Source organism: Pantherophis guttatus, chromosome 3 (genome assembly GCF_059756535.1).
Source record: "Pantherophis guttatus breed Tessera chromosome 3, ASM5975653v1, whole genome shotgun sequence".
NCBI lineage: Eukaryota > Metazoa > Chordata > Lepidosauria > Squamata > Colubridae > Pantherophis > Pantherophis guttatus.
This window is the reverse complement of record NC_142065.1, coordinates 99,961,401-100,105,579: the sequence shown is the minus strand read 5'-3', so window position 1 is coordinate 100,105,579 and position 144,179 is coordinate 99,961,401. Positions and strand designations below refer to the sequence as shown.

The following is a 144,179-nucleotide window of genomic DNA, read 5'->3' as shown; positions in this document are numbered from 1 at the left end:
GGCAGCCTTTGCTCCGTCGCTGCTCTTCGCCTCATTCCTAACTGGATGTGGTTCTCTCCATCATCCCCAGCCACCCTTTAAATTTCTAATTAATGTGGCCGCTAATAAAGCACTACTTTGTTTGCAAAGTGACAAAGTGCCGGTTGGCTTTCCCGCAGCTCGGTTTCCCTTTTCTCGCCCTATTTTTTTTTTCTCGGCTGCTGAGAAAAACCATTTTCCCCCCCCACAGCTTCTGGTGCGAAATTTCAGCCGTTGCAGCACCGCACTCTTTTCTTTTCTTTTCTTTTCTTTTCTTTTCTTTTCTTTTCTTTTCTTTTCTTTTCTTTTTTCTTTCTTTGTTTAAATGGTCTCAATTCCTTATTTTGAAACACGCTGGTATTGTCAGGATCTTTCCTTGGTTTTAAACCAAAATAAAACCAATTTTGAATTTATTTTATTTTATTTTATTTATTTATTTTGTGAAGCACCTATTAGATAACAGATATAGGTATAAACATGATTATTAATACATGAAATGGATACGAATAAAAGAGGACATTAGGACAGGGACGGTAGGCACGTAGGTGCACTTATGCATGCCCCTTACAGACCTCTTATGAATGCGGTGAGGTCAACAGTAGATAGTCTAAGGTTAAAGTTTTGGGGGTTTGGGGATGAGACCACAGAGTCAGGTAGTGTATTCCAGGCATTGACCACTCTGTTGCTGAAGTCGTATTTCCTGCAATTGAGTTTGGTTGGTGCAGTTTACCATAAGTTTGTGTCTATTGTATTGTGGTTGAAACAAGTAGTCATTGACAGGTAGGACATTGTAATTTTGTGTACTATGCTTAGGTCAGACAGAAGGCAGCATAGTTCTAAGCTGTTTCGCTTGTATTCTTAAAGAACGCCTAGGTGTCACCCAATTTTCTTGTGACCATATACAGGTAGTCCTCGACTTACAACAGTTCATTTAGTGATCATTCAAACAGCAGTCAAAAAAGCACCTTATAACCATTTTTTTTTCACACAACCATTGCAGCATCCCCATGGTCACACGATCCAAATTCAGATGCTTGGTAACTGAATTTCACATTTATGACGGTTGCAGAGTCCCAGGGTCATATGATTCCCTTTTGTCACCTTTTGACAAGCAAAGTCAATGGGGAAACCAGTTTCACTTAACAACCATGTTACAATTTTACCAAGTTGATTCACTTAACAACTGTGGCAAGAAAAATCATGAAATAGAGCAAAACTCATTTTAAAAATGTTTCACTTAACAACAGAAATTTTGGGCTCAATTGTGGTTGCACGTTGTAAACTCTTTCTTCCAGGGGTGTTATATTGGAACAGCCATGGAGGGATTCATAATTTTCTTTCCCATGCTTACAAGAAAATAATAAAAGTTAAAAACAAATAATAAAGACTAAATAATAAAAGTTAAAGACTTGGTTATTATAACTAAGAGCCTGTAGTACAGTGGACTAAAGCACTGTTATTAACATCTGCTGCTTGCAATTACTGCAAGTTCGAATCTCACCAGGCTCAAGGTTGACTCAGCCTTCCATCCTTTCAAAGGTAGGTGAAATGAGGATCCAGATTGTGGGGGCAATAAGCTGACTTTATATAAATATACAAAAGTATGAAGGCTATTGCTTAATGCATTGTAAGCCGCCCTGAGTCTCCGGAGAAGGGTGGCATATAAATCAAATTTTTTAAAAAAATAATAAAAAAAAATAAGATAATTCTCCCCAATTGGGAAATCGGTGGACATATCTGGAGATTTAAAAATGGGTTGTTGGTGCAATCACAAAATCATTACTGTGTGAGTTGACTCTGTACTAGTAACTTGGGTTTTCCCCCACTTTTGAGAGAAACTGCTGCCAGATTCATCCTTGAATCAGCAAAAAACGATGCTAGCATATTAATTTCCTATTGGCAACTTGGACATCCTGGCTTTTTTTCAATTCACTGCAGTTATTCAAGTTTCTTCCATTTGCAGCTAACTCGTTTTATGGGAAGGCCTAAGCTAGATTCTTATAGAGAGTCTGATGAGATGAATTGTACCTCACAATTTATGCCTTTTCATAAAACGGCTACTTTTTAGAAAATATGCTACCAGCCTTTGTTATTTTTCCCCCATCAAAAACTAACTTGGATTATTTTGGAATAAAGAAGAAAACAATATTTTAACACACAGTTAAGCCTGTTTCATGCTGGAGATGAGACCAAGGGAATATCACAGGAACAGAAGTAGGGGGGAAAAGTTTCTAGAGCATGTATGTAATCATGCTTGGAGTTACAAAGTGGAGCAATGCGCTCAGATTGGCAAAAGGTAATACACAAGCTGAAGCCTGTCTCAGCTTTCTAGCCAAATGCTACTACTCTTTCTTTCTCTTTCTTCCCTCCTACATGTTATTTAAGCAATTAAACCGCAATCATTAATATGAATACAATAGCTGAGTTACATAACATACAAAGTTATAGCTTGTTGAATATCCCCCCCCCCATGACTAGTTTGGCCTGAATTAAGGCCATTAAACAACCACAATGGCTAGATTGACACAAAACATGAAGACAAAACTAATTATTCTGACTAAATAGTATATGCAAACTTAGCCAATAAATAACGTGTTTTAAAAATATGCAATGAGTTAAGATATTTAACGTGGAGACCTCTTTGTGCATTTGTTCCCCTCCTGTTTCAGGCAGACAGACAGCAGATAGACTTTGGTGAAAACTTCCAATTAAACATTTACGTGCACAGAGTACATTTGAGGAAGGATCCAATGCTATTCTGAAAAGATCTTCCTCATCATAGTGCCTCAAAGTGTGCTGGAATAATAATGTTGTGAATTCTGGGAATTATACAGGTTGTATTCTCCACATATCTATAAGCTGGTATAAAATATGTGGCATCTCAGCAGATGGCACTACCTAGCTGACTTGCTCTGACTTGGAAGCTAAGCTGTTAAAATTTGGAAGTATACCTTCAGGAAATACCAAGCCTATAGGTAGTTTGAGAAGTAAAAAAAAAATCCTGAAAGTATACTTCCATAATATGAATTACTTCCAAAATTGGGTCAAGTACTCTACATGGATATGTTCATGAAGTCACTAGTTGATGAGTTCTGCGCGAAGGATGCTTTTTATTTAATACTGTACATAACAAGTAAATTGATGGCAGTGCTAGAGGTGCACAATATTACACCGTAGTAATGATATTTCCTGCCAAAAGCCAGAGTCCAAAATGTGCTGTTTAAGTGGAAATATTGTTTACATGAGTGCCAGGTAGGTAAATGCTTACACTTAACACATTTCCAATGCTGTATATGAAGGCTTAAAGCTAAATTTTCTATGACTTGCCCATCTTCACATTGTCCAGCCTGCAGGCAATCTTCTGAAATACCGCTAAGAATGTTACCCAGTTGAGTATCCCTGTTATCTTACAGATTGGATGAGGAATCTTTGAGCCTCCAAGTACTGCTAAGTTACAGTTCCTGTCAGTCCAGTCAGTAAGGCTAATGGGTAGGAGGATCGACAGTTGTAGTATTGTGGCTTTTGAAATGCCACACATTCCTTCCCCACGCTCTGCATGAATGATGATTTTAGTTCCCCGAAGCTCGGCTTTTGTGCAGAAAAATTCAAAGGAAATATCTGCAGAAATAAGATGTAAATTTGGAAGTAATATAAATTTCTGGGGCTAATAAATTAAATAACAACCCGCCTAAAACCCATCTAGTGAATAGCATTTAGTGGTGGCGGAGTAATGGCATACTTTGGAGTGAGAAGTGGAATGAGTAAAAGGAGAAATATAATTATGTATTTTGCACCCCACAGTTTAAGGTTTCATTGCAAGTCCCACTTGTTCTTCCATATACCAAAACAGGGTTGGATCATCCTCCCACTTATTTATACATTGTATGTAAGTCTATGCTAAAGATTTGCAATGTGATCCTTTGAGGAAAAAAAAAATCTCACTGAAGTGCTCTTTTGTCCCTTGAATGCATGAATGCATGAATGCATACTCTAGCTTATTATGCAGCACTGGGTTGTAAAAGAGATTAGATCAGACTACCCTCTTATTTACGTTTTAGAAGAAAACATTAAAGCAGAGGCAAATCTGTTTCAGATTGCAATCATTGCTGTAAATGTGATATAATCAAGAGAAAGGCAGGTGGATTGCTAGGTCAACCTGAACAATCTGGTTATATGAGCTCTTTAGCATAAAGAGTAAGATTTAAAGTAGATACAGGAAGTATAAACTGACTTTCCAGACTGCATTATAGCCCAGAAATCAAGTACAATGAAATACAGGATTAAACTGATGGCACCTTAAAGTCATTATCAAGTTGTGTGGCATTCCTGGTCCATTTCTTGCTAGTAGATATATAAAAGATACACATTGCAAAATGGAATTTGTTAGGATTACAGATTAAACCTAAGGAAAACACAGTATTTATTTTCAGAAAACATGTTGTTGCAGTTTCAATAAATAGTCCTGCAAACTAACCATCAGCTTTCAAAATAATGCAATGATAATGCTTGCTTGTATTTTATGCTTAGTGTATTCCAATTTTATTTTACTATGAAACAACTGAACAGGCACATAGGGTTTATCTTGTCTTATGGCACCTAAAGGGATACTTGTGCTTGATGAGATTCACAAAGAGCCTGAGTGGCACAGCAGACTAATGCTACTGTTAAAGGTAGTATTTAGCTTCCAGTTGCCTGCAATTACTGCGAGTTCAATTCTCACCAGGCTCAAGGTTGACTCAGCCTTCCATCCTTTCTAAGGTAGGTAAAATGAGGACCCGGTTTGTGGAGGCAATAAGCTGACTTTGTATAAAATATACAAAAGTGTGAAGGCTATTGCTTAATGCCTTGTAAGCCGCCCTGAGTCTCCGGAGAATGTATGTATATATATATATATATACATACACATACACTTTTGGTGTGAGGTGGAGCAGTGGGCAAACATTCTCATTTTTTCCTAACCTTATATATTATTTAATTTTGCAGTTTTAATGCTACCAAAAATCTCAATGTGCACAAGAAAAATGTAGGAAGTTGCATGAACGTTAACTACCCCCCCCTTTTTTTTTTACAATGGAGGGCATTCATTCTTCATTCTACCCAATTAATCAAGAGCTATTTCAAATGCTTTCATTTCAAAATGTGATTTAGCACGTGCTCATTAATTCCTCATTTTCACTGAAAGTAAGATTGGTTTAATATTGATTCAGTAAAGCGGCTTCTGAGTCACTCATAGTTTTCAATGTAGTAGTCAAAAATAATACTATTATTTTGCACTACTTCAGGATGGTTGGCAATTAATGGCAAAACTTCATTATTGTTTGTTGCAGCAACATTTGTGTTGCAGAACTTGCAAATTCTCTCTCACTATATTAATTTGTCTGACGAAGATATTTTCAGCTTTGCTTGACTGTAGTAGTTTTCTTATTTTAAATTTTCAAAGGTATTTATTAAATAACATAACTTTCCAGATCAAGTATCCTCTGAGGGGTTCTTAGTGCTCTCTGAGCTTGATTGTTCTCTTGCAGATGTTTCATTATCCAAAGTACTGTAGATAATGTCATCACTGTGTAATGAAGTGCACTCTGCAAGAAAACAACCAAGCTCAGAAAGCACCAAGGATTTCTCATTTTACCTCTGAGCTGCAAATATTCTTCTCTATCAAGTATCACATACTAGTAACTCTCAAGATTCTTCTTGTTGCTCAAGAGCAAAGAAAGTAAGCATTCTTCACCACATACACTATGGCAAAACATTTCTTTTCAATAATAATCTAGTGTCTGTGTAAAAAAGAATCACACAATTTATTTATAAGGTCTAGTGTATGTAATTTAAATGAGACACTTTTAATGTAGTTAACAATTTTCAAGATTTTGTCTAGTACAATTTTCAACTCATGGTTAATTACTTTTGCAATGTATACTTTATGACACAGAAACTCAAGTAGTTTTATAATATTTCTTTTTTTTACCAATAACCTAAATCTTTTTATTAACATATAATTGAATACTATTTACAAGACAAGCCAACATATTAAAGCATTAACTCATGACAGTATAAATATTTTGGCTTATTACTGTTTCCTTCATAAGAACAAGAAGTGTTGCTCTTTTATAACTATTAGAGTGACAAATGAATGTAAATTATTAGTCTATCCCTGTAATATCTGTAGATTCACTTGTTTGGATTGTGGTCATTTCACTTTTTTCTCTTTCCTTTTTTAAACTGAGGTATAAACATCCAGTGTCAGCTGACAGAGGAACAATTTTTTTAAACTTCTTGTTCTACTTCATATCCAATATCACCTTTACTGCAGACCGGAAGAATTGCTGTCTCTATGAAGGTATGTGTTTTTGTGGTTAATAGTTATCAGTCTGCTACTAAAGGTCTGACCTCTTAGGTCTGATATTCTGAGTCTTTATTTTTTAAAAAAATTGATTTATATGCTGCCCTTCTCCGAAGACACAGGGCGGCTTACAATGGGTTAAGCAATAGCCTTCATACTTTTGTATATTTTATACAAAGTCAGCTTATTGCCCCCACAATCTGGGTCTTCATTTTACCTACCTTAGAAAGGATGGAAGGCTGAGTCAATCTTGAGTCTGGTGAGATTTGAACTTTAGTAACGTTTAAGATAAAATTTCTGGAATTTAAATTAATTTAAATATTTTAAAGTAGGATTGCAGTTTGTTAGCATGATGGCCATTTTATCAGAAACAAATCTTCAGAGTTTCAGGTTACTATTGCTTACTGGATAACTGATCAAATGATATGAATCATATTTCTAGGAAAACTGAACAGAAATTATTTTTTAAAAGTTTTTCTTATCACCTTAATCTTGTTTGGTGAGAGACATCATTTTTATTTTCTATTTTTATTTCCACCTCTATCTGTTGTATTGTTTTCATCATGATTTATTTTTTTGTGTTGGCAAACTTATCCATTATGATTTTAAGATGGATCAAGGTGTGCACTACTTGACACTTTCTCTGATATCTGAGGGAAGGGAGCCATTATTTTCATACTCCCAATTCTAAGAGATAAATTATTCCTGCTTTGTTCCTTTGTAGAGATTTTTTTACCTCCTACAGAGTATAGCTATCAGCCATTTAGCTGAGACTTTAGCTTTTCAGTCAAGAACTTCTGTCAGAAGTTAGTCAGAATCTTCACACAAGTTTGTGTCAATCTTAATCTAATTTATACAAAAACAAATCATTATGCAGAAACAAATCACATTTTTGTTGTCATGGTAAAATATTCACAAGTCTATACATTATACATAATGTATAACTTATGTTGGAAGAAACATCCTTCTGGGTTCTGCTCCAAGTGGGGAAAAAGACACTGGAAACATGGAGACTGCTTGGAAAGATGGTTTAATGGTGGACAGGATCACATGGCTTGAGTTCCTGAACAGAAAAGGGAAGAATACAGCGAGTCCACGGGTTTTTATGCTCTTTCTGGCTTTGCATTTCTTGGGGCCCCGAAAGAGTATCGTAATTGGTTGTCAGACTCCCAGGGGGTGGGGGTCTTAGCTAGCCTTGCTGGCTGATGGTCACATGTGCTTCCCAGGTCACATGCTTTCCAGGTCACATGTGGTGAGTTTCTGCTGCTATTGTGTAGAGAGCTAATCCTATCTTTGTTGGATCTTTGGCAATTCCTACTATGGCGCTGCCTGAAGGAGGTAGATCTTTGTTATGTAGAATAGACTGGCCCAAGCCTTAATGGCCCATTGACAAAGGATGGGGGCAGGAAGATGGGAGCTGCTTCAAAACATGCTTATCCATTTCTCACCCAGGGAAATATAATATTCTGCCTTTTTCATATTTCCCAAAATATTTCATTCTTCTAGGAAAGGGGTGGGTGCTAACCTCCTACACTTATGACTAAGTTGTGAAAGTTTAAGTAAAAAGAACAAGCCCATTCTTCTCCTCCAGCAGAGAGGGCCTTCTTTGGATTCTGTTGATCAAAAAATTCTTGACTATCAGGATCCAGAAGAAGAGACTTCTCTGCCTGCCCTTTGTAACATCTTACCCTCTAAGATAAGATCTGCCTGCACCGTCCTATCCTTCCACAGTAGCCTGAAGACCTGGCTCTGCCAGTTGGCCTGGAGACCAGATGCGGGCATTCCACACTGGTGGCAGCTGCTGGATTGATGGCAGATTGCATATCCCCCTCTTGCTGTCTCTGCTCCACTAGTCCATCTTTTTGGTTATCATATTGATATAGTCTCTTTTTCATTGTTTATTTTATGGTTTTATTATTTACTTCTGTTCTGTTTTACATTCCTTTCATTTTCTTCCTTTTTATTATTGTAAGCTGCCTAGAGTAGTCCCATGGTGAGATAGATAGCAAATAAATTTAACAAATAAAGAAAGAAAGAAATACAATTCTTACAGAGTCCCTGAGTAATCTAAGTAGCCATGGTACACTTATTAAGAATAGATAGTATAGAGTGATAATATAAGCTTACAAAAGTAAATTGATGCATCACCAGTCCAAAATTGGTGGAATCAAAATTTATGTATTTATGTATTTATTTGTTTATTTATTTTAGGATTCTAAGGATGGCAATAGGAATGAGACTCTTTTAGTTGGCAAATTGTTTCTATTTCCACCCTTAATCCTCCCAATCCTCTGTAAAAATTCTGAAATTCTTCAAATGCCTTGAGAAAAATTGCGCTATCAACATTTGTCTATGTTCTTGCTGAAATTCTGTTACAGGATGGTAGGTTGCTCTGAGGTGAAAAAGTTTGCTCACTCCTGTCCTCAAAGGACTCTAGTATAGCCAGAAGGTAGTAGAAAAGTGAGAAGTAATTGCTAGAATATTACTGTTACTATTTCATGATGTTATTTCCAAAATATATATTGCCCATCATGTCATCTACAGAAAAATTCAAAGACGTGTTTGACCTCTGTTCTTTCCATGACCAAGTAGTACGCAGTTAGTCTTTGTTTCTTCATGTTGAAATTATTTTCTGCACTTGGGCTGCATATTTGTGATGCTGATGAACAAGCTGCCAAAAGATTTGCTAATCTCTTGCTTATATAATAACTGTAAGAATTGTTTTTGAAAGGAATGTCTGACTTTAGTCAAGCTTTCAACTAATAAAAACTAAATTCAGTTAATTATCATTGTTTCCATATAGACTAGAAGTCCAGTCTTGTCTAATGAAATTAATATAATTCATTATATTATATGCAATATAATCCGCATACATTATATTGCTACATATTATTGGAAATCAGCCAAATTTATAAACTTGCATGCAAACCAGTCCTTCATCTGAAAATAATAATTTTTTTGGTCATTATAAGCTTATAGGTACTGTAATTATAGTGTCATACACTGTGCTTATTAATACTGAGTTTTAATTATTCAGGACAAACAGTTGAAAGAGAAAATGAAGAGTGGCTTTAGATTTCTTTTAAAGTAATATACAGTGAGTTAGCAGAATTCTTTTTGGGAAAGAATTTGAGAATTTGAGTCCTAAGGGAGAGAGCAGGAGGAAAAAAAATTTAGAGAAGATAGTCAGATGTGATTTTCAGCTAGTTTGGACTGGTTCACCTGAACCGGTAGCGGGAACACCCACAGCTCTATGCCATCCTATTTAGGCACATTTTTTTAGCCGCATGCATGTATGCAAGCTATGCGCACGAGCAAAGTGCATGCACGGAAGGCCGTGTGCATGCGTGCACGCTGACATTTGCAAACCGGTAGGGAAGGTAAGTGAATGCTACCCCTGAAGACAATGTTATGTTGCATGAAATATAAAGATCTCATACTGATTAGGAGAGAATTAAAAAATCCTGTTACATATAACTAGATTTTGGCTTCATTTTGAGGTAAAAATAATCTTATGTGTCTGTCTCACAAGGCAGATCAGCCCAAGAAATCAACTCCACAGAAAGGCTAAAATTATTTTTATTGAGACTGGCTATAATAACAGAATCTTGCAAGTCTGATTGTTTTGTATCTCCAGTTTACGATTCAAAGAATTAAAAACGTTTCTGTTTGAGCTGCTTCCAGATGCTATTTGGACATCCTGGACTTAAAAAAATGCTTTACCTCTTGTTGCTTTGGCAACAGAGTTTGCATATCACTGTCAAATCTTCCTTATTCTCTATATTAAGTCAAAGGCTTTATGGCTATATGTTCCTAGAACATCACATTCATCAGTTTAGTTACCTTTATTAGGAAAAATGCTAAAGTAACAACACAAGAATTTTAGTGGGTACTTTAAATGAAAAAGCTACTGTATATAGAGTATATATACACTTTTTGATACAAGGAGAAAGTCTTTCTTTTTCTGAGGAGGTGAGCCAGGTTGATAAAGAAGCTACGAGTTATTTTGTAAAAAATGTAAGAACCAGCCCTCATAAATAACTGTAGAAGATGCTTCAGGAGAAGAGCTGTGAGAGAAAAATCTCCAGGTTTCAGGAGAAGTCAGACAAAACTCATGAGCTCATGATTTATAATAACATCTTTTAGTCAGAAAAAGTGCTACTAGATTTTTAGAAGATGCTATAGAGATGCTATAGAGACTCTCAAGATGGTGTTAAGATTCTAGAAACTATGCTTGGGGTTTTTTTTTTTAGTCAAATGTTTTCAGGTTGTCTCATCTATCTCACAACTCTGTGAAACATTCCATAATTTTACAGAAGCATGACTCAACTTTTTTTGTTTTGTTTTGCTCTTCCTCATTTCCTTTTAAATGTTTATATGGTAGTTATCATCTTCCAATGCCACGGGCAGGTTTATTTCTTCAGTCTGTATTTTTCCATTCTCCATTACATTGTCTATGTGCAGTTCTTTTATTTAAAAAAGTACTTCCATTCAGCTATAAATTACTTCCAGATTTAGAAAGCAGAACTTTACAATAAGTCAAAGCATGCTTTCCTAACGAACCACCAGAAGCAATTTGTTTTCTTATTGATTCATCTTTTAGAAGAAAAGGGTTAATGCAAACAGTAACACTCTTAATTATTATCCATTTTGCTATCTATGCTAAATATGTGATGCTAATATTATCTTAATTATCAAAGAGAATGGTATGTATTATTTACTGCTCAGGGAAAAACTAGGGTATGTATATTTCCTTTTTCTAATGAACAATTTTTATTAAAATAAATTTTACAAAGATTTTAAACTCCTAGAAGAAATAGAAAAAAGATTTTAAAAGATAAAAGAAAAACTAAAGGATAACAAAAAAGCAGGAAAAAGAGAGATATCTAAAAAGTTACTTCTAATCTTCTTTGCAGCAATTATGAATATAGCAATTACCGTTCCCATGCTCTCAAATTGCATATCATATTCCCCTTCTTCCCATAAGCAAACAAACCTTTTAATCAATAAATCAGAAAATCAGCAATTCATTTTTATCTATTTTCAGCAAAATGTCTATAAAGATTTTCTAGTCTTTTATAAAAATAGGTCTAGTTTCCTCTTTAATCAAAGAAGTCAATTTAGACACTTTTGTAATCTCAGCCATCTTCACAGTCCATTCTCCCATCTTTGGAGTGTCTGTAGTCTTCCATCTTTGTGTATAAATTAGCCTTACTGAAGTTATCATATATAAATCCATTTTTACATGAGCCTTTCCTAGTTGAGTGTTTATAAGTCGTAACAAAGAAAAGTTTCAGTTTCATCTGTTAAGTTTTAAAACTCTCTGTATCACCATATGTATTTCCCTCCAGTATCTTTTTGCTTTTTCACACCACTGTTGATAAAATGTCCCCTCATATTTTTAAAAATCCCAACAGTGATTAGAAGTACCTTTATACATCTTAGACCATTTCTCTGGTGTCATATACCAACAGTACATCATTAAAAAGTTTTTTGATTTGTAAGACAATGTGAATTTCAGGTCTTTTAACCTCATTCTCTCCTATTGATCCATCTGAATATTGTAACTGAAATTCTTCGCCTATTTTACCATACATCTTTAAACTTTTCCTCCATTTCAAATCCCAACAAAAGTGTGTACATTTTAGTAATCACATCTTCATCATTTATACATATTTTGTTTTCAAATTTCATTGGATCAGATTCTATTCCTGGTACTTTTTAAAATAAAAATTAAATATTTCTCTTAATTATGCAAAGGGAACCATTGATTACTAAATTGTGTTTATATGCTGTGCTAAGCAGAGTTTTGCTAAATGATGGTTTATAGGATATGATTACCATGATCATAAACTATGATTGTTGTGGTATCATATAGAGTGAATTCAGTCAAATTAACAATACTTAATTGAATTCACTCTATAAACAAATATACAGAAATAAAATTTTGCACCAATAATTAAAATAAAAACATCAGTATTCTACTAATAAAAAATTGAAAACTTGCAGCAGTCAGAAAATTGTATATGGAGCCCTTTCATTCCTGTTGATGATGTAAAAGAGATATTAATGTGCTAACTACCAGATTTTGAAGAAGCAAGGAAAGAAAAACTGATTTGTAAACTTCAAAAAATGTACCTATATACAAGCCAAAACATACATGGTTGGAGAAATTAAATCAAATTTGAAAAACATGGGTCTTGAACAGGGAAATGTTAGGACATACTTATATACCTAAGCCAGAAATGGAAAATGGTGAACATTCTTTGTTACACTGATGATTTTTAATAGCATGAGCAAAGGACCAAAAAGACATCTTGGAGACAGTGAACAATTTAAATTAATTAATGGAAGTAAAACATCTTGGAGATATTCGACTCTAATGCCAATAAAAAAGGAGAAAAGCAGGAAATACATCTTTAATTGGAAGATAATTTTACTAGACATAATAAAATGTCTAGGTCTCATGAAGGAATGGGAGTCAAGTATGCCCATGGAAGTTGGATATTTTCCCAGAAAAGGAACTAAAGTGAGTTACCAAGCAATATTGGTATACCAACAATATTGGACAGCTGTGGAAAAGCTACTACACATTGCATCGGTGAGCAGACTAGCATAGCCAATGCAGTTGGCCAGATAAATGGAAAAGTCAATGAGCCAAGACAAGAAGCTCAGACTGCAATAAAAGGATTAGGCAGATACTTAAAAGAACAATGACTTTAATTGAAAACTGCCTATAGCTAATGATTGGACATGCTTATTTAGATATGGCTAAAAATTGCACAAAACATTACAGCAGATAATTTAATACATGTGCCTGATATGAATGAGAAAGTTCGGTACATCATCTCCATCCACCAAGTTTCTTTCCTGGTGTAGAATACAGGGAAGCGGGATCAGTGGGTACCCTGATTTCCATATCTACTCTTCTGCTGCCATGTCCATAAAAAGGCCAAAGGCCATTCCCTTTAGGTCTTCATGCAACAATACCTACAGTATTGTTTCCAAAGGTTATGAAAAGTTCTATGCCTTTTGATATATAGATAAATAATGTAAATTCTTGCATGTTGGTGTTTTTCTGTCCCTGCTTTTTCAGTTCCTTTTTGCTAGTGAACTCTTTTTGATGTTTGCTGATACTTGAGTAATCAAACATTATTTTGGGCTAGCTGACCTGAGTGATGCATATGCTTGTTCTGACCTTTACATAAGAGCCGCGGTGGCGCAGTGGTTAGAATGCAGTACTGCAGGATACTTTTGCTGACTGCCAGCTGTCTGCAATTTGGCAGATCGAATCTCGCCAGGCTCAAGGTTGACTCAGCCTTCCATCTTCCGAGGTGGGTAAAATGAGAACCCAGATTGTTGAGGGCAAGATGCCAGCATTGTAAACTGCTTAGAGAGGGCTGTAACAGCACTTACACAGTGCTGTAACAGCACTGTGAAGCAGTATATATGTCTAAGTGCTATTGCTATTGCTATTGTCTAGATGTGTACTGGGTGCCAACTAAACAATTTTCCAACATAGATAACTGTAAATGAGTTTTCTGGATAACATCTAAACATTTTATTAATGTGGTTAAGTTACTCATCCCAGCAGGTCGGTGTGGTGTATTCAAATTAAGCCCGTGGAAGAACAATAGACTATTTTCATATGGAAATGAAAAATGATCTCAGTGCAAATTGCTTTCAATCCACTGTAAACAAGGCATAATGCAGAAGGTGCGCAAATGTGTTTCCAAGCTTATCTGTTGTATTTTTCATACTATGTATTTAATTATTAACTATTTTATTTACCAAATTTAGAAACTCCCCCTCGCACTATCCAAGTAACTCTGAGCACTTTACAGATATAAGCCATAAAACATATTAAAAAATAGAGTGAAAAACAAAACAAGAATACAGTAGAGTTAAGACAAGTTAAAGGGTAAAAGGGTCAAGGAGTTGTGTGTCCATTTTGGATTCCTAGCCAGCCAGGTTTTCACACCCTCCTGATTACAAGGGGGGAGGGGGACAATCCTGTGGGATTCCAAAGGTGCTTTTCCAAAAGGCAAATGGACTTCCTTGGTTTTTCCTTGAAAATGTTTCACTTCTCATCCAAGTAGTTTCTTCAAAGCTGAAATCCTTCTTCAGAACTGAATTCTGAACTGAACTGAGTTCAAGTTCTGAACTGAGTTTAGTTTTCAAGAACTGGAAACTGCTCCCCCACCCCCACCAGAAAGTCTAGTTGCCTTTTGGAAAAGCACCTTTGGAACAACCATGACGTGGATGATTGAGAATCTTCATAGATTTTCTGGGACCAAGTTTTCCAATGAGATGAGGGCAATAGCCTAAAGTAGCCCATGGTGAGATAGGCAGCAAATAAATTTGATGATGATGATGATGATGATGATGATGATATAATGAAAAACAAAGCCACATAATAATTTTCCTTCTAAAAATAGAAGGAATAGAACTAGGAAATGGAAGCATCATGAAAGCATTAGCAAAGGATGGCGGTTTCAAATATCTAGGCAAATTGGAAGCAGATAACATCTTGAATGGAAAAGTCAAAGAGTCAACACAAAAGGAATACATCAGGAGGGTCTGCAAAATATTAAAATCAAAACTGAATGCTGGAAACATAATTAAAGCCATTAATACATGGGCAGTTCCAGTGATACGCTACTTAGCTGGAATCATCAACTGGACTGTGGCTGAACTGGAAAACCTGGACCAGAAAATGCATAAACGTTTGAATATGTACCATGCTTTACATCCATGAAGTGACACCGACAGGTTGTACCTGCCAAGAAGAATAGGGGGCAGAGGGCTATTGCAAATCCATCAAACTGTAGAAGAAAAATAAAGTTTGAATGATTATGTAAATCAAAGCACAGAAAGATTGTTGCAGACTGTGAAAACAGAGAACATTATAAAAACAACAGAAACAAATGCAGAATATAAGGAAAAACAGCTGGATGACAGATTAAATAGATGGAAAACCAAAGCTTGACAGCACTTGAAAAACATTGAAGGAAAATGTGATGACAACTTTACATGGGCATGACTTAAGATGGGAACCATTAAGAAAGAAACGGAAGTTTTAATACTCGCTGCTCAAGAAGAAGCACTACAAGCTAATGCCATGAAAGCAAAGATACAAAAATCCACCAACAATCCAAACTGCCGACTTTGCAACAATAAAGTCGAAACTGTTTCACATTTAATATGTGAATGCAGCAAAATCGCACAAACTGATTACAAAGCTAGACACAACCAAGTTGCTCAATTAATCCACTGGCCATTATGTAAAAAATACGACTTTCCTGTATCCAAAAAGTCATGGGAATATAAAGTGGAAAAAGTTATAGAAAATGAGAAGGTGAAGATCTTGTGGGACTTTCGAATACCGATGGATCGTCACTTGGAACACAACACGTCAGATATCACAGTTCTCGAAAACTGAAATGTACAATTTATTGACATCGCGGTACCAGGAGATGCCAGAGTCGAAGAAAAAGAACTGGAAAAAATCATGAAATATCGTGACCTGGCCATCGAAACTACATGGCTATGGATGAAACATGTAGCAGTGATACCCATTGTCTTCAGGGCACTTGGTCCAAGAATTTTATAAGATACATCAACAAATTGCAGCTTCCTGCAATAACACCAGCGGCACTGTAAAAAACTGTGCTATTTGGAATATTGTACATCTTAAGAAGGTACTTGGTTGATACCTAGGATGCTGGCAGCAACCCGTATCAACCATTAGCACCAGTCAATGGTGTTTCTGATGCATTTTTAAATGTTCAGTTCACTGAGTTTCATGTTTAATGAATAAAGTAAATAATAATAATGCAAACAAAGCCAAAATTGAGAAGATAGCAACAGATAGCAAATGTCACCTATGCAAAGAATCTGAAGAAACAGTGCACCACCTCACTATCAGTTGCAAGAAGATTTCATAGACTGACTACACACAAGAGAATAACAAAGAAGCAACAATGGTGCATTAGAAGGTCTGCAAGATGTACTATTTGCCTGCAAGCAAGAACTGGTGGAACCATAAACCAGGAAAGGTAATAGAAACTGAAGAAGCTAAAGTGCTCTGGGACTTAGACTTCAAACAGACAGGCAGCTGCCACGTAACACCCCAGACTTAACAATTGTCGATAAGAAAGACAAAAAAAAAAGTCTGGATAGTGGACATGGCAGTACCTGGAGACAGCAGAATAGAAGAAAAAGAACTGGAGAAGATAACAAAATTAAAAGACCTGTAAATAGAAATAGAAAAACTGTAGCAAAAGAAAGCAAAGATACTAATAGTCATAGGCTTCTTGGCTGCAATCCCAAAACAACTAGAACACCACTTGTCTATGGAGATTCTCAGTTATCCAGGTCAGGTCGTGGTGGTCCGAAAGGTACTTTTTCAAGAGGCAACTGGATTTTCTTGTTTTTCTTTGAAGACATTTTGCTTCTCATCCAAGAAGCTTCTTCAGCTCTGACTGGTTGGTGGGGAATGGAAGGATTTATATTCCTTGCAGACAGTGGTCATTTGCATTCTTTTAGAGAGTCGTTAAGGTCACCCGGAGGTTTATCTGTGTCATTCAGGGTCACCTGAGTGATGCAAATGGGTGTGGAGCCTTCTTGGAACTGTTGAAAGGACTGTGTTGTAGACTGGAGATAGATGATGTCATATCTCACCCCCTCTCTGTTGAAAAAGGGTTGTTCAACTTTGACATAGATGGCCTCTTTGACCCCTCTTTGTCCAAAAAGTGGTCCTCTTTATCCAAAAGGTGGACATCATTGTCTTCAAAAGAGTTAGTGGTGTCTTTTAAATGCAGATGGATTGCTGAATCTAGTCCTTATTGTTTGTTCTCCTATATTGTGCGATGCACTTATGAAGTGGTTGTTTTGTTCCTCCAATGTACAGTTCTGCACATTGTACTGCATTGTACTGCATATACCATGTTGCTCAGTTTATGTCTGGGTGTTTTATCCTTGGGGTGGACAAGCTTCTGCCTTAATGTATTCTTGCATTTAAAGTGTGCATATAGGTTGTGTTGGCTGAAGATCTTCCTGAGCTTTTCAGATATTCCTGCAATGTTCTCATTCAATAGTAAAATAGATAGGTACTAGTGTACAATTATATGCTAATCTGCACAACCCTTGAAAACAGGATGGCTTCTTTTGCAACAGTGTTGATTGGTCTTGCTAATTTGGAAGGTCCTCTTGTTTCTCTGCTTTTACCCCTGGACATACAGAAATTGAGCAAGTTCTCCCCCCCCGCAACACCAGTAATATAATTAATAATCTATTTAACTGAGTTACATGTGTCTCCATCTACTATTTAAAGTACAGAAATAGGGATAGTCATCAGTGGTAGGTTTTACTTACCTTTGCTTACCTTCGCTTGCGCGAAGAAGCTTCTGTGTAAGCGCAGAGCATATTTGATGATGTCTGGGCAGGTGGGTGGAGCCTCCCGCCACCGCTAGTACCAGTTCTCCCAAACTGGGGCAAACCAGTAGCAACCCACCAGTGATAGTCATGTTACAGTAGACCTCTGGATCTTCTTTTCTGTCAAACTGGAAGATGGTTCAGGATAACTGGCATTATAAATCATCAGCCTTTTTCCCGCAGATGCCTTACAGAAATCCAGGAACTATATTTCCAGAATTGCCAATCAGCATCACTAATGACTGGGAATTCCAAGAACTGCAATTCCAAAATCTCTTGGGAAAGTGTTACAGACTAAAACATTACAGCGTTCATAAAAACCTTGACAATGTATGCAGACATAGTTATCTATCTGATCTTCTCTTTTCTTCTTAGAAATTAAATATATGCTTTTCTTTCTTTCCCCCCTTTACCCTACATCCATGTTGGTGAACCTATGGCACACGTGCCACAGGTGGCATACAGAGCCATATCGCAGTCATTGCCCTAGCTCAGCTCCAGTGTGCAGGCGTGCACCATCCAGCTGATTTTCAACTGGGCCCACCCATGCTGCCCCTCCCCTTCTAGGAGTCTCCACATGGCCCATTTTGGATGCCAGGTAAGTACAGGGCTCGTGCAGAGGCTCTGGGAGGGCATTTCTTGCTTCTGGAGGGCCTCCGGGGGTGGGAGGTGGGGAAGGCATTTTTTGCCCTCCCCAGGTACCAAGAAAGCCTCTGGAGACTGGGGAGGGTGAAAAACAGGTCTACTGGGCCCACTGGAAGTCGGGAAATGGGCCGTTTCCGGCCTCCAAAGGCCCTCCAGGGGTGTGGGGAAGACCTTTTTTTGCCCTCCCCAGGCACCAAGAAAGCATCTGGAGCCTGGGGAGGGTGAGAAATGAGCTTGGGGGGATTGAATTATGGGTGTGGGCACACACATATGCGATGTCCCCACTCTCCCCCCACTTTTGGCATGTGACAGCAAAAAGGTTAGCCATCACTGCCCTACACCTTATCCTCTTCCCTTTTTTCTCTGCTTCTTTCCCACTATTTTCATTTTTTTATTCTATGTTTTGGTAAGCTAATAAAACATTTGAAATATGGATAAATTATGACTTTATGAATGAGAAGGGTTCTTTTCTATTTAATAGTCTATTTCCTCGAAAATAAGAGATTCCCTGATAATAAGCCCAACTGGGGTTATAAAATAAGCCTCCCCCGGAAAATAAGCCCTCCCCGAAAATATTTAAATGCAGAGCTGGAAATCAGGTAAGATGGCGAGACAGCAAGAGGAGCCCCATCTTGCTCCGTGTGTCCCAAAATAATAAGACCTTCCTGAAAATAAGGCCAAGCGCTTATTTCGGGTTCAAAAAAATATAAGACAGAGTCTTATTTTCAGGGAAACATGGTAGATATGAATCTTCTCTGACCTTGGGAATTGATTTGACACACTCCCAGATATCCTCTTCTGCTCCAAGAGAACTTCATTAAGTCATGCCAGAAGATCTTAAAGCAAAAACCCTAATCAGATTTTTGCATGCAAAGTATTAAAACTCTAGGCTTTGCTTCCCATTTCCTTTATGCAAGCCTTTAGTGAACCATCCAGTACCAAAATCAGGGACCTCTTATAATATATTGATTAAATTTTAATTTTTATAAGTGATAAATATTTTCTTGTTCAATATGAAATAGTTTATAAGAACTATAAACTCATGGGACTAGTTTGTATTCATTGGGAGTCTTATAACTTCATGTATTACGTTAGGAGATCAAACCACTAATCTAGGCAACTCATTGGCTACCGTGACCTGTAAAGTTTATATAAGGTTATTGGTCACCTTGAGAAACAATTTCATGTTACATGTATTCAAACACCATGCTTACCCAAAATAAACTTAGACAATTTACTCAATTTCCTGGACTTTCATAACATATTAAACTGAAATGTCACTAGTTAGTATGTGTTTCAGTATGTCGCAGGACTATGGCTTTGTGTGTAATTATTACCGCACATTCTCTGCCTGCAATGTTTCTATCAGGCCCTTCTTCTAATGATGTATGTCTCTGAGCGTCATTCAGCCAGTTACCATAACTTAAACCGGTTTTTAAATAACATCATTTCAATAGCATCTATCCTTCTCTTTAGTGGGTTATTGTTGTTGTTGTTTTTGATATGAGCATTCTGACAGAAAGAGATAGGATAGTACACAAACAAGACAGATGGCTTTGCCAAAATCTAATATGTCAGTGGTTTTCCCCAATGTCAAACACGTTTCTCTTTTCCTATCTACTTCTTAGGGTGTCTCTGAATAATTTTGGGTTACTATTTCCTGCTCTGAAAAAAGCCCTGAAGTATGGGAAGGAAGAAAGGCTGAAGACTTCAGGGAAGATACTTGTTAAGACAGGACATTGACTCATACATAGTCAACACCTTGCCACTAAAGTAAGTTCTGGATAAAAAGCTTATCAAACTAGGGGGAAAAAGGAATATGTGTGTGTAGATTGCTGAAGAACTTTCAGCATACCATTAGAGGACAATACTATCCAAACTTGAAAATACTTAGTTTTGAATCTCAGTTCAACTTGAAATCTTATTAGATCAGGGGTGTCAAACTGGCAGCCCGTGGGCCAGAAGCATCATGGGCAGGCCATGCTCACCCCAGCTCCACAGGGGAAATAACATCACAAAACGTCACATGATGGCAACATGACGCAATGAGTTTGACACCCGATTATTAGATGATCTTAGAGTCTGATCTCTATTGATCTAACATATTCTCAATAGTTGAGAATATGATTTGCTTTGATATTTTTTTTTTGCTTGGCATCTTTGCAAGCTATGCATTCTGGCATAACATAACATGTAAACCCAGCCCAACTGTAATTTTGATTGGTGAACCCATTATTACCAAAATGATAATTTGGCATGCATAACCACAGCCAGATAATTGTATTGAGGGTAGAATGGAGAGAGAAAAACCTTTTAGGCCTCCATAAATTCTTTGAAGAAAAGTTGGAATAAAATATGCTAATCACAAGACCTAAGAACACCCATTTTTGACAGATAAACAAAGAATTAGCTGGAGTTATTAAGTCATCATTCATTTCTCATAACACAAAGAAATCTGAAGTTCAGTTGAAGTTGCAATGTACCTGTAGGAAGGATGGAAAACCTTTTCCGTAAAAAGTCCTAAAGGAGACTCAGATCACATAAGAGTGAGCGAGAGCTATATTTTTAATATTTGTGGTTTAAGAGTGGATGTTTTGTTTGTGTTTTATTTTTCAATTAGCACATACGCATCCATTGCCATTTCACATTTCCTGTGGTTTTTAGCAGAATGGCATCTCTTGTGTAATATGCATTGTGATTCACTGCCCAGCATTTTACTCACTTTTAGGTTTGCCTTTACTACCCTGCAAACCATTGATTATACTGAGACCTGTAGACCTGGCTGGGATTACGGAGACCTGGTTGGGCCAGGAGGAGGGGTTCCCCTCGTTGAAATGTGCCCTCCAGGCTTCCGTGCATTTCATCAGCTGAGGGCTCAGGGGAGGGGTGGGGGAGTAGTGGCAATTATTAGAGAAAGTCTTTGTCCGAGGGAGGCTACTGTTCCTCAGATAGCCGGATGTGAGTCCCTTTTTGTGAAGTGGGGTCGTGGGGTGCAGATGGGTTTGCTGACTATGTACCTGGCTCCCTGCCACATGGCAGTGACCCTGCCTGAGCTACTCGACGTGATTGCCAGGGTGGCGGTTGATACCCCCAGACTTATTGTTATGGGGGACTTCAACCTGCCATCCATAGGTGAGACGTCAGAGATGGCTCGGAAATTCATGGCTTCCATGACAGCCATGGACCTGACCCAGTTAGTGCAAGGCCCCACTCACACAGGGGGACACACTCTGGACTTGATTTTCATCTCTGGTCAGTGGCTGAATGACCTTGGTAGAGGGGACCTAGACATTAAACCCTTGTCATGGACAGATCATTCGCTCCTTCACTTAGACTTTCAAGCCGCTTCCCCCCGCCGCAGGGAGACGGAACCGACTAGATGGTTCCGTCCCAGGCATCTGATGGATCCCGAAAGGTTCCAGATGGAGCTTGGGCCATTTCCTGAGACTCTGGCACACGACTCGACTGAAGACCTGGTGGCCGCCTGGGATAGTGCGGCCACAGGGGCTTTGGACCGCGTCGTGCCTTTGCGGCCTCTGACCCGATGCCGACCTCAATTGGCTCCTTGGAGGAGGAGCTGAGAGAGATGAAGCGTCAGAAAAGATGCCTAGAGAGTGTTTGGAGGACTAGTCAATCTGAATCTGACCGGACACAGGTGAGGTCTTATATCAAGACCTACCTAGTGGCGATAAAAGCGGCAAAATCTAACTATTTTTCCACTCTTATTGCATCTGCAGAGAACCGCCCAGCCGCTCTGATTAGGGTGATCCACTCCCTCCTTCGGGTGGGAGTGCGGGAAGATCCCTTGCAGGGTCGAGCTGAGGATTTTGTGCAATTCCTGCATGATAAAGTCACTCAGATTCGGGAAGCTTGGACTCCGACTGGGTGAGTGCGGGGAGGGAGACGGGGTGCGTCTTGAGAATATTATCTGGGAAGAGTTTGACCCCATGGCCCCCGAGGACATGGACAGGATTCTGGGTAGGCTTAGTGCTGCCACATGTTTATTGGACCCGTGTCCCTCTTGGTTGGTACTGGCCTCCCAGGAGGTTACACGAGGCTGGCTCCAGGGGATTATAAATGCTTCTTTGAGTGAGGGTGCCTTTCCCGCCACCTTGAAAGAGGCAGTGGTGAGGCCCCTCCTCAAGAAGCCATCCCTGGACCCAGCTGTATTGGCAAATTACCGTCCGGTCTCCAACCTTCGTTTTGTGGTGAAGGTTGTCGAGAGTGTGGTAGCACGACAGCTACCCCAGTACCTGGAGGAAGCTGTCTATCTGGACCCGTACCAGTCGGGCTTCAGGCAGGGTACAGCACAGAAACAGCTTTGGTTGCGTTGGTTGATGATCTCTGGAGGGCTCGGGACAGGGGTTGCTCCTCTGTCCTGGTCCTATTAGATCTCTCAGCGGCTTTTGATACCATCGACCATGGTATCATGCTGCAGCGGTTGAGGGGGTTAGGAATTGGAGGCACCGTGTTATGGTGGTTCTCCTCCTACCTCTCTGACCACTCACAGTTTGTGTTGGCAGGAGGGCAGAGGTCGACCTTGAGGCGCCTCGCTTGGGGGGTGCTGCAGGGGTCGGTCCTCTTGCCCCTTCTGTTCAACATTTATGTGAAGCCGCTGAGTGAGATCATCCGTGGTTTTGGGGTGAGAGTTCATCAGTACGCTGATGACACCCAGCTGTACATCTCTACCCAAACCACCCCAATAATGCCCTTGATGTGATGTCCCGCTGCCTAGAGGCCGTGCGGGTCTGGATGGGGAGAAAGCTCAACCCTTCCAAGCTCAACCCTTCCAAGACTGAGTGGCTGTGGCTCCCGGTGTCCCGGTATAGTCAGCTGGTGCCATCGCAGACTATTGGGGGTGAATCTTTGCCCCCCACAGAGAGGGCCCGTAATCTGGGTGTCCTCCTGGACTCACGGCTGTCTTTAGAAGAGCATATGACGGCCATAGCCAGGGGGGCTTTTTATCAGGTTTGCCTGATCCGCCAGTTGCGTCCCTTTCTGGACCTGGACGCCTTGTGCATGGTCACTCACGCCCTCGTCACCTCCTGTCTGGACTATTGCAATGCTCTCTACATGGGGCTCCCCTTGAAGAGCAGTTGGAGGCTCCAACTGGTCCAGAATTTGGCTGCGCGGGTGGTTATGGACGCACCTCGTTACACCCCTGTAACACCTCTCCTGCGCGAGCTGCACTGGCTCCCAGTGGTCTTCTGAGTGCAATTCAAGGTGTTGGTCACCACCTTTAAAGAGCTCCATGGCATAGGACCAGGATATCTATGGGACCACCTTCTGCCACCAACAGCCTCCCACTGACCAGTTCGCTTCCACAGAGAGGGACTCCTCAGGCTACCATCGGCCAAGTTACGTTGGCTGGCAACAGCCAGGAGGAGAGCCTTCTCTGTCAGAGCTCCTGCCCTTTGGAATGAATTGCCCCCGGATATTCGTAACATCTCTGACCTCCAGGTCTTTCGCTGTGCCCTCAAGACCCTACTGTTCCGACAGGTGGGGCTGTCTAACTGAATGATTTTAAATTGGGTTTTAAGTTTGGGTTTTAAAATTCAGCCAAAACTATTTAATGATTTTACTTAATTTTAACTATGATATTGTATATTTATGTTTTAATTCTGGCTGTACACTGCCCCGAGTCCTTCGGGAGAAGGGTGGTATATAAATAAAATTATTATTATTACTGGTTAATCTTCAGTGAGTTTCACAGCCTTTGAGGCTGGTTAATAGCTCAGCAGCTCGAGTCCTAACCAAGGACCTAGGAACTGTTAAGGTATCGTCGGAGGATGTCAGTCTGTCTGCATCCTAAAGTCCCATAAGATCTTGAGTTTCTCATTCTCTAAAATTTCTCAACCTGATGTTCCCAGTGGTTTTTGCTGTACTCAAATCCAAACTTCTGGCACAATTTCCAGTGAATGATCTTAGCAACACGGTCATGGCGTTGTAGGTAGTCAGTTTGTGAAATTTTGCTGCACCCACTGATCAGGTGGTCAGTTGTTATTATTATTATTATTATTATTATTATTATTATTATTATTATTATTATTATTATTATTTAATCTTTAGTGAGATTCACAGCCTTTGAGGTTGGTTAATAGCTCAGCAGCTCGAGTCCTAACCAAGGACCTAGGAACTGTTAAGATGTTGTCGGAGGATGTAAGCTGTTCCGAGTAAGGTGGTTTTTTGTAGAGTCAAAATGTTCAAGTCCGGCAAATTTAGAATTTCTAAATAGTGGGGTAGCCCTTTGGGTATTGCTCCAAGGGCTCCAATTACAATCGGGACAACACACGACTTCTTTTTCCAGTCGCTCAACTTCAATTTGCAAGTCCCGATACTTTGTGAGTTTTTCTTGCTGCTTATCTTCAATCCGTGCATCACCAGGTATTGCAATGTCAATGAACCATACTTTTTTCTTTTCAACTATTGTTATGTCAGGTGTGTTGTGGACCAAGTGCCTGTCAGTCTGAATCCTAAAGTCCCATAAGATCTTGAGTTTCTCATTCTCTAAAACTTTCTCAACCTGATGTTCCCAGTGGTTTTTGCTGTACTCAAATCCAAACTTCTGGCACAATTTCCAGTGAATGATCTTAGCAATACGGTCATGGTGTTGTAGGTAGTCAGTTTGTGAAATTTTGCTGCACCCACTGATCAGGTGGTCAACTGTCTCATCTTTCTCATTGCAGAGGCGGCATTTGCTGTTGGTGGTAACATGTTGAATTTTTGCCTTCATGCAGTTTGTGGCTAGGGCTTGTTCTTGAGCTGCCAAAATAAAGCTTTCTGTTTCTTTTTTCAGTACTCCTGATCTTAACCAGTTCCAAGTTAGTTCTGGTCAGCTTTGCCTTCAATACTTTTTTCAAGTATTTGAAAAGTATTTTCAAGTATTTGAAATACTTTTCAAGTATTGGCCATGCAGAGCTTTGTGTTTCCAATTTTTTTATTTTTTATTTTTTTTTTAAATTTGATTTATATGCCGCCCTTCTCCAAAGACTCAGGGCAGCTTACAATGTGCTCAGCAATAGCCTTCATCCTTTTGTATATTTATACAAAGTCAGCTTATTGCCCCCACAACTGGGTCCTCAATTTACCTACCTTAGAAAGGATGGAAGGCTGAGTCAACCTTGAGCCTTGGCGAGATTCGAACCCTGCAGTAATTGCAGGCAGCTGGTCTTAATAACCAACTTAATAACAGGGTGCCTTAAACCCCTGTACTACCAAGGCTCACTGCTCAATTACTTCTTTCTTATATTCTGCTTTTGTTTTAGTTGTCTTTAAAAGGCCTCCTTTATTTACTTCCTTAATCATTGGTTCTTCACTTTTCTGGATGTAATCATTCAAGCTGCATTTTTCTTCTTCCACAGTCTGCTTTACTTGTAGGAGTCCTCGACCACCCTCTGCTCTTGGTAAATATAATCGGTCAACATCACTTTTCGGGTGCAAGGCATGATTCATTGTCATAAGCTTCCTTGTTTTTCTGTCCAAATTGTCTAACTCCATCTGGGTCCAGTCAATTATTCCTGCAGAGTATCTAATCACAGGTATAGCCCAGGTATTTATGGCTTTTATGATGTTTCCTCCACTCAATTTGGACTTTAATATCTTACGAATTTGCTGAATGTACTTGGCTGAAGTTAATTCCTTGACTTTATTATGCATTAGGTCAGAGGCTTCTAAAATCCCCAAGTACTTGTAGCCTTCTTCTGATTTTACTGCCTTTATCATTTCTTCATTCTCTAGTTCTATTCCATCCTCTTCTATGATCTTGCCTGCTTTGGTTGCTATTGTTGCACATTTGTCAATTCCAAACTGCATATCAATGTCTTGGCTGAATTCTTTTGTGTTTTCAATTAATAAATTCAGTTCAGCTTTTGTTTTACCAAACAGCTTCAAATCATCCATGTACATCAAGTGCGAGATTTTCAGTCCTTTCTTTGAAAGTTTGTTGTTGTTGTTGTTGTTGTTGTTGTTATTATTATTATTATTATTATTATTTGTGGGCTCTGCATTTTTGTTGTGTAGCACAAGTTATCATTTAACATATTAGTCAATGTGGAAATTTGGGTCCAGAGATTATGAGATATTCCTTAACTGATCGACTAAAACATTATATTTGTGATAAGTGGAAGTTCTTGTCATTTTGGAATGGATCTTTTTATCTGTACCCATATTTTTTGTAGCTTTTAATATTTAATACATTCTACAATTTTCCACATTTTTTGTATTCTGTGTGCAGAATCAGTCATGCTTTAAAAATGTGTTTTGGAGTTTGCATATGTGCTATGCTGTGCCACTTCACCTATTTCTTTGTCCATAATGGCTCTTTGAAACCAGGGAGTAGGTTTCCACAAAAAGCCCCAGGACATTTTGGTGGCTAAAGTAGAAAATTCAGAGTTAACTTAATACTATTAGGAAAAACTACGTAAATGTGACATTTCTGAAAAGTAGCAGTCGACTGATAAGATACTATGGATGTCTTTTTAGTAAGTGTGTTAAAAATAAGTACTTTTTTAGTGGGAAAATCAAGATTTAACACTTTCAACCAATTTCATTAAAAAAATAATTTGGGGGTTCTGAAAATACTATTTGGGGGAGACAAACGTGTTAGGCTGAGAGCTTTGACTTAGATCAAGGATTCTTATAGACTCTGTTGAGAAACAGAATAAAAGGAAATATTTGTTGGTATCCTGTACAAAATCTAATGTCTTTCACCTTCTTTAAGACACAGAGATCCCCACATATTTAGTAGAATATACATTTTCATAATGTTGAAAAATAATGCAACAGAAGCTTCTGCATTTCTATTAAAAATGGCATCACTTGGCAGGAAATGGTGATAATGTTCCACTTGGCTGCCTTTGGCTGATGTAATAAATAATACATGTAATAAACATGTCTACGTAAGCAGGAATTGACACTAGGCATGCATTTAAGAGTTTAAGAGTTTATTAGATTTCTATACCGCCCTTCTCCCGAAGGACTCAGGGCGGTGTACAGCCATATTAAAACACATAAATTTATAAAATTTAAAACCAATTAAAATCGAATATAAAAATTTGGCTGCGAATTAAAACATACATACATTTTAAAAATTCATACTAGGCCAGTCCGGCTTGCTGAAACAGAAGGGTCTTAAGGGCGCGGCGAAAAGTACGCAGGTTGGGGTTAAAACGAAGCTCTAGGGGCAGCTCATTCCAGAGGGCTGGTGCCCCCACAGAGAAGGCTGTCCCCCTGAGTGTCGCCAGTCGGCATTGTTTGGCCGATGGCACCCTGAGGAGTCCCTCTCTGTGGGAGCGTATTGGTTGGTGGGAGGTTGTTGCTGGCAGAAGGCGGTCTCGTATATACCCCGGTCCTAAGCCAATAGTCAATAATCACAGTGACATGTTGATAGACAAATTATGACAAACTCCTCCCAACCTAGGAGTCTGTAAAACCCAAAATCCTGTTTCAACCCACTAGGAAGTCACCAGAATGGGAGATGTGATTTTAACATATCATATTAGGCTATAATCCTATATCACTTATCTGGAATAAACCTTATCATATTTGGCATACATTTAATGAGGATAAAATATACATAGCAAGGTTTGTAATACCCTGCCCCCGTGAATAAAATGAATGATTTCCTTGAGTCATAACTCATAAGCCACAACTCATTCAGAATATAGCTTCATAAATAGTTACGAATGCACCTGTGTATGCACACATGACACTCTGCTTTGCAAGCTATACTCGTTACCAATCAATTTCTGGATGCAATTCAATATTATTTGCAGAGCACCTTCATGGCTTGGACACTAGTTATGTATGGTACCACTTTTCCACAATTATCTCTGCCTGTCCTGTTAGGGACTTGATAATTGTGCTCCATGGCCTGTCAACTGAACAGTGTTATTGAGGTGTGCCATCTCTGCTGTCATTCCTGCCCCCTAGAATACCATTCTCCATTGTGAGAGTATTTTTCATTCTAACTTTGCTATTCTGTACAAAATCATTTAAAGCTTGCCTTTCCCAAAAGCCTGAAGGAAGGGTGATCCTACTTGATAGATGCATCATTCATTAAATAGTGTCTAATTATTGGATGACGTATGGCTGAAGTGCTTTTGTTTGTCAATTTCCCCAATTCACTCCTTTTTTTTTCATTTTATGATGAAGTTTATAACTGTATGCTGCCTTGAATGTCTTGATATGGCAGGCATAGAAATTTAATAAGTTATTTAGTAGTACTACTGGCATTGGTCTTGGAAAAGAATACAGTTGAGTGAACTCACATAATAAAATACAGACTGGATTTGCACTACAGGCTAAGCAATAAACTACAATATTACTTAGTGGAGCACCCAAGCAGTGGTAACTATTGCTATTGTACAAAGAAAAGTACACAGAGCTGGACAATTGCTCTTTTTCTATGGACATAAACACTTAGTGCTTGCTTCCCTTTCTCTGCTTTCTGTCCTCAGCAACTCTTGGCAGTCCTTACAATACAACTATAATTTATGGTTTCTGAGAGCTTTGGCTTCTAGCTATTTACAGTCATTATGTGCTAAATACCAAGGAGGCTGAAATGTTAATAAAAAGCTAATTGTCCTTCACTAATCTAATGGAACAGCAAAATGTTGGACATGTAAACTTTTCCGCAGGAAGCCTGTAAAAATTTAGAATTCCAAGAGTGATGTGGCAAAGCTTATGGGGAGTTGTGTGTGTTTATAGCCCACTTCAGTCAAAAACAGAAGATTAAAAAAAAAAATAGAATATAAACATGACTGCTTATAACTTTGGGGCACAGGCTGGGAGACTAGCGGAGCTGACCATTAATACGGGGGAAGATTATTCAATGCCCCGGTTTAAAATACCTAACAGAAATGTTAAGAATTAATGATTTAGATGTTTTCACTCACAATAGTATATGCCTTTGTTTAAATGCAGCACAGCATTGCTTCTATGGTTCAAAGAGTGCCATTCCAACCCATTATTACTTTCGAGTAATGAACACTTCAGTTTCCTAAAAATGTACTTCCTTTCTCAAAAGTGTACTTCTTCTTCAGTCTCACTGATGTTTAGGAAAAAAATGTTTTTTGTTGGCTGGCTTTATTTTATGTATGCTTCCTTTTTCACCATGCTCTGAGTTGCTTACAACAATGACTTTATCAGTATGAAGTGGCATGGGAGGATGCCAATCCTCATCCCACCCCAGGCAACATCTCTACTAAGTCTCCCACTGCTTATTTCCTGATCTCAACAAGCCTAAAATGAGGAATTCAATCTAGTTATCTTCCTTTGGGAAATGAAAGTTGTGAATCTGTGACTGGATTGGATGCTAAAAGCACAATAAAACACCTTTTGCCCATGTCTTAACTATACTAAGTTTATTATGATCCATGAAGCTTTCTGAGAGTTTTAATTCAATGCGGATCACTTTGATGTTGCTTTTCCTTGTGATTTTGTAGAATCAAAGCTTAATTCAACCAGGGATTTAGTGTGTAAAATCTAGACCACAATGTCGCTTAACAGTATTTAACTTTGTTCATTTCATACTGAAAGACAATCTGCCTATATGTATATATATATATATATATATTAAAAAAAGAGAAAAGTCCAGGGGGAAAAATGGGTTTCTATCTGCCAATGGCATGTAATTTATTTATTTATTAAATTTGTGTGCCGCCCACCTTGCCAAAGGTGATTCTACTAAACTTTTATTTCTTAATTTTTAAAAAAGTTATTTTCCCCCCAGCACTTATGCCACTGCTTCTTGCTGGGAGATCCTTGTGAGGTTCAGCAGCCAGAATGTGTAGCCATGGCAAATGTTTCTTGAGGTACACCACAAGGCTGTTCTTCATTGTACCAGTTTTGTCTAGTGGTTAAAGTAGCAGAGTAAAAACCAGGAAACTGTGTTCCAGTCATGTCATAGGTATGCAACCAGCTGGGTGGACTTGGGCCAGTCATCATTCTCTTTGCCATAAAAACATGAAGCAATAGCAAACCATGCTGAAAACCTTGCCAAGATAACTGCATGGACTAGTCCAGACAACCCCCAGGAATCAAAACTGGTGTAGCACACAATGTGTACATACATATAAAGTTGAATATATAGCCAGAGATTTAAGCTATATGTGACTTGTAATATTTTGAACTTTCTATTATATTAGGGGCTTTGGTCAGGCAGCTTTTCATTTGTAGCAGCTGAGTGCCACAATATGGTCAATTTTGAGTATTGTATTTTCTGTTGCATTCTTTTCTGGTCTAACTGTAATTGTAATTGTAAAGTTCCGAATAGCCATGATCTGGTAATGTGGTTTGTAATTTTCTCCTTCACATTGCATGTCTGCATTTAACATTTAAATTAAATTGGTGCTTTCATTTTATCTTATTATTTTAATCGTAAAATTTGATTTTGTTTAATTCTTGTGAGATTGAATTGCCTCCCAAGAGACAAAAAGAGAAAGGAATCCCTTAGTCATCATGACTCTGCTCCAGTGGTGGGTTTCAAATTTTTTTACTACCAGTTCTGTGGGTGTGGCTTGGTGGGCGTGGCTTGGGGTGGCAGGGGAAGGATACTGCAAAATCCCTATTTCCTCCCGATCAGCTGGGACTTGGGAGGCAGAGAATAGATGGGGGCGGGGCCAGTCAGAATTTTTACTACCGGTTCTCCAAACTACCCAAAATTTCCACTACCGGTTCTCCAGAACTGGTCAGATCCTGCTGAAACCTACCTCTGCTCTGCTCTATATAGTGGCAGTATTGAAATTATTTCAACTTTTGCATTTTGATATTCTGATTACCAGAAAAAGCAGCATAGAGGATGGCAGCCCTATCTACCTCTCTTGCACATTGTGGTTAGGGACTGTCTGGTGAGGGCCTTCTGAGGCCAGGTGGTAGCAACAGGAACTACCAAGCCACTACAAAAATAGTAGATAGACCTAAGATATGAAAATTATAGAGCTTCTGAGAGATATTTGTGAGGAAATGTTGACAGAGATTCAGAGATGGACTAAACATTTGTGTAAATTATTGGTTCTTGCTTATTGCATGAACCTTGCTTACTACAACTTCCTTAGTAACTTATAGTTAATCAGATAATAGTTTAGTATAAAGTTTAGTATAATAGATTAGTATTAATCAGCATTCCTGTCCTGCTCACTGATTTGATAAATTTTAAGATCTTTGCTCACTAGTATTCACTACCAGGGGTAAAAAAATCTATGACATTGTTCTTTCATATAGATGAACTTAATTCAAGTTTTCCCCTGATGGTAAGTACCTTGTATTAGAAAGAGGCTTTGTATGTCTTCATCTCAAATTAACTCTCTCTAATCTTTTAACTCTTAATAACATCTTTATTATTTTTCTTAAAAATCTTAAGGAAAAGCATGTTCTGATGTTTTAAATGAATTGTAACGGTTTTGTTCTCTTGTTTGTTTTTTAAAAAAACCAAATGTCATCTAATAGCCTCATATTTGTATAGCCTTCTTAGAATATATTTTGTAAATCTTTTTTGCTAGCAGTGTCAATCATACACTATAATTATGTGCTTAATAAGGAGATGATCATTCATCTTCCCTGAGCTAATTTGTATTTCATACGAAACATGCTTTTGCTGTTGTCATAGCAAGTTTTGTTAATCAAACAATAAAATCAGAGCAGCTTCCAGAGACTCTGTTTCAGCCTCCAGCCTCTGGAAGAAACATCTCATCCAGAAATAAGGACAGCATCATTTCTCTTAGGGTTCTGGAAACATCTCAAATCTGTCTTTGATTCCACCTAAGGTTGATGTTTCTTAACTGTCTTAGGCCTGCTTTGTTTTGTTGATCTTGTTGCTTACGAAATCATTTTAGGCTGGACTCCTCGGCTGGATTTAATGTTCTGAGGCATTTTAATGTATTTTTTCTTTGCGAGTTTTTCTTTGCTGCCCAGAGTCCATTGGAGTTGAATGACTAATCAATTTAAATATGTAATAATAATACGGATGGTGGGCGCTTGAACAAGAAAGTCCTTTATTTAAAGAATAAAGAATAAAGTATTTTAAGGAAGATACGATGAGTCAACTGAAGGTTCTTAAGCAAAATATTCTCCTGAAGCAACTCATACAATCAACAAAGTTATAAGCTAGAGCCTCATGGTTTTTTTTGGTTTTTTTAAAAAAATCAACATCTGGGTTTAAGTTAAAACATGTGCCTTAATTCCTTTTTTTCTTCTACAATACTTTTGTTCTTGGGAAAAATAGTGGTGACAGATTTAAAGTAGACTGGCATTTTCTAAAGTTTCATGCCTTCTCTTGGGTGTTTGAAGAAGTTAAATCTGGTATGTTTGAACTCTATTCCATAGGCAAGCAGCTGAAAGTTTACTTAAATTGATGTATCCCTTTGTTGCTTCATAAATGTGCTTGGGTTTTCCTCATGCTGCCATAAATATACTCAGGTTAAACATTCTGCTGGCCATTTTAGGAATTTGGTTTGTTTAAAGGAAAAGAACCGAATGCTAGGGTCACTTCTCTTTCAGAAAGCCATGCAAGCACAGTAGAGCCATTATATGAAGTAGTCAAAGTAAAAGCCAATTTCTGAGATTCTGATATCACCCCTTATTTAATCAACAACTTTGAGAACGGTTAACTTTGGCTGTAGAAGACTCCTATACAATTACATCAACCGCAGCCTCATGCTGAATGTCTTAGACAAAATGTCTTTACATGAAGATCTTTTTTTGACTATAGGTTAAAAAATAAGCACAGCACATGCCCTAAAGCCGTGATAGTAAACCTATGGCACGCGTGCCACAGCTGGCACACAGAGCCCTCTCTGTGGGCACGCGAGCTGTTGCCCAGCTCAACTCCACTGTGCATGCGTCTGCATACCTCCCATCGGCCAGCTGATTTTTGGGATGTGCAGGAGCTGGTGTGCATGCGGGAGATGCATGCTCGTGTGGGGGGGGTTCGTGTGCACATGTGCAGGGGCAAGGGTTGCATGTGCATATGTGGGGGGCATGGGGGAGCACGGAGTGTGTGGCACCCCCCCAGTCCATTTTTGGGTCCAGGACAATTCAGGGAGGCCTACTAGGCCCAAAATGGAGGGGCGGGAGGGGTCACAGCAGGGGTGGGATTCAGCCAGTTCGGACCGGTTTGGGAGAACCAGATGCTAATTTTACATCTGGTTCGCCGAACCGGTAGTTGCAAGGACTGGCTGATCCCACCCACCCCGCCCCTCCCAGGGGTCTCCATACAGTTCATTTTGGATGCTAGGTAAGTGCAGGGCTTGCGTGGAGGCTCTGGGAGGGTGATAAACGGGCTCCCAGAAGTTCTGGAAGTCCAGAAATGGACCTGTTTCTGGCCTCAGGAGCATCTCTGGAGCCCAGGAGAGGCTGTTTTCGCCCTCCTAGAGGCTCAAGGAAAGAATCTGGAGCCTGGGGAGGGGCAAAAAACTGGCCTCCTGGAAGTCCTTGAGGAAAGCCTGGGGAAGGCGAAAATGCCCCCCCCCATGCCGTGGTGCAGGAGGCCGGGTAGGCCATGCCCACCATGGCCACACCCACCTAGCAACCGAGCAGAGAACTGATTGCTAAAATTTTTGAATCCCTCGCATGCGCGTGCATGGGGGGTGTGGGAGCGTGGGGGGGGTCACATGCACATGTGCTGGGGGGTCATGCATGCACACGCAGGGAGGGCATGCATAGCATTATGGGTGCAGCGCACACTTTGGGCGCACAAAGAGAAAAAGGTTAGTCATCACTGCCCTAAAGTCAAATTGTATGCCTAACATAATATTTCGCTATTCCAGCTTGATCCTGGGCCAAGGGAAGGCCTTAAACTTTGGCCAGATTCTGTGGCCAGAATATTTTCTTGGGGAAAGGTGCTTTACAATATACAATTGCCATGTTTGTGCTAGGCAACATACTTGGTACAGTTAAACAAGGTAGCAGCAATAAGAAAATGTACAATGATTAACTTAAAAAGTAAAACACCGACAATGAGACTTGACACTACATCTTTGAAATATTTTTATCTGGCAATGTTTCAAAATATGTCAAAGAAATATTTATGAGAGCAATAAAAGGCAACCACTTAGTTCATCAGAATAGAACTGCCACCAAGCCAGAACTTGTTCAACAGCAGTCTTTCTTTTTTAGACTTGATCATCATCCTTTAAAATATAGTTAAGGATTTTTTTTAAAAAAAAACCAATCAACATGAACAAAATATTAAAACTACCACTTGAGGGAGCCAAATCAATTTGCATTAGGTTATAAATGCTGACTTTTAACTTTTTTGCTATCTTGCCTTGGAAAGTAGAAACCTTTTTATTAAGAAAATATCCTGTTTCATTTATGATTTATTATCACTGTACAAGTACAGGCTAATACTTAATTAAAGATTCCATCTTCCATTCTGTGCTATGATAATAGCTACCAATAGTGATCAAGAATTTTTTTAAAAAAGGAGAGACTTATAAAATGGAAAACATTTACTTGGAATATACTCATGTTTTCCAAAGTATGTCTGTGTTGTTGCGTATGTATGTATACACAGATGCACACATCTTGCTTACAGAACTGAACAGAGAAAGATAAAATATGCCCAAACACACACACATCTTGCAAACTGGTTAAAAGCTTGAGATAATTTTAAATTCTTATTTTTGTGTATATTTAATCCTGGGTTTTTGTCCAAGTATAATAGCCTACTCCAGTGGTGGGTTTCAAAATTTTTTACTACCGGTTCTCTGGGTGTGGCTTGGTGGGCGTGACATGGCTTGGTGGGCATGGCTTGGTAGGCGTGGCAGGGGAAGGATACTGTTAAATCTCCATTCCCTCCCCAATCCAGGGGAAGGTTACTGCAAAATCGCCATTTCCTCCCGATCAGCTGGGACTTGGGAGGCAGAGAATAGGTGGGGGCGGGGCCAATCAGAATTTTTACTACCGGTTCTCCGAACTACTCAAAATTTCCACTATCGGTTCTCCAGAACTGGTCAGAACCTGCTGAAACCCACATCTGGCCTACTCAATCATAACCCTATGATTTTCTAAAACCATGGCATATTGAATAAACCACAATTTCTGAGTGCACACAGACATCTAAAAAAAACCCTCTCCCTTCTCACCCCTATGGGTGGCCTGCATCTTCCTCAGTCTCGGATTCACTTCCAGAAACCTGGAAGTTTGAGAGTTCTGCACTGTATGTTAGCAATTCCTAACACTGCACTCTTCTGGACAGAAAGCTCTGGTGTCATTCCTGGAATCTGTTGGAGCCCTCACCCACCTTAGGAGCTACAGCCCTGATACCACTATTTGGCCTTTAGTTTCCACATCTTTCTAGTTACTCTTTCAGGCCCTAGTATTTCCCCAGCTTTTCCTTATTCCTGATGTTATCATTTGTCACATCTATCATCAACATTATCTTTTGGTCCATGTGTACTATCACAATATTTGGGTGATTGGCCAGTGTTTGCCTGTTATCCTCCATCACCTTGTATAGAATCACCCATCTGGACTTGGGAGAGTCTAGCCCATACATTGTTGTGTATGTTGTGCCATTCAGTACATGCTCTTCCTGCATCTTACCATTATGCCATTGTGTTGATCTGTCTCTGAGGCCCCTCTGAATAGTTTCCACCTCAGTTCCTTTCTGATATGTTAAACCCTTTCATATATTATGCATACATACATTAAATACATACACACACTGTACAGTGGGAATTACAGTATGTAAACCTGACATAGTCCCAGTAATTTAATATAAAGTTTGAATCCAGTTAATACGTCAGTTCCAAAAATATGGAGGACATATTTTTTGTGCAAATGAGCACTTGATTACTTCACTGATGCTCAGTTTAGCCTTGATTGAGTCTTTCACGCCATGTTGGAAAGGATTGCTTCTGGAACATCTCAAAGGATATCCCACATATATATTAAAAATTATCAGAGCATAGACAACTGCATTTATGTTCTACATGTACAAATAGACAAAGAATGGATAGTATGGAATCAACATCAGTTAGAAAAAAGAGAATTCCTTTGACGTTCTAATAGAGATGGTGGATCTAAGAGCATTTGCAAGCTATAAACCTATTTCTTCAGTGACTGGGCATCATATCCTTTTCACTTACCAGTAACAGGAACTATTTATTAACAGTTTCATCTGAAGTGAGCTTTAACTTGTAGGTTGTCAGAATATCGAGTATCATAGAAAATAATACCATGTTTTCCCAAAAATAAGACCCTGTCTTATATTTTTTGAACTCCAAAATAAGTGCTTGGCCTTATTTTCGGGGAGGTCTTATTATTTTGGGGTGCATGGAGCAAGATGGGGCTCCTCTTGCCATCTTACCTGATTTCCAGCTCTGCATTTAAATATTTTTGGGGAGGGTTTATTTTTTGGGGAGGCTTATTTTAGCGCATGCGCTCAAAAGCCTGATTGGGCTTATTATCAGGGGATGTCTTATTTTCAGGGAAACAGGGTAGTATAGCAAGACACCACCTGATTTTGAATATATTGAACAATTTAGGGATCAGGAAGAAAACCTGAGAGACCTGAAGTAGAAGATACAATATTTGTATCATTTTTTTTGTGTAAATTTTTTTTATTTTTTCCAACATAAACATAAAACAGAAATTTTTTTCCAGAATGAAGTCTTGGTCCGGTCACAAATGAGTACACTAATTTAACAAATGTAAAACAAACAATATTAACATAAATTTCAATATCTTAATTAATCTTTCTATTATCTCATCATACATCCTAATCTTCTACTAAAACAAATCTCCTTTTTATATTCAATTATAGATTCAATTATAAATCGAAATTCAAAACCGCTTTATCTAAATTTTTTATCCCTTTAGCGTCAACATTAAACACAAAAACAATCTATTCTATTAATCTATATATTTACCTTACAATTTTATCACCACAAATCTTAATTTCAAAATATATACAACTCAATTTTTATTTCAATTTATTAATTAAGATTTCTTTCTATTTTTCTCGTTTTCTAAACCCAATCTATCCTGTTATATTCTTAAACTTTTACACAGAAATCTCAAAATTTACCATTTCATTTTAATTATCCCTCAACATTTTCTTTTTCACCCCTTATTAATAATTATTCTTCAATATGTTCTCCTCATTCTCCTCCATTACTCCACCTATTATTTGGCTGATTTCCAGCATAGCATATTTTGGCTGAGTTTTCAGCATATTATCCTCCTTAACTCTCCCTTTTATTTGGCTGATTAATAGCACTTTTTGTTTGGCTGATTAACAGCATTTTCCTCCTTGACTCCACCTATTATTTGGCTGATTAACAGCATTCTCCTCCTCTACTCCACCTATTATTTGGCTGATTTCCAGCATTTCATTATTTGGCTGATTTCTCAGCATATTCTCCTCCATTAACTCCAACTTCTATTCTATTAAAAATTTATTTTTCCATATGTTATCTTTTAATCCACTATCTCAACTATACTCTTCCAGGGTGTATCCCCATTTATTTCTTAATATTAACCATTCCTAATATATATTAAATATAATCACAATTATAATTCCCATCTGTGTACCTTAATACATCATCTAAAATCATTAACAATTAATCATAATTCCACCACTTTGTTATCAAATTAAAACTAGAGCATGTTACAAAAAATTATGCTTTTATGAACCTATCACTTTTAGTCACCTTGACTTCCCATTTCTATTTTTATAATATTTCTATCTTTATTTACCATGAACACTTCTTATTTTTATTTAAAGCTCATTTAAATTTTGAACCATTTAAACAATTAAACATCCAAACATTGCTATCCAATTTATCTATTTTGCTTCTTCTTTTCCTTATCTGTCCATGTGCATTTCAATTCAAAGTCAATACTTCCACGCTTAAAACTCTGCATATCCTTTTAATTCCATTATAAAGTCTGCTTCCAGTAAAACATCAGCTTCTCAATTTCTGTTGCTGCGCCAAAACTTCTGTTGCTGCGCTAGTTAGTTAAAAGTTTATTAAACATTGTATCTCTTCTTTCTTTGTAAAGCTATCAAACGACAGAATAGGAATCGCCAAAGTTCAAAAAACCATAGTTCTTTTCAAAGTAATCCACAATATGTAGCAAGTCAAATACCTTCTTTTCAGGGAAAGCAAATTTCCACAATGAGCACTTTCACTTAGTCACAGTTTCAATTGCCATTTTGAAACATTTATGTAGCAATCCGTTTGATCTCTTTGTCTGGCTTTTAAAGGTGGAAAATCCTTAGTTCACTTTCTTCTTTTCAAGTTCTCAGTTTTAGAAAAAAAGTTCAAATATCCAGTTTTATTTAGTTAATAAGCAATTCCCTCCAATCAATCAGTGGTGAAATACAGTTCTTAAAGGGTTTAAAACTTCTTTCCCCTTTTTCCCCCCAAAATTTTCAAGCCCCTCAGATCTTCAGCCACTAAGTAAGGCTGGGGGTCTTATTTATAAATATCCTGATTAGCGCATCATTTCTCGCCTGGACTGGTGTCACTCACCCAGCTCTGAAGCACTTTGTTCTTTCTTCCTTCCTCCTCCACTTTGCTTATCCCAATTTGTCACGGTCTCAAGGCAGCCGTCATGGCTGCCGTCCCCTGCTGCTGACTTAGAGGGTTGCCTCCGGCTCTGAGGAACTTGCCTGTTCCTCTTGGGCACTCAAGGGGTCCCTCTTTTTTCCCCTGTCTCTTCAGGACAGGGTAGGTCCGCAGACCTGTCAGCGGCGATTAGCCAGACGGGGTTTTGCCAAGGCTCAACAGAACCCCACCATTTCCCCATCTGCATCACCGCAACGCCAAACCGGAAGTCAATATTTGTATCATTATATCTCAGTGTTTGTATGATTCTTCTGAAATAGCTATCTGAGGACCTCCAGGAAGGAAATGGCAAACTAAAATAAGTCCTTCTAAGAGTGAAGCCAATAGCACAGCAGAATGAAGAGCCAGTGAGTGGACTGGCTCTTTAGATTATCTCTCTGGACAAGGACAGGACTTGTGATCACCCACAAGTGATCCAGACAGTTGCTCCTTGTAAGAAGACTGTAAGGCAGCAGTCTCCAGCAAGCTTAGAGCTCTTGGGGATGAAGGAACATAATCTTTGCATCTTTGTTTAAACTGCAGTCAGCGCCTTTATGGACATTGGGTTCTTATATTTCTGTTCTAATCAGTTTTGGAAATTGTTAATTGCTTTATAGCCATCAGGAACTTTTAGAATAACAAGTTCTATAACACTGGGTGAGTTTCCTTCAATCCATAGTGAAAGAAAATTTAAATGCAAGTTTAAATCTTTTTTAAAAGAATAAAGAGCAAAATGGTGATTTAGAATGGTGGTTTTGGAAACTTAAAACGAGCTAAGGGGTCCAGCTGGATTTGAAGTAAAATTTTGAAATTATAATAATCCTTATTTGGAAAACTAATTTTGTCTTGAATTCCTAAAAAAGAAAGAAAGAATGGGACTTGGAAGGTTGGACATTAGTGGGAAACAGAAGGAACTAAACAATACAATTAAAGAAGAACATTATATTTGACTTAACAGAAGCAAAACACTTTAGCACTCAACCTATTGAGAGATACTTATGAGTGATGATCTAGAATGTTGATTTTAACCATTATAGGCTATATTTAAAATATGTTATGGAAGAGTAACAAGTTTTACTGGACAAGACTGAGAGTGAAAATGGATTTAAAAGTCTCAGACTACAAGAATGATGCTCTGGAGCCGCATGTGGCTCTTTCATCCCTCTGCTGCGGCTCCCTGTTGCTGATCAACTCCACAATTGATAGGGCTTTTGGTTAAGACAGGTATAGGAAAAAAGATGCTGTGCTAAGAGGAGACTCTATGGTGGGGGGAATGGACTTCCAGTTGGCAGAGGAAAAAGGATGCCATGCTAGAAGGAGACTCTATGGTGGGGGAACCAGACTTCCAGTCAGCAGAGGAAAAAGGACGCTAAACTAGGAGACTATGATGGGGGAACCGGACTTCCGGTCAGCTGCAGAATTAAACAGGGGCTTCCAGTTAGGACCTTTGTGACTCTTTGAGTGTTTAAGGTTGCCAACCCCTGCCATGGACCATAGCAGGCCAGGCCCCCTGCCTCTACTATCTCACAAAGTTAGAAGTCTAGGTATATAGGATAAAGAGTTACATACAGCAAATGAAATATATTTGTTAACAGCGCCTCATGGGAGAGGCCAAAATCAATCAATCAATTTTTATTACGGTCATAGACCATTGCAGTGGCCAAAATCACAGATAGTGTATTACAACAGGAACAGAGTAGGTGCAGGGTTTATGTTGCTGGATATGAACTCACAGTAACAGAGGCAAGATGCAGTATGACTTTGAGTATCCAGAATTTTAAAACGGGCTCTTTTTCTCCCTTTTCAAATTTCATTCTGTTGTTTTGTTATTGTGGTGTCCCTTTCTTGCCCTTGGCAGAATAACTTAGCAAAAATCACTAAATGGTCTTGCATTATATTTCTTCAATGTCATTCACTTTCCCAAAATAATGTTCTGTTGATAAAACATATTTAAATTTATCTTCAATATAATAATGTCAATAGTTCCCCCCTAAAGTGTTTAATGCATGATTTTAATGATCTCATTCTCCAGTTTTTGCTAGACCATGGACAAAATGTTAAGGAAGTAAGTCCTTCTGAACATGAGAATTGCCTTCTAGTTAATTCTGTTGGAAAATATTTGCTGCAAAAGCTACATTCTTTGTTTGCATTTTCTTTTTACAGTTTCCAAGCAATGCTTATGCAAGACGTATTTATTGTTCTTGCATACCATTGTTATGTAGTATATTCCAGAGAAAGAGATCTTGAATTTTGATTAGTCAAGAAAAGCTGACAAGACATTAAAATAAATATTTTGACAGGTGTAGAAGTAATAGCAATCAAACTGTTCCTCCATGATAGCTTTGGGATGTTCAGATGTTGTTGGACTTCATAATTTAAGAACTGAAGATTGGAAAAAGAAGATTTCAATTATTGAATGTTCTTACAGGTTTTCCAATGCCAATCTATACTATATAGTTTAAGGCATTATTGGACTGAAACAAATGGATGAAAAAAAGGGACATTTGTAAATGAGTTGTACAAACATTAAACAAAAGTTAAAAATGTAGCCAGGAAAAATAACCCTAGCCACTAATTACATAATGGCATTATTTATGTAAGCAAACAGTTAAGAAATTAATTCTTTAAAAGAAATTCTAAAACATTTATCGACCATACAGAAATGGATACCAAAGTAGAATCTCTGCCATAGACAAGCCTTTCGTATACTTGATCTGATATATATATATATATATGATACAATCTATAGCAGCAACTTGCATATGCAATAAACTTTCAAGGAATTAAGTATATTACAAATCCTATGGATGTGTACCATTTAGTTAAGAAAACGAGAGTTACTCATTCACAAATTCCAAATATCTATGCTGAAGAGTGTTCTATCCCGGTCTCACACACGCACACCAGCAGTCGACTAAGAGTTAAAATAAACCAACAGACAAGAATTTTCTTTGATAACAGAACTGGCAGCAACCCAGTGGCTGCTTGCCAATAGTTTTTACTTACAAAGGGAGGTTTATCTCCTCCGACCGAAAACATCAAAGTCCACAAAAGCCAAAGAATAGTCAAGTCCAGTCCAAAAAATCAGTCCAAGCAGAGCATATAACAGAGTTCCAGAAATACAGAATGACTTGCTAGCTTTCAGTTTTGTCCGTCACAAAGCCTGAATGGCCACCACACCCCCTTTTATCCCCTGTGGGGTGTGGTTCAGTGACTCAGCTTAATCTCTGGCACGCCTCCTTCTCTGCTGCATGCGCTTGTCCTTCCGACGCTGTCGGGGATCCAGCCAAGACTTATCTCCGTCGCTGTCTAACTGCGGCTGCTCGGAAATGCCTGGCTCCTGGCCTATCTCTTCTCCTGCGGAAGACACCTGAGGCATTGCCAGAGAGGAGGGTCCTGGAGAGGGAGGCCTTGCCAACTCCTCTCCTTCACTTTCAGAGTCTTCTCCCTCCAATAAGACGGGCTCGGGGGTCGGAGTCACAACAAAGAGTTTTGGCGATCAATTATTACTATTCCTTAATATAGTTAGTAACTTTTCTTCGTCCACCACACCTCTCCTCTTTTTCCTCATAGTAAATCTTTGGACCTCTCAGGTGAACTTATGAGTAAACAAATTAACTAGCCACTTGGCTCAGGCAGAGAAGTCTGCCTTGAATTTTGTGTGGTTGTTACATCTCAAATGGCTTTTCCTGATCATTAATTGGAACAGCAAGACTTGTTCAAGGCATTCTGCTAACCAAAATACACATGGTGCCTTCTCCCTTATCAGATTATAATACAGAGAACAGAACATTCTGTGTACACCATTTCCCCCTCTTTGGCAGGTTGCTATTTAAAATAATTTGCCTGAGATGACTACTTCATTCTGCCTAATGCCACTCCCCTCCCCACTATTTTTTCTTCTCACCATTTCTACTTACCATTATCTCACAGAAAGCACGTAACAAGGACTAACATAGGTCATTAACACTTCTTTTCAGTTCTCTGCATCCAAAATAATACACTTAAAAGCTTCATAAAGCAGTCTATGACACACAGGAGTATACATACATGCACTCTTTTCTTCAATCCTCTCAGGATTAGCGCAGATTGACTGTTAATCTATATTTACAATTGTTTCTCTCTCAGGGATTTCAATCCTCTGACATTTAGATGAATCTGGGTGCAACCTGATCCAAGGAAATTTCAGAAGTCCCAGCAGAGACTAGATGTCCCAGGAATCCCCCATTTTATAAAATGATAACTGCCCAGAGTTACCCTGAAGTAAAATGGGCAGCCTTTAAATTTTATAAATAAATAAATAACCAGCATCAGCAATATTAAAAACACAGCTGAAAACCACAACTCTTTTCTTTACCATTCTGCATTATAGCTTATTTTTTTTTATAATTCAGCACTATCAGCAGCCAACATCTATCTTTAATAGCAGAGATCTTCATTTTAAATTTTTTCAGTACTGTAAGTCTGCCATCCCTCATATGGTGCTTGCTATAAAGCAGTAAACTAGTTTTGGATTATGAGATATGTTTACACAAACACACACACACACACAGAAGCACTGATATTTTTTATGATAACAGTCTGAGCAAAATTGCAACAGGTACTTTCATTTAAAAGGCCTACTCTCTCTCTCATTCTTCCACTTTCTCAATTTCATTCTCCCTCTTTTTATATCATATATTATTCCATATTTAATTTGGGGAAAGATACACCTTTCAAAAAAGATATTTTTTCTGCATTCCTTGGAGGTCCAGCGAAGAATGCCAATGGCTATACCAGGGGTGTCAAACTCACGTCATCACATTGGTGTCATGTGACATATCGGGACTTTTTCCCCCTTCGCTAAACCGGCTGTGGGTGTGGCCACTGTGTGATGCATTCAGCCTGCTGGCCAGGAATTTAATAGCCCTGGCCTATACCAAGACCTTATTTCCCAGGGGAAATATCTTTCTAATGACAGCTTTTATGGTTCATTAATAGGGAAAGGAAGTAGAATGAAGAAAAAAGGGGTTTTCCAACTTTCATTCAACACATGTCCCTTGAAGTTAAAAAGCAAAGAAACACTTAATTGGCTTTGGCCAAAAATCAATTGACTGACAAATTTTTCATAATGAAAATTAAGAATAGACTCAAGTTGTGAAGCCAAACTCGACATTGGAAGGATATTTGGCAGCTTAAAGCAGACTCTCAATTCACCTGTAGAGGTTGTGACATGCCTGATAAAGTAGAAAGCAGCCAAAACAGCTGGATTCTGCCAAGCTGTAAATAGAAGGTGGAGTGCATTTAGCTTGATCATTCACAAAAAAAATAATAAAAAAAAATAAATAAAAAAAATTCTAATTTAACTAATGGAGCATGCGAAGGGAGAAGTGAAAAAAAATGTTTCCGGCCATTTAATTTTTTAAAAGGCTTTTTTTAGGAAACAAAATATGTATGCTGTTATTCTTTAACTGTAATACAAGCCTCAGGAAAGCCAAACAGGATCATCTGAAAATTAATGGCCTGTGCTATAATTAATAAAGTGCTAAGGGGCTACTTAAAGTCATACAAGGTTACTTATATTATTTGTGAAATAAATATCCGGTGATAAAAATCTTTTAGCAACTTTTTCTTTATAGAACATTGAGTTTTATTATTCTTCTCCCCATCAAAAGGTTTGATGAATGAAAATAGGGTCCCAGCCTACATGTTAAGTATACCTAATTAGCTGGGACATATCAGGAATTCAGAGAGCTGTCCTCTGGACAATTGCTAGATTCAGTTTGGCAAGTTGTACTAGTACATTGGCAGAGTTTCAGCCAGAATAATTGTTTTTTTCCCCTCCCTAAAAAATATTTACAAAAAAGAAGGAACTGAATAGTGTTCAGTTCACCACTGAACTAACACATTTGATCTTCTTGCTTACTAATAAGAGCAATTCAGTAATAGAAAATAGGGAAGGTTTATCAGGTATGCCAGATTATTGGAGACATACCCACCAATAGTGTGTTGAGGCAGAACAGGGGAAGAGGGAGGGAGGGAGGGAGGGAGGAAGAGAGAGAGAGAGAGAGAGAGAGAGAGAGAGAGAGAGAGAGAGAAGGGGACCTCTGCTTTGTTCAAACTATCTATAATTATTCTTCCTTCAATGGTTTAGCATAATGACATGATAGCTGCTGAAGTTCTAACAAAAATACAATTCAGTAATAGAAAATAGGGAAGGTTTATCAGGTATACCAGATATTTGTAGACATACCCACCAATAGCTTGTTGAGGCAGAACGGGGATACACAGACACACACAATACCAAGAGAAAGTTGGTATTCCATTTCAGAAGAAGGGAGAACTAGAAAATTTTGTATTTTGCATGTTCACAATTCTCATGAGAGTAATGGATACCCAGACATCTGGTCATGAATTCATAATTAAGCAGACATTCCAATCTTGTTAATTTAATTGTGATTACCAACAAAATATAGAGGGGAAAAAAAGACTTAGAATGATGATGATAAATTAAAATCATTATTAGATTTCTTTGAACCAGAGTCTGGTTATCACTATGCAACCTTCTGTAAAGATTTGAACGTCTCTTTCCTATGACCTATGTTTAATGAGAGCCTGAATTTTTATAATCTCTGGGTGTGCAAGGCAATTTAAGGAAAAGAGGAAAGATTTAGGTCTAGAAAGATGGGATTGTTCAGGATGGGGGAATAGTATTAGAAGGGCATTACAAATAAAATAAAATAAAATAAAATAAATACCTGAACTAACTTCAAAAGTGAAAGTAATTTCAGACTATTTTTAAGTAATCCACAGTTTGCAGCAAAGCATGGCCTGTGCTTAATCTTCATTGGTTTTCCCTGCAGATTTTCCCTCTGGAATAATAGAGCTTTCTAAACAAATACATATTCATCATTCTAAGTGCTATTTCTTCAATCTACTTTACTTCCACACTTCTCTAAAAATTAAAACCCAAATGAACCATGGGTGTTTTGATCCTCAGTGATATTACATGACAATAGTACATCAACTGTATCACAACTGCTATTTTACTTCATCTCATAGCTTTCTGTCAATGGCTGGCTGGGTTTCCTAACCAAAATAACTTGCACTTATAACTGTTGTTGCAGCATCTCACAATCATTTGCAACCTTCCCAGCCAAAGAAAGAAAGAAAAAAAAAAGAGGAAAATAGGAGGAGGAAGGAGTATTAAATATGTTTATTGTCTTGACTGATTTATAAAAATAAGAGGAGGGTTATTTCTTTAAAAATAATATTTCTCTGTAGTTATTGATGAAGTCACAATGGCTGATTTCATATTGCTTAATAGAACACATGCTGCTGCTTGCAAACTATAAAATGTAATAATGATACAATAATTGGGTATATGCAAAGTGTTACACTTAAATCAAAGAAGCCGATTTCCATTTTAGCATACTGAAAATCAAGGATTCCCAGCATACTTTATGAGGGAATAAAGTACACAGTATAAACAACTTTCATTGTACTTCATATTGTAAAACACCCATCACTTTCTCTGGAAAATGTCTATCAATATGCAACCTTGTCTTCAATAATGTAGACTGGTGGCCCCCAGGGGGAAGGCCTTCTCTGTGGGGGCACCTGCTCTCTGGAATCAACTGCCTTCCGCCATGATACGAAGAGATACGAAGAATTCAAGACCTCGGTGCCTTCCGCCGTGCCCTGAAGATCTTCCTTTTTCAGCAAGCCGGGCTGGCTTAATGCTTTTTAAATGTTTTTAATATGTTTTGTTATTGTTTTTTAACTTTGGGGCCAAATTTATATATTTCTTTTTAAACTGTTTTTAATGTTTGTATTCATGTTTTTTACTTTGGCTGTACACCGCCCTGAGTCCTTCGGGAGAAGGGCAGTCTATAAATTTAATAATAAATAAATAAATAAGAATCTTAAATTAGAATGGAAGCAATGTTTCCTTTCTGAAATGCATGTTAAATATGAGGGCAAATAGAGGATCCTTGCGAATTTCCATATTCCTTTCAAATGAAAGAAGCTTATAGTAATCCCTAAACCATTCAACCCCAAATGTTATTCTCCACGTTTCTAATTCCACACTTCATTTTCTCCCAAGTTGCTTCTCACCTGTGACCTGTGAAGCACAATATATAAGGTAAAGGAACAATTTGGCTTGGTTCTCATAGCTTATTCAGATCTACTCTTTGTATTCAAACAAATAAACCATTTTAGTGGATTAAAACAATATCCTAAAAAAATGGCTCAATTCCATAACAGGCAAACTGCACAAACTAATCAATCCCATTTTGTGTATCACAGAAAGTGTCAGTACTTACGTGATTTTGCCTGATTTCAAGCAAACAAAAAACCTGAAATGTAGTTATTATTTTAATCAGAGGCTACTAGGAAATCTCCCAGAAAAAGATTAGACAGAATAAAATAAGATAAAATAAAATAACCTTCCAGAAGGCAACCCAAATGATCTAAACTCTAAGAAGTTAGGAATATGTTAGGAATATGCAGTGAAATAGATTTCCTGCATTCACAGTGTAAGAGATGACCAGGGTAAGCCAGTGGGAGGGGTCAAATCCATCATCATCCCTTCATGCCCACAAGATATCTACCTCCTGCCCAACTTGAATTCTATTGACTCTTATCTACCACCCATTTTCTTTGAGCATTAGTAGTTCAGATTCTTGTAAAGAGCGTGAGCTTGCAATAAACCTTTATATTGATTTTAAACTGCCTAGACTTCCTGATTTTTATGTATTTGACAGGCAGTTTATGATGCATACTTTAGTTTTTCCAAGTCAGTGAATTTGTTAATTTAATAGAATAAACCAACATTTAATTCAAAATGAAGGTCACATATTCAATAGAAGGCAATTCAGAAAAGAGCCTTTATCTATATTTTGCCTTTCAGATACATGTTATATAGCTAAAACTGTTCCTTTTGGAAGAAGTGAGTCAGAACAGGAATCAGCTGATGGATGTGGTTGCTTAATCCTTTTCCTACTCACCACTTTATTTCCACAACTGATTGCATAATATACAAATATGACTACAATGGGCATATGTGAATGCAACTAGTGCAGTGGTCCTTTGCTTCACTGGGCACGGGAGGAAGTGTGTGCACTACCCATTTTATGCTCTTTCTGAGAATGGCAAAGGTCTCTTTGTGTTACTTTGTCAATCAGAATTGCTTAAGGCCCTGTAATGCATGACGGAACCTGGTCTAGTTCTGACACTGAGAGATGGCTTTGGGCCAGTTGTGCTGCCACTATAATGGGGAAAATCCCCAGTTTGTTGCTTAGACCAGCATTAAGACTTCTATGTTGATAGTTAATTTTAAACTAAGTTGTTTGGAAGAAAGGTTGAAGAGTTGAAGAAAGTAATAATATAGTGTTGCTCCAGTGTTATGTTTGCCTGGTTTAAGAAAAAATTTCCACTTGTCTGTAGTAGTGGAAGATGGTATAGCCAAAGGAGTGTTGGTTCGCATGTGAACTGGGAACTAAAAGGTGGTGCACAAATGCTAGGTTTTTAAAATTGTTTCAAGAGAGTTTGGTTCTCTTGACCAATAGGAGAGAGAGATGGGAAGATGTGGAACAAAATTGTGTGGTTATGAATAAATGAATTGAGACTGGATGAGATGCAGTTGTGAATGGAGACACTATTGAGATATTGGAAGGTGGAAAGTTACCGTTTGAATGGTCAGTGCAGATATGTGAGGTTTTTGCTTTATTGTAAGCATTGTACCATTAATTAATGAGGTAGGGAATATTTATGCTGATTTAAACTATGCTTATGGTATCTTACATACTTTTGGGATAATCTGGATTGAAAGGGGGTTGATATTTAGTAAAAGGAATTGCGATAGGTGGAACTTATCACAGCTGTTTTAAAGGCAGCTGAGGATCCTTCTAAACTTGATATTATATAAATAGTGGATGAAGGGGTGTGTAAGTGAATGGGAAATGGATTACTAAGATGGAGTGAGAATTTTTACTAAAGTTGTGATGTGGAATGTGATTGAATGAGTGCATGAGGGAACCTATTGGGGAACGCAAGCACTTATTGATTTTATTAAATGTATATGCATATATGTGTCTTGTGTATGTAAAAAATATGTAGAGATTTGACCATTTGGCCTTTTCAATGAATCTAAGTAGATTACATTGAAATGCTGGTGGTGTGACCATTGATATATGTAATAATAATAGTGGATTATTTTATTGGATAGGTTGAAGCCTTTCTTTGTGTAAAGATAGGTGCTCAGAAGATTGTTAAATCATATTAGAGCGAATAATACCCAAATATAGTGATAGGGGTATACATTTCATTGTCCAAGGTGATGAAGGTTATGGAACAATTAGGAATTGATTGGCAATTACATTTATTGTTTATGCAAAGTTCTATAGGGTGTTGTGAATGTGCTAATCAGATAAGTAAATCTATGTTATAAAAATTAATGTTAGCGTTTCAACTACTTTGAATGAAGTGTTTGCCTTTAGCTCTATTAAGAATAGGAACTAGTCCTAGGAAAGATCTGGGGATATCTACGTATGAAATGATGTTTGGATTGCCATATGTGGGGAAAGTTGAGATGCCTAGGATAGAATTGAAGGATGTTTTTTCTGAAAATATATATACAGAGACTGTCCCAGTGTTTTTCTCATTTAAGGTAAAAAGGACAGAATCCACCTCTTGATTTCCAAGCACATGAATACAAAAGTGGAGACTGGGTCCGATAAAAGCCATTACTGAGAAGAAGTTGGTGTGGAAGGGACTGTTCCAAGTTTTGCTGACTACTGAATCGGCTGTAAGGACTAAGGAACAAGGTTGGGTATGCTATTCCAGAGTCAAGGGACTGGTGGCTTTGCCTTATGGAAGGACAGTTGCTACAGAACCTGCAAACCCTCTTAAATTGACTTTTTGATGACAAACCTTAGACGATTGGGGACCAATGGATGGAAGAAGAGTTTTATGAAGAGATTTGTATTTGGCTAGGAGTGGTAATAATTCTTGTTGTGTTTTTGATTGTATTGAGGAAAGATATTATTGATTGGTGTAAATCTATGTTTTGATATCCAGTGGATGTAAGTTCTCCTTGATTGATTGATGTATTGGAGGTAAGATAATAATTTTTTATCTCTTTGAACAATATGTTGGGGGAGCTAGTTCACTAGGAATAATGGGGTTTTTTGTGGTAATGTTTGTTATTCTACAGGTGTGGATGGGAATGGGGATTTTGGCTGTGTTGCCTAGTTACCCTATAACATGGTAGCAGCTATGTTTCCATACTGAATTCGAGCACCGTTATTCTCTTATAGAAGCACCACTAACCCTAATATTTATTTATTTATTTATTTATTCGCATTTCTATACCGCCCTTCTCCTTTCGGACTCAGGGCGGTGAACAGCCAGATAAAAAACATCTATACAAACATCACAATTAAAATAGAATTAAGATAATTTATAAATTTGGCTCATAATTTAAAACTTGTCAATTAAAATAAATATTAAAATTTAAAAAATTTTAAAACTAACCCTAAAATCAGGACAGACCGGCTAGTTGAAAAAAATGAGTTTTTAGGGCCCGACGAAAAATCCGGAGGTCGGAGATCACTCGTATCTCTGGGGGTAGATTGTTCCATAGGGTAGGTGCCACCACAGAGAAGGCTCTCCTCCTGGGGGTCGTCAGCCGGCATTGTCTGGCCGACGGCACCCTGAGGAGGCCCTCTCTGTGGGAGCGAACCGGCCGGTGGGAGGCTATTGGTGGCAGAAGGCGGTCCCGTAAGTACCCTGGCCCTAAGCCATGGAGCGCTTTAAAGGTAATCACCAACACCTTGAAGCGCACCCGGAAGTCCACCGGAAGCCAATGCAGCTCGCGCAGGAGAGGAGTCACATGGGAGCGCCCCGTCGCTCCCATAATCCCCCGCGCAGCCGCATTCTGCACCAGTTGGAGCCTCCGGGTGCACCCCAAGGGGAGCCCCATGTAGAGAGCGTTACAATAGTCCAGACGAGAAGTGACGAGTGCTTGAGTGACCGTGCGTAGGGAGTCCCGGTCCAGAAAGGGACGCAACTGGCGTATCAGGCGAACCTGACAAAAAGCCCTCCTGGCCACGGCTGTCATATGCCCTTCTAAGGACAGCCGCGCAGCCCGGAAGCCTGATGGGCACATCTCCACGAGGGGAACTCCCCCCTCATGGCCCAACCAGGTCTCCGTGATACCTGCCAGGTCCGCTCCCCCCTCCTAAATAAGATCACAAATGAGGGGGGCTTTATTTACCACGGACCTGGCATTACATAACATCAGCCGGAGACTCGGGCGCTGAGACTCTAAGCAGCCTGGGGAACGGGAAGAGCTAAGGGGGCCGGGGCACGCAATCGCTCGAAGATAGCGAGCACGAGCCCCCACCACATGATATGGCCCCCTGCTCCCGCCATACCTGCCCCTCCCACTCAGTGTGTTAATAGAGAAGCCCTCACTAGAGGGCATTCTAACAGTCCCCTTTCCCCCAGAGTCCGCACCCCCTACGGCACCATTAATAGCAACCGGACTGGTCTGCAACCCCCGTGGGTTTTCCCCCAAACCCACATAACCTCCCCCACCCCCAGAACCCCTTAAAAGTCTATTTAAAAAAAGTCTTTAAAAAACCCCTCAATCCCCTTTTTGCGACATGCCACCTCTCGGGGTCCCAAGATCCGTCATTAAGGTGGGCCCTCGATAACATAGAGGGCCAGGCCTGCGAGAGGGGGGAATCTCGCAGCGCAAGAAGCTTTGCCCTAGAATACATTTTAACACTAGAGTAATAATACAAGTTTGGCCTAGACATGGCCTAGGGGTTTCTAATGATGGTTTCAGATGTCCAGGAAGCAAGACTAAGTTAATCGGAAGAGTCGCCATTACCCTCTCACGGTAATGGGTAGGAGTCCTCACGTTCAGTCCAGCTGAGGGAAACTATCCAACCACCCTCTCACGGTGGTTGGCCATCCTAATCAAGGCAAGATGGAAAAAGTCAGAAAAAGTCCGAAAGCCACCCTCTCACGGTGGTTTGGGCTTCCTGGCCCTGGAAAGATGAGTCCCATCCGTGGCGAACGAAGTCTGGAGCTGGCTCCATCCATCCTCCCGTAACTGCCTTGTCCTCCATACAGTCAGGAGACAGGACGAAAGACAGAGCCAGGTCCCAAGCTCTGGGGAAGAAAGTCCACATTGGCCAATAGGCCGATAACAGGGCCAGAAAAAGGGAGGGGGGGGCCATCCATAGCGACCCAATACTTGAGCCGTCCACCAGCCTCTCCAACCCAGGTCTTTCCATACAACCCTTAACATCAGCCATGTATCCTTCAACCCCTGAGCACAATGGGGTTCAGCTCCCCCATTTCAATGTCAAGGCTTGATGTTCTTCTCCTCTCCTCCAACGCCAACAACTCTCCAGCTCTCCAGCACCACCGCCCTCAACCTGGTTGCCACGCAGCAGCCGCCATCACCACAGCGTCGTCCTCGGCGCCGGCCACACCCAAGCTCCCAGCGTTCCCCAGCGCCCCCGGAACATCCAAAAGAAACCCCCAGGGGCGTCCAGGGTCAGGGGGGAGCTCGCTGGGCATCACCGCCGCCGCCGCCAACGCTCTGGCCGCCGCCGCCTCGGTCAAGCAGGGAGGAAAAAAGCGGCGGAGCCGATGCAGCCGGGCTGTCGGCGTTCAGCCTCGGCGTTCTTCCACCCGCGCCGTCTTCCGCTCGCTTCTCCCCAGCCACGAAGTTCCGGAGGGCGAAAAAGCCCTCATCAGGCTGGGGAGAGACTCCTCCAACTGAGAAAGGGGTTGCCGATGTTCATGGCAGCCCCAGAAGACCTCTGCCAGTCCACGAGCCGCCCATCCCTAGACGCGATTTAGACGGGCGTCGCCATCTTGGGGCATGCGCAAAAGAATTCTTAATAGACACCACTGAGGAAGCTGAGATATGTATTAAGTCATCTTTTGAAGATGGTGTGTGCCAAGTGCAAACGTACATATGAGATAGTTCCTCAATACATTGGCCTTACAAATAGAATGGAATTTTTATATAAGCAATGCACCGAGCTATTTGGTAATTATATACCTTCATACAAGAAGTTTTGGATTTTGGAGGAAGGGTTACATTTTCTATGTCTGAGGATACAAGTTCCTTATAAGTTAATGTTTTTATGTGGTAACATGGCATTGACCAAATTACCTATTGTATGGAGAGGAGTTTCTATACTGTTACAGGATATTCATAGTTTACAGGAATAAAAGATAATGAAGAGAATTGGGGATTGTGAGAAAAAATAGGAATTATTCCTGTAAAAGCATAACCTGAGTTACGCCATTTTGAAATCATGTTAAGGTTTTGTTTTACCCTGTATAACCTGATTATATAATTTAGCTGACATTTAAGAACATGAGAAAGGAAATGTGTAATTCCTGTGTTTTTTAGAGGATGTTTGTCTTGCAGGAAATATGTTCCTGGGTTAACTTGCCCTTATTAATTAAAGGAAGCACGCAATTGATGTTTTTGAGGGGTATTTCTGTTGGGAATTGGGGAATTTCCAGGGTGGAATTATGTACTGCATATGTTATATAAGATGTTATGTAAGATCTGAAACTGATTCCCAAGGTACTTTATTGACGTGTATTCTGAATGTCCTGAAGACTATAAAAACTTGTGTAAATTGTTTTATTTCCGTCTTTCTCTACTTTAGAGAGAAAGGCCCTTTGTAAAGAATAAACTTTGTTCCAGGATTATTTTGGTCTTTGTCTCTTTAAAACGATAATGGGATTTACCTGTTGACCACATGCAGATATTGTTGGGAAATTTATCAGACACCAAGACTAGGTCTTTTAAATGGTGGTCCCTTCACTATGTAATTCCCTTCCACAGGAATTATATCTGACTTGCTGAAATGTATGCATAAAGATGGAAAGATTTGGCATTGCCTACAATGAAATGGTTGGTGAGGATGATGGAACTTGCTGAAATGGCCGATTGACTTCTTTGATGTCTACATCAAATAATGTCTGCATTTAATATAAAAAAAGTGAACTTATGGTTTTGATGATTAAACAAAAGACTACAGAAAGAAGAGTCATGGTGTAAACTTAGAGTAAAAGCTAAATTTATAATTGACAGTTTAACTATTGTAAAAAATATCAGAAGCTGTTTCTTTGTATTTTTTTCCTTTTCCTTCCCCCCTCCTTTCTTGCACATTTAGCCTTTCTTCTGATTTCTTTCTCTTTGTTTTCTTTTTATATTTCTTTGTATTAGTTTTAACCTTTTCTTTAAAAAATGTTAATTTCTTTAATAAAAGGAAGAACATCTGACTTGCTCAGCATCTGCTTTTAAATAGAAGACTTGGTTGAATGAATCTGCTTTTAAGGACAGCTATTAACTGAATAATTGCTGTGTAAAATATTTGACAGGTATGTAATGAAACAATTCTTTCCACAACATTGAGGAAACTGCATCCCCCATAAGAAAGTATGGTAGTTTCAAGAGTTTGCCTACTCTATATGGGCATACCTTTCCATGCAAAGGCAATACTCTTGTTGAACCTGCTGATGAACTGATTATCTTGCATCTGCACACACATGCAGAGTTCAAGAGATGTAGTTGCCTTCAGAAGGGAAACTTTGTACATCCCTATAGGGGATGGGTTTCAAATCCTGTTGCTACCGGTTCACTCGTTGGTGCGCACAACGTTCAGGCATAGAAGCATTCAGGCAGGCGGGTGGAGCCTCCCACTGCCACCTCTACCAGTTCACCTGATCCGGGGTGAACCGGTAGCAACCCACCACTGCTATAGACCAAGTTGCTGTGATTTGTATTATTGCATTGTTTAAGATGATATTTTAGGACAATTTTTCACGCTAAGTGATTGAATTCTGGTCAAACTAGAAATTTGGACTTTCAGTACAACCAATTATAATTTGGACGGTGTTAACTTTACCCGTGGGTCATCTGAAGGCCGGTAGACAATTGGGGGAGGCTCCTTTCTTGCTCCTATGTGGTTTATTCGCTCAAGGGAATCGAGCCTCCGACTTCAGTGGTGCGCAGGCCCAGTGTTTTACCACATGAACCACCGTCCACATAAATAAACCACAGATACTGATTAAAAAGCTGCAAATCAGCAAAAAAATAAAAAGAAACATATTGCCATTAACTGACTACAATGGTTTAGCTTTTGTGGAAACTTGCAAAAGAAATAGCAATGGCAGGTGATTATTGTATGTTTATTTTTATTTATCAAATTTCTATACCCTCCATCTCATCTAAGCGAGTCACATATTTTAAGTTTATTTTATATCAGGATTTTTAAAACCCTTTGAACCAGATTTTGAAAATTTGGAACCTTCTATCACTAGAGATGAAGCTCTAGTGGTAGAAATTGGCTGCATTTGAGTGAATGTTTTTCCTCTTAGTTTCTGAGAACTCCATCAAGTTCTTGTGGAACCTGAATTTACAGAACAGTTTGAATAACCTTCTTTTATTTTATTTATTAATCAAATTTATATAGATGCCCATCTCACTAATCAAAGTGAACAATAAGTCTAAAAACAATTAATTACAATTATTATTATTAAAAAGCATTTATATAACAAGTACAACTTCAGCATTATTGCAACTGAATTGAAACTGTTACTATATGTACCCAAACTGGAAGTAAGATTTTGAAACTAATTTTACGAATCCTCCCTGTGATTTATTCAAAATCCTATTAAAATATATGAAGATTTTGAATCTAAGTGTTAGAACCCTTTCCATGGGAATACTGTGGATTAGAGAAAAACATGATAAGAGGAGACCTTGAAGGCTGTTTACTAGAGGCAGCCAGAAAGAACTAGAGATTACAATTAAAGGAGAAGACTCATTAATATAGAACAGAGAAAAAGTATTTTAATTCTGAAAGACAAAGTGGCAGTAATTATGGAACCTGGGTGAATTCATTTCAGCTTCAATGCAAAAACTGTAGTGAAAGATTATACATGGCTGGTATTGGACTGCTGTTAGACTGACATATAGATATCAACATTATTCTTTCAAATGGTGGGGAGAATATAAAAAAAAGGTTTTTTTTTTTCATTTGTGATGGTACTGTAATAAAATCATACTCTTTTGGCAAAAAAAGTCTTGGAGAGATAAGTATCATCAATAAACTGAAAAATAACTGAATGCTTTACAGAGTTAAGCTTATCGCCTTTATTTTCAGGCAGCTTCCATGCTGCTACCATAATCTTAAAAAATAATAGCTATTTAATAGCTATTTAATGTTAGCAGTCAAAACAATAAGTACAACACTTTTTTGTATATTTTCTATGACATTTTTCCTTCTTTATATGTACCTTGGATTTATGTTAATGTATATATCTGTTAATGCTTGAAATAAATAAAAAAATAAGCCATTCCTGTTTTGGATATGGATTTTGAAAATGATAGGTTACAAAAGTGATATGGAGAAAAACGTTACAAAGGATTTACAAATGAAACTGGCTGATGCTTTAATAGCTACAACAGACACACAGATAAATAAGTTGGATGTGTGAATTTCAACTCAGAAGAGTGACTGGACAATTTTGTTATTTTGTACCTACAAAATGCATGTGTTATACTTATGAAAGCAGTCCTGAGAAAAGTTAAAGAGAGAATGATAGAACATAGAAGCATAGGGCTGAAGGAACTTTGGAGGTCCTAGTCCCGTGATGGCGAACCTATGGCACACATGCCAGAGGTGGCACGCAGAGCCCTCTCTGTGGGCACGCCTGCCATCGCCAGTTGCTCTTCTGGTTTGCAGCATGCGCACGCGTGCCAGCCAGCTGGTCTTTGCGCGTGCCGGAGTGCCGGAAACCTGAAGACTAGCTGATGTTCAGGTTTGGGCACTCGGTGCCAAAAAGGTTTGCCATCACTGTCGTAGTCCAACCCCCTGCTCAAGACAGGATATCGTATACCATCTCAGTCAAATGGTTGTCCAGTCTATTTTTGAAACCTCCTGTGATAGAGCACCCACAACTCCTGGACACAAGCTATTGATTAATTGTTCTGTCAGAAAATTTCTCCTTAGTTTTTTAGATTGGATCTCTCTTTAACAAGTTTCCACCCATTACTTCTTGTCCTGCCCTCTGATGCCCTAGGGAATAACTCAATCCCCTCTTGTCTGTGACAGGTCCTCAAGTACTGGAAGACAGTTATCATGTCCCTCAGATCTTTCACTTCAGTAGGCTAGACATACCTAGCTCCTTAATAATTAATCTTGCCATTTAGACTCTAAATCCTCTATCATCTTTATTGCTCTTTTCTGCACACTTTTTAGGGTTGTTGGGGTTTTTTTTTTTGTATCATGATGACCAGAAGTAGTCATCACATTCCAGATGTGGACTCACTAGTGCAGTATAAAGTGGTATTATAACTTCTCATGATCTTGATGCAGCCAAGACTACATTGGTTTTTTTTGACAGGAGCATTTTGTTGGCTCATACTTAAGTGATGATCCCCTAGGGCAGGTAGATCCCTCTCACAGCAGTGGTGCGTTTCAAAATTTTTTACTACCGGTTCTGTGGGTGTGGCTGGGTGGGCGTGGAATGGCTTGGTGGGCTGGCTTGGTGGATATGGCAGGGGAAGGATACTGTAAAATCTCCATTCCCTCCCCACTCCAGGGGAAGGTTACTGCAAAATCCCCATTTCCTCCCGATCAGCTGGGACTCGGGAGGCAGGGGCCAGTCAGAAGTGGTATTTACTGGTTCTCTGAACTACTCAAAATTTCCGCTACCGGTTCCCCAGAACTGGTGAGAACCTGCTGAAAGCCACCTCTGTCTCACAGGTACTAATATTAAGCTAGGTATCACCTATTTTATATCTGTGATTTGGTTTTTCTTGCCTAAGTGTAAAATCTTATTTTTCTCACCACTGAGAAACACTGCATTTTGTTGGCTAAGACCCAATGCTCAAGTCTGTCAGAAGAAGGAAGTTATGTCTTTATATTTCTTCTTTCTTTATACTTGTTTCCCCTTTCCCACCCCCTTTTTTCTCTCTATACTTTTAAAATCTTTCTTTGTTTGCATTAACAAAAATTTAAGCGCCTCCTTATCACTGTCTTCCATTGAACCCTGGAGTGGATTGCAAGACTTCCAGTTTCATAATTTCAAGTATCACACTGCTACTTATAGTATTAAATATAAGTGCCTTTTGGACTTGCCTTTCTTATTACTCATTATTTAGCTAGATTTTCTGTGTTTGACTGTAAATTCCATTTGGATTCTCCTTGTTACTCCATTGGCCTTGACTGTGGATTTCATGATGGAACTTAGTGAAGATTCACTGGAATAGCAAGTATGAGTCACTGAATCACTGAAGGGCATGCAAACACCAAAGAGGTCTCCCTGTAATATATGACCAAATAAAAAGGAGAAGAAATGGCCTTCAAAAGTCCTTTGACAATGTCCACTACGTTTCAGATACTTGCTCCTTTTTCAAAATTTCTGTAACTGAAAATCCAGCTGAATAAACAAATGAACAAATAAATAAAAGTGGACAAGTTTTCTTAATAATTAAAACCTGTCAAGAAATATGTAACGATTATTAGAAAGCAAACGTGTCCTAATGCAAGCTGGATAGATTTATTTTTTTCTATTTCATGGTACTGTATGCTAAGCAATTTAGAGAACTGTGTTTATCATGAATAACTCAATCTCTACAGCCGCCCTCTCAAGCAGTTCACTCTTGTGCAAGTGACATTTATTAATGTTGTGTAGTTATTTCGTTAATTCTAATTTCAGTCACAATCAATATATCAATAATTTTAATTATTGCATCATCTATTGACATTATTAGATTCTAGATTCAGTGTAAGCATTTTAGAGCATAAATGGCTTATGACTGTGAAAAATTTGCAGGAGACAGAAAAATGAGGTTTAAAAAAACTCATACAAGTAGAAACTATGTAAGCAACAGATTCAACCAGAATTTTGACCATCAGAAGTGATCGAAAGTATCTTAATTAGTTACTAAAAGAAAAATGGAATCCTAATGTAATACTATAGTTCATGTCATTCAAACCCCAAGAACAAGACAGACTTCATGCTTCTGTTCTTGTTTTTGACAAGAACATCAAATGGATGGGTGAATGGATAATTATCTGTTTATCTGGGATGACCTGCATGCAACTTGATGTTTGTGAATTAAGATTCTGACAAACTAAGTTGCATTTCAAAATGTGCATTTTAAAAGGTAAAGCTCATCCTCAATCATTCCTTGCCCTGAGTTAGCATGGCCACTATGTCTCAAGCCCAGGAACAACTATGTTGTCTTATTGTGAAAGCAATCTCCAGCTATCTTTTCTTTCTTCATATCAACCTTTAGTGGGGTAGGTGTGGATTGTTAGTTTTGAGATCTGCTGACATGTATTATATTACCTGGTTTGCATGCTGGGTCTTATTTTTTTGTAGGCAAATGCTTCTGCTTCAGTTGCTCTTGTATCCTGTAGCAGGAACTTCCTTTCTCCTCTGGTCACTGACTGCTACCCTACAGTATGTAGCCAATCCATTTTAGGCTGTTGAAACTAATTTCCCCTCTTTTGATTTACAGCTTTACCCATGGACCAATGAAAGGCTGGGCTTTTATAAAAGAAGTTTCACCAATGGAATGGTGAAAGGCTGAATTCTTTGGTTAAGAAATTAAAGCAGTTTTGCTGATAAACAATAAAATATTAAAACTATTGACATTGTAATTCCTCCTCCTCCTCTCCTGCCCCCAACTGAAAAGAGTTCTGCCAGTTTCCCCTTCCAGGCCAAGTGATAATAATAATAATGCATGTGCATGTATATATGTATGTATGTATGTATGCAAGTTTTGGTGTATTTGGGTCTTTTCCCGTGTAAGATTGAGAGTTTGACAGCTCTGATCTGGACAGAATACTTGGCATTTTCATGGCCCAAGCTGAAGAACAGGTTAAAAATGTTTCAGATTAATTTCAAGCCAATTTATGCACAAGTCGCTTAAGGCTGCGGTGGGGCCAGCCCGCTGAGTATTGACAGAAACTTTTTTTCAGTCATTGACTAGTAAAAATACAATCAATAAAACAAACAAGACAAAATTATCCCTACTGGGCTCAAGTGCTAGAGAAGGCTATTCCTAAGATTCCCATAGCATGCAGTGGAAGTTTTAATTCTTTCTTTTTGGTACACCGAGTAGCAAAGGTTTACATGTTTTATCAAAATATTCAGATATACTATTGTAATTCAACCATGTAGCATATTTTAGATATTGTTAAGAAGTTGGATCAATTTGAGATGTAAAACAAAAATAATAAGTATTTTTTTCTCTTAAAAATATATTAAAGAAAGCATTTCGTTGCTTTTTAAAAGCTTATAAAGTCCTACATTGAGAACAGTCCACCTGTGTGACAATAGTTTATTCTCTTTTTGATTAAACTATTATTTTCATAGGAATGTCCCCTTTTCATTTCTTAATAATCATTTCAGGAAGTATCCCTTTATTAGTACAGGAAGTGATAAAAATATTTTCATGAACTGGCTTATGTGGTGGCTTCCCAGGAAGCAGGACTGTCTTACATTTCCTTTGAAAGTGATTCTCAGCCTCCTGACTTTTCTAATGTTGATTTGCTTTCATTATGCATTTTTTCCGGATGCTTGACCTACCTCTTGCTTGCTTTTATTTCATTCTTTAATATACTTTTTTAATTAAAAATTAATTAAACACATAGCAAAAATTAACAGGAATTAAGACTAAATAAAAGGATAAGAAAAAGAAGGATAAAGAAAGAATCAAAAAGGCAAAAAGAAAAAAAATAGATTAAAAAAATATTTTAGGGAAAAAAATATATTACTGCCTGCTCTCTCTTGGTGACTCAAGGTGGCTTACAGGAAATAAAAACACAACATAAAAGAAATAAAAATAATAATAATAAAAAAATAACAACCCCTCACTTCCCCACCCTGGCCACAACACACACTCACACCAGCCATTTAATGGGCTCCATCCTGCTCTGGGTTCCCCAGGCCTGCTGGCAGAACCATGTCTTTGGGGTCTTCTGAAAGAGTGTCACAGTGGGGGCCAGAGGGAGAGAGCCACCACGGAGAAGGCTCTTCTTCTGGGTCCCACCAAATATATGTCCTTAGGGGACAGGGCTGAAATGTTCCTTGCCTTCCCCCTCTAGTGGGTTGGGTGGTTGTGACAGGCAAGAGACAGTCCCTCAGATAACCTGGTCCCAAGCCACGAAGGGCTTTAAAGATGACAACCAGTATCTTGCATTGCACCTGGAAGCAAATTGGCAATCAATACAGCTCCCGCAAGGGAGGTGACACCAAGGTCTTGCTTTTTTACATTTCCACCAAACATAATCAAATGATCTATGTTGTTTACATTTCCAACGTAAACTGGAAGTACCTTTGTACATTCTGTACAATTTCTCTGATGATATACAGATTAATTATTTTATAGCAATTCTGTTTAAAGTTGTTACATAAATTTCAGTCTTTTCCACCATGTATTTCCCATTATTTCATTTCTATATTGTAACCACATTTTTTTAGCATTTTTATTAAAGGTTTTTTCATTTGTTTTATATTTCAATAAAAAATATATAATTTTAGCAATTATATGTCAGTCATTTGTACATGTTTCAAATCCAGTCTTGCAGTATTTAAAAGCATACATTATTTTATTATTTTTAATAATTGTATTATTTTGTCTGCTCGCATTTTTGTATTTTTACTAACATCCTCATCTTCTGTTTAACCTTAAAATTTGCTAATGCACCAAAATCTTTTAATTTATCCATTAATGTTCCACTTCTTGTGAATTTTAAAGGATCTTCCAAAACTAACATCATGTCATCCACAAAAACGCTTATAAGTCATTTTTAAAAAATCTTTACTCGTACAATCCTCTCATCCTCTTGTATATCTCCACTCGGTATTCAAGAACCAAAATAAGCAGGAGTTGGGGTCAATAGTCTTGTCCTACTACTTTTGGTATTTTATATAGTTTGATTAAATCTCTATTCACAATTATATGTGCTCATAACTCATAATTAAGTTTATCCATTTTATAAAATTTCTCCAAAATTCATAATTTTCAAAATCTTGTACGTGATAACTGCAGCGAGATTTTTGTATGCACAAATATGGAAAGATTCCACAATAGAAGAATGATTGGTAAAGATGACAGAATTTGCTGATGGCTAAATTGAGTTCCTTGATCAGAAAAAAAGACAATATCCATGTTTACTAGTGACAAGAAACATCTGAAGAATTTTTTGTGTGAAACAGAAGGGAAAAAAAAACTTTTTAGCATTTTGATAAGACAGAATACAGTAAGACTTAAATTTATAATTGTACTTATAACTGCTTAAAGATTAGAAACTTTGTATCTTCTTTCTTTTCTATATTTTTTTTACTTCCTTCCCCCTTTCTTGCACGTTTAGCTTTCTCTTTGACTTCTTTTTTTCTTTTTCTTACTTTGTATTAGTTTTCTTTTTTTTAAAAAAAGGTATTTAGTAAAATATACATTAGAGAGAGAGAGAAATAGCGAAATAAAATTTGGCCCATGTTCTGTTTAGACATCTTGCTAGGATTCCATTTTTTCTGCTGATGACTTAAGATAGCTCAAATAAAGAATAAAAAGGAATAGATCATAGTTGATAGACTGCACTTTTTGTTCAAAAACTCAAGGTGGTCAATTGGCACTCCTTTCTCACATCTGCTCCAATAACAACAAACCTGTGAGACAGGTTGGGCTGAAAGAATGACTGGGCCAAAGAAACTTCCATGGCTGAAGGTAGACTTGAATCTGGATTTCCCCAGATTCACTTTAACGAGTACACTGGTTTAATGAATTGCACAAAGACACTTGTTTGTCTATGTGATAAATACTGTGCAATGATTTGCTTGACAGTAGTTGATTGCTAGAACACTATTCTAAAAACTAGAACAGCTCAAGTTACACAACATGCATGGTATATGGATTAAGATTAAACTAGAGTAAGGAGACCAGGTTTTAGTCAACTTTCAACTCTGGAAGCTTCATGGGACACATTCTCTCTCAGCCATATATCATATGATGGTTGTATTTTTGGGGAAACAAATAGGTCAGAGAGCTATATATGCTGCCTTGAGCTCCCTCTCCTCAATGAAGAGTGGGTTACCAATCTAATAAATAAAAACAAAAACAAATAAAAAAACATTATGGCATTGAGGAAGAATTGTTCTCTGGATTCCATCTTTTGAATCAGATCTTTACTGAATATCAGGGGCAGAAGGGTGGAGTAAGCAGCAGGTCTACCTATGCTGCAAAAGATGAAAACTCTTTTTATATGCACAGAATTAGGCAACAAGCTTGCAATCTATGGGAGTTCTAAAAAATGAAAGTTTTTCAAAGGCTGAATGTTCCACAGAGGCTGATACATTGTGCTTCCTTATCACTTGTCCTTGCTTCTATCCGCTTGCTAGCCAGTTTAAGCCACATCCTGTTTTTCCTAGCAGTAGAAGAGAGAGAGAGAGAGAGAGAGAGAGAGAGAGAGAGGGAGGGAGGGAGAAGGGGGACCACTGCCTTGTTCAAACTATCGATAGTTATTCTTCCTTCAATGGTTTAGCATAATGACATGGTAGCTGCTGAAGTTCTAACAAAAATGCAAGTTAACTGAGAATTTCAAGTTTTAGCAGATGAGATATAAATCTGATCTTTGAAATTCCACTCTGGGGGTCCTGGTTATCATTCATATACTTTGAGGTCTGTCTTGGATAGGAAATGTGTCAGAGGCCTTGTTCTTCTAAGAGTAAAGGACTAATATAGAAACAGGTTTTTGCCAGTCCAACTATTTCATAAAACTGGGTGACATTATTTTCTTATAAAGATTTCATTCAGTGTTAATTTAATTCAATTTAGTCTCCAACTGATTCAGGGCAGCTCACAATATATTATCATAAAGTAATCCAATCTAATTCAAAACAAGATGGGGTTCAGGCACTATATAGAGATAAAAATAATAAAAAAGGCATACCCAAGAAGGGAATCCATCCATCTCAACAAACAAGTATTCAAGGCTTTATGTCAATGCCAACAGGGTGGGGGGAGGGGCACATGGATTTCCGGGTGATCTCATTCCAAAGGGCAGGCACCACAACAGGGAAGGCTTACTTCCTGGGCCCTGATAAATGACATTGTTGAACCAGAGACCCAGAATGTGCCAATTCTGCTGGCTTGTACCAGCCAGGCAGAAACCGTGGGAAATAGGCAGTTCCTCAAACAACTGCAGCTGCTACCAATTCCAGCTGCAGAAATGTTTATAATTACATAATTCCTAGCATTTTCCTCCTGCTACCTTTATTGGGGGGGGGGAAAGTGTGGGAGAAATGAATTCAGCAGGAGCCATTGGGAGAGTAATGCTCCTGACCACCAGCAGACTACAGAAAGAATACTCATTAAGTAACATTTTCCAAGACAATGTCCACAATATCTTCAGTGCAGGGGGGTAGTCAGTGAATATGCTAAGAGGTGTTCCTGCATTTACAGTGAAAACTTGATTAAAAAAAATACACGGAAATAGGAAAATCTCACTTCCATTTAAACTAGATATCAGAGGATAGAATAGATCATTTTGCTCTTAAACACAGAGAGCACATTAAATAACATTAATATTACAAAACCCAGGTCAGTAGTGAAGATCCTTCTTTCTCTTCACTCTCTCCCCATATGCCCCATATATATATGCAAAGAGAAGCTACAAACTTCAAAAAAAAAAATACTGTAGGAATAATTTTAATTTTTAAAATGTCTGTTCTTTAAGGTATAGCTTTATTTTCTGGTCCAAAAACCCATTTCTCACTCTATTTATTTGAATCCTGTTTAATATAGTGGTTTTGGTTTTCCTTAGTCTTCTTCCCCAAATAGGTTTATACCGAGAGCGGAACCTTGGACCTTCAACTAGCGTGGAAAAAGGAGTAAGATGCTAGAAAATGTAATCCAAGATGTGGTCCACCTAGTTTTACGTGACCCTATGCACAGCCTCAGCCGTCGGTTTCGCGACGCGGAAACGAAACATGAGGAGTAAGTGAGCTCAACCACTGACTGGGGCGTTTTTCCCCAGGACTTTTTTCCCTCCTGAAACGCTACTCCATGTTTTTTATTGCACCAACAGGTTGTACCTTCAAATGCTCACGTAGAAGCTAATCTTACTGGCTACAGAGAAGGGAAAACAGAAACTTCCGAGCGAATCTACGGGCGGCTGACTGGTCTGCTTTATTCCTTGCAACTGCCTCCACCGACGCTTTCCAGACCCTTCCCACGTGCACTTCGCCGACCGCCGGCCGTCATTCCACAAGTGAGTGACGTTAGCAAAGCGAAGTTCAACTTTGAGCGCCTCCTTAAACCCCTGGACCATCTGACTCCACAACTCCGCCCACTGGGCTCCGGTTGCGAATGAAAAGTCAGCCCAGCGGAGCCGAAAAGAGGAACGAGGGAGTGGGCGGAGGACAATCCAAAGGAGAATCCGATCTAGTTGGGTCGTGGGATGCGCCATCCTCGGGGCACCTAACCGCGCACCGACCACATTTGTAAGCCATATGCTTAGCATGCTTCATTGTAGCGAGAATGGTTGGGAGAGTGGAAAAACTTCTAGGTGCAGGAGAATGGAATAGAGGAGAGAGTTACCGTCTTAGCTACTGGGATAGACAAGCCGTTTGCTTCTTGCTTAGAAAGGAAAAGGCGCACTTTTTCCCCCAGGCTGAAAAATCAGACTGCTCCGTCTCGCTAACTTGCTGCAAGTTCGTAAAATTGAACGGGCGATGTTGCATTGCAAGGGAGGGGAAAGAGGGCTTTTTGTACCAGGAGGAGTTGCGACATGTTCATGTATTTGCGTAGCATATTTTGACCGGGTTGGAGAAGAAAAAAAAAAAAAGTTGCCTGAGTGGTGACATTGTGACTTTTACGGAACCGAGAATAATCGGCGCTTGGATGTTTCCCGCGTGTTTGACGATCCTAAGGAATACGGATTTCTGTTTCTAAGATCCGTAGGCGATCTAATATGCGTGTCCTTGCAAGCTATTCTTCCGTCTATCGGGCGTGCTTTTAATGAAATAATTTTGGGAGAGGGATGGTGTGTCTGGGTTTCGCTGAACAGAAACCGACAATGTGGCAATGTCGAGGTCGGGAGAAACATAGGAATGTTATTAGACGAGATAGTAAACATGTTCAAATGCAAACAGAGGGGTTTAGAATCCTTAAAAGATTCTCATACCTGGGAATAAACTCTGTTGAATATATTAGTAAGAATTACTCATGGGACTGATGTATTTTTGGGTAAGTAGATGGGTTGATATTTGTCCCTATTTATTCAAGGATCAACATAATTAGTGGAAGACTTATTTATGTTTCCCCCAGTTTATCTGTGACCCTGATATTTCACTTGTCTTTTCTAATTCTTGATAAAACTGCTCTTAATCTGTTATTAGACAAAGGTAGTGTATGAAATGGTTGAGTTATATTTTAGTCAAATGTGTTCAAATCTTGCGCTGCTTATAGTTATGTCAAACACCAGGTAGATTGTAGTATGCTTAATACAACAATAAGGAAACCTTTGGAATTGGGTAAGGAAGTCTTGGGTATTGTAACAAAATGGTCATCATGACATAACCAGACACAAAAAATCAAAAGGTTGATTCTCTACCATCTTCTTTTCCCCAGGTTATTTTTTTTGGAAAAATATTAGACTTATTTTTATGCCTTTTAAATCAGTTTTGACATCTGGTGGCTGCCCAGACAAGCTCTGCAGTCCTTTGCGGATGGTTTTTCAGAAATGGTTTGCCATTGCGTCCTTTCTAGAGTTGAGCGAAAGTGATTGGCCCAAAGTCATCTAACTGGCTTTATGCCAAAGGCAGGACCACAACTCATGGTCTTCTGGGATCTGCTGCCTTAACCTCTAGCCCAAACTGCTCATTAGATTTATATCTCATCTTAATTTGTACAGTTTAAGGCAACAGGCTGTAGTCATAATACTGCTTCTTATTTTCAATACAACAGTGAACCTGTGAAGTGGGTTGGGCTGAAAAAAAACCCCATTCCCCTAAAATCCCCTAGCCAGCTTTCAGCTCTGAGATTGGGCTAGAACTCACATTCTCCCAGTTTCTAGTGCAATACCTAAACCATTCCATCAACCCAGCGTCTTACTTTTACTTTTATAACAACAACAACAATAAGAAGAATAAGAATGGCTACAGCTGCCCTGTAAACTGCTGGTTCTGCTTCCCACTTACCTATTTTGTAATTATACAAAACAACCTAGGAGAAAACCACAGGGCATAGCAAGCAGAAACCGTGCATCATATGCCTTTGAAACTGCCTCCAGTGGAAAAATTTCTGGGAAAACTGTATGACTCTTAAAAACTTCCCAGTTGATAGTTCTATATAGGTTGTGTTTAGCCTGGAGATGAGAAGATTGTAGTAATGAATAATAACTGTCTTTAAATAGCTGAAAGGGGCCATCATGCAACAAAGGGGCAACATTGGTTTGGTTCTTTCAGAAGATAGGGTCATCAGTAGGTTAAGATGAGCAAGACAGAAAATGGTGACAGGACATCAGGAAAAATGTCTTAATGGTAAGACTTTTTCAACAATGGACAGACTGCCTCACTGAAGATGTTCAAACACTGTATGGGTGGACAAGGAATTGGTCTAGATCCGTGATGATGAACCTATGGCACATTGCCAGAGGTGGCACGCAGAGCCCTCTCTGCTGGCATGCATGCCATCGCCCCAGGTCAGATCTCCATGGCGTTTCTTTCGTGAGCTTCTGTTTCCCTTCAAACGACGAAACAAAAGCACACGGAAAGAAAAAGAGCTTACCTCTTGCTGCACTGCTGGTGTTGGGATGTCCCACCTCCTGCTGGCCAGCTGGTCTTTGGGTCTTTGCTGCGCATGCACACATGTCTGCGCACGCGCATGTTTGCACGTGCGCGTATTTGCGCATGTGCACCTTTCAGTTTGGGCATGCATGCGCACAGTTTGGGCACTTGGTGTCTAAAAGGTTCGCAATCACTGGTTTAGATGATTTTCAATATTCCTTCTAATCTTTATATTCTGTGACACAGACATCAAAGAAGATATTTATGGATACCACATTTCTTGCCCTGACTTAAAATGTCTTCTTTTACCATGCCATCTTCTTATGCTGCATTATCAAAGAGAAAGAAGGAGGAAGTTGCAAAGTGTGGAGGCAATAATCTTTTATCTATCCTGCCTCTGTAGATGGAGCAGATAAAGATTGAATTCAATAGGCAGACATCCCAGTTTTGGGTTACCAGGAGATGGAATTCAGAAGAGAAGGAACCAAAGTCCCTTGATCACTTCAGTTGTTGCTCAAGTCCTCAACTCTTCTTAACTCCTTTGTCCTAGTAATTCAGCCTACCATATCAGGTGAGAATCCACATGTTTATGTCCAGGATGCGAGGGGTCTGTAAATATTTTCACAGCCCTCTTTTTGACTTGTGCAGTATACAGGTCCTCAATCTAAGGCAGGTTGGTAATAATTGTTTTTTCTGCAGTTCTAATTTTCCTCTGAAGTCTGTGTCTGTCTTGTTGGGTTGCAGAACCAAACCAGATAGTTATAGAGGTGCAGGTGACAATAATTCCTCTGTAGAACTGTATCAGCAGCTCCTTGGGCAGTTTGTGCTTTCTGAGTTGGCGCAGAAAGAACATTGTTGTGCTTTTTTGATGACGTTTTTGATGTTAGGTGTCCATTTTAGGTCTTGTTCCAAGAAGCAAGCAGAACCTATAGGTTGAGGCAGAGAAATTAGTGATGGTTTTGGGCAGGAACAACTGCTTTCTCCTCAAAACTATTCAGTAGAAGAATTGGATAGTTTTTAGTAACTCATCCTTTTGATTGCTTATCCTCCGCCTCCCTTTTAAACTCCAGCCTTTTTGGAAAATGTACTGCAAGGAACTAGTTTGAATTCAAAGGGAATGAATGAAATAGAGCTGCTTCTCAGTCATCATTTTCTCACTAAATTTTCTGATGGTTGAGCTAGTTAGGCCCAATCTTATGACATCCAAAATAAGTTTACAGATAAGAAGGAAGGAATTTTGTCTTGCTTTTTAGAATTTGATGGAAGTCAGGAAGATCTTTTTGCTTTGGTTTTTTTCCAGCAGGTATTGCAAAGCAGGGACAATGATTAATTTGCATGAGCATTACATACAATATGTCTCTGAACAAAACTTGGCAGTTGGAATAGACACAGCATTTTTGGCACCAATTTGGAAGCCGCTTGCTAATGCTGCCTCTCAGATGTTTTTTAACTTATGAGACTAGTGATGTTCTATGTTTTCCTGAAAGATAGCCTGTCTGGACAACCAATGACATTGACTCAAGCAGTGATTGTGAGTAGTATTTATGTCATGTTGTCCATGCAGTAGAAAATTGTGGGTGTGAATGTAGTACTAGAAAACAACTTAGTATGTACAGTTAGGAAGAATTTAACTTTCTTCCTCTCTATTGGCTTTTCCTTTCAAATAGTCCTTCCTTGACTGGCTGTTAAAACAGAAGTAATTTTTTTTAAATGGCTGACAGTTGTTCTTAGAAAGAATATTTGCAGTGGAGTTTAAGATGAATGTAAGAAAGGTTGAGGTCACATACCTCTCTCTACTGCTAATACAGATTTAGGGAACCAATTTCCTGAGAAAATGTTCATTCATCTTCCGTCACTTATTGTCCAAAAGACAGGATGATTATATTGCTTAGAGGAGACTGTTCTTTTATACAATGGCAAGCAGAACAATAGTTCTTTTAAAGAATGGCAAGCAAAGCTATGTTCCCTACCAAGGAAGGGCTGGCATGTTGTAGTAGATTCCTACAATATAATATATCATTTCTTCTTGCCTTAATAAGAAGCTGTTAATGTTGCAATTATGCTGTAGTGAGCATGGAGATAGAGCATGGAGATATACATACCCTGTTTCCCTGAAAATAAGACATCCCCTGATAATAAGCCCAATCAGGCTTTTGAGCGCATGCGCTAAAATAAGCCTCCTTCCCTGAAAATATTTAAACGCATGCGCAGCCAGTCCCCACCATTTCCTCTGGTTACGGTTAGGGAGGCAGAGCTGGAAATCAGGTAAGACTGCAAGAGGAGCCCCGTCTTGCTCCATGTGCCCCAAAATACTAAGACCTCTCTGAAAATAAGGCCAAGTGCTTATTTTGGGGTTCAAAAAATATAAGACAGGGTCTTATTTTGTGGGAAACACGGTAGTAGGACAAGCCTGATTGCATATCTGTTTATATCTTGGGAATGGTAGAACCAAAGGACTGTTAATACTCTTGTAGATATCAAACGAGTGAGATTCATAAATAATCTATAATCCTCAATGGAACTGCATAGAGGGAACTGTTCAGTGGAGTAGGGCCCGTACTCTTCAATATTTTCATCAATGATTTAGATCAAATTTTCAGATGACACCAAGCTGGCAAGAATAACTTTAGACTTGAACACTATCTAACAAAATGAAATTCAATGTAGAGAAAAGTAAGGTTCTATATTTAGGCAAGAAAAACCAAATGCACAGGTATAGTATATGTGGTTCCTGGTTCAATAGTGATAACTGTAAGACGGATCTTACATTCCTAATAGACAGTCATTTAAATATGAGCCAGCAGTGTGATGCAGCTGTCAAAAAAGCCAACTCAGTCCTAGGTTGCATTAATAGATGGATAGAATCAAGGTCACATGAAGTGTTAGTATCACTTTATAATGCCTTGGAATATTGCATCTAGTTTTGGTCACCACAATATTAAAAAGATGCTGAGACTCTAGGAAGAGTACAGAGAACAGCAATAAAGGTGATTAGGGGACTGGAGGATAAAGCATATGAACAGTTCCAGGAATTGGGTGTGTTTAGTTTAATGAAAAGAATGAATAGAGGTGACATGATAGCAGTGTTCCAAATGTAAAGGGCTGCCAAAAAGAAGAGAGGGTCAACCTGTTTTCCAAAGGACCTGAAATCAGGACAAGAAGCTATGGATGGAAACTAATCAAGAAGAGAAGCAGCCCAGAACTAAGGATAAATTTCTTAACAGAACAATTAACCTATGGAAGGGCTTGCCATCAGAAGTTGTGGGTGCTTCAACACTGGAGTTTTTAAAGAAGAGATTAGACAACCATTTACCTGAAATGATATAGGATTTCCTGCCTGAGCAGAGGGTTGGACTAGGAGACTTCCAAGGTGCCTTTCAACTCTGTTATTCTGTTTTTTTGAATTTACACTATTAAATAAACTTGGTAAAGTCCAAGTCACCTCTTAAAAATTTATTGCATGGACAGCAACCCACTCTTACCTTTAATTGTTTGGTTATGTTCAATTTATATGGATTACTACTAATCTATTCTTCAGAAGTCTTGGTAACTGCACTTCCACTTTAAAATTGTTTTTGTGTCAAATTGTATGTCCCAATATTTGAGCACTACCTTGAAATAGTGAAAGATAAAGAGAAGTATTAAGCAAGGATATTTCGAAATTTCCTTGTATGAAAATTTTTCCTGAAAAAAAAAAAGTAAGAGCACTCACTCCTCACAACATTGTTAATACTTTTTTTTAAAAAACAAAGAACTCTTGATGTTAGAACAGATTTCCCCAGATTCTCAATTTTCATCAAATTATTCTTTTAAGCATCAAAGCGAATGTTAAATGAATTCAAATAGGGCTGTGTAATAGATAATTGTAAACCCCTGGCCAAGGCTAAATTGGTGCAAAGCTGATTCTAACTGATTTGCGGTGGCAGAGATTAAAGGAACAAGCTCTCCTACTTCACCCTGGTTTAGAAATTCCCTAGGAGGTACCACCCAGTAATTAGAGAATCTATTCTAGGACTTCAGCCTTAAATCTGAACAATGGCAAGTGCAGGGAAATCAGGAGATACAGGCAGTTCAAATGAGTATAAAGATTTATTGCAAGCTTAAACTCTGTACAAGAATTGGACCATCTAATGGCCAAAGAAAGTGAGCATAAGATAAGAGAGGCATTCAAGGTGGGCTGGACTTAGATCTCTTGTGAGTCCGCAGTGATTTCTTACTTATGACACATTTGATCCAGTGGTGAAATCCAATTTTTTTTACTACCGGTTCTGTGGTCGTGGCTTGGTGGGCATGGCTTGGTGGGCGTGGCAGGGAAAGGATACTGCAAAATATCCATTCCCACCCCACTCCAGGGAAGGATACTACAAAATCCCCATTCCCTCCCCACTCCTGGGGAGAAGGATATTGCAAAAGCTCCATTCCCACCCTACTATGGGGTCAGCCAGAGGTGGTATTTGTCGGTTCTCTGAACTACTCAAAATTTCTGCTACCGGTTCTCTAGAACCTGCTGGATTTCACCCCCTGATTTGATCCCTCCCTCAGGCTCAGTCTGGTCATCTCCTACAAATATTCTCTAATAAACAGATGTCATTGTTAAATGTCAAGTTCATCTTTGAATTAATAAACAAGTATAATTATAACAACATACAGGTGCAAACAGATTAAATTTGTATTTCAAATTGCATACAGATATTAAAAAGCCTAATCTGAAAATTTACAATACAATAATGCACATACAACATAACATTTAGATATATATTAAAAGCCTTACTTTTTGTAAACCTCAATGGTAATTTACTGTAGCTGAATAACAGATGTTGTTGTAATGAATGAGTTATTATGCCATAGGACAAGCTCATCATGACAAGCAGTTTGGTTCTTGTAATAAAGCTATTAAATAAGAGAAAGTCCCATTGAAGTCATTGTGTTGTAATTTCAACCACAGGATGGTGTACGCAGGTCACTCCAATGTTTAAAATATATTTCATCATTAGATGTTCTGCATTGAAAGTTTTAGACTTTATTATTTGAACAATATGATATATATTTATATATATGATATATCTGTGTCTGTCTGTCTAGCATATCTATCTATCTATCTATCTATCTATCTATCTATCTATCTATCTATCTATCTATCTATCTATCTATCTATCTATCTATCAAAGTCTAACACTTTCAATGCAGTGCATCTAATGAGGATATATATAGGCGAAGCTGTTGAGCTACATACAGATAATCCTCAACCATTCTAAGTTACAATGACACTGAAAAACGTAGCTTAGACTTTTTAGGTGGCTCCTCACACTTAAAACTGTTGCAGCATCCCCATGTGATGAAAATTCGGGCACTTGGCAACCAATTCACATTTTTAATGGTGGAAGCGTCCCGGAGTCATATGATCACCATATGCAATGCTCCAAGCAAAGTCAATGGGAGAATGACTGCCTGATTCATTTAACAACTGCAGCAACTTACTTAACAGTAGCAAAAAAGGATGTGAACTCAGGCATGACTCATTTAACTACTAGTTTGTAAGCAGCAGAAGTTCTTGCTTGAGAATAGCATTCTGGTCCCAACTGAGGTCATAAGAAATAGGTTTCTTTAATTTTTGATTTAATTTTGTTACTACAAGACACATTTTAAAAAGACTTTAATATTGAGAGAGTGGGAAACTACAACTATTATCATATTTACTGAAAAATGTGGTCCCCAGAATAGCTGGGAGCCAGGTGGCATATACATTTCTATTTCTATTTCTATTTCTATTCCTATTTCTATTCCTATTCCTATTCCTATTCCTATTCCTATTCTATTCTATTCTATTCTATTCTATTCTATTCTATTCTATTCTATTCTATTCTATTCTATTCTATTCTATTCTATTCTATTTAATAAATTATAATCATTATCATGCTCTTGAAGAAGAAAACATAGGGAAAGGATATTTGTTAACTTGGAGACCTCCCAAATTTCCCCAAAGTTTATTTAATGGTCCATGTGTTCAGAAAGTTTGACAAACATTATTCTTGTCAAGGGACAAGATGTGTACAAAATGGGAATTGGAAGTGTCTTCAAATAGACTACAGGATGCGTGTTGATTTATCAAACTTAATTTACAAGTTAGACAAAAATGGGTCCTTTCCCCCAATCAGTACAAGTAACAATATTTTGTTTAAATTTCCTAGTTAGTTGTGTCCAGAAATCCTTTTTTATGTTAGGTTTAAATTGTATGCTAACTATAAATCACACATTTATAGATAAAGTAGCAGCTGGTAAGGTGGGGGAGAAATCAATGTTAATAAAAGTTTGGGTAAGTGCTATCAGTTATTATGTTTAAGTATGACATGTGAGCACTGTTACTGATGTAAGGATCCTTTGAACTCTACCGATTTCAAGGCTTTTGTTCTCCAGTCATAAATATTTACATTATATGCAAAAAAAACCAAAACACTACCCAGACTTGGCTATAAATATATTCCTGCTTTTCTTAGGCAGAATAATAATTGTTTGTGTTAGTGTCTTGCCATAACAATAGCATAATTGTTAGAATAAGGTAATGTTCCAGAAGTGGAATTGCCCATCTGGCAATTTCCCTGGTCAAAAGTCCAAATATGAATCCTATCTTGAAATAGTCTATGAAAAATTCTGCCCATCTCAAGGAGATGCAAAACTTGTATTGAGGGATAAAAGTTTGAAGTCTTTTTGGAATTCCATCCTGCTGTCTAGCCAGGAAACCAGCCTCCTTTCTAGGTCTGGTAGAGTTGGCCCTGATCCTGCACTATTTGCTCCTTACAGTAGAAAGAACGGCCCTCAACCTTTTGGGCACCAGGGACCGGTTCTATGGAGAGACATTTTTCCAGGAACTGGAGGGGACGTGGTTTCATGTGCTGCCTGCATCCTGCAGATGGGTCTTTGCTTGTTGACGTGGACCATGCCACAGCCCAGAGACTGGGAGTTGGGGACCTCTGCAGTAGAAGAAGCTGGTATTGCTGTGTTTATTGGTCAATACCTTGACAAGACATTTGGTTAGAGCAACTGTATAGTTTATAAACTTGAAATTAAGTTTTCTCACATTTTAGCAAGGGTTCTTTGTAGTTAATTCATTGTAATTAATGGTCAAGCTTGGAATGAGTTAAACAGACCTATGAATACCCAGGAAACATTGATAAGTAGTTTAATTGTGGAAAAGCTATTATGAAGGGATTGCAATAACTGCTGTTGTATCAAAAGCAAAACCTATTTATAGCAAAATCAGTGTACATATTGCTCATCTCCCTTTCTTGGGAGGGGCAGGACACTTCATGTTTCTTGGTTTGGTAAAGGATAGCTTTGATATTTTACTGTTTTCTCTGACATTTTGAGAATTAACTGTCGCACAAGGAACATTTTTGACCAATGAGCACACATGGCTTTGATAGTTTGTGAGGATTCTTACAAATGGTTGTTGTTACGAGCACCACAAACCTTAAATTACTCATTTCCTAGAATCATAAACTATAAGAGATGAAAGTGATCTTTATCACCAACTTGTCCATTGAAAGAAATTATTGTATAGTTTTCATTACCCAATCCTCTGTTATTGCATTGCCTCCAGTTTCAAACCAAATAATTGCTTCAAGTAATTATTGCTATTTCTGATGGCAAGCTAGATAAACTTATAAATAATTTATATTTGGTTTAGTACATTTGTTGTTTCATTTTTCAAGGTTTAACACTACACTAGCAAACTCACCCAAGAAAGAACATGGAAGTACAGTCCTAATTCGCACAATCCGTTTTTTCACAAATTATTATTTTCTGGTAGTAACTTTACATCATTCAGTCTGTTTAAGATGTTAGAATTTTTTTTTTTTAATTTGATTTATATGCCGCCCTTCTCTGGAGACTCAGGGCGGCTTACATTGCATTAAGCAATTAAGCAATTTGAGTCTTTTGCTCTCACAGTTGTGATAAAAGGATAGATCAGACTCATATTGGTTTTCATAAGATAACGGGACTTATTTACCTGGTTAAAAATTTATGTTACCCAAACAGAGCTTGGCTGAGCTTTATGTAGTCAGCACATTTAAGGGAAAAGATGGGAGAATGCTTGTTACAGAATTACAGGATAACAGAGTTGTAGGGGACCTTGGAGGTCTTCTAGTCCAATCCCTTGTTCAAGCAGGAGACACTATACCATTCTCGACAAATGGTGTCCAATCTCTTCTTAAAAGCTTCCAGTGATGGGACACTTACAACTTTTGGAGACAAGCCATTAATTGTAAGAAAGTTCTCCTTAGTTCTAGATCACTTTTCTCTTTGATAAGCTTCCATCTGTTATTCTTGTCCAACCCTCATGTGCTTTGGAGAATAGGTTGGCCCCTGATCTCTGTGACAGCTCATCAAATATTGGAAGACTGCTATCATGTTACCTCTAGTCCTCTTTGTTAGACTGGGCATGCTCAGTTTAGCTTGTGTTCAGCAGGAATGAACAGCCACCATGTCACCTGTAAATGGCTTAATGTAGGGATTGGCAATTGTTTCAGATGCCAGATACTACTCATGATCTCAAAAAAAGAAAGTTAAAATTTAATTAAAATGTAAAGCAATCAAATTTCATTGGTCATGCTATTTTGATCACTTTATAAAATATGTATTTATTTATCAAGGTTCCATAAAGGATCTCAATGGGTGTTGCCTTAATGTCTTTTGTTTAAAGACTTTCCAAAAATGCTGTTCAGTGTCCTACAACTTTAGTGATTTAATTCAGTAAAGAAGAATGAGTTGTTGACTTGAATGAGATGTTCAGGGACAAGAAGGATGTATGTTCTTGTTATAATCAGTGAAGGAAAGGGATCCTGCGCAGTTCTGTTAACTTCCTAATCTGTAGGAGAAGAGGCTGTGGGCTGAGTGAAGTGAGGACTCAGCCTAGAATTGTTACATGTCCACAAATGTTCCAAGTTCACCCACCCCCCTTGAATTTTGTTGACTTTTAGGTAAAAGTAAAGGTTCCCCTCGCACATATGTGCTAGTCGTTACCGACTCTAGGGGGTGGTGCTCATCTCTATTTCAAAGCCAAAGAGCCAGTGCTGTCCATGGTCATGTGGCTGGCATGACTAAACACCAAAGGCCAAAGGCGCACGGAACACTGTTACCTTCCCACCAAAGGTGTTCCTTATTTTTCTACTTGCATTTTTATGTGCTTTCAAACTGCTAGGTTAGCAGAAGCTGAGACAAGTAATGGGAGCTCACCTCATTACACGGCACTAGGGATTTGAACCACTGAATTGCTGACCTTTCGATCGACAAGCTCAGCGTCTTAGCCACTGAGCCACCACATCCCATAATTGTTGACTTTTATCTAGAGCCAATTTAGTGCTTACCATGACTTGACTAGATTCTTGTGCATAGACATGAACAATACAGCTCTGTGTATATAGCTCTGTGTATACAGCTCTATGTGTAAGTTGGGTTCCTTTTGCACAGTTACTAAAAATTCAGTCTGCTACAACTTGGATAACCATGTGGTAGGAATTAACCGTGGACTGTCCTTGTGGAAATCAAGAGATTGTTCTATCTAACCTTCCTATCAGTGTGATAATACAGAAATTGAGCCCATAAGTTATGATTAATCTTAACTATTATCTCCAGTGATCACTTTCTTCTATAGAGTAGGATGTCCTTGCTAATTACTAGATAGCGTATGTTGCAAGTTTGCTTGTTGTAATATTGCAATTGCATAACTAATTTGCTGGAAGTGTGTTTATATTTTAATGTCTGTACTTCTTGAAAGATGCCATAACATGTTAAAAATGTTGCAAGTAGATGTTAAAGATATTTTCAGTATAGCTGTCTACCGAAACTAGATGCTAAACATAGTGTGTTTATTATGTAGTAATAAAGCTGGGCCTAAAATTCACCATTTTGGCCTGTGGTTGCTCAGTTCTTGGTGCTGAAGTCAGTAATGAAAGGTGATAATGCTATTCTTTTTATTTAGCATGTCCCTTATTCAGAATTTCTGGGATCATTCATATCTGTTGATCCAATCAATGATCCAAGATTGATTACCTTTATGTATCATTTAATGGCTAGATTACATGCCAACAGTTTCTCCCCTAAAAAGTATAAGAATGTTTCAACTTTGAGGTTGAAACCAGAATCTGTGGAAAGGGTGGGAACCCTTCGCTTCCCAAATTTAGAATTGCTATACAGCTTCATTGCTGTATTTCATTGCAAACAGACTAATGCCTTAAACCGTTCTAAATAATCCGTACATTGAGTGCTCCTGTTTCCTTTTCTTTCTTGTTTTGGAGTTTGTGAAGAGGTTTTCATAAAAGATTTGGCTCTGATTTGCCAGAAGAATAAGGTGGGACGCAAAAAGCTGTTAAGTAGCATTCCAGGCCATGACTTTTTTTCAGTAGCAATTTTCAGTGTCAGGTTTTAAACTCCTTGAAAGCTGTTAGTTTTGAAAAACAGTTGAAAAACATGGCTTTAAGGAGCTGTTGCATGATTATCTGGAGCCAAATAGTGTACCATCTTTTTTACTTTTGCTAGTTCAGTAGTCCTTTTTTTGTACAATGTCTCCTTATGATTTATATAGGAAAATTAATATTTTCCAAATTGCCCTTAAAGTCAATTTGAATTAGTATTTGTTGTCCTCCTCAACTGATGCCCTCTAGATGTCCTTTGCCTAACATCTATGTTGTCTGTGGATGTGGCTATCCGTGAAGAGTATTTGGAAGCTACAGCTGATAGAGAATGCAGCAACTTAGTTACCAGCTAAGTCCAATTCAAGGTGTTGGTTATTAGCTTTAAAGTCATTATGACATGGATTCAAGGTATCTCCCCAATGTGATCAATTCGCTCGACCTTATCTGTCAAGGAATTCTGGCTGGCAGGGTCAAGGAGAAGAGCCTTTTCCACTGTGACCCCTGCCCTGTTGAACATTTTGTTGAACTATCTGCTTCCAGAGTTGAGATCTGCCTCCAAAACCTGGTTTTGCCAGCTGACTTGGTGCCCTGATGGGGATGCCCTTCATTGAAAGTGGTTGATGGGTTAAGAAAGAAGAGCTCACCCACATGCCATCTGCCCTTTAGTTTTTATTTAAATCTTTTAATTTTAACTGTTTTTATATTTATCTTTTTAACATTTTGTAACCATCCTGAGTTATTTTATCGGTGAGAGGGGTGGCATTTAAATTTAAGAAATAAATAAAAATAAAATCTTGTGTTCTACCTGATTTGTAATTACCAGATGTGAACCTGGGGGATCAAATGCAAATGAAGGGCATTGCACATTCAGTACAAAAAAAAAGAAAGGAAAATTTAGCCTAAAAGACCCATAATTTCAGCACCTAAAACTATAAAAATCCATATATTCTTCTTTCAATTCTTCAAATGCATTTTACATCTTTTCAACTTGCTGCATTACTTATGTCTGAAAGGAGGGAAGCTATAACTTAAGAAATAGAGGTATCTACTGAAATATCTAATCAGATCATATATTTCAACATATGATTTTCCAGGGAAGTACATTTACCTTTTTGCCACAGGACTTTAATTGTGTAATGTCCTGTCTAATGTGATATGAGAAACTTTGAATTTTTTTTGACCTTGTTAAATGGTTATCACTTCAAATTGGCAGTCGTGTCTTGTATGACCAGTTAGATTGCATAGCTCTCATTCTTAAAGAAAAATGTAGTCGGGTAACTTTAACTGTTTTTTTTTTTTGTCAAAACTGAAAGTAGGCTTAGACATTTTTATTACTAATCAAACAATTACAATGCATCAAGATTCAAGTTGTCTTTCAGGCTAATGGAACTCCCTTCCACTTGCCTATTTTTGGAGGTAATTTTCAAGGCAGACAACAAAAATGAGATCTATATTGAATATATGTTGACTTCTGCTGAGCTTGTAGATCGCAGCTATGCAGTAGTCCCTTCAAAGGAGCATAAAGTGTTCTTTAACCAAGAAAGTGACAATACTTCTCCGGACATATGTTCCTGAGCCCCATCTAGATCTCAGGGTTCGAAGACCCATCAAGCAATGCAAATTCATGAATGAATTAAACCCCATTTTACCCTTTCTCCAACTATGACCCTTATCTTTCCATACAACCCCATAGCTCTAAGAGTTCCCTGAATGGATGTTCTGTGGAAATTTGCAGCCCATTACATACTGTATTTTTCAGACATACAACATACCTATCTTTTTTGGTGAGGAAAACAAGAAAAAGTAATTTGCCTCTGCCTCTGCCTCCCAGCAATTTTGCCTCATTGCAGCAAACAGCCTGCTTTACTTTCATTTTCGTTTTCAGCATAGCTTGATTAGCACAAGAAAAAAAAAATCTGCTCCCAGCAATTTACCTCCTTGCAGCAAGCAGCAGAGGCCCGTACAAAACAGCTGAGAGCAAAACAGCTGAGAATAGGGAAGCCGATCCAATTTATGCTAATTTGGCTGTGCTGAAGCTGAAATGAGCTGTTCCTTCTTGCTACAAGGAGGTAAACTGCTGGGAAGCAGAGGCCAAAGGGTGGGGGCCAGTGGGTGGGTGGGGCTACATTCGGTGTATAAGATGCACTTAAATTTTCATCCCCTTTTAGGGGAGAAAAAAGTGCATCTTATATTCAAAAAAATATGGCACTTAACATAATCTGCAGTAGCTTTATCTATATTGAATTGCACTGCATATTTGAGGCTGACATCCTGATTGTTTGGTAGACATTTAAAGGCTTCTGACAATCAAATCAAATCAAATCAAACCTTTATTGTCAATGCACAACATGTGTACAATGAGATTGAATGAGCCTCCCTTGGTCCACCCCTCCTCCATCGAAAACACAGAATACATCTCAATAACTCAGTAAATAAAAGAAAAAAATCCCTAACCCAAATAAGTAATAACTGCACACATTCCCATATACATATATGTATATAACATTATATTATATTACACCGGTATAAACATGTTGCACGTTGCGCTGGCCCTGCAAGTCTATTATATTAAACCTGATTGTGCTGTCATGTTGCATTCAGAAGTCTGACGGCCCATGGATAAAAGCTATTTTTCAGCCTATTCGTTCAGCTGGCTATGCTGCTATATCTCCTGCCCGATGGTAGGAGAGTAAAGAAGTGCTGACAGGGTGTGAATCATCCCTGAGAATCCCCAAAGTCTATATCATGTTTAGCACTCGTTGAAGGAACATATGGCTGTTTTGTTGGTAACAAATGCCATTTTAAGCAGATGTGTAGGCAGATAATGAAGCAATAATTCTCTTCCTCTGCCCCCCCCACTTTATACATTAATTGTAAAGATTGGTCCCTTCTAAAAGCCCAGCAATGGCTTATATTTTAATTCTGATCATTTGCACATGTTCACATGTTACCAATGACTAATTTTTCTCTTTAGTGCTTTCTGTGAACAAGAAAGTGACATAATTAGCTATTAAAATGTGTTTGCTTATTTATATAGTGTTAAGCACTACTCCCATTTACCAGAAAGTAAGTCTCAGTGAGCTTAATAGCTATGTAGCTTAGTAGCTATTATTAGCTACTATTAGCTACTATTAGCTACTAGCTTAGTAGCTATTATTAAAAAATAATTTCTAAAATATTTGCATTGCTTTTTATTGAACTATTACAAGCGAATTATGCATACGACAAATTTAAGATGCATGCATAAAATGTGAAAAAAATCTTAAGACAACTTAGCAACCAGAACAGATATCTCAAAATAAAGATATGGGATAGTAAAACCTGAACCTTCCTATTGATAGTCAGGAGTTGCTAGCTATGATTTTGGAACAGGGAAAATACATTATTGTGCAGCATTGTAAACTTGAATTCTAGATGAGTTAGAATCTCTTAATGTGATTTCCCTTTCATGTGCAAGCAGCTGTTTTCATACATGGTATTTTTTATTGAATTTTTCATTGTTTTGCTTAGTTTACTAGATTGAGTTTAGTTTATTAGTGCTGTTTTTTAAATTAATTACACATATATTTTTCCAGAAATATTTGTTATGCAAAATGTTTTGTCCCTGCAGTCTTCACTTAAAGTTATTTTCTTGATATGCTACATCATTGAGTGCATCTTCTTGCATCATAGAATATTAAGCATCAAAGATAGACATGGAGGGTAATTATTCCACATTTACATTTTTGAAATGTTGTGAGGAATTATTTATGACAGTATGGAGGCTGCTCCTATGGTATTTCAAAATGCTTGGTTCTTACACCGTTCTGGTTAATTTTTCCAGTCTTTGCTCAATAGATGTAATCTTGCAAAATGATATACATGCTTTAAACAGTACTGTCTTATCTGCCTGGCTTCTCCTTTTTTTCTCCCTTGCTTTTCACCTTTCAGATGGACTATCAAGACTTTTGTTGCTACAAAGACCTGTAGCAGTCATAGCAGAAGTTGTCAGTCCACGTTATCGTTCCAAATTAGCAAGGGTGAAAACAATCAAGGATTCCCTGAAAACAAAAACACTTCATTCCTGAGTGTTTGGGGAATGAAGAAGTGACAATATGGAAGCGCCCATACACAACATTAAAATAGGCCCATTGTAAACTATAGGCTAAAGTAATGGCTACTATAATGTAAGTTATTCTAATTTAGTTGTGGCAAATTCTAGATCAGTGGTCCCCAACCTTTTCAGCTTTGTGGATTGGTGGCAGTGGGGGGGGGAAGAGGATGGTACCACTTGCACAGCCCAAAGGTCTGCAGCCCAGTACTGGGTTGGCCTGGGGGTTGAGGACCTCTATTCTAGAACTAATTTACCTCATAGATGTACTGCCATGACTTCAGTTTATTACCAAGATTTAACAATATTTTTTCATAAATGGGGTATTTTCTCAATATCTTTTGATTTTCTCAATTTTCTTTTGATAGTTGCCTATTCCTCCCTACGGGTGAGACTTAATACTATCTAGAGGAAACCACATGGACTTTCCATTTATTATACCACAAACTGACTGTACAATATATCATGTAGAAATACCAAATTATACCTCTAAATAATGTCAGTGTTGAATTGTGACCTCCAGACCCTTAATAAACATCCAACAACCTTTGTTCTTTTGTGTTTAGTCAACCTGCAAAGCAAAAAAATAAATAAAAATAAAATCATTTAATCTTGTGATGACTAAATAATCTGTGATGATCTTGATCTGGAAAATTTTTCAATGATTATTTTGTTCTCATTCTGGCTTTGTGAGTTAAACAGCTGCAATTCTCAGTTGGACATCAGAACAATTTTCTGACTGGTAAGATGTGATTAAAATAGTTCTGACTGCCTCACAATGTGGTGGACTTTTCTTTATTCAAGATGTCTTTCACTTTGTTATTTTTCTTCTATGTCTGTTATTTTCATGAGATTGATTTGTTAGATTTAGGAGCCACAGGACTCCCAAAGGACTGGCTAAATTTATACTTAAAGTAAGAAAGCAATAAAAAAAATGCTAGAAAGAAGATCCAGACAGACATGACTTTTAAGATTTGTGGAACATTCTCAGAATTGGAGCTAAGCGCATCTCTGAGGAATATCATTCATAACTGCCCATGTGCCATGAAGGAATTTATAAGTGATAATAAGCAACTTAAATAGTACACAGAAGCTCACTGGCAACAAGTGAAGCTGTAGGAGCTGTAGTGACACATGGACATTCCAAGACATGCCAACATTGCCTGTGCTATTGCATTCTGGATCAGTTGCAACTTCTGAATAGTCATCAAGGCCAACCCCATGTAGAACGCAATACAGGAGTCTAAGCAAGAGATGGCTAGGGCATGTCTGATAATCTGAAGGGCTTCCTGATCCAGGAATGGATGTAACTGACAGACCAGATAAAGCTTTGTAAAACTCTCGATTTCAGCTGCAATGTGCATTCTAATCCCCAGATTTGCAAAGCCCCCCCCAATCCAGAGCCCCCCCAGTCTTGTCAGGACTGAGTCTGAGTCTATTTCTCCCCATCCAGACCCACAAAGCCTCCAGATACTGAGATAGGAATTGACTATTTGGCTGGTATAGCATTGAGAAGTATTACTAGGTATCACCCACATATTGATAATAATAGACTCCAAAAGATTAACTCACCCTGTGGTTTCATGTAGATGCTAAACAGGAGGGGAAGGAATGTCAAACCCTGAGGCACCCCACAAGTGAGAGGCTGTGGGTATGACACCTTTCCCACATCAACGTTGATTGGAACCAGCTGATGAGAGCCACCACAACACAGAGCCACCAACTCCTAAAACCACAACTGGCCAGAAAGATACTGTAATTGATGGCATTAAAAACATAGAGAGATTAAGGAACATCAGAATAGAGCACCACCCTCATCCCAAGTCATTCAGAGTTATCAGGAAGTACAAATAATGCTGTCTCCATACTGAATCCCAGATGAAATGGGTCAAGACAGTCAGCTTCTTCCAGGTTCCACTGTTACTTTTACCGTATTGGCTCCTTGCCTAATACAGATGGTCCTCAGTTAACAATGGCAACTGGGATCCGAATTGCCAACATTAAGTGATACTGTTAAGCAAATCTCCACAGGTCATTAAGCAATCATCTGACCATGTTCCCTAAAAAGGGAAAGTTGGCAGTTGTCCAAAATTGTCAGGTTTGACGGGGAAAACACCACCCATTCTCTCAAACAGGCTGATACCACTGCCTGGGCCCAAATATAGGTCACCTCCCAGTATATTGTGCTATTAAAGCTCTTCTGATTGAAGTTCTGATAGAAGTTTTTAGAGAGAAGCAAAGCTATTGAATGTTCTCTTGAGAATATATACTGACTAGTAGAATTCTACTGTAGAGTTTGGACTGACTTTGCATCATGCTATTGCATGCTTTGTTAAATAGTAACATATGCCACATACTACAGTTAATTGGTTTTCATAACTGTAGCCGCTGCCGCTACTGGTTCACCTGAACCAAGGTGAACCAGTAGAAACCCACCCCTGGTACACATGCTTTTTAATCACACATTCCTGCTAGCTGTAGGAGTTTTAGGATCAGGAGATACGATTTATAATAATAAAAAGGGATAGCTAGAATTAAAAGTTGGCAAATCTGAACTGGAGAGAACCAGCTTCTAAAGCCTTCAGGATTAAACTGATCTCAAAACAAATGATTCAGAAATTACCTGGAAATGTTCATTCTGCCCTGCCTGGGCTAGCATCCAGCTTGGAATGCTCATGAATCTCACATCAGAAACTTTTTCTCCGTTCCAGTTGATAAATTAGGTCCTCCTGTCCAAAATATCTGAATTTTGCAATTAGCTGTCTGAGATATGTTTAAAACATTACACTTTACACTTTGGCTATGTGCATAAATTGGACTCTGTGTGTGTGTGTGTGTGTGTGTGTGTGTGTGTGTGTGTGTCTATTTATGTATGTATCTCCACAGAAAAAAAAAGCAAGGCATTGGGGCATGAGCCCAAAATTTCAACTTAAATTTAATGTGTGATTTGCCCATCTTTTGCCAGAAGAAGAAACTCAATATTGTCTGCAAATAAGCCTCTTTACAGGGATATTTTTCTTTCACAGTTTTAATTCTAACTTAACTTCTGTGGTCCACATCCCATATTTAAAAGGTTCCTAAGGGGATATGTGTAAGTGTACTCACATGCCTATTGTCCCTTGTCACATTTTAGTTTTTTCATTTTGTTCGTTTGAATTTGTAGTTTTTGTTAGGCATATAAATAAATAAAATAAATGTGTCAGAGCAAGTATTTATCAATCAATCTACTTCAATGTGAGGTCTCCAAAACCTTTGGAATTATTTCTCTATAATTTCTGCAAATAGGGGAATGCTGCCTAGAGAGGTTAAATTAAAGTTCAACAGAACTGTAAGATAAACCATTTTGAAAAATTGTTGCAAGGTTTATGGATTTATTTTACTTTAGATGTTCTTACTTTAGTAAGATTTTTTTTTTATGGACTTGGGTTGCCTTGGCTTGTACCTTGCCTTAAAGCCAAGTTCAAAATCCTTGTCAGGTTCAACAATGATTTGACTTGTGAGATTAGAAGATTATGATATTTCATCTAGAAATCTGTTACACAATAGGATAAATATTTTTATGTTGTTTTTCAGCCATTTTCAGAAAGTGGAAATTCATATTGGAGGCTGTCTTGGAGGCTACCATTACATCTACAAGATAGCATAATTCTTATCCTATCAGACTCAGTACTGATTCTACAATGTCTAGTATAGATCCATTTCAGCAGATTATGGTAAGTGGATAATTGTTCTATTTTGATTACCCAAAATAATTATTTTAATTATGGTAACAAATATTAGGGCCTGCATGTTTTGAAATATAGAGATAGGAAAAATTTAAAATAAGGAAATAAAACGGAAAGGCACTGGGTTAAACTAAATCGTTCAAATTGATTGCTAGAAGGGCTAGAAATTCTATAAAAAGAAACTGTACTAACTGCACTATGGAATTCTGAAAACCTGTAGGAAATTAAAATATTTAGATATTTGAGCTTACAATATCCAAGCATTCCAGGGTCCTGGAACAAGTTCTTGCCATTTACACTGCAGAGATGCTCCAACTCCTAACAAAATATATATTTGATTTGAAAGCTAGCAAATAATAGTATTTATTTCAGAAGAAACTAAAGTAGATTAGGTTATTGGGGTTCATTTGAAATAAGTAATTGTTCTGATTCAGATATCACATTTTCTTAGTCTGCAAGCTGTGCTCGGAAGATCAGGAACATGGCAACTGTTTCTAGTTCTCATTTCTTCTGTCTTCCCTCAAAGCAAGATTTTTTATTCCCTTCTATGGTTTGCTATGGTTATTAGGCCTTTGTCAAGAAGTCCCAAGTAATCCTGAATCCTGATTGCTTATTTATTTCTTTGAGTGTTTGCAGCCAGTGTTGTTTAAACTGACCTAAGCTGACAGCAAGCTGTGGTTACAGCAAACCACTGGAAGGAGCCATGCTGGAGAGAGAGAAGGAAGCTGCAAAAGAAATACCCTGGCTGAACTTTCGATTCCTTATGCATCCTTTATATCTGATGATTGTAACCTTTTCCACAAGGATGTAGTCATTATATTCTTTTAAGTGCAACAACAGCTCATACTTACAAAACAGAATGGCTGTTTCACTTTGACTATACTTTTACCGGGTTAATGTTACCCAGAGCTGCTTTTGTCTATTTCACTCAACTTTAGTAAAATAAGGAAAATTATTTTAATTAGTAAATTAAATCGACATTCATAATTGTATAACTTTGAATATGCCTATGTAGGGCCGTATTTTAGATGAAAGTCATTTTTTCGTACTGCAGTTGTGAAGCCATTCCAAAATGTTAGAATATTTAGCAGACCAACAATTTAACAAAATCTGTAAATTCAGTGTAAGCTGTCCACCAACTGCTATCTTGCTGCCTGGAGCTCTCCATGCTGTAATAGAGAATGTATCAATTCCCATTATATATACGAAAGAGGTCTTTAAAAAAAAAAAACACAACCTAGATCAGTGATGGCTAACCTTTTTGCCATTGCGTGCCAAAAGCAGGGGGAGCACAAGGGGTCATGTGTGTGTGTGTGTGTGCCCGCCCACACCCATAATTCTATGCACCCCCCCATGCATGCACACACGACCCCCCTGCGCTCCCCTTCCTTTGGGCACGTGATGGCACGGTGGGCCCAGTAGGCCTGTTTTTCGCCCTTCCCAGGCTCCAGAGGCTTTCTAGGAAATTGGCAAATGGGCCGTTTCCGGCCTCTGGAAGGCCTCCAGGTGGGTTGGGAAGGCCGTTTTCGCCCTCCCTAGGCTCCTAGAAAGCCTCTGGAGCCTGGGGAGAGAGAAAAACAGGCCTTCCCCACATACCCTCACGCCCTCCGGAGGCAGGAAACAGATTGTTTCCCTACTCCGGTGGGCCCAGAAGGCCCGAAAATCAGCTGGCCAGTGCACACACTGAGTCACGTGCCCACTGATATGGTTCTGCGTGCCACAGGTTCGCCATCACAGATCTAGATTGTCTTCCAGATTAACTGTTTTGTATCTTCATGCTGTTGGTTTGGGCTCAAAGAGAAAGAGAAATTGGATATTGATTAAAATAATCAAGCTGTACCGTATGTTTATGTTTATGTTTATTAGATTTCTATACCGCCCTTCTCCTGAAGGACTCAGGGCGGTGTACAGCCATATTAAAACACATATAAATATACAAAATTTAAAACAATTTAAAATTGAATATATAAAAATTTGGCCCATAGATTAAAACATACATACACCCATTCTAAAATTCGTATTAGGCCAGGCCAGCTTGTTGGAACAAAAGGGTCTTCAAGGCGCGGCGAAAGGTACGCAAGTCGGGGATGAGATGACTCTCAAGGAGCACCTCATTCCAGACGGCTGGTGCCCCCACAGAGAAGGCTCTCCCCCTCGGTGTCGTCAGTCGGCATTGTCTGGCCGATGGCACCCTGAGGAGTCCCTCTCTGTGGGAGCGTATTGGCCAGTGGGAGGTTGTTGCTGGCAGCAGGCGGTCTCGTATATACCCCGGTCCTAAGCCATGGAGCGCTTTAAAGGTGGTGACCAACATCTTGAATCGCACTCGGAAGACCACCGGGAGCCAGTGCAGCTTGCGCAGGAGGGGTGTTACGTGGGTGAGCTGAGTCGCCCTCATAACCACCCGCGTGGCCGCATTCTGGACCAGTTGGAGCCTCCGAGCGCTCCGAGGGCATGAGTGACCGTGCTCAAGGCATCCCTGTCCAGAAAGAGATGCAACTGGTGTATCAGGCGAACCTGATAAAAAGCTCCCCTGGCCATGGCCGTGATATGATCTTCCGAGGACAGCCGTGCATCCAGGAGAACACCCAAGTTGCGAACCTTCTCTGAGGGGGACAAGATATCACCCCCAGTAGTCAGAGATGGAGCCAGCTGACTATACCGGGACGCTGGAAACCACAGCCACTCAGTCTTGGAAGGGTTGAGTCTGAGCTTGTTCCTCCCCATCCAGATCCGCACGGCCTCCAGGCACCGGGACATCACATCAAGGGCATCATTGGGGTAGTCCGGGGTGGAGATGTACATCTGAGTATCGTCAGCGTACTGATGAAACCTCACCCTGAAACCATGGCTCTCGCCCAGCGGCTTCACATAAATGTTGAACAAAAGGGGCAAGAGGACTGACCCTTGTGGCACCCTACATACAAGGCGCCTTGAGGTCGACCTCTGTCCCCCTGCCAACACAAACTGCGTACGATCGGAGAGGAAGGAGGAGAACTACCGTAACATGGTGCCCCCCACTCCCAACCCCTCCAATCGTCACAGCATGATACCATGGTCGATGGTATCAAAAGCCACTGAGAGATCTAATAGGACCAGGACAGAGGAACAACCCCTGTCCTGAGCCATCCAGAGATCATCAACCAATGTGACCAATGCCGTTTCCGTGCTGTACCCAGGCCTGAAGCCCAACTGGAATGTATCTAGATAATCAGCTTCATCCAGGTACTGGGGAAGTTGTCACGCCACCACACTCTCAACAACCTTCGCAACAAAGCAAAGGTTGGAGACTGGATGATAATTCGCTAATACATCCGGGTCCAGGGAAGGCTTCTTGAGGAGAGGCCTCACCACCGCCTCTTTTAAAGAGGGGGGGAAGAGACCCTCACTCAAAGAAGTATTAATAATCCCCTGGAGCCAGCTTCGTGTAACTGGGAGGCCAGCACCAACCAGGAGGGACACAGGTCCAATAAACATGTGGCAGGGCTAAGCCTACCCAGAATCCTGTCCTCATCCTCGGGAGTCACAAGATCAAACCCCTCCCAGATAACATTCTTAAGAGTATGTCCTAACAGTGGTTTGATTCTTAACTTGAAAGAAAGACTTCAAAATTTCTCATTATATTTGTAGAGAAGCACCTTCCATCAAGTTTTTACAGATGCAAACTAAAAATTTAAGTGATTACCCTGTTGCATTTTTGTTTCTGAAATTATAATTTCTGCTAAATAACTCTTTATTACTTTTAAGTTGCTGAAATACAACAAAAGGCATCTAGTTCTTATAAAATGAGGAACCCCAAAACATTAAGCATATGAAAACATCAATATATATCTACAAGAAATTCCATTGTGTACGTGCAAGAAACAAGTAACTGGGAAAATCCCTTCCAGAATAGGATTTCAGTTTCTATAGCTGAAGAGTACTAGGTTTCCTATCTTGCTGAACAATGTTAATATTTCATTCTGGTTAATTTTGTCTCACTTCTTTATCCATTTATATTTTGCTCAGTTTTGCACAATTATTTGTATGTCTTGAAAGTTGATGCTCTACTTGTTCCTTCTTGGTTCATTTTATTTATTTTGTTTTTTAATATAATTTTATTTGGGGTGTATTTTGGAATACACATATATCTTGCTTAGTGACCACAATTGGGGCTGGCAATTGTTGCTAAGGGCTGCAATCACTAATTGGAAAATCATGTAACCATGACTGGCTTATGACCGGCTCACTTCCAATTTGGTTGTTAGGTGAATCACTGTGGTTGATACGTGCAATTTTACTTCTGAGTTCCTCCTTAACTCTGCTTGTTGGAAGCTGGTTGTGATGTCCAGAAATAGTGACTGTAGGTCAGTGGGACATTTTGACAGTTATAAATGCATACCAGTTGTGAAGCACCAAAGTGGCAATCATGTGACCATGGGATGTTGTAACGGTTGTAAATGCAAGGATTTGGTTTTTTTATATTGTTGTAATCTTGAACGTCATTAAACAAAGCAGTTGGTAAGTGAGGACTAGTTGTAAACACAGATCAGGTAGAAATACATGCACTAAGAACCAATGGTCTTGTTTGCTGTCCTTTGATAGCACCTTGGTCATAATATTATTTAGTAGGAACAATGATCATCAGATCAAAGTGATATGGAGTTGTAAAATCAGGAGTTAATCACCACAAATTATCTTGTATTGGTAGCTCCTTTCAGTAGTTCATATCTGGGGCTTTCTGAGTAACCTCTGAAAAAACAAAACTTTTTTTGTTAAAAAAAGACACATTTAATAATTTCACCTTGAAGATATTAGTTTCTTTAGTTCTTTAATCTGTGGCAGCAAGTAAAACACCTATTAGATAAACTGGATGAATCATTTTTAATGTGATACTATTTGTTTTCAATATCTGGAAATTAGCTAAGTGTTTTGACTGCTTAACTTCATACGTTAGGGAAACAACAGTTACTGTAAAAATTATCACATGCTCTCAAATGCACATGTTTTCTACATGAAGTTCATATTCCTGTAACTGTAGTAACTGTACTTATTGTAGGGCAATAAGCTGACTTTGTATAAATATACAAGGCTATTGCTTAACGCACTGTAAGCCGCACTGAGTCTCCGGAGAAGGGTGGCATATAAATCAAATTAAAAAACAAAACAAAACAAACTGTAGTCAAACAAAAATTAAGCTTGAGTTGTATCCATATCCTATGGAAATAGTTGGCAAAACATGCTCACCAAGCAAGAAGGCCACAAATTCCTTCATCATAATGTTCTTCTAAAAATATCCTTCACTTTCTCGGATTTTTTAAAATTTGTAATGTGGGTTTGACTCTTATGGCAGTCATATCCTTCTGAGACAACTAATAATTCTCAAAAAGCAATGTTGATGCAATAAGAGTTTTTCCCACTTCTTTTTCCCTCCTTTTTATTTGAGGTTTGACTTAATGGGGCAAAAGAAATGGAAGTGGAATATTGCAAGTTGGGGTGAATAAAGTAGTAGTCATACTGTTCACAGATGCTTTGACATAAGCTTTGACTGCCATCTCCTGGATAAAGGGTTCAAGTTGGAAATATAACAATATGGTTTCTCCTCGCTTTATGCAAATTTTCTACTATGCAATTGATCATTTTCATCCAAGAATTAGCTTTATGTAAAAATAATTTGCCATTCTATAATTTCATGATAGGACTTTTCCCCACCAAACCTGTTTGAACATTTTCCCGCCAAAATCTTTTTTCTGCCGTCACACATGCTATGAGGTGGTTATACCTCCCTCCCTCCCTCCCTTATATAAAATAAAATATATAAAATAAAAACAGCAATTGGACATAATTTGGAACAGCTTATAATTCTCCAAAGAGGGCCAGATATTTCTCTTTTTTTGCATATAAATATTATGTCTCATTATTCAAGTAGATAAAGCTCATGGATCTCCATCATTCATTAATAGGTGGAATCAGGCTGCTGAGCAGATAACTGCAGTATAGTTTAAAAGATAGTGGCTCTTTTCCCCCTGAGCAATCCGATAATGTTTGCCTTTGCATTTTTCTGACTCTACCAGCAATCCCTTAAGCGATTACATTGTTAGGATCTGCTCTGATTGTTATCATCAACCAAGATAGCAAGATCGTACATGATTTTTTTTATTGCTTGGATTTGGTCCTGTCACTCAACAAAATCCGACCAGCCAACAGAGAGATAGTTTTTGTTTCTTTGTTCTTGTCCATGTTAATCTTGCCCATGGCTGTTCTTAGGAAGAAAATTTCCAAATTCTCTTTGATTCCATCAACAGTATTCTGGTCTGAGGAGGGCAGAAGGATCAGGGCAGTTATATATCTCAGCCCGCACACCCTTTCATCATTCAGCCTTACTAGCTGTTGCAGTAATTGACATTTTTGCATGAAAGTCATATCAGTTCATTTCTAACCACAGTTCAAAATGCTGGGGCAAGCCTTTTAACTCTACAGGATCCAAGTAGTGGAATGAATGTGGCTTTTCATAGCATGTAAGTAAGAAAAATTTGCCCCTCACTACCACTAGCAGGATGTTACCATGAAAATGTTTGTGAAAATCCTGCTAGTAGTGATTGTAAGGAATAAATCTTTCTGACCTCATTCAAGGAATGTTCTTTCCAGAATAGGCTGCTTGGCACCAATTTGATAATCTTTTCAGTATCATCAAAAATATTAAAGGTTCCTTTAATTATCGAATTACAAATTTTCAAATTATTAGGTTTATTTTTTTGTGGACGTAAAAACTATTTGGAATATATCAATATAACATAAAAACTATTTTGAGTATATCAATGCAGTAATATCAGCATTAATATGACTACATAATCCAACTATAATAAATAGCAAACTATATGATTGAAATTAGTTAAGTTAATAATAAGTTGCCTATCTGGTCATTTCTCAGTTTGCAAACATTGACAGATTGCTGTCTGTCTCTTGAAGCAGAACACACTTCCTATATTTTGTTCTATATTTTGGTTTCCCTAAATATATTGTAATATATTTGCTATGCAGGCAATAATAGGAGTTACACTTTGATTCATTTGGGGGATATAAGATGGAGAAAGTTGCTTTCTTGCTTTGCATGGAAATGACAAGTTTCATTTTGGATTCCCACAAGATTGAGGCAAAAGCAAACTCTTCCTTTGCATCTTCCCTTAAAGCTGACTGTCGGGGTGCAGATGGACAATTCTTCCTTCTTAATCTAAACATTGCCTGCAAAGATTTTTGAAATTTGGCAGACAGTAAAGGAGATTAGGGTGAATATCTTAGAATATGTCTAAGCTTGATGGACTGATTGATGGACAAAGTTTTGTTTTGTTTTTTTTTGCACAGGACATGCTGTTGAAAAAGTTACCCAAACTTGCAAAGTTAGAAAATCACTGCTATAAGTCCATATAGTCATGAATACAGGTCTTTTTGTATATTTGTGAGTTGCATTCTATGATATTTAGGCATCATAAAAAATTAATCAAATCAAAAAGTATATTTTTCTCATGGGTGGAAGGTGCCTGCAAATGTACTTAAAAGTTTGCAAATGTATCTAAAAGACTCTTGTAAAATCAGTGTCTACCTCTATGCAGTGCTCTTGCTGACTAATGACATATTTGAACAGTACCTGTGCTTGAAGGGGAGGAGAGTTAATATGATGAAACTCAAACTCAAATACAAAGAGGAAGAAAATAACCACAGATGAATAGGAGTAGTAGCAGTCAGCTGAAGAGAAAATAACTTTATAATACACAATGCTGTGTGTTCCGGTGTGTACTTAATTTTCTTTGGGGGAGGAAAGGGGAACTGTAGGTTAGCTGAAAACTCATTAAAGAGCTGCTACTTTTCTATTGGTTCCTAATCTATTGTTATTTGACATTTAGGTGGAACATCAGTATTCACACAAATTTACTGTGACAGTTAAGCAAGCTAAAAATGTCACCAAGGGGGCTTTTGGAGATATGCGTAAGTATCACTTTAGTGTTATTTGTATTGTATTGTTTTCTTTTCAGTTCTTACCACATGAGTTTAGAGAGGTATGTTCTTAAGGTATGACTGATTTTCAAATTAATTTTTGCTGCTTCAGAAATTTGAAATGTAACACGCGTATGTTATATTAAATAAATAAATTGAATGCAGATCTGATACCAAATTGAGTCATTTTAGAGCTTTATTGGTGGAGATTCTTAGGGCTACAAACTTACAATGCCTTTGCAGAACTGATAACATTTTTTTCTTCCAGGCTTTCCAGATAAGGAAAAGTCTAGGTAGAGGTTGAAGGAAACATGAAGAGGGTAATTTTGTCACTGACAGCTCTGACCTTTAATAAACCTGAAATTTTTTATCTGGAATCTCCCCTATGGGGTTTTCAGAGAAAATTATTCTTTTTTTTTTTTTTACTGCTTTCATCTCTTAGAAACAGGAGTATTATAAGTAGTGTTTTCGTGAAAGACCACTTCACTTTGAATTCGAGTGTGCATAAACCATAAAATACAGTGATATGGAATGGGCAATGGATGGATTCTGATTATAACTTTGTTGAAGTAGAGGGAGAGGAAAGTCACTTTTGGTGGATGACTCTGTTGGATTCTATTTTTCCTTTGTAAAAAAGGGCTTGTAAGTGTTGTGCAAAGATTATCATCATCACCACCACCATCTTTCCTCTTAAAATGCTCATGTGACCATGCAATGTGTCGTATGTTCAGTTGATTATTAAGGAGAAAGGTTGTGCTAGAAGCCTGCTCTGATGTCATCCTGAGTGGAGATAAATCCTTTTCATGTAGTTTCAATGGGGAAAAAGGAAAGTCCTACTTGGTTGCTGATCAGTGAGTTCTATTTACTTGCACCTGAACAGTTACAGCTGGAATTTTTGGTCTTCTTAAGATGATCATCTGACCACACATTCTTGTGCTGTGATACAATCATTTAAAGATGTAGTAAGATATCAGTGATACTACATTTTTTATTCATGAATAGGTGGACCAAAATCCAGAATTTCCTAGTTTGCTATGTGACAAATTAGATTCCAAAGAATTCATGATATGAATGTTTCAATTACCAGTTTTTTTAAAAAATAAATTAAAATGAAAAATATTTAGAAGAAACTCTGTGCACTACTTTGTCTGAAATTTACAGTAAACCTCCCATTAGCTTTTTCTAATTGTTTCCAATTCTATTACATTATGAAAAATGGTTTAGCCATTTCTTTATGTCAGATTGCAGTCAGTGAGAGATTTGGAATTCTAAGCTGAAAATCACATACTGAACCTGGTTACATCCAGTTTGTGACAGCTGCCAGTAAAAATCAGTTCCAATAAACCCCCAATTACAAGAATATAAATACATTTGCAAAAACGTTATCAAAAATCCCTAAAAATTATTTATAAATAACAGTGTCAAATAATGAAATTTCAGAAAGACAAAATCAAAATACCATCCACCAAATAAGAATCATAACAGAGAAAGCTAGAATATAAAAACAGTTTTCACATAACTGAAGATGGACAAAATCCAAGTCCCATTGAAGAAAGAAAATTGAAGAAATCCAAGTCCCATGATCTGAGCTCCAGGTTCAGCATCCAGAGGTCACAACACATGTCTTTATTGTTGCCAAGAAAACTACAACAACATTTTTATATAAGCAGGGGCAGTCAAGTACCATTTGAGGGACTTCATATTGCTTTTCAGTTTTTCTCATATCTCTGGTTTCCTTTTGAGGAGCTGCATTAAAATAACAAATAATATAATAGTGCAATCTATGTTGCAATTGTTTATAGGAAAATATTCAATTGAATTATGGTTAAAAACATTTCCTGTGAACATTGATAAAGTTTTGGACTGACCTTGCTTTATCATTTGATTTACATTTCTGATTTTAGAACAACTTATCTAAACAGCTGCCTTTTCTTTTTGTTTTCCTTCAGTTTGATATAATGGTTAAGATCCTGGCATAGAAACAGAAGATTGTGAGTTGTAGCCCTGCCTTAGGCATGAAATCTAGCTGTATGACTTTGGGTCACTCTCTCTCTCTCAGCCCAACCCATCTCACAGGGTTCTTGTTGTGGGTAAAATAGGTAACTCACCACCTTCAGTTACCTAAAATAGGTAACACACAACTATCAGTTACCTATGAAGTAATAAAGGTAGGATAAAAATCTAATAAATAAAAAATAATTTATCCTGATTTCTTTTTTTTTTTTGTTTTCTAAATTTTGTCTGCAGAAGAATGCATTTAAGTAAAACACATTTCATCACCCGGAATATTTCTGTTTTTTTCCTTTTATTACCTCACTTTCATTAAGCCCATAGTAGAGTACCTCTACTACTTGTTAATAACAGAACTGAGCATTCCTCAGTTCTTTTATTAACGAATTGTATTCATAGCAGCTAGTAATTAAATTAGAAGATTGTTTAAAAGCTTAATTAGAAGATTCTATTAATCCCTTTTTCATTTTCAAAAATACACATTTAGTTCTGACCTAACAAATTTGAATGTTAGAATGTTAGTAAAAGAAATGTTGTTTGTAGTGAGTCTGGAAACTGGATTCTGAAACAGGCTATTAAAACATGTATTTTCCATTCAACCAGTCAACAAGCCATCAATCTTCATACAGCTTGCTGAAGCTGATTACATCGCATTTTCTTAAGGGCTAAGGTTGCAAAATTAACTAGAGATCAGAATGTGATTGGAATTATAGCTTTAACTATGTTTAGCTTCGGTCTTCTACGCCAGTATATTTTTTATCATAGGAATACCTTTTCATTAATATGTGTATAATAAAATTTTAAAAAGTATCTGATTTGAAAGCAGAATGGCTTTATGATAGTGTAACTCAACCAGCCAAATAAAGATAAGATCCAATTTTACTATGCACTCATCTAAAAAATATGAACACTGTTCAAGCTTTGAGCAAACAGGCATCAGCAAGCATCAGCATTCATAAGGAGGTATCCTCATAGGGAAAAAAAAACCACCCCAGAATGTCTGCTTTATAAAATCATCACAATAAAAATAATTTAAAATGTACTCAACAATATACAAGCCTATTTGAAAAAGAACGTACTTTTGACTTTTGATGACTTATATTGCTGGTCACTCTTTTGGACAAATTTTCATTCTGGAAGTTAAGAAACCTTATATAAGACAGAATGCTACTAAAAAGACTTTGTTCTGCTACATCAGAATCTGTGCCATGATCATAGCATCTTATTACAGTGTGCTTTCCCTGCATTATTCTCACCTGCTGCTACTTCAAAGCTCATCCAGCACAATCTTTTCCCAATTGAGCATTACCTGTGCTAAATACTCAGGAAATCTACCAACACTCGGGATGGGGCAGGGGAGTTGGAGTCCTTTACACTGTAGTTGCTCCTACTTTCTTCTTCCTGAAAGCAGAGATGATAGCAAAATATGAATGTTCTTTGAGATATAGTAGCTCTTACTCCAAAGTTTTCAGGGAGTAAATCTTTTGATTCAGATGATACTGTGGGATTTGGGATGAGAATGTCCTGCCGTTAATTCACAATTTTCTATGCCTGGGATTAGGTTGGTTTTTTTTTTTTTTTTTTTAGAGATGATGAATGCTGTTCATACATTGTGGGTAGTAAAAAGGCTTAACTATAAAACAAGTTTGTTATTCGGACATAGGATGAATTTATCCATATACTCATTAATATCCTATTAATGAGACTATCAGAGTGGCTTCATATTCAAAGTGGCTACATATGTCTGTAAAGTCCTGTATTGGATTTTTCCACCTGATGATCTCCTGACAGTCCTAAATTGAGAGCAGATGCATATATTTGCCTGCAGAAGGGATAAGTCATTGTTTCACAATGTCAGATAAATAGTTCAATTAGCATAAGGCTATAATTAGCATGCTTGCTCTTGGGCATTAATTTAGCCAAACTTTGACTGCTGATATATGCATGAATGTCTATACTCTTTCTCTTTACATAAGAGTGATGTGAAGGCACAGCAGTTAAGACACTGGTCTTGTCAGCTGGAAAGCTGACAGCTCAGGTTTGAGACCCAAGTGCCACAGAATGGGATGAGCTCCCATCGTCACTCCAGCTCCTGCTAATCTAGCAGTTTGAAAGCATTCAAATGCAAGTACATAAATAGGTACCACTTTGGTGGGAAGGTAGCAGTGCTCTGTGATGTCATGCTGGCCATATGACCGTGGAACTGTCTTCAGACAGTGCTGGGTCAATGGCCTTGAAATGGAAATCATCCCCTATAGTTGGCAACAACTAGTGGAGTAAAATCTGCAGGAACTCCTTTACTTTTACCTTTTTCTCTGTATATGCTATTATGCTTAATACGGGAGATGTTTTTTTGGACCTATTTACTGATTCTTTAATTCATTTTAGTGTGTTTAGTTTGTTTTCTCCTTACTAAGTAAAGCTAATCAGATGGATAATGGTTGTATCAAACTTGATGACCACTTTATGTTATTGCAAGAGTTGTATAACTTTCATATAGTTTTATATATGATATATAGTTTTAAATAGATATCATATAAAACTTTTACATAGTACTTTTTTTACATAGTACTTTTATAGTATCTCTTTAGAAATCAGTTCTTAAACAGCATGTAAAAAATAGGTTTAAGGAATATGATGTTATGGCTGGCCTACAGGTTTTCAGAGAAGCTATTGCTGATACCATCATGTTCTTATTTTATTACAGTAGACACTCCTGACCCCTATGTGGAGCTCTTTATTCCCACAGCACCCGACAGCAGGAAGAGAACAAACTATATCAACAACAATGTGAATCCTGAGTGGAATGAAACTTTTGAGATAATTTTGGATCCCAACCAGGAAAATATTCTGGAGGTACTAGTACAAATATCTGTAGGGAAAAGGACTCATGCGGTGTGGATACTATATTAAAAATATTAAATGCAATGTCAAAAGAGGCAGACTAATTCAGCAACTGTGTGTGTTAAGTACCCTTGTTCTATCTCTATCTATCCATCATCTTAAGGTGGTATGCTTTATGACTTTCTACCCTGTTTCCCCCCAAATAAGATATCCCCTGATAATAAGCCTAATCGGGCTTTTGAGTGCATGGCAATAAGGTCAAGCACTTATTTCAGGGTTCAAAAAATATAAGACAGGGTCTTATTTTGGGGGGAAACACAGGTATTATAAATGAAAGCTTACTGAATGAAACAATCTAAGGGCTGATATTTGCTTTTCTACATGGCATGAATGTGTATTTAATCACATTAGCCTCTTCTTTGTCTGTCTCTGTCTGTCTCTATATCTATCTATCCATCATCTACCATCTATCTATCTATCTATCTATCTATCTATCTATCTATCTATCTATCTATCTATCTATCTATCTATCTATCTATCTATCTATCTTATCTGTCTGTCTATCACATCTCTCTCTCTCTCTCTCTCTCTCTCTCTCTCTCTCTCTTCTAAACCACCCACCACCCATCTCCCTTGCAGAGGGACACCTTCAGTCTAAAGTTATATAGTCCAAATTGCAAGGAGACGTAGACCTAGTGTGCAAAGAGAGAAAGGCATTTGGAGAATGGAAAAAAGAAATTAAACTGGGGAATCTAAAAGGATTAACTTGGACAGTGTGTTTCTGAGCACCTTTTCTACCATTGTGAAATAACACTAACCAAAATGATAAGTATAAAATGACAAGATGAAACAATCTTGTGAGCAGAGATTTGGGCATTTAATAGTCTAAGCCCATTTCTTTTGATGAAGTACTTTCACAAGTATAAAATATTATGAGAAACAGTAGGAATCACAGAGCTAAGATTAACACACAGACACCCGCACACGCCCACACACACACACACACGTGCGTATACATCTAAAATATACAGGCCGTCTATAATATACTGTAATATAGATCAGAATGAGAAAGTTCCAATATGAATTTCTCATTTCAAAAATACACGCTTTATTGCAGCTGGTCTACAGCTTCTGAATGTCAGTCTAGCTTGAAATGAGCTTTGTAATATTACTTATTTCTCCCTTTCTAAGTAAATGAGCCCATTTGAGAAAGGATAAAGGGAAGAACAACAGGGAGGGGAATGTTCTAAAGAGAGGCAAAATATTGGGTTCATCAGAAATAATTTTTCTACAGAGTATGACATTTTGTTTGCTTTCTGAACAGAATAATTAGTTATCTCCTGCCTTTAGCATATAAAATCAGAAGTTTGTATTTTTACAAAATATTATAGCATTATATGACAATCAGGAGTAAATATCAGTTTGGCCAATCTAATTTATGTCCAATAGGTATACAACTATGTCCATTCATCCTGAAGAACTAGTTGCTGGTCTAACATAATTTTAGTACTAATAATTTGTAAAAATACAAATATTTTTTTCAAAACTATCGTGTGTGCAATCTCTTAGTATAATTGTTTTGCCATTTTTGGTAAAGGTTTACAGATTTTCCAGTTAAAAAAAAGTAGAAATATTTAACCAATATTGCTTTGTTGACTTGAAGTGAAATAAATTGGTAACAAAATGCGTTTTTAGATCTTTAATCAATCCAATGTATGTTGAAAATTAACTTAAAGTTTTGTTTACTAAGCATGTTTGCTTCATTTTTAAAAAGTCTTCTTTTACATTTGTTTAGGATATGAGAAGGTTCAGTTTAAGTGTATCTTTTTTCAGATTACCCTTATGGATGCAAATTATGTGATGGATGAGACTATTGGTACAGCAACTTTTCCCATTTCATCTTTGAAAATTGGGGAGAAAAAGCAAATCCCATTCACCATTAATAAAGTAAGTTCCAAAATCAACATGGTCACTTTCCAAGGTTATAAGTCGAGGATCTAAAATCTAGAATCTAGTGATTATACACAAATGATGTTCTTTACTTCTCTTAAACATTTCTGGTACTGAAAATGATGCGATCTGTTGAAACTACAAAGATTACAAAATTATGACTGGGATATTGAGGATATGTATCAAACCACATATTTTATTTTATTCTTTGAAGCTTTTCAAAGAGTGCTAATCTTAGTATTTTTTTAATAACAGATTTACCTGGCTGAAGCCACTGCTGTAGGCAGTGTCTTAAAATGAAATTTATTTTGTAGTCCAGTTTGCACAGATGGATGCACAACACACATGTTGATAGCTGCAGTTGTGAAGAGCCATCCATGAGAAGCCATAAGCCATGTTTAAATGTACTTACATTTTGCTATCCCAGATTTTTTAGTCCTTCATTTGTAGTGTCAAGACCTGAGCCATGTTCATATATCAATTGAACAGCATCTAGTTTTTTTCATAACTGGATTGCTGAATCTGGTGTTTGTTCAATTTTGGATAATAGCCATACTTTGAAAAATGAATTTGATTTGAAAAGATACCTGTCAAGTTTTTCTATTGTCTGATTTTGATAGTTTGCATGAGTCTAGATTTTAATTCCTTTTTTTGATATGGATGGAATGTGTTACTTCATTTTTTTCTCTCAGTTCCTATCAGTAATGCATTTCAAAATCACTTCCCAGATAAAATTGCCCTGATTACTTATGCAATATGGCAGTACTATTTATTATCTGCACTCTATGTAACAGCATTGCAAAAATATCATATTACATTGGTTATAAGATGAACTCCATTACATTTTTTTTACTAAGTCATATATTATTCCTTCTCTTAGGAACATATATTGATTTTTTTCCCGTGTCTTTCAGAGAATATAAGATGTAAAACTTCCCTTGGCCCAGCCACCCTCCCCTCCCAATCTCTTTCCTCCCCTCCCCTCCTCTCTTTAATATGAAATTATTCTGCAGTTTGTGTTTTTGTGATCCAAATGGTGGGTGAATATGAGATAGTATTCAACTGTATTGATAATGTATTGAGACCAAGGAAATATATTTATGTTTATTCTTAAAAATAGTTCATACCACTTCTTGATATAAGTAAAAACTTCTTGATTTAAGTAAAACAAAAGTATGAAATATAAATAACAAAGTTTTTTGAGAAAAATGTAGTGGCTTAAAAAAGGCTTTTAAAGCCTGGAAAGTTAGAAAAAAATATAAACTGGTAGGTGATTAATGTTAGGTGAGACTCCTTTGTTTATAAGACAATAGATCACAAATTTCTTGACAAAAATTGTGATACAATTATAACATTGCTTGTTTAGGTTATAGAAGTCATATTGGAGGTCTCTCTTGAAGTTTGGTAAGTAATCTTTGTATTCACAAAGTGTATTTTCAGAAATGATAGCACTGAGACATGTCTTCCTTTTTTGTGCAATTATGATGTATAAACTGTATCATAAAGATCTATTGGACTACAATGACATAGGATTGAGAATCCATTGAGATTGGCAGTATTGTCTTGTTGATGTCAGCGTAGGATATTGCTGTAGTTTAGTTCTATGTATATTTATTTGGCAGTCCTGTATTTTGTGTTATCTGTAGTTATGTTCCACTGAATTCCCCTGGCATGTATCCACAAGCATGATTTATGCTATCTTGGTACTATAATTTGGCCTGAAACTGATGGCAGTGAAGCCAGACAATTCACTTCCTTCTGAGCCTTTTGGAGCTGCAAGCATTACCAACATATTTAAAAATTCAGCACTTTAAATATTATTAAACCATCATTTAAGTGGCATTACAGAAAGTCCATGCTTGAGCAGGACATTATTGGCATAGAACTTAAGTAGATTAAATTGTTTGTTCTTTAAGTGGGAGTTTTAGGACTAAACAGGTGTTTTGCTCAGCAGCTCTTCAACAGACCTCCGTTTCAGCATGGCTCTGTGTGATGAAGAGAAGGACTTCCGACAGCAGCGGAAAACTAGAGTAATGCATCATCTGAACAAGTTATTGGGAGCTGATTTGGCCTCCATTCGTGATGTAAGTCTGGAGGGCTTATATCCGTGATGGCAAACCTATGGCACATGTGCCAGAGGTGGCGCGCAGTGCCTTCTCTGATGGCACACAAGCTGTCGCCTCAGTTCAGCTCTGCTGCACATGCATTCGCACCTCTCGCCAGCCAGCTAGTCATCGGGTCTCTGCTGCACATATGGGGGGCATGTGTGTGGGGGTGTGCATGTGTGGGGGTAGGACACATGTGAGGGGCCATGTGCACATGTGTAGGGGCAGGGGGCACGCAGGGGTGGGGTGCATGCAGGGGGCCACATACATTGCATTTTGGGGGTTCAGCCATGCACATGTATTCATGCGCATGTGCACTTTCGGCACTCGGTCCGGAAAAGGTTAGCCATCACTGGCTTATATCCAGCAGTCCTTAGTTCAACCCCACAATGATCCAAAGCTACATTGCATTAGTTTTTTTTTTTTTTTACTGTAACTTCAAATCCTATTTCACCTTTCAACTCTCTGTAAATTTTTGTTTCCACGTACTTTCATCAGCAAGCCAATTGGTTTCTCCAAATCTGGAATCCTTTTTGAAGTTCTCATATCATTTTGTTTCAGTTGAAAACTTTGGTTTTTAATCTTAAGCAAAACACTTTAAACTTTCTTATCAAGTGCTTTGCCTAATGCTATGCATGATTGCTAAGACTTTGTTTGCTTTCCTAACTAGCTAAGTCTAGTTCTAACTAATTAGTTTAGAGTTAGTTATTCTAGTAATAACTAATTATAGCTGCTTAAGTTTTTTTTTTTTAAAAAAAAACCTCTAGCCCCTAATAATTTTATTTGGTTTGTTTGAGTTGAAATTATGAAAATTTATTGGAACATTTGTTTGATCTGTGAGACATGTGGTCTTGATATGTGGACAAATGGGAACTAGAAAGGACAGGGAGATATACACAGGGTTCTTATTTTCTCAAACATTTCTCATTGCTTATAATGTCCAAATATGAACTTTTGTGTTGTTAAACAGTCCAGAAATGGTTTTGGTCAGTACAGCAAACAAATTAGCAAATAATTTATCATTACGTATGCTTTCTCTATATTGAATATCTTAAAGTAAAATTAGAGATTATTTCTAAATTTTCATGCATAAGGCAGAGAGAGACAGTAACTATAAATGACATGCTAACATACAGGTCAGTGCTCCAATTTTTAAAATGGTGGGATAGTAAAGTTGTTTATAGATTAGAATTTTCTAGCCTATTGTTTTTTTCCTACAAAAACCTCAAAACTGATCTCTTTGAAGAGTATTAAATACAGATCAGCTCTTGGCAAATGTTTCTTCAAACGCTGGATGAAGAGAGATACAAACCATGGGTTGTGTTTAGGAGTGAACAAATGATTTTTTGGGTGGGTGCGTTTTCTGTTACATTAAGTGGTGGGTTGCCCCCGGTTCGCACTGGTTCTATAGAACCGGTAGTAAAACCAGTGGGAGGCTCCGCCCACCAACCCCGATGTCATCAAAACGCTTCTGCGCATGCGCAGAAGCTTCTGCGCTCAGGCGCGCATTTAGCCCCACTGCGAACCAGTAGTAAAGGTAAGTAGAACCCACCCCCTGGTTACATTATGTGTTTTATATAATGTTACCATGACTATATAATGTGTTGCTCGTGTTGTGTGATAAATACCTTAGAAGGCATCTACGTTGTATGTTTTTCCAGGTGCCAGTAATAGCAATCTTGGGATCTGGAGGTGGATTTCGGGCAACTGTGGGATTATCTGGAGTAATGAAAGCACTGTATGAATCTGGAATTTTAGACTGCGCAACATATATTGCTGGTTTATCTGGATCCACATGGCAAGTTTGATTTTTTTTTTTAAAAAAGCTTTTTTTATTTTAATAGGCAATACCTTACTCTTATTATGTATATTTTTTATCCCTTGATTCTATAGCTAAATTGCCAAAATCTTTTAAAAAAGGTAAATCAGCTTTTAGCGAGTGGTTGACTTCTATTTCTAATTCTTTGGTTTGGTGATTTAAAAATCTTTCTGAGTTAATAAAAGCTTGCAACTTAGGTTTTTAATGTTTTAGTTACACTTTTTGAGGAAATTGAAACCTATAAAAACAAATTTGCCTTAAACTTATACTTAGAATGTATGGTTCACTAATCAGCTAAAATTGTCTGCAATAAATCTTCAGTATCGCTCAAGGGTGCTTTAAATGTACTGAAATTAAAATATCACTTCATAACATGAAAGCAATTATATTGTTTATTATTACTGAATCCTTAAAATAATGGATTTGATTGATTTCTAAAACCAGTAGTTCTTAGAGCATAAAATAAAAGGAAATTCACAGTCCCTTGAAGATAGCTTTCCCAGGGAATTTGTGCTACCAGACGACTCAATCTTTCATCAAGCAGTAAGAGAACTTGACTCTAGAGCAGGGGTGTCAAATTTGCGGTGTCACATTGTCATGTGACATATCACAACTTTTTTCCCCTTTGCCAAAACGGGGGTGGGCATGGCCAGCACGTGACACATCTGGCTGTGAGTTTGACACCCCTGTTCTAGAGTAAAGTTCTCTTACTGCTTGATGAAAGATTGAGTCGTCTGGTAGCATAGGTCATATTGTCAAAATTTAAAAAAGAACTCAAGCATCTGAGTTCTGGACTAGGAAGGCAAGTAGAAATAGGTAGGAGTAAGACAACTTTAATTTATAATATTACTTTGTTTTCTTTCTTGGAATATTCTATTATTTTATATTGATAGCTAATAATTGTCTTCAATTGTGACAATGGAATAAATTCAATTAACAAACTTAATTTTTTCCTGCTGTAAAGGCTAAAGAGGCTGCAGCCCTAGATGAAATTTTGTCAGTTTTTTAGAATAAACTTAGTCAAAATGAAATTTAAAAAATGGCATAACTACTGTCAGTTTTATTTTGAGGATCAGTAAATATAATTTAAAATCTTGCTGCCAAATGATGAAATTAGAATTCTTAAATTGAAGTAATCTCCTCTCTTAAAAACTATGTTTCTGGTAGTATGCTATCTTAAACACAGAGATTAGAGAAATACATATTGTATGTCTCAGTTAGAGGACTGAGTATTTATAAACAATTAAAGTTTTATTAAATATGTATATATAATATAAATTATTTTAGATAAACGTAAAATACACAAGTTTCACCAGTGTTTTGTTTTTCTTCTCCTCCCCTCCGCTTTTCTCTTATTTATTTATTTAAAAAATTTACATGGCTGCCCAACTCACTCTTGGTGACTCCGGGCGGCTTGTAAGGATAAGACCCCAGTACAACAAACCAATAACTCTCCCTGCCACCAGTGATAATAATTAGATCAGCCACTTGATGGGCTCCATATAATTCTGGGGTCCCCAGGCCCACCAGCAGAACTATGTCTTCAGGGCCTTGCAAAAGGGTGTCAAAGCGGTGGCCAATCTTATCTCTGCAGGGATGATGTTCCACAGAGAGGGAGTCATTACAGAAAAGGCCCTTCTTTGTCCTGCTAGATGGACCTTCTTAAGATGATCCCATATGATTCCCTGCTTTCCCATTATGGCGGGTTGGGTAGATATGACTGGGAAAATATGGTTCTTCAAATAACATTGACTCAAGCCATGTAGAACTTTGAAAGTGTCAACCAGCACCTTGAGTTGGACTCAGAAGCAATTTGGCAACTGATTATTCCACAAGAGAAGTGACATGTACAAATCTAGGCTTACCCAAACGCATGTGGGCCACCACATTTTGAACCAATTAAACCTTCTAGATACTTTTCAAGGCAGTTCCATGTAAAACACATTGCAATAGTCAAGATAGGAGGTGACATAGGTGAGGGGAACAGTGAGTAGGAAATGTTGGTCCAGGAAAGGCCTAACTCACAGGCCCTCCTAGCCGAGACTGCCACCTGCTCTTTAAGCAGTAGTTGTGAGTCCTGGAGAGCGTCCCCTCATTTGTCACCATTATTGGTTGAAGATCTTGTGACCATCTTTGGTCCATTTTTATGTGCACTAAAAATATTGTTTTGGTCTGTTCGTAGGTACATGTCAACCCTGTATTCTCATCCAGATTTCCCGGTGAAAGGGCCAAAGGAGATAAATGTTGAGTTGAGGAACAGTATTAGTCACACCCCACTGAAACTACTTACACCCCAGAAAGTGAAGCGATACATTGAAGCACTATGGAAAAAGAAGAGGTCTGGGCAGCCTGTGACATTTACAGATATCTTCGGAATGTTGATAGGAGAAACACTGGTTCAAAATGTAAGCATTGGTCAAAAGATTTAGGGAAGCTGTTTAAATCTTAGGTGCATAATATTTGTGTAAATACAGCTTGATGCATCAGAACTGCTGACTTTGTAGTAGAAACTGCAGACAATGATGAGAAAACTCTACTAATCACAATTAAACCAATGGTTTGAATTCTAGTTATAACTACAACATAATCTAATACAAATGTGAGTTGGGCTCTGCCTTTTGGTTACCCAGAAAGCTGCAGTAGCTACCCAATACTTCTATTACCACTTTATCATAAATATTCAAATGTCAAAAATGCGTCCTGCCCCCCACGCATGTGTGCATGGCCCCCTGCACACGCTCCACTCCCATGCATGCGCACACGCCCCTCACATATGCCCCCCCTGCACATGTGTGCATGGCCCCCCTGCATGCGCCCCACACCCCATGCATGCGTGGCAGGGACCCGAAGACCAGCTGGCCAGTGGGAGACACGCGCGCATACGCAGAACAGCTGAACTGGGGCGACGGCTTGCGTGCCATCAGAAAGGTTCACCATCATGGGTATAGTCTCTGTTATTTTAGCACATAAAATTAAATAATACCCATCTACATCAGCAATATAACCTGTTGTTATATTGTTTCAACTGTTGTACATCAGTTGAAAATAGCAATAGCAATCGCACTTAGACTTATACACCGCTTCATGGTGCTTTACAGCCCTCCTTAAGTGGTTTACAATATCAGCATATTGCCCCCAACAATCTGGGTCCTCATTTTACCGACCTCGGAAGGATGGAAGGATGAGTCAACTTTGAGCCGATGAGAATATCCTTTGAGTTTCCTAATATATGAATAATATTTTCACTGTTTTTAAATTTTTATTATAATTAGTATTATTTATTGTGAAAGTTATAGAAAGTTATTGGCACATAAACTGCTCAGAGTCTGAAAGAGTAGGAGTGCTTTATAAGCCTAATGAATAGAACCAGTAATCACCAACTTGTGATTTTTAACTAGACTAATCAGTAGTAAGAAGGCTTTCTTAGTCTTTGTTACAAGATTATTAATTTATAATTTCCATGTAGATAATTCTGTTACATTTTTGGTGTATGTTCAGCTGGTTTATGACCATAATGAAGTAACCTGAAGTAACTTTTTTGTATTTTTAAAAAAGTAAAACTCTGACGGAGATAGGTGATTAAAAATATGAAATATGAATAAATATATCAGCTTCAGTTCAAATATTAAACTACATAATTCTGTTTCCTTTTTGCAGAGAATGGATATCACTTTATCTTATATGAGGGAAAAAATCAACAAAGCACAGTCAGCTTTGCCACTTTTTACCTGTCTTCATGTTAAACCTGATGTGTCAGAACTGATGTTTGCAGGTCAGTGTTCTCACTATCTGGTCAGCCTTTATTTATTTAAGACCATCCTATTCAAGAATGATTCTGGGTGACTTATAAAAGAAACAATAATAGACAGGAAAAAAATGAATTTCCAGACAAGACAAATTATCCAAAACACACCCATGAGGAGCTCAACAACCACCCTACTTCAGAGCTTGGGAGAAGTTTTAAGGACTTCTAGAACCCCATTTTTTGAGAGAGGCACATGTACAGTATCTTTAGAGAGATGCTATTCTAGAGGGCAGGCAGGTATTTTGGGTCCCAATAGATGGCACTGTTAATAGATGGCAGGTAAAATACCAACTATGTAGATCTTACCTGATGAGTAGAAACCACGGAAGGTGATCCTCGGATAACTTAACCATATTTAAGAGGTAATGACTACCATCTTGAATTGGTTCTGGAAACTCACTGGCTATCAGTGCAACTTGTGCAGGAATGGGTGTCATACAGATTTATGCCAGTCACTTCCTGTTCTACTACATTTTGGATTACTTGTAGTTTCCAGATGATCTTTGAGATCACAGAGGGTGCATTGCATGATATGATCAGGATATGAGTAACTAAATGAAGGGCCTCTTAATGGAGGAATGGACACAATTGACACACAAGATGGAACTGTAGAAAGTGGCAGAATCACTGGCTAAACAAGAGGGGGCAGTAAAAACATGTTCCAGCCATGGGAGGAAGTAGCAGAGGCCAGACTACTGAAGTCTTTATCTGCTGGTTCCCAAGAAAATACAATTTCTAGCAAAAGTCTTGTAAATAGGTGATCAACAATAAAGAAACTACTTTGGCCTACTCACAAAACTGTTCTGGTTTCTTGGACCTGACACAAAGTACCTCTATATCTGCCACCTTCTTTTCAAGTCAAAGATGACCCCCAGGTTTCATATCAGTTTTGAATATGGAAGGGTAGCCTATTCCAAAACTAAAAATGAAAAGTCCTCATTTTGAGGGGCCAATGGGGCCCCTCAAAATCCACTTAGTCTGTTTGCACAGCCTCCAGGCACCATGACAGGACACTGGCACAGGGTCAAATTGTACATTGATGACCTTATCCAAAAGCTTCATAAAAAGGAAGGGAAAGAGATTTGAACCACGAAACATAGTTATAAGAAAAAGCATATATTGCTTCAAGTAAACACCACAAAGCTTGATTTTTATTTTCACCCCAAAAAGAAGAAATTAAAATGACAAAGAAGTAGAATTAAAGGCGGAGCAAAAGTGTTTGAAGATGAAACTGATGCTTTTGGTCTGGATTGATTGAAAAAATTGGTGCTTGCTTAGTGGTGTATCAGTATACAGCTCTTTTTACTCTGTTTCAGACACATATGAGTGACACAGATTTTTTAAGGTAATAATTATGAATCAGATAGGTCCTTTGTGTTTTAATCAGCTTCTTTTTAATGATGTAAATAAGTCAACATAAACATTCTCTTGATGCTAAAAAAACAAAATTCTGGTACCTTTGTGCATGTGCATGTGCTGCACATAGTTAAGTAAGTAGGTTTATTGTTAAAACAAAACAATATGTGCTACATGTAGTGTATATGAAATAGAAAGAAAGTTAGCTTTCATGTAAATTCCAGGGCTTGGGAGGTGAGTGAAAATGATTATTTTTATTAATACACTAAATGTAATAAAGTCACTGAACTGGCAGAATTGCTTAATATTTATTATCTACTGTGTATTAGTTGGCAGCTCAGTATGAATTTTGATTTTGTGATGCTGCAGCTGGTCAGTGGGACTTAGTTCACTGTGGGTTGGTGCCCAGCTCTAATTTTTGTTTTGTTTTTTATCATGGACCAATTTATTTATGGTAATAGATCAAAATCCCATACTCAATAAAGCAAAACACATGAGCAAAACAGTAATGTAAAATTAGTAAAAGACATAGCTAATAACTCTCCACACAAAAACAATCAAATCTCTATACTACCAAAACTCTCATGTCTGTTTGACACTTCAGTTGTGCAAAATGCTGCATCATAGGGCAAATCTGGTCAACAAAGGTACTCGAGATAAGCTAATTTATAGAATGCTGGGACCTATTACTCCCCCACGGAATGAAATTTGTGAAAGATGTGACTGCTTCAAAGAGGAGGGGAGGAAGTACTGGAAGGAAAGAAGGATAGAACAGGGAGGAAGAAGGGATGGAGGAAGAGAGAGGAAGAAAGAAAGGAAGGAAGAGGACAAACTGAAGTTGAAGAAACATCTCAGAAAAAGGCCATGGCAAACCACTTTCAGTTAACACTTTACTCTATCCCTTTATTGTTGAATTTATCAAAACAGTATTAGTATCTGAAGTGACAATTTCAACAGATGCTTAACAGTTTGTTCTGTCTTTTGCTATGATTCTCTAGTTGGAACCAAGATCTTTTTTTGACCCAAACTATTTGATTATACTAGTTTACATGTTCATATATGTATATTGGGAGGAGAAAAGTGTGAGAAAATCAGAAGTCTGAACCAGTGGCAAACTTCTGTTTGTAAACACTACCTTTGTAGTAGGTCATTTCTCTGTCTGTTCTAACCATTGTTTATTGCTGCTTTCAGATTGGGTGGAGTTCAGTCCCTATGAGATTGGAATGGCTAAATATGGAACCTTCATGACTCCCAATCTTTTTGGCAGCAAGTTTTTTATGGGCACAGTAGTGAAAAAATACAAAGAGAACCCTCTGCATTTCTTAATGGGTAAGTACTAGATTAAATCTCAGAAAGTAAACAATGCCCAAGCATTATTCTTTTTTTAAAAAATAGTACCATTGTTCTCTGAAAATCCAAGGACAAAACTTACAGTACCATTACTGTATCATATCTAGAAAATGTATATCTCTCAGCTACCAAATAGACATTTGCAGCCCAAATATAGTAGTTTAACACACAGTTAAAGTATGTATGAATCACATTTGACTTTTCTAGTCCTATGAGTGAATCCTTACAGGTAGATGAACAGAAAGTTTCTATCCAGTTTAAGGCTTCATAGTTTGCATTCTTCTTCACTCTGTTCCAGAGATCTCTTTTACAGTAGTGTAATAATAGTTATTTTTTTAATTTAATAAATGCTATAAGTTAGTTTGTACGTTAAAGTCTGACTTTGAAAATTAATAAAGATATTATATTAAAAGGATAAATTATCAGTCATCTATATACATAAAATATTTTACTTGTTTTCAGGTGTATGGGGAAGTGCATTTGCTATACTGATCAACAGAGTGCTTGGGGTTTCTAACAGCCACAATAAAGGACCCACAATGGAAGAAGAACTAGGTATTGTAATAAAAGTTGAAGCATGTGTCTATGTTGATATTTCTGTTTAAAAATAATTAAACAAATGTAAAATTGGCATGCTGAAAAGCAAAGTCCCAGCCTCCAAGATCATCTATTTTCCAGGTCACCTTTTAGTTCTTAAGGAAGTAATAACCTACAGTGTAAATGCTTTGGTTGGAAATGTCCTACTTGCCGATTAAAAAAGAAAAAAGTAAGTAGAAATGGTACAGAATACCTGTAGGGCACCTTGACCTGCAGGGATGGAATCTAAAGGTGATGGAGATGATTATCTGTTAAAGGAAGTACTTTGCAACTGTCCATGTGTCCCATTATAGCCAGGTTGTGAATGCTAAGTTCTTTTCAGAGGTTTTGCAGCTGGGTAGAAAGAATGTTCACCATATGCACTTACCAGTGTAGAAAGGCTTGGGATCCCTGGGCTAAAGTAGCTTAGACTGGGCTAAAGTAGCTTAGACAAATTCATGGACTTTAGTAGTTATGGCTGTTATAGCTACAGTATAAGCAGCTTGGATGCCATGTTCCTTCCAATAGTATGGAATATCATTAGGAAAGAATATTGCCTTTATGCAGGGGTGGGCTGCTGGGGGTTTGGGAGAACCTCTAGTAAGATTCTGTGCAGTTCAGAGAACTCCCAAATCCTACTCCTGGCTCGCCCCACCCACCCCTCCCCTCCCAGGAGTTCCCATGCAGCTGTTTTGGATGCAGGTAAGTACAGGGCATGCACAGAGGCTCAGGGAGGGTGAAAAATGGGCCTACCGGAAGTTCGGGAAGGATGGAAATGGGCCCATTTCTGGCCACCAGAGGGCCTCAGGAGCCTGGGGAGGCTGTTTTCGCTGTCCCAGAGGCTCGAGGAAAGCCTCTGGAGCCTGGGGAGGGCAAAAGCCCCCACCAGTGCAGGATGCTGACTAGGCCACGCCCACCCAGCAACTGGGCAGAGAATCCCTTGCTAAAATTTTTGAAGCCTATCCCTGCCTTTATGTCCTGTGTGGAAGCTTGTCTGAAGCATCTGGCTATATATTTAGTAAGAACAATGCTTGATTACTGGAACTGTAGTCTATTTTTTCTGAGTTTTATTGTTCTGTTTATTCATTGAATGAATGTCTATTCATCTGTTAAGGATGAAAACTTCATGTGGCTTATTTCCCCCATGCAGCTTATATTAGAGACTGTTATCTGTCTCCCTCATGAACTAAAGAACAAGTGAAGAATAATCAAATAGAAAGATAAAATTTCTGCAACAAAAATTGTTTTTTTACAGATGGCTAGATCCATAAATTTAGCCATCTCTCAAACTTGTTTCAGTCAAAACATGAGCAATCTTGGGGGAGAAATTGCAACCACTCCTGTAATTCACTTGTGATCCTTCTGAAGTCCACATGATCACAGGTTTTGGAACCGCCGTAATTTATGCTGCTTTATTATTATTAGCCCACATAAACTCGGGAGAATGGAAGCCTTTTCCTTAAAAATTATGGAACTTAATCTGTCATACTGCACCAGTATCGATTGGTAGATGTTTTTTCACCTTCCTAGTCTAGGGCTGAGAGAAAATAACTTGCCCAAAAGTCACCTAGATGGTTTCTATCCCTGATGAAGAATTAGAACTTGGGTCTCCCCATTCCTGATTCAGTATCTTAATCACTGCACCATTCTGGCTGTCTGCATGACATGATATGACTATATAAAAATTGACATAGAATTTTAAATGGAAGAATTGCTACAATGGACAAGAACAAAGCATCAGATGTCAATACAATTTTTTTTAAAGCAATACTAAATCTATTTTGAGGAAATGTAGAATACTATACATCGTTTTATTTCATTCCAAATAGACCACAGAGAATGCAGGAGATGAGCTGTCTCTGAAAATGTCTTCATTGTAGTAGTCACCCATGTCACTCCTTTATTTACTCATGGTTGACAGCTCTTACTTTAGTCTGTGATCCCTTACAGAAACCCATCATTTCCTCCTCCTGCCTCCCAGGCAGTTGTCAGGCTTTTGAAATACTGTGACTGAGAAAAATATATCTATGTACATTTTTGGCTAATTTGCAGTTCCACATACCCTACAGGAAATTTCATCTCTTCCTAAAAGGTTAGGTAATAAAATTTGGGAGCATCTAAAATAAATTGCTAGTTGGTAGCAGCTGCTTGCCTATACTCTAAAACTGGTGAATTTGTACTTCATTCAAAAGAACCATTCAAATTATGCATTACATGCCTGTTTGCTGTAGTGGAGAAATACTGTATATACTGTAGTCTTTCAAAGGCATTGAGACTTATTCCCAAATGAATAAAACATTTTTCCAAAAACTAAAAACATGCTTAATCCTATTGATTTCATTGACTTTGATATGGTTAACTTTTGCATTACAGGTAGTCCTTGACTTACAGTGTTTCATTTCGTGACTGTTCAAAGTTACTAGGCAATGAAAAAAGTGACTTATGACCATTTTTCAGTTACGGCCGTTGCAGCTTCCCCATGATCATGTAGTCAAATTTCAGATGTTTGGCAACAGGTTCATACTTATGTCTGATGCTGTGTCCCAAGGTCATGTGATCACCTTTTGCGACCTTCTGACAAGCAAAGTTAATGGGGAAGTCAGATTCACTTAACAACCTGATTATTAATTTATCAACTGCAGGCATTCACTTAACAATGGAGGCAAGAAAGGTGGGGCAAATTCACTTAACAACAGAAATGTTGGGCTCAATTCTAGCTGTAAGTCGAGGACTACCTTTATTTTAAAGTTAAATCTGTTTTTCTGTTTCCTTTTTAAATTATTCAGGGGTTGGTTGGTTGTTATGATGTAGTCATTCTCTCATTGAACGTCTGATAGTTTGTTGTTACAATACTGCATGGTGTTAGTCAGAAATCCTTAAAGCAGAGTCAGTCTTATTGCAGAGTTGAAAAAAAATATGTGCATTGGCCACAGGATAACCCTGATACTGATCTACACAGACATGCAATCAGATGGCCATTGCGTGAGAGCATGACTCTTGTAAAAGCCACTCTCTCAACTATTCTTTTAAGGAAGTGATCTACTTGCTTTCTAAAATGCAAACCACTCCCAACTGAACATTTACTTGAGAAATAATAAAAAGAATTCCTGAAGAGTAAAATAATCTAATTCTTTCATAATGAACTCTGGAGAATAATGTCAGTTTTTTGATACGAAGAATAAAATATCCTGCCCCCTTTCTTTCCTTATGTACAAAAATAGTTTGGAAATCTATCTCTTAGGAGGGAAAATATTGGAGTTATCTAGTAATCAGAGCCGCTCATACTAAGATGTTTTTGAAAGTATTTGAAATGCTTTTAGTATGCCAGACTGTGTTGGATATCATAACCATGAATTGAGTCCTAAAACCAGTTTTCCTCACTTCCTAGCTTCCAACTTTCAGTGTCATCGTAATGCATTTAAAATGCCAAACTGATTTAATATTGGATAACTAGATGGAGCACTAAAACAGGATTATATCGCAGTACAGTTTATTATAAGTAGGTGTAATGTAGAAAGAGTCTAGAACTGAAGCAGTGTTTTAGAGTTGTGTGTTTTTTTTCCCCTCAGCTGCTGTTCTGAGACAGATCCCTATGTTACAAAGCTTGTCTGCCTCTTGGATCATGGTACATTTGATGTAGGGTTCTTTTCTTTTTCTATATTACGGCTTTTATGAAGGACTTAGTGAGTCCAGTGGGAAATAGCTTGCTCACTTCTGAAGATGTAATGATACATTTCAGTGATGATATGAGAACCAGCAGCAAGGAACTAATTTTGTGCTATTATTTATAGTAGGGAGATGATTACAGAAGTGGGTCCTAATGTAATTCCAGGAGATTGATTTGAGAGTCTCAGAAAGCAGGAATTCCAAGAGGAGACTAGATTGGTGGTCCTTTGTCCTTTTCAGCTTTAAGGATTGAGAATATCCTTTTTCCAGTTTGCTTGTAACTAAGAATATAAATAGAACCCAGCCACCCTGGAGATCAAATTACATATTGCATAGAACATATAGAAGCTTCCTCTTCACTTTTTTCTTTTATTGCAAATGATAAATCCTACTTAAATGTGATTGTATATCTGAATGGAGAGGGAAGTTTTAAAATCTTTTTCCTTCCACCCTAGAGTCATTTTCCAAAGGAAATAGCTATGAGAAAGACTTAAATTATTTTCCCTGTGTACCCTTGGTCCTGATCCCGGTCATGATCTTATAGGCTTTACTTTTAAGTAACCTATAAAGTACTTTTAAAAAATCTAATACTGTATGTAGCTCTTCTATGATCTACTGTGAAAAGAGAAAATAAAAGTACATTAATTGCTATTATTACATTGACAGGAAGCAGAGTAGGGAAAATTGTAAGCTCCTGAATCTCACTTGTACCTCAGAAGCTTGATTGTTGGATTACTTTGTTTCTCACACTATATTGGGGCTTGCTTTTGACTCGGTTAAGACTAGTGTGCCTTATCATTCAGACAGTGTGTTTGGCTCAAGTAAAAAAAAAAAGTATAAGGGTTTCCCCCCCCAAAGGTGTTTCCTTTGATTTTACCTAATACTGTAATAATAATAAATAGTTAGATCAGATAGCAAACAGCAAAAGGAAGTCAGTGTCAGAGAACAAGAAACTAGCTTTATAAATAATGTATTTATTTCTTAATCTCTTTTATCAGAGGGTGGCATGAACTGCAGCTTTCTTTGTAAGAAAAAAATCCAATGCCTCCAATTTTTACTTAGCTATCCTTTGATATTTATGGAGATGGAAAATCTTTTGGAATTAAAAAAATCTGCAAAATTCAAATTAACTTTAAAAAAAGAGGAAAATATCACAATGACTTTGCTTTCCTTAAAGTACCTCTATAGGGAAGTTAGGCTAGATTACAATCTTTAAGTAAGTACAGACAACTTCCTTTGCCCTATATTGCTGCCATGCTCCAGTCTCTATGTCAAGAATCAGGAACAATGGTCCTTTTATGGCTTGTGGACTTCAACTCCCAGAATTTCTGAGCCAGCATGGGAGTTGAATTCTAGGAGTTGAAGTCCCACAGGTCATAAAAGGGCCATTGTTCTCCATCTCTGTTCTATGTGATGGTCCACAGAAGACACATATTATCTTTGTGTTTACAGAATGGAAGGCAACTGCAGTGAAGAAATACTCTGATTGACCGCCTTCCCCTCCCCAGTACTAATATATTTTCTAATTTCTTCCATTTCTCCATGTTTATTCAATATTTAAAGTATCAAACTGTTTCTTTCCTTGTTTTCACAGAAAATATCAGGTTGCGACAGATTGTAAGCAATGATTCAGATAGTGATGATGAATCACAGGGGCCAAAAGGTAAGAAAAGTTACCAATCGTGACACTGCCTAGAAAATATTTTATGGACAATGCCTAAACAAAGAAAGACATAACCGAAAGAGCCAAACAAGACTATGTGTTAATTGGACAGAGGTACTTTCCCCCTATTAAACATTTCTGGATGCTTCATACATCTTATTTTTTATGCTTATTTTTTTCTTTTTTTAAATTAAAGATAGATGTTTAAATGTCCAGGTTATGTCCCAGATTAAAAAAGCAAAGGTTAAAAATGATCTTATAATTTATATTTTACATTTAAGATATTGAAAGTATTTTTCATATGTTGTCATCTTGTAATACTTAAAACAATCTGCAATGTAGGCCTGAACCATGAGATGGGCAGGAAAGAAAGAAAGAAAGAAAGAAAGAAAAGAAAGAAAGAAAGAAAGAAAGAAAGAAAGAAAGAAAGAAAGAAAGAAAGAAAGAAATGTTAGTATTGCCACATTGCAGACCAGTGATGAGACACAATTTAACTTCTCTGAGCACAGGTAGTAAGTTCATGTAGGAACAGTGATGTGCTGCTTAATGCTTAAGTACTGGCTTCATTGTTACCTGCTTGCTGGAGAATAGTTAATTAACTAGGTTTCATTGCTGATGCTGATGCCTTTTTTTTTAACCTTCTGAAACAGGCTCGGAAAACTCCCAGGCTGAAAAATCTCACGAACAGAGCAGCCAGGAAAGCTGGGTTCAGAGGATGTTTATGGCACTGGTAGGCGACAGCACCCTTTTCAACACCCGAGAGGGCCGGGCTGGCAAAGTCCACAATTTCATGTTGGGTTTGAATCTCAATACTTGCTATCCATTATCCCCTTTCGTTGGTGTCAGTACTCAGGAATCGATGGAAGATGATGACGTGGATACTGCTGTAACAGGTGAAAATCCATATGTTTCTTCATTCTGTTTCTCTGATCAGTAAGACAGAATGAAATGTAAAGGGTTCCAAGTAACCTACCCATAGCAGATAAAACTCTGAGGTAGGCAACTTCCCCAAAAAATAAGTTTATTGGATATGCCATATTGGCACAGGCTGATGAAAGCCGACTCTGAATATTCTCGTGGTTTTCACCTAATTAAAAGTAAAAGTTTTTCACTTTCTCAAAACAATCAGTCACATGGTCCAATCAGGATGCTGTCCAGTTGCTAGGTGACTCCAGTCCCTTCCTTCTGAGCACTTGCAGGAATGTCCTTGGTTCCCAAGAGAAAGTATTTTGTTTTGGCTACAACACCCCAACTATCTCTTCCCCCCTCCCTATTCCTCTTCTCCAATATTTCAGCACTGAAGTCTCAAAATTGTCTCGTCAAGCAGCTTCAGGGTTGAGAGCAATCTTTTTCTTTTTTTTTGAGATTTGCTTCGAAATACAGATAGTCCTTGACTTACAACCATTAGCAACCATTTGAAGTTACAGCATCCCTGAAAATAAATGACTTACAATCGGTGCTCCCATTTACAACCATCACAACATTCCCCACGTTCACGTGATCAATATTCTGGTGCTCGGTCCATGGCATATATTTACAAGGGTTGCAGCAGCATCCTGGGGTCATGTGATCACCATTTTACAACCTTCCCTGTGTCTGACAGGCAAAGTCGAATGAGGAAGCCAGATTTGCTTAACGACCGTTTGATTCACGGAACTGCAGTGACTCCCTTAACAACCACAGCAAAAAGGTTGTAAAATTGGGCACAACCCACTTAGCAGCTTAACAACATATATTCTGGTCCCAGTTGTGGCTGTAAGTCGAGGACTATCTGTATACCTAAAGAGTTATGCATAGCTTGGGCCTTACATAACCAATTTCACTCATTCCATCACCCACCCTCCTCGCCCTTGAATTTGTCAAAACACTTCTTAGGCACACTAGTTGGAACAGAGCAGACACTTGACACATAACTGTATAATAATCTTTAGTGTATACTGGAATAAAGCCACTTTAAGCAATTGCCTGCCCTTTGTCAATAGGATAGTGCAGACCCTTTTTGTTTAAATCCAGCACTTCTATTCCCTGCCTTTCTCAGCACTTAAGAGACATCTGGCTTTAATCTTGTGGGGTGGAGACAGTTGACAGCTAACATGATCAGCATTCTCATTGTGGAAAGCTGTGACAATTAACATAATTTTGACACTTCCTGATCTTGTCTTACATAGCTTGGTTATTAGAAACAGCCCGACAATCTGATGTCAGGAGTTGGATTATTATTATTAGTCATATTTATTATTCAAATAGTAAGCTGGAAGATTACTTTGGCTGTCTCCAAACCTTGAAAATTATGATTAGGGAAAATCAGGGAATAGAGGAGGACTATTCTCATGAGTGTGTTTATAAGGTTATCCTTCTAATTAATGGCATTATATCAAAATCAAACCAAATGAGAACAGTGGTATATCCTCTGGAAATTGATGCTTATTTGTATGTTTTTTTAATCATTTCTATTACTAAATGTATCCCATATTTTAATATAATTTCCAAAGGAGCTTTTAATTAAAAATGGTGAATATTTTAAATATGTGGTGGGAGAAGTCACAGGGTCCTTGGGGCTATAGGTGCCGCTCAGTGGTGGGCGAACCGGTAGTGGCAGCAATGGGAGGCTCCGCCCACCCGCCCAGATGTCATCAAAAATGCTCTGTGCATGCGCAGAAGCACAGCGCGCTCACAAAGTGAGTGTGTGTGCTCGCGTGCTAACGATAACAAACTGGTAGCACCGGGATTTGAATCCCACTACTGGTGCAGCTACATTTATGTTAAATCCATGCCCTTCCTAGTTGTGAAGGTACCAGAGAGGCAACATGTAGGTGTACTGTATGTAATGATTTAGACCTCTCTGTGAGAGGAGGTATGTCCATAAGCTCTGAAAGAGGTAATGGTGTGTCCCTTTCTTAGAAGCCATTCTTGGATCCAGCCAAACTTGATCATTTTAGTTCATTCAAGTCATTGAGAAGATTATCTCCAGTTTGCCAGAATGGAATATAGGATCATCCGAGAATAGTTGTAATCTTAGACTCAGTTGATGCAAGATGGAGATATTTGTTCTCATCAACAGCAAATGCCCTTCCAAAACCTTTTGCCAGGTATATCATAGAATCATATAGGGCTGGAGGTCTGCCAGTCCAATTCCCTGCCTAAGGCAGGATATTGCTTAGCAGTCTCTCTTTAAGCAAGAGCTTTGTAGGGAAGTTCTCAAGTCTTATGGAAGTATTCTTATATTGTACTTATTCTTAAGTAGTCTTATGTTTTCCATGTGGAAAAAAATATAGAATTAAGAAATAAGTTTCAGGCAGTAGAAAAACATATAATATAAGATTTGGTTTCCTCTTGCCTCAGTTTGCTTTTGCCTGTCTGAGGTCTCTTGATTAGAAAGTTAAATTCTTATTTCTATTGAAGGAAGCATTTTGAATCCCTCAATTGTCATATTATTTAAGTAAACATTTATTTTATTGTATATACAATATAACAAGAATACGATATATAAAAGACTTAAATATTCCCCACTAAATATTCCATGAAGTAAAAACTGTTACATTTGATGCCAGGCAGAAGCAATAATCAGTAACCCAACTTGACAACTTTTCTTGGTCCGATACTGAGTAAATAAACGTTATCAATTCTTGGGTAAATAAACACACTGGGCAACTGCTTGAAGAATAGGGTAGTTCATTCCATTGTGTAACATGGAGTATAGCAATCTAGGTACTTTAACTAGGATCTGCCAATATTTTTTTTTGGCTCCCAACACATGAACTTTTCTGTTATGTCTGCACCTCCCAAAGTTTTCTTTATTCACTCCTCCTAGTTACTGGAAGTTATATAACAAGAAACACTTGATTCCAGTTCACCAATTTTCTCCTTTATTTATTTGTAGTAAAATTGTTCAAATGTAAATGGAGACTAAATAATCTGGATGATTAGTTTATGAATATTCTCATACAATCCCTTTCATACTTAGAACTCTTGCTTTCTAAAATAAATCCCTTCGCCTCGAAGTATTTCCTTTGAAAGAATATCAGTTTAGATGGAACTATAAATCCTATCTAAAGTTTAAAATAGCATACATTTTGAAAAGTGTTTCAGTAAAAATATTTCTTTTAAATATCTGCCTCCTTGTAACAAAGGGGTTCAGCAGTTAAAGATGTTGAGCCCTGATTCAAGACCTGACTTCCCCACAACCGATCATGTCTACCTAACAGTTTGAAAGCATGCAAATGTGAGTAGATAAATAGGTACCACTTGGATGGGAAGGTAACAACATTCCCTGCTCCTTGGCATATAGTTATGTTGGCCACATGACCACAGAAAATGTCTTTGGACAATGCTGTCTCCATTGATTGAGAAACAGAGAAGAAAACCACCCCTTAGATACAACTGTACAGTAAAAACCTTTATCTTTATTTTTTACTCCTTATAACTTTTTTAATCCACCATGTTGTTTCTCACAATAGTCTACCAAGGGATACTTACAAGCAGGGAGGGAAATGTCTCTCTTCTATGCTTGTATTTCTACAACTCTTTTTTTTTTTTTATTAAAGGGAATGGGTTTAACTGGATGCGGAGGATTTTTTGTGGTTAATTCTTTTTATTTGATGTAAGCTACTGGGAGTCAGCCTCTAAATCTCAGCCATAAATAAATTTACTTCCCCAAGCTGCAAACTTGAGTCTTCAAGGCTCATAGTTCTTGCAATACTTCTCTTCCAATAAGTTATCCAATTCCCTTTTAAATCCACCCACATTGGTGGCTATCACCACATCTTGTGGTAATAAATAAATTTAAAAAACACTATACATTCTATGAAGAAGTTACTTCTTAGGTCTGTTCTAAAACTCCTGAGATCACTGGATGATCCCTGCTGCTAATTATTTATAAGAAGGGGAAAAAATGTCTCGTTTCTCCATGCCACACATACTTCTCAGTATTCAGGATTTTATTCCTTACCACCTCCCATTAAGAAAGCTCTCAAGGAAGGAAATCTAGAATATCTTTTCTTATTTATCTGTTTCCTTCTTTGAGAAAGTCAGGTATCCTATAACTTCTATAGTGGTGTGTCAATATATGTTAGATTAGGTGAGAGTGGGCAATGCAGTGGCTCAGCAATTAAAACACTGGGCTTGTCATCTGGAAAGCCAACAGCCCAGGTTTGAGACCCAGGTTTGAGACCAGAGTGCTGCCCCAGCTCCTACCAACCCAGCAGTATGAAATCATGTAAAGGCAAGTAGATAAATAGGCGCCATACCGCTATGCTGGCCACATGACCACAGAAATGAAAACGGAGATAAGCACCGCCCTCTGTAGTCGGCAATCTGCAGGGACTCCCTTAACTGAGGATGGCTATTTTTTATATCTTTATTTGTTGGAATATATATAGAGTTTTGAAGAAACGGGGACTGACATTTTATTTTTAGATGGTTTTACATTTAAAGTCTAGTTTTCAACTAGGAACTCAAAGTGTTGCCTATAGCAGAAACTTTCTCTTCATTTTGTCCTCCCAACTGTTCTGGGATGGCAGAAGTGGCTGAAATAGATGTTTTTCCAAATTCCCTCTTCAGTGGAAAATGAATAGAGGGTTTTGTACCCTGTATTTATTAAGTTCTCATTCAAGCACAGACTCAAAGTGAAACAAAAATTCATTCTACATTTCTGGCTTTCCTTAAAAGCACTTCTGGAAAGGAAATGTCTCTGTTTCTCACATACTCCTGGTTTAATTAATTCTTGGAAGAGAAAATGTATTATTTCAAATGAACTGCTTGTACATATGGAAGCTGCAACTGGAAATAACAAATGGAACAAGGTTGGAATAATCTGAACCAAATGTGGTTTTCCATGCCAAATTTGTATTTACAAAATAATACCCAGATGTGCATTTGTTCTTAGATTTTACATTTATCCATCCATATGAAACTTTGTTCTGCATGGTCTAGTAAAGCTCTACAAAAGTAATTGCAACAATAGAGTGGAAAGATGAGGTTATGTCTGCCTCATCTTGGAAAAAAAAAACTCTAGCAATAGAGAACGGCCCTTAAGAAACTTCATTTAATACAGATGTCCCCTGATCCTCCTCCAGTTAGATTGCATTTGTTGCAATTGAATATATTTTATTTTTTGACTATTTTCATAAGGCATCAAGTAGCTTCTTAGACAGATTCTAAAATATATCCACCAAATTTGAAATATTCAGACAAAAATCTTTGGCATCCAAGCGAAGAAAAAGGTGTGTGGTCCCATCCTCCTTTTCCTGACACTTTATGATTCATTTTCTGGCTTATATGAAATTAGAATTCCTCATGGCTTTTAAACTAGAAAATTTAGGCTTAACATCAGTTAACAAATCAAGATATTTACAGGAAAGAAAACTGGTTTACCCATACTATTAATAACATTTCAAAGTGAAGCATTATGGAAGGACTAGGGATTAGCGCTTGGTTTCTGGGTTTTGTTCAATTTACTAAACCACATCTGAGGGTTGACCAAGCCAATCCATTAAGGTTTTATTTTGCTAATATTAAGGATGTGGACTATCACGAATAAACATTGGGTAATTCCACTGGATTATTATGCCATGCCTTATAGCATTCAGTGCTTTAAACAAGCAAAATGGTAGGGTTTTTTTTTTGTGAATGGCTTTCCTTTTTTAATAATAATGATAGCATTAAAATGTTTGCTTCATGCAGCTACATTGTTTTTCACACACATTTTCTTGCTCGTGCTAATCTACATTCCATCATTTAGGTATGTCACTTTTGAAGAGAATGTATAACTGACTGGGATTGTCTCTTCTCAGTTGCTGCAGGCACAAATTATGCAGTCCGCTGCATTTATACCCCATCCACCTTCGCCCAGGAGCTCAAAAAAGATGCACAGTTTTCTTTCTTTTCCTTTTTCCCTTCCCTTCCACTCTTTAAAGAATCACAATAAGGTAGTTTAGTCTGAGAGATATTGACTGGCTCCAAAGTACACAATGAATGTGGGTTGTACTTTCAGCAGTCTAACCACACTGTAGAGTCGAGTAGTGAGCCCAAGAGACTAAAGGATAATATCACTCATCTATAACGTGAGTTATGTGTGAATCAATGCTCACCCCTCCTCTCCCCATCATCACTTAGACTTATTATTGGACTTATCACTGTAAATATCCTGAAACTGGTTACAGTAGTTCTCTAACAGTATAAATAATAGCTTGCTTTTATTTGAACCAGATATGCGATTCAAGTATTTTTTTTTCACAAAACGTTACTGAATTTAAAAAGAATATAAAGTACAAAAAAGAAAGTTGCAAAGACAAAATTGGGAAGCAGGGAAAAAACAACAGTGGGGGAAGGGTGTAGATAAGAAGGGGAAAATGGTATAAGTTCTGATTTTCTTTGGTACATGCATGAAATACAATGACCCTTTGAACTATAGAAAACCATAGCATACAGAGCTTCTGTGGTTATAAGCAGTTCCAGTCATCAGATCCCAAGGTTAAAGTTTCATTTCTTTCAGCTTCGAGGAAAAAGACCAAAAGTGGTTTCCAAGAAGAAACAAAGCTAGATAAAGTATTTTCTTTTGACCAAACAGTCAGTTTCATCTTCTTCACCAACTCCATTAACTTCATCTATTCTTCCATTGTTGATATTCCATTGTTGATATTGTTGATATTTGGGAATCCTTTCATTGTTGTATTTAAAGAAGCCTTGCTGCTGTTATCCTGTGTAAGAAAAGAATCTCATGTTTTTTGTTTTGATCATTTTGTGTGTCCATCAAATGTAGAACAAATCACTCTGGTTTCAATTATGCATTCAATTTTAGAATTCTCTGAATTTACACACACACACACGATCCCAGTATTTCTTAGCTTTCTTACACGTAAACTTCCAAGTATTTTTTAATTTGAAACATGAGAATTTGTTTTGGAAAATGGCATAAATCCTTGATATCATTACCTCTCTTTTCCTAGATCCCAATGAATTTGACAGGATATTGGAACCTCTGGATGTAAAGAGTAAAAAAATTCATGTTGTGGACAGTGGACTTACTTTTAATTTGCCATATCCACTTATCTTAAGACCTCAGCGAGGAGTTGATCTTATTATCTCATTTGATTTTTCTGCTCGCCCCAGTGATTCTAGTCCTCCTTTTAAGGTGAGTAACCTAGGGCAGTTATGGACCTGAATTGACAACCTACTTACTCTAGATTTTAAGTTTATAAGTCTTCCAACAAGTTCTGAGTAGTGGCTTAGAGGTTGGACCAGGTTCAAGAAAGATCAATATTAGAGCTCCCAATATTAGAAGTGCCCCTCCCACCCACTGTGGGTGGGAGGGGCAGATATGGTGGTAGCAGGGGGCCATATCATGTTTCGGGAGTGCGCACTCGCTGTTTGCGAACGATTGTGCACTCAGGTCCCCAATGCATCCCTCGTTCCCCGGGTTGCACAAATCCTCAGGGCCTGATGTTGTGCAACGCCAGGTCCGTGATAAACAAAGCCCCCCTCATTTACGATCTTGTTCAAAAGGGGGGAGTTGACCTGGCGGGTATTACAGAGACCTGGTTGGGCTGGGAGGGGGGGTTTCCCCTCGTTGAAATGTGCCCACCAGGCTTCCGCGCATTCCATCAGCCAAGGGCTCAGGGTAGGGGCAGGGTGGTGGTGGCTATTATAAAGGAAAGTCTTTGTCCGTGGGAGGCCACTGTACCTCAGATAGCCGGATGTGAGTCCCTCCTTATGAAATGGGGTCATGGGGTGCAGATGGGCTTGCTGATTGAGTACCTGGCTCCCTGCCATGTAGCAGTGGCCCTGCCCGAGCTGCTCAATGTAATAGCCGAGGTGGCGGTAGATACCCCCAGACTTATGGTCATGGGGGATTTCAACCTGCCATCTGTCGGTGAAATGTCAGAGGCAGCCCGGGAGTTCATGGCTTCCATGATGGCCATGGACCTGACCCAGTTAGTTTAAGACCCTACTCACATGGAGGGACACACTCTGGACTTGATTTTTGTCTCTGGTCAGTGGCTGAATGATCTAGAAACAGGAGATATAGCCATCAAGCCCTTGTCATGGTCAGATCATTCACTCCTTCGACTAGACTTTTGAGCCGCTATCCTCCGCTGCAGGGAGACGGAACCAACTAGGTGGTTCCGTCCCAGGCGTCTGATGGATCCGGATAAGTTCCTGACGGAGCTTGGGCCATTCCCTGAGACTCTGGCTCATGACTTGACTGAAGAACTGGTGGCCACCTGGGATAGGGCGGCCGCTGGACCTTTAGATTGCGTCATGCCTTTGCGGCCTCTGACCTGGTGCCGATCCCAATTGGCTCCCTGGTTTTCCGAGGAGCTGAGGGAAATGAAGCACAGGAAAAGATGCCTGGAGAGCGATTGGAAGGCCAGCCATTCCAAATCTGACCGAACACTGGTGAGGTCTCATATTAAGATCTACCTAGTGGCGATAAGAGCGGCAAAATCTAATTATTTTTCCGCTCTTGTTGTGTCTGCAGATAACCACCCAGCTGCTCTGTTTAGGGTGACCTGCTTCGTATTTCATTTGGGAGCGCGGGAAGATCCCTTGCAGAGTAGGGCTGAGGATTTTGTGCAATACCTACATGATAAAATTGTTCAGATTTGGGAAGGCTTGGACTGTGACTGGGTAGGTTCAGATGGGGTGATGGAGGTGGGTCTTGAGAGTGTTATCTGGGAGGAGTTTGACCATGTGACTCCTGAGGATGTGGACAGGATTCTGGGTAGACTTAGTGCTGCCACATGTTTATTGGACTCCTGGTTGGTGCTGGCCTCCCGGGCAGTCACATGAGGCTGGCTCCAGGTGATTATTAACGCTTCTTGGAATGAGGGTTTCTTCCCCTCGGCCTTGAAAGAGGTGGTGGTGAGGCTCCTCCTCAAGAAGCCTTCCCTGTACCCGGCTGTATTAGCGAACTATCGTCCAGTCTCCAACCTTTGCTTTGTGGCGAAGGTTGTTGAGAGTGTGGTGGTGCGACAACTTCCCCAGTACCTGGATGAAGCTGTCTATCTAGATCTGTACCAGTCGGGCTTCAGGCCAGGGTACAGCACGGAAACGGCATTGGTCACATTGGTTGATGATCTCTGGAGGGCTTGGGACAGAGGTTGTTCCTCTGTCCTGGTCCTATTAGATCTCTCAGCGGCTTTTGATACCATCGACCATGGTATCATGCTGCGCCGGCTGGTGGGGTTAGGAGTGGGGGGCACCGTGTTGCGGTGGTTCTCCTTCCTCTATGACCGTATGCAGTCTGTGTTGGCAGGGGGACAGAGGTTGACCTCAAGGTGCCTTGTTTGTGGGATGCCACAAGGGTCGGTCCTCTCGCCCCTCCTGTTCAACATTTATGTGAAGCCGCTATCATCTGTGGTTTTGGGGTGAAGTTCCATCAATACGCTGATGATACTCAGCTGTACATCTCCACCCCAGACCACCCCAATGATGCCCTTGATGTGATGTCCCGGTGCCTGGAGGCCGTGCGGATCTGGATGGGGAGAAACAAGCTCAGACTCAACCCCTCCAAGACCGAGTGGCTGTGGTTTCCGGCGTCCCATTATAGCCAGCTGGTTCCATCGCTGACTATTGGGGGGGAGATTTTGGCCCCCTCAGAGAGGGTTCGCAACTTGGGTGTCCTCCTGGATGCATGGCTGTCTCTAGAAGATCATGTGATGGCTGTGGCCAGGGGGGCTTTTTATCAGGTTTGCCTGATTCACCAGTTGCGTCCCTTTCTGGATCGGGACTCCTTGTGCACGGTCACTCATGCTCTCGTCACTTCCCGCCTGGACTACTGTAATGATCTCTACATGGGGGTCCCCTTGAAGAGCACTCGGAGGCTCCAACTGGTCCAGAATGCGGTTGCGCGGGTGATTATGGGAGCGACACGGCACACCCATGTAACACCTCTCCTGCGCGAGGTGCACTGGCTCCTGGTGGTCTTCCGGGTACGATTCAAGGTGCTGGTTACCATCTTTAAAGCGCTCCATGGCTTAGGACCTGGGTACTTACGAGATCGCCTTCTGCCACCGATAGCCTTCCACTGGCCAATACGCTCCTACAGAGAGGGACTCCTTAGGGTGCCGTTGGTCAAACAATGTCGACTGGCGACCCCCAGGGGGAGAGCCTTCTTGGTGGGGGCACCTGCCCTCTGGAATGAATTGCCCCCGGAGATATGTATGATCCCTGACCTATGCACCTTTCGCCGTGCCCTCAAGACATTATTGTTTCAACAAGCAGGGCTGGTTTACACATGAATTTTAATGGTTTGTTTTAGTTTTTAATAATATTGGGGCCAAATTATTTAGTATGTTTTAAAACTGTTTTTAAATTTTATGGATATATGTGTTTTATTGTTGGCTGTGCACCGCCCTGAGTCCCTCGGGAGAAGGGTGGTATAAAAATTTAAATAAATAAATAAATAAATTGAGCTATATAAACCTGAAGTAGTCAGACTTGTTCAGCTCAATCCTACCTCACAGAAAGGAGGGGATAAAAGGTGAGGTAAGTCAGTTATAAATAGACTGAACATAAATTTTATTATATATTTATGATGTAGATATTACATTTAACAAAGAGAATGGTAAATACTGGGGAGAAAATATCCTCTGATTGGACATTTTCTAATCAAGCAAAAATCATCGTCAACAGACTCTTCTATGGTTATTTAGCTACAGTATAGATTGGAAACTAGATCTGTTCTAAGGACTAGATACAATTCTACCCTTGGCCAAAGAGGTTTGATAATATTTGGAGGGTTACTTTTTTGTGTGCAGGAAATTACTTATTCTAGCCATTTGGGAGAAATTAATTTCCACTAGCAGAAGTCTTTTATTGTCCTGTGGAATGGTTGCAAGGATAGCTTAGCCAAGTCACCCTCCATGGAATAAGTTCAAAGGAGTGAAACACAAAACAGATTTCTCTGCTTTAGACTGTGTCCTCATCTGTCCTACATATTTATTCCCATCTGAGAAAAATGTGGGTGGGCTGAAACTCAACATCTGCTCCAACTAGAATATCTTAAACAATGGTTGTGCCTAAACTTGGCCATTTCATGCCATACCCCTTTGGAAAATGTACCGTTCAGAGATTTTGTTGAGTATACAACTATGCGTGTGGCTTATTTGACACACTGAAAGAAGTAAATTCTCGTTTCATTTATTGTGCTGTAAATATACTTCGTAATACTACCAGGAAAAATATCAGATAGAGATAACATTATACATTTGGGGAAATATTTGGCACATTGATCATACAATAGACACTTGAGAATAATGTCATGGCTTTTGGGAAACATGGAAAAAAAAATAGAAATTGAGCCATAAGTGTCAGCATAATTTGTAGCATTACATGAAACTGCCTTTATGACGCAGGAAATGTTATGACCCTCTTGTTTTATAGAGATCCACCCTTTTATATTCAATTAAATGTTACATTTATAATTGCAACCATACCAAACTCATTGGGTAGTGTTTCTCACAAAAAGCTACTGACGACTTAATAATACTACTAATAAACTGAAATGTGGGATTTTATATAGTAGCATTCTCAAACTTTGCTGTTTGAAAGCTTGGTTTATGCTTTTATACTTCCTGCTCTATGGACACCATGTTTTCCGCAGGGAGGGAAAAAGAAATAGGATTCTCTCTATTATTCTTGCAGTTTGAAGAGTACCACCGCAATTCTGCCCTTTTATTAGGATCTTGAAAAGCAATAAAGTCTAACATTTATATTATCTAACAGCTAATCACAAACAGATGTTGAAGGGCCATCCAATATTGCACCAAATGACCATTATTTAGAATATTATATTCTTCAGTTTCCACAGAGTGTATTAAAAGATTCAGCTGTTGAACAGATACTGGGGTTTTTATTTTTTACTAACATGAGGGGGGGGAGAGAGAGAGAGAGAGAGAGAGAGAGAGAGAGAGAGAGAGTTTATTCATAGATCATATTTTATTAACAAATAAAACATTTAAGCAGTCATGATTTTCTTCTAATAGAAAGGAAGTATGAGATTGTAGTGTTCTGAGGCAGAACCATCTTACACTGTATTGTAAGGTTTTTTCTCTAACTCTGTTTTTTCAAAGTACAAATAATTAAATGGGTGCCAAAAGAATAAACAAGATTACATTTTTATTGCATTTTCCCTATTTAATGTTCTCTTAACTCTTAACTGAAGCAAAGAAATAAGTGATATCATTATGGCAGGAAATAAGGTATTTCCTTTACCAGAAGAAAAATATATTGAAATCAAGAGAAAGCTACAATTTTAATGGTATTTTACACTCATTGTGCCTCTTCACAACAAAAGATTGATGCAAAGTACATGTTTAATCAGTGTTGAACAGAAATGCCTATATTTGATTTGAACATAGAAGTATCACATGAGCTATATTTCTGATAATTTTCCTATGAAAGGGGATGAACCACTAGAAGCTCAAAAAAGTAATAGAAATAAAAACAATGACAGTGTCTCTTCTTCATCTTTAAAAAATTAAGCACTTGTCTTTACAATTATATTTAGATGACAGTTCCTTAATTTTGGCTTTTAAATCTTTCCTTTGACGTGATAACTGAAGGAAATGATGTTATTGCCAAGCTGCAAGAGTTGATGCTATTTTGATTTCCAGCTTTTCTATAATGAGAAATTACTATAAGCTCCTAAATTGTTGTTAACAAAATGTCTTTTCATGCTGTTCCTTCTGTTTCTCTAACATATGTTACAATTAGAATTTTACATTGCAATAAAGATATAAAAACGGAACAGTAGAATAAGAAAAAAAAAGGAAATAAAAAAAGAAAAGAACTGAAAAAAAAAAGAAAGAAAACATAGAATTTTGAGTTCCATCCTTCTTTCTATTGAGTAATTGCCATCTTACTCTTTCCCCTCCTCTTTCCCCTTTCTAATCCCCACATTCATAAATTAGTTTTTTCTTAGTCCATATAAAAAGTATATAAAAACTTAGTCCAGTCTTTAAAAATAATCTTTTATCATTTTTTGCCTGACCAACTTGATCAGCTTTGCCATTTCTATGAACTCCATTTATCCATTCCTCTGTTGTGGATATTCATGCTATCTGTTCTCTGTGGTTTTGTGGTTTTGGAGATATGGGAATATGTTTTGTAATCTGCAATGGCATGTGCAGGGTGACTTTGTTTTGAATGAGAAAGGGTGCAGTCCGTGATTTCCAGTTTCCAAAAATGGAACTAAAGCAATTGTTTGTCCTCTGGGTAGAATAATGTGGTTGTAGATGTACGGAAACATCTTGCCCAGCTGAGAAATCCATGTGATGAAAAGGATTAAACATTATCACTTAGTGCAATGTGAAATCCGAACCATTATTTTGCAATGAAGTTTTTACTTTGTATTGTCATTTTATGGGTTAGAAATATTTGCTTCTAATGATTTTAATGTTTTTATGTTGTAAGCCGCCCAGAGTCACTTCGAAACCAGATGGGTGGCAAATAAACTCAATTAATAATTTTAAAAATAAATAATAAAATAATAGAAGACTATATGTCTATGGAGATTGTCAGTTATCCGAGTCATGGTTGGCTCGAAGGATCTTTTTCAAAAGGCAACTGGACTTTGTTTTTCTTGGAAGATGTTTTGCTTCTCATCCAAGAAGCTTGTTCAGTTCTAAATGAATGGCGGAGGATGGTTGTGATGTGCATCTTTCCATCTTCCAACAGTCAGTCAGAACAATAGAAGACTATTCTCCTTTCTCTCAATTATGCATGATTGTATCAGTTTGTCCTTTCTTGTGTTCCTTTATATGATGTCTGTGTCTTGAAAAAATATGACTTTCTTTCTAGGAAATTTTACTTGCTGAAAAATGGGCCAAAATGAACAACCTTCCTTTCCCGAAAATAGACCCAAATGTGTTTGATCGTGAAGGATTAAAAGAGTGTTATGTCTTCAAGCCCAAAAATCCTGCATCTGAAATAGATTGTCCCACGATTATTCATTTTGTTTTGGCCAATATTAACTTCAGAAATTATAAAGCACCAGGTCAGTGCCAGAAAAGCATCATTACCACAAAAAATAAACCTAACAATCAGTTTTGTGTAAGATAAACCTTGCTCTGTACAGATTTATGCTCTTTTATTTTATTTTTTAACACTGAATTTACTTTCTTTTTCTGTCTTTCTTTTTGGGAAAGGGAGGTAGGAATATCTTTGCAACTGCTGTTTCTGTTTCAAACACATTAAAATATATATCCATTGTCTACACAACGGACGATGAATTTCAAATATAAGAAATTACTCCTTAGCTTATCAGTTTATTTAGATCAGATGGGCAATGTAATGTAAATAAAGTCACATTTTTGCCAACAATGCAATTGCACTCTAGATTTGGATTTCTTGCCTGTTTGAGGAACAATTTAAAAACAATCCTGCATTCGCGAGAATCTTAAGACAATAAAAAAAAAACTTGTCCAAAAAAATAGTCCAATCACTTATGGCATTATGTGACTACATAACCAATTATCTCTGGTTTTCACACACACTCCAAATTTTGTACAGGTAGTCCTCTACTTAAAACCATAATTGAGCCCAAATTTTCCTTTGCTAAGCAAGAGAGTTGTTAAGTGAGTTGTGCCTCAGTTTTCGATCTTTTCTGCCACAGTTTGTTAAATTGCTATAATTGTTAAGCAAATTACTGAAGTTGTTAAGTGAGTCTGGCTTCCCCCATTGACTTTGCTTGTTGGAAGCCAGCTGGAAAGGTTACAAAAGATGATGACATGACCCCAGGACACTGCAACTGTCATAAATACATACCAATTATCAAGCACCCGAATTTTGATCACATGACCATAGGGATGCTGCAACATTTCTCAGTGTGAAAACCAAACAGTCATTAAATAAATGGTTGTAAGTCAAGGACTACCTATATCCGTGATGGCGAATCTATGGCACGGGTGCCACAGGTGGCACATGGAGCCATATCTGTGGGCACGCGAGCATTGCCCTAGCTTAGCTCCAGTGCACATGCGCGTGCCGGCCAGCTGATTTTCAGGCCTCCCGGGCCCACCGGAAGTCAGGAAATGGGCTGTTTCCAGTTTCTGGAGGGCCTCCGGGTGGGTGGGGAAGGCTGTTTTCACCCTCTCCAGGCTCCTAGAAAGTCTTTGGAGCCTGAGGAAAGCGAAAAACAGGCCTACCGGGCCCACTGTGCCATCGCGTGCCAAAAGCAGGGGGAGCATGGGGGGGCACGCACGCATGCGTGATAGCGGGGCGCATTGAATTATGGGTGTGGGCACGTGCGCATATGAGCCCCCTGTGCTACCCCGGTTTTTGGCACGTGACGGCAAAAAGGTTAGCCATCACTGACCTATATGGTATCCAGCTGTAAAAATATTGGTCAGTTTTTGATATAGCTTGTATAGTCTATGCCAACTTTGTCAAGCTTTGTACACCAGAAGTTAAAATCGACAGGCAACTGATTTGGATTAATATATCATTATTTTACATGGATTTTCTTTACCTTTTTAAGATAATTTTTATATTCTTGATATTCAGTTGTTATTTCATTCTATCTCTTTATGATCTTTGGAGCAAACGTGTATGGCATCTTATAAGATTCTGAAACCAATAAGCCAAAATTCCATTTCAGACAGTAGCAAAGGTTCAATAAGATTCATTAATGTTTCACTGACTTTGCTGAAACCATTGCTTATTCTTGGTAGCACTCTCAGTGTGCCTAGGAATTTAAAGAATGAAAGGAGGAGGAGCTTGCAAGGGAAATTCACAGTTATTAAACACTCAATTGCGTGCAATCTATACCCATCTGCTGAATTATTTGGTCTTAAGATATCTTTTACTTTGCTGTCTAATGATAGGTGTTCCAAGAGAAACTCAAGAAGAGAAAGACTTCGCTGACTTTGATATTTTTGATGATCCTGACTCACCATTCTCCACCTTCAACTTCCAGTATTCAAATGAGGCTTTCAACAGGTTGCACGATCTGATGGAGTTCAATACCCTTAACAACTTAGATGTATGTATAATATACAAGGGAATTTTTAGATGCTCTGTTGAATTCAATGATTCGTATATCTACCATTTAAGGGTTCTTTCTTCTATCTTGATAATTGTTATTAATTTCTAGATAATTCCCTTTCACTTTCAAAACCAGAAAGAAAATGGGTCCAGATAACATAAAATAAAAATGTATATGTTAAATAACACAGCCAATGATCCTTCTGCTATACCTTACTTGTATATAGTGGGTCCAATTTTGAACATCAGGGAAAAAAACCACCCAGTTTCCATATTATTATTTGGAGAGCAAGGGATGGAAAAAGAAAATTATTAAACATAGACAGATGACAATACAATAAATGATCACTGAAGCTGTTGGGCAATGCCAGCGCAATAGGTTTATTGGGCAAAAGTAACAATTTCCTCAATTATGGGAGATAAGGAAGAGTATGTTAATATTGTCCATACTTCTGCCTTGAGTTCTGCAAACAAAGCTTGGGAAAAACCAAGATTCCTGTTGCTGCTTTGAAGTGCTTTCTGCTTTAGAGTTCCATTGATTCTTGCCTGCAGAGAGTTACACCTATTATTTCTTCAGCAGTTTGGAAAAGTAGATGAGTAGACAGAAATGATGTCTACTTTTAAATAATTGGCAGCTCTTTTATTCAGTGAGAGCATAGTGCAGAATAAATTTTAGCTCCTTCTTTGTTTGCCTTCAGTAATCTAGGATAGGATTTAAGAAAGAATTATTTAAACAAGAAAATCCTTCTATATTCCTTGCAAATCTATAAATTGTAGATAAATGAGGCGTTGATTTTTTTTTTTTTACAGAAAGGTGTTCAGCAACATATATTTAAATGGGGATGATCTTAATTCTTATATCTTTGCTTTCTTCTAAAAAGCAGCAGGCAAAAACCTTGGATTGGCTTTTTATTGATTCCTTCTTAATATGACTATCACCCCAAACTGTGAATGTTCCTATTTCAGAATTCATTTCATTTTCATTTTCATTCATTTATTAGATTTGTATACCGCCCTACTCCCTAAGGACTCAGGGCGGTGAACAGGGACAGAATAAAACACATAAATACAAAAGTTAAAAAATATAATTAAAACCAAATTAAATAATTTCACCCGAGACAATTAAAATTCCCAATAATTTAAAAACAAATTAAAATTTCAGTTTAAAAAATTTAAAAGAAAGGGGAGAAAATTAGGCCAGGCCGGCCTGCTGGAATAGGAGGGTCTTAAGAGCACGGCGGAAAGTGCGCAGATCCGGGATCCTCTGTATCTCCGGGGGGAGCTCGTTCCAGATAGTAGGTGCCCCCACAGAGAAGGCCCTCCCCCTGGGGGCCACCAGTCGACATTGTTTGGCTGACGGCACCTGGAGGAGCCCCTCTCTATGAGAGCGTACCGGCCGGTGGGAGGCTGTTTGTGGTAGTAGGCGGTCCCGTAAATAACCAGGTCCTAAGCCATGGAGTGCTCTAAAGGTGGTAACCAAAACCTTGAAGTGCACCCAGAAGACCACCGGGAGCCAGTGCAGCTCGCGCAGGAGAGGTGTCACACGGGAGCACCATGTTGCTCCCATAACCACCCGCGTGGCCGCACTCTGCGCCAGTTGGAGCCTCCGGGTGCTCCTCAAGGGGAGCCCCATGTAGAGAGCATTACAATAGTCCAGGCGGGAGGTGACGAAGGCATGAGTGACTGTGTGTAGGGAGTCCCGATCTAGAAAGGGATGCAACTGGCGAATCAGGTGAACCTGATGAAAGATCCTCCCGGTCACGGCCGTCAAGTGCTCTTCTAAAGACAGCCGTGAATCCAGGAGGACGCCCAAGTTGCGAGCCCTCTCCGTGGGGGCCAGTGATTCGCTCCCAATAGTCAGCGATGGCGTCAACTGACTATATCGGGATGTCGGAAACCACAGCCACCTGGTCTTGGACGGGTTGAGCCTGAGCCTGTTCCCCCCCATCCAGATCCGCACGTCAGCCAGACAGAATATGATGCAGACATATTCTTAGGGCTAATATTATCTTGGCATTAAGGCAGGGGTGAAATCCAGCAGGTTCTGACAGGTTCTGGAGAACCAGTGGCAGAATTTTTGAGTAGTTCAGAGAACCGGCAAATACCACCTCTGGCTGGCCCCAGAATGGGGTGGGAATGGAGATTTTACAATATCCTTCTCCCAGGAGTGAGGAGAGAATGGGGTCCCCTGGAATGGAGTGGGAATGGAGATTTTGCAGTATCCTTCCCCGCCACACCCACCAAGCCACGCCCACCAAGCCACATCACGCCCATCAAACCATGCCCACAGAACTGGTAGTAAAAAAAATTGAATTTCACCACTGCATTAAGGAAACATAATTGTCATCTCAACCTGGTTCGCTCTAAATGCATCAGACCTTAATTCCAATAGTCTCCAATCAGCCTACACATGGTCTTTGTGGACTGGGACTGGATTTCTCTTGAGGCTGAAAGCATTTCCCCTAAGCATTCCTATGGGAGGAGTATCTATGGAGATTCTCAGTCATCCAGGTCATATTTTTCCCAAAGGTGTTTTTTTCAAGAGGCAACTGGACTTTCTTGTTTTTCTTTGAAGACGTTTTGCTTCTTATCCAAGAAGCTTCTTCAACTCTGACTGGATGGTGGGGAAGGATTTATACTCCTTGCACACAGTTGGTCATTTGCATTCTTTTAGAGAATTGTTGAGGCCACCTGGAGCTTTATCTGTGTCCTCAGGGTCACCTGACCAGTGCAAATGGGTGTGGAGTCTCCTTGGAACTGCTGAAAGGACTGTGTTGTAGACTGGAGATAGATGATGTTGTATCTATCTTCTTGGATGAGAAGTAAAACGTCCTCAAAGAAAAACAAGAAAATCCAGTTACCTATGGGAGTAGTAATTGGCAACAATTTTGGAATGCAGTGCCTATGCGCCACTCAGCCCCTCCCATATGATAATGCAATTTATGGTGGATTTCCTGTTTAAGGATTGGAGAAAATTCCAAATCCAGGCTCAGTCTGCTTCTCCTTTCTTATTTGCTGTAGAAGTTACAGTCAAGCATGTATCAAAATATTTTTAGATTGCATTCTAAAGTTGTTCACTATTCCAAATGCAATGAAGCCTTCTTTTACTAGATCTTGATGCAATAGACTTCCCAGGCAGCACATCAACTTTCTGCTATTTGCTTAATGATGCCATCATGCAAATAAGCATAATTTATATCATTTGATTATGACTTCATTGTATTTTGTTTACATAGGCAAACATAAATATTCAAATTATGCAAATCTCTGTGATGCCTGTACTCCTCCTAGGTTCTTTCCCTAACTTAATCCTTTCAGATGAGGTTTCATTTGTAAATTTCTAAAAGCACCTTGTTTTTCCTTGCTCTAACCTTACTTTCTCATTATTACTTTAATTTCAGAAATCCATTTTGTAGGCTTAAGATATGAACCAAACCCTTAGAACTAGTAAGATACTTTCATACTTTAGTCAGTTCTGGCCATGAATTTACCTGTTAAGCTTTATTATTATTTTTTTAAATAGTTTTTATTGAATACAAATATTAAAAAAGACATACATAACATATACACAACAAACATTTATACAACATATACACAAAAAGAGTGTAATTTCTTCTTAAGCATTTTTTCAGAGTGACGTTCTACAATTCTACTTATAATATATTCCTTCACCTCTCTTTAATCTAATAATATTTTTATTACATATATATGTATCAATCGGTAATATATCCCCTATATTTTTTGTATATTTCTATTTTTTAACCAATTATACCAATTATTCCATATTTTATAATAGTCTGATTCTTCTTTTTCTTGTAATTCTTTGGTTAACCTATCCATTTCAGCGCATTCTAAAATTTTCCCTATTACTTCTGTTTCACTTGGTATTTTTTCTTGTTTCCAATTTCTTGCGTAGGTTATTCTTGCAGCAGTTAATATATGGATTGTAAGATATTTGATATCCTTAGGGTATGATTTGTTAAATATTCCTAATAAAAATGTTTCTGGTTCTTTTTCAATCTGTGTTTTTGTTATTTGTTCCAACCATTTTTTGATGTTAGACCAAAATTTCTTTGCTGCCGGGCACGTCCACCATAAATGATAGAAAGTCCCTTGTGCCTTTTTGCACTTCCAACAAATTGGGCTATTTTTAGGTTGTATTTTTGCCAATCTGGTTGGAGACATATGCCACCGATAAAACATTTTCAGTTGGTTTTCCTTGTACGCCGTTGCTTTCGTTAACTTTAGATTTACCTGCCAGAACTTTTCCCATTTTTCCAAAGGTATTGTGTGTTTGATATTTTGAGCCCACTTGATCATCGTTAAGCTTTAAAGCCTGTTAAGCTTTATTAACAAGTAGAGCTTCTAATTAATACATATTGGGCAAAATTGCATGGTGAACTCCTTCTACAGAATGCAGAAAGATATAACTTTGTTTATGAAAAAGCAGAAAATTTGCTAATGTTTCATTGAAGAGGAAAAGGAAGGCACGTGACTTCCATTTGCATAGACAATGACATTTTTGTTACATTTAACATTTTGTAACCCATCCTCCCTTCCCCATAGAAATTCCACATATGGACATGTTGATGCATGTTCAATACAAGCGAAATTTATCTATTTGTTAATTAAATTTATATGCTGCCAATCTCATGGTTTCAGGCAACTCTGAGCAATAGAAGTTGATTTGAAGGTCTCTTTCACAAAACAGAAAAATTGAGGAATGATTAGATGGAAAAGCTGGGAAACTTAGTTTATGGTTGTGCTCCTGGACAAAATCACAGTCTTTATATGTAAAATACAGTTGAAGGGTTTTTTTTGCTAGACAGTTTAGTAATTACTAACATTACTTTTTCTGCAAAAGTTGGAACTGTTGGGTATATTATGATTAAAAGATGCCATCTAGTGGTTAAATTTCATTCTCCATTAAAAAAAACACACTGTGTACAAATTAAAAACAAAAAGCATAAATCATAAAATCATACATCACGATTGTCCATGATAATATTTTCATCCAAGTCTTTGCTATTGCATACATTCACCTTTCAAATAATCTCCTTAGCCAAAAGTAATTCTAACTGAAAATGGAGTCCCAGATATTAAACTATGAACATAATGTCTGAAAGAAGGGAAAAATGCCCCCAAAGGATATACAAGATCAGTGCACATATTATCTTGTCCATACCTTGGTGGAATAAGTCCAGCCTTCACTTGCATTAAAGATATGTGAAGGAATTTTTGCTGCTGCTTCTGTGTTTATGCACTTATGAAATTGTGCTATTAACTTTGGATCGTGGCTAGAATCTGTCATCTTTCTGGAGAATGGTATCACAGTATATATTAGAAAATGCCTTCCTCTTTTTTATTTCAGAAAGTAGAAGATTGCAGCAATTTATACATAGAGAGAGAGGAAGGGAGGGAGAGGGGGGGCTTATGCACACTTGGGCGTGTGCATAAACTCTTTAGGACTCTCTTGTGTTTCACATTCAAAGACTCAAAAAGGAATTTTGGATTATTCATGTGCTGTAGTACATGTATGGAAAATGTATGTGTGTTTCTTTATATGCATATAAACAAATATACACAAAGAGAACTGGATCATTATATTTCTATCAGAAACTATTTCTTTAATGTAATTGATCTTTTATTCGTTTAGTGTAAAAAGTATACAGTGCAAATCTGATAGATACCGTGTTTCACTGAAAATAAGACCCAACTGGAAAATAAATCCTAGCATGATTTTTCAGGATGCTTGTAATATAAGCCCTACCCCCAAAATAAGCCCCAGTTAAGATCGTCAGCCAGATGGATGCATTTAGTATGGTATTTCCTCAAAAATAAGACATAACTGGAAATTAAGCCCTAATGCATCTTTTGAAGCAAGAAAATAATATAAGACCTGATCTTATTTTGGGGAAACATAGTACCTCTTTAGAGGAAGGTTCCACTGAGATTAATGGAACATATTCCTCTGTAAGCAGGCAGAGCATATATGGCAGCAAATTTAGATACTTTTTAAAAGGTTTTATCCTGTGAAGAAAAGGAAATTACAAAACAGAACAACATTATATCCTTTGTTTGATACTGATGCTTGTGTAATTAGACAACAGAAAATGCAGGGTATTCTACTTTTACCACTGGTACAGTTTTGATGCTATTTTTGCTTCTTTCTTCACAGGTAATCAAAGAAGTGATAACAGACAGTATTGAGTATAGAAGGCAGAACCCATCACGCTGTTCTGTATCACTCAGCAATGTTGAAGCAAGGAGATACTTCAACAAAGCTAAAAGCAATAACCACACATAAGGATCAATACGAATTTTGCTACTTAGAGCCAAGGATTGTTGCATTGATCAAATAGACTATATGCAGAAAAGAATCCTCTGGGAATGGATCATTACAAAATAAAGGAATTCAATTGCATCCATGATGATGATGATGATGATGATGATGATGATGATGATGATGAAAATGATAGCAGGTTTATTTTCAGCTAGAAACCTAATAACACGTACAGTATAAATTCCAAAATAAGACATAAAGGAAGAAGGAGAAAAAAGGACAAAGTAAAATACTTAACACAATAGAATTCATAAACATCATAGTAGATAATAATGGTAAAATAAAGTAAAATTTAAAAAATTGGTTCAACTGGTTTTTTTTCAGATTATATTAATCTTCTGACCCGGTTATTCTTGTATATTTCTCCTCATTCCTTTAAAACACTTCTACACTTAAGGTTCCCCTGAAATATATTGATTTATTTAACAGGTTTGAAGTTGTACAGTAATCTTAGCATACTTAGAGGCTGAGTTGAGGAACTGTTATTTTAAGAATACAGTACTCTCATTTTTGATGTCAATACTCTGTGGTTGTTTGAATGCTGTATTCTAAGTAAATTGTTTCATGAAGGTTTGTTCTTCCCAATTATATAAAAATGTTTGTATCACTGTGAGATGAGTGTTAAAAATCTAAACCTATCTCCACCATCCATTCATTTAACAACATCAAAAACAAAATGAGGTGGATATTAATATATAGCTTGGTTTTTATTTTGTTGTTGTTGAATTTTTATATAATTGAACATAGTAGACTCTTGATTTAGTTTAATTTAGTTAAAGGACAGGGACTTTTTTTAAAAAAGTGTTTATTTCTTTTTAAGTAAAGTTGTACATTCTATAAAGGAACTTAAACTATTCAAACAAAGAGTGGCTTCCTTTCCCAGGTCTGGACATAGTCACAATTATTTATATTGCCAATTGAGCCTTAAAATATCGGAAACCATTCTGCATAAAAGTTTTTTTTTTCCAAACCTAGTTATTTTTAAACACTATAGATTCCTTTCTTCTTCCATCACACTCTTGTCCCATGCAACCATCTGTCATTATTGCAATCTGCGTAATTCTAAATCACAATGGGGGATGCTTTTGTTTTTCTTTTTAGCATAACTTGATCCATGAATCTATGCCTTATGATAAAAGAATATGTCAGGCTGTTATGGCTTGCTAAATACACAATACACAGTACCCCCAATTTGGTATTGTGTATGAGCCACACTATGAAATCATCATTCTATATTTATTTATTTAATTAATGGAATGTGTGAGATATTTCAGAGCCAAACTATAGCCAGTCCTTCCCAGATCATGCTCCTATCCTTTCTCTTAGTTCTTTGGTGTATATAGTTATCTTCCCATCCAAGTAACAAACAGGAATATAGAGATGTGCCCTTTGGCAGAACAATGTTGCTGTTCATGAAAAGACTGCACCATCTGTTTTACTGTGTTTCCCCAAAAATAAGACCATGTCTTATATTTTTTTTAAATCCTGAAATAAGTACTTGGCCTTATTGCCATATGCTCAAAAGCCCGATTGGGTTAATTATCAGGGGATGTCTTATTTTGGGGGAAACAGGGTAGTTATGGAGTTGCCTTTTCAAACAAAAGGCAACTCCTTTATATTTGCCTTGCTGGTTTGTGCTTATGATTGTAAATCTTTACAAGATGGGCTATGCTACTGCTTGGTACCTGAATAATTAAATCTGGATGAGCAACTCAGTCCAGCACTCAGGAAAAAAATACAGATTAAATGATAAAAGAATGACACTGGTTGAGCAGGTATAAAAATTCAATACATAAATAAAATGCTGATGGGTATTTTTTAGCATGGGTTTGTACCTTAAATCAACTTTTGATTTCTAGTGACTGCCTGGATAACTCCCTGCAGGAGTTGGGAAGGTTTTTCAGGAAGTGGCTGGCCATTGTCTTCTTAGGGCTGAGAGTGACTTGCCTAAAATCCCTCAAATATTGACTTCATGTTGAAGATGGGATTAAAACTGATGACATTCCAATTTCTAAACTGGTCTCTTAAGCATCTCAAATAGTTTAGAGACCAAACTATATCCACTTACAGAAATGTAATCCAATATGTAATTATTCATCTTGTATGCACTACTCCTTGCTGAGAACTAAAAATCTGTTCAGAGTTAATTTGTCCCTATTTCTTCTTTGCTTCAGGCACCAAAGAGCACCAATTGACTCCCCACAAGAGCCTTTACTTCCCTTCTGACTTCCCTTAATAATTTTTTGGCACCTCCCTTCCTACACAAAAGAGAATTTTAAACCCTTATGATGACCAGACTGAAGCATAGCACATATGTACCTGCAATGACATTTTTGCTGTCTAACGTGTATTGTTCAAGTGCCGGGAAGATGAGAAGTTACAGTAACTGCATTGCTTTTGACTGGAATGTTGTGAAGTGATCTCATATTTGGCCAATATACATTCTTAAAGTAACATGATTCTCTTTGCCAAGTTTTAGCAGTTTGCAATGGCAATTATTGCAAATATGTATGATCAGACCTTTCCTACTTTTATGCTGTTTCAAAACTAATGATCCTTGGCTGTTAAAATGCTTTGTTTCAAAGCTTGTGTTGATCTCAGAACAAAAATATTAATGCCCCTGGAGACGGGAACAAAAGATCAACTGAAGGGTCATGCTTTAGAGCTTTGTTTTCAAGATAGATTGAACGAGATAGCATTCCCTAATGGATGTAATCCAGTTACTTCCATGGTTGATCATGATTTCACTTCAAAGAGTTTATGGTGAGCCATGTACTCTTTAACTGGTGCCTGCCCTCTAGTCTCTGGTTCTAAGAAAGTTTTCAGGATGTTTTTGCTAGAAATTTATTCTAGTTTTCGTCTTTGTTTTGGAAACATATATAAGCATTTAAATAATAGTATTTCATTCTGCAGAACTGGGTTATATTCACATTTTTTTTTGTTTTTGCCCTCTCTTGATTTAGTTGTTACTAAATGTTTATATATTATAAACATCAGGGATTCTTAATACATGATCTGAATTCAGCCATAGATTTTAACATTTATATTTCTTTACTGCCAACAGATTAATATTTCAGCCAATGCCATTCTATAGCCAATGTATCTTAGAATTAAATAACTGATGAATGCAAATAAATATGCAAAAATAATCATTTGTGTGGGGTTTCCTCCCCCAAAAAATAACAGATAACTAACATTCTTCACTGAGAGAAAATTAAAATCATGTCAGATGTGGAAATGAATTCTAATTCCATTCTTTGAATGTTTTTATGCAACAGGGTATTCAGGAATATTAATCTTTCATTAGTTCATTGTATTATACTTGAAGTGTTCCCCTTGTTTGGCTTATATAAATAATAGAAGTATGGATTTGTTACATGCTGCAAATAATTTTATGTTTTGCTCTCTGTAATGGAGAATTTATAAGATATATATATATATATCTTATATATAGATGTATATATATGTATATATAAAGTGTTTACCGAGACACTTGGTCTACCCCAACATGTGGGAGGGGGCATTCTGCTCCCTTTTGCTTTTCAGCTCCAATCCAGGAGCCCTCAAGCAGTCGCATTCACGACAAACCATTTTTATACCAAATATATTTTTGCCGATAAAGAAATAGAGGGAGACTAGTATAGATCTATTTCAAGCTTTTTAGCTCTCATCAGCCAG

At 38.1% G+C, this 144,179-nt stretch overlaps 1 protein-coding gene across 4 annotated transcripts; it reads left to right on the top strand.

Moving 5' to 3' along the window:
* The first annotated feature begins 65,102 nt into the window (after positions 1-65,102).
* Positions 65,103-140,690, top strand: PLA2G4A (phospholipase A2 group IVA). Of its 4 annotated transcripts, XM_087890093.1 has the most exons (19): positions 65,172-65,547; positions 85,909-86,048; positions 93,938-94,019; positions 95,978-96,196; positions 98,746-98,894; positions 100,716-100,829; positions 102,199-102,236; positions 102,787-102,916; positions 104,599-104,735; positions 106,939-107,161; positions 108,414-108,528; positions 111,109-111,246; positions 111,730-111,822; positions 117,104-117,172; positions 117,823-118,065; positions 125,119-125,303; positions 131,975-132,170; positions 133,999-134,156; positions 140,337-140,690. In XM_087890093.1, exons 6-19 carry the CDS (start codon positions 100,725-100,727, stop codon positions 140,463-140,465), a joined length of 1,959 nt encoding a protein of 652 aa, XP_087746219.1. In that variant the 5' UTR covers positions 65,172-65,547; positions 85,909-86,048; positions 93,938-94,019; positions 95,978-96,196; positions 98,746-98,894; positions 100,716-100,724; the 3' UTR covers positions 140,466-140,690. The 4 variants fall into 4 exon arrangements, with proteins under 4 accessions (XP_087746216.1, XP_087746218.1, XP_087746219.1 ...); XM_087890090.1 differs by lacking the exon at positions 95,978-96,196 and having other exon boundaries at positions 65,103-65,547; XM_087890092.1 differs by lacking the exon at positions 95,978-96,196 and having other exon boundaries at positions 65,163-65,315.
* The last annotated feature ends 3,489 nt before the right edge of the window (positions 140,691-144,179 follow it).

Coding starts and splice junctions, on each gene's coding strand:
- PLA2G4A (XM_087890090.1), top strand. CDS start 86,016: ATGTCTAGTATAGATCCATTTCAGCAGATTATG. Junction 98,895..100,715: donor ACCAGGAAAATATTCTGGAG/GTACTAGTACAA, acceptor ATCTTTTTTCAG/ATTACCCTTATGGATGCAAA. Junction 134,157..140,336: donor ATACCCTTAACAACTTAGAT/GTATGTATAATA, acceptor CTTTCTTCACAG/GTAATCAAAGAAGTGATAAC.